The following is a 144,179-nucleotide window of genomic DNA, read 5'->3' as shown; positions in this document are numbered from 1 at the left end:
GTTTCTAAGAAATCTAGATAGTAAAATAGAGTCAGTGCTACCAACGCCTTGATTGTCTTCACACTTACTTGATTTCAAAGACAGATACAAATGGAAATCTGTTTGTATTTTAACAGATTAAAAGTATACTTGGATCACATCGTTGGATTCTGAACAGTATTATCAAATCCAATAACATCGGCCATTCCTTAGCTTTTGAGAACAATGTAAAATAAAGAGTATGTTGATGAAGTTGCTTTAAAGTAGTAAATATAATGAAGTTCATTTGAAGAAAAAATGATGGGAGATAATTGGTATACTTCTTGAACATGCAGTCAATGACAATATACATGTTATTTAAAAATATGAAGGCAATATCAGAGAAATTACCATAAGGAATTGTAATTCCTTGCCTCTGGGAAGGGAGGTAAGATGAGGAAAAGTGAAGCTGAGAGGTAATTTTTTTTTTCTAATTTCCTTTTTCTTTGAAAAGTCTTTTAGAACTAAGAGACTATTTCAGATATATGCAATGATAAAAATAAAAACTAACTTATAAAAAACTCAAAAGTTTACCATATATTATTATCCTTAATAGTGCAGTCTCTGGCACACACTTGAATTAGAATTCTGGCTCTTCACCTCATACCTGAGCACAGAATTTATCTTCTTTGTGGCTCAATTATCTTAATTATACAATCAGGATAATAATGGTGCCTACCTCAAAGGACCTCATGCTTGAGTTAATATATGGAAGTGATTTAGTCTTTGCTCTGCACATAATTAAGTTCTCAATAATTGTTAAAAATCTAAATGTTGATGTTGATAGTTCTATATAATATCTTTCTCTTATAATTATTTCTAGAGAAAAAAACAAACACCTTAAGACCCATTTCTCTATAAGAACTTTCTTCTTCTTTATGTAAAAGTGATCTTTCCAAAGACAGTTTATCTGTATTTGCATGCTAACAGGCACAATTAGACCAGTATTGTTAAGAGGCACTCAAGCCTAGGAGATTTAAAGAATTGCCAGCAGACCTTGTCCCAGATGTAGGAGTCAAGAGTGAGAGACATTTGCAGTTTGAAAAATTTAAAAAAATTTTCATTTTACTCACTATTTTGGCCTAACAAGCTACAGAATGTAAAGTTTGACAATATTGTTTAGAAGGTACACTGAAAAGTCATGAGGGAAAGGTGACACAAGTTTTTTAAAAAGTGTGTTAAAATGAGCTAGCGTTGTTCAGTATGACCTTTATGTTTCTTGAAAATTGATATATCATTTCCCTAAAGTTAATGTAAAGAGAGCTAAATCAATGTTTATAAAAAATTTCAGAATAAATTAATATACAGTTAATTAAGTTACTGTGTTGTAAATATTGCAGTTCTATAGTAATCAGAATTGATATCGTTCATATTGATGTAGGAAAGACATTAGGGTTCGAAGCCGATGGCCAGGAAAGAATTCTTGAGACGTCTTTGGTGCAAAAAGGTGATTTTATTAAAGTATGGGGACAGGACTCCTGGGCTGAAGGAACGGGACTGGGGTCATGAGGAGTGGCCCATTATGTAGTTTCAAGTTGGAAGGAGGTTAGGGATAACGTAAGTCCCTAAGGAATTTTGGAATCAAGGTGTCCAGGACCTTGAGGGGGCTAGCTAGCTATTGTTGAAAAGGTCATTTATTATTGTCTAATAAAACCTTAGTCATGAGTTCCTTCAGATGTCCATTGGTGGTGGACCATATGCTTGGGGGATGATTGCCAATATGTATCTTAGGGGATTTAGAGATAAAAGACATTTCTAAAGGTTTTATATGTGAAGGTAGACTTACAGGATCCTGGAGTCAGGCTAGGGTTGCCTTTTGCCCGTAGCAAAGGATTCATTGAGGCAGTTGAGTCCCTAGAGGAAGGTCACTCTGCCTGCTTCAAGGACTTGTCTGTGAGATGTAGGTAGGAAGGAAATTTAATAATTTTTCTTCTGCCTTTGTTTCCCACATCACATATCGCATGGGTGCATTATTTGATGTGTGATAGTATCACATTTAGGTAGGTTTTGCAGAATCTTTCAAAGCAGTGAAACTTTTTTTTTTTTTTTTTTTTTTTTTTACATAGGAAGGAAAAGATAACTGAAGGAAGCAATATAAAAGTGAGCTAAAAGCAAAAGATAGGACATGACTTTAGAAAAGAAAAAGATTCACTTTAATCACTGTAGTGCAGAAGGCTAATTATACTCCATGATATAGTTAGCATAGCATAAGTAGAATAAAATATGTATTACAATTATTCTCTTGGAAATGACATAGCACATTGTCCAATTTCTGAATTAGGGGACATATGATTTAAGCTGGTTTAAACTCATTTGAAACCTTTATATAAGAAAATTGATCTTTTAGGCAACCTTTTTTTCTCACTGAAATTAAGAAAGTGGTAAGATCTTGCTTTAAATTTCAGAGTGTTTCTAGATTATCTCTACTATATCTTTAGTAAGACTGTGTAAGAACTACCATCATATAGCTCTAATTTCTCATAATGTTTTGTTTATAAATGTTTTATTGATGTTATTTTCTGTGGTGGTAATGACCCAAAATGATCCAATTGTAACTCACTTCCAGAACTATCTATCAGAGTCAGAACTATAACATATGTGACAAATGAAAGGTTTTTTTTTTAAAATAATATTGGATTAGTAACTCTAATCTGATTAAAAATCTGACACAAGTGTAGCTAGAAATGGGTAACTTTAGAAAAGGTTTATAAGTTAAAGAGATCGAAGTCTTTCTATAAGTAGCACATCCTTCAGATGTCCATTGGTGATGGACCATATGCTTGGGGGATGATTGCCAATATGTATCTTAGGGGATTTAGAGATAAAAGACATTTCTAAAGGTTTTATATGTTAAGATAGACTTACAGGATCCTGGAGTCAGGCTAGGGTTGCCTTTTGCCCGTAGCAAAGGATTCATTGAAGCAGTTGAGTCCCTAGAGGAAGGTCACTCTGCCTGCTTCATGCCTATAAGTAGCACAGGACAAATGGTGATGGGAATATCTAAAACTCTCATCTTCATAAGTACACAGATTAACCTTTAGTAAAAAATTTGTAGAAAATGAGATTAAATCTTTCTGTCAACAAGTCAGAGAAAGAATGTAATTACAATTGTGTTGTTCAAGGGTCTACTGTATATAATAAGTATATTTTCTCTGAAAACAGAACTCAGTCTTGAGGTAATTCACTTTTAATGTCTGCATAGATTTACTGTGAAGATGTCTCCTTAAAAGCTCTCTAGAAGAAAAAAATCACAGGAATAATGAGTATGCTAATTCTGCAAATTATCTAGGCTATCTAGAATTGAGCTAACTTTTGTAGTTGTTGGAATATGATCAAGATGTTGGAATACATGGATGTGATATAAACACACACTAGGATATTTACCAGACTGTATTTCTGTAAGATCTAGCAACATTAAAAGAAAGGGTCTGATCACACCTGACAGTGTGTTATCACTGAAAATGATATGCTATCATGAAAATTGAAATGACTTGGACTAGCATTTTTAATTGCCACACTTTGTTAATGTGACTTTCAAAAGGCTGGTACTCTCTCTCTTTTTTTTTTAAACAAATACAACCACTAATATTTTGCTATAGAGAGGGTGTGTGAATGAATTCACAATTTCCAACCTTGATAATCTTTGCCAAATAATCAACCCAAGTACCATACTTACTTTAATAAAGATGTCATTAAAAGACTGATAGGCATTTTCCAGTGAGTACTACATTTTGTTTTGTTTTTAATAAAGGAAAGGTAAATAATACGTTTCAAGTAGAAATACCTGAGTAACAACAACAAAAAATCCAATTTAATATTTAGTCAACATATCTGATTAGATTATTAAGATTCACAAAAGATTATCCTGCAGTTTTGCTGTCCTAAAAACTTTAAATAATCTTTGAAGCACTGAAATTTCAATGGACTTCTTAACTATGACCTAGCCCTACAGGTGGAGATAATACTCTTCTTCCATTTATTCATTTATTTCAAACAAGATCAGTGAGCATACAAGACTTTTATTATAGTTTAAGTGGAGTTCCATGAATAGAAAGAATAATGTGTTATAAAATGTTGGCTTAATATTACTCTTCCAATCGAAAATAATAAAAATCAAAATTCAAAATAAATTAAACAAATTTAAAAAAATGATAATATAACTGAGAAAACCAAATGTAAAAACAGTTTCCACCTCTTGCCTCTGAAATTTTCTTTGTCATGCCTGCATTTTCTTATTGCAAACCACTTTCTCCACATGGCAATTTAGATACTCTTGGGTAGTCACTGATTCCCATGTGCACCATTTTGTTACTCCAGGGGTAAGACAGTTCCCTAATGGCAAGTACAATAATCCAGAGAGGCATACCTTTGCACCATTTATTCTGACCAGGATACTAATTTAATATATTCAATTATATGTGAATTATATAAATCTATCTGGAACAAAGAATAAGGATATTATGATTGTCAAACCCATCCCAAATTAGCATAATTGGAGATGTGCTGGAAAAAGAAAACAACAAGTTACCATGTGAGATAAGTATTATAAGAGGAGATCAATCAGCTAGTACTTTCTACTATCCTTAGTAATACAGAAACAAACTTGTATAGATTTAAAAATTAGAGTAATGCTTTTAGGAAAAGGAGCTATTCTTTATTCAACCATACATCTGTTTCAATCCTAACCAATGTGGGATGACAGGACCTCTTTTTTTAACATAATAATACTAGAGCTATATTATAGAATTTTTACATATTTGGTGATGTTGACATATATGATTTATTAATAGTACTAAACAACAGATAATTAAATTGAATAACATGACAGCTATTAGCAATAGCAAGAGTAAACTATTGGACCTCATTGGAGATTTAAAAGAAGATGTGAATATGTAAATGAACTTAAGTTTAATAAATCATCATTATTTCCTTTTCTTAAATAGTCAGATTAAATACTATAAACATGTACTTTTTTTTTTAACTTCAGTAATTAAATACCCAAAGGATTTTTTGAAACTAATGACTAAATAATACGTCAAAAATTCTTAAGAATAGGGGCACGTGGGTGGGGTCAATGGGTTAAAGTCTCTGCCGTCAGCTCAAGTCATGATCCCAACATCCTGGGATCATGACCTGAGCTGAAGGCAGATCCCAGGGTCCTGGGATGAAGCCTGCATAGGGGCTCTCGGATCAGCAGGGAACCTGCTTCCCCCTCTCTCTCTGCCTGCCTCTCTGCCTACTTGTGATCTCTGTTAAATAAATAAATAAAATCTTAACAAAAAAAAGTCTTAAGAATATTGGAAATTATTTTGAGATTTTGAGAAATAAGGGCAAAATAATGACTTCTCCCTCTACAAGAAACTTCCTTAGTACTAATTCTCATGGAAAAAAAATTAGATAATTAAATAAAAGGTTTTTTTTTTTAAAGATTTTATTTATTTATTTGACAGAGGGGAGAGAGAGAGAGCACAAGCAGAGGGATGGCATTCAGAGGGAGAGCACTAAGCAGACTCCCTGATGAGCAGAAAGCCTGGCATGGGGAGGGGGGATTGGAGCTTGATCCCAGGACCCTGGGATCTTGACCTGAGTGGAAGGCAGACCGAGACACCCAGGTGCCCCAACAAAAGAGATTTTAGAAATAATGATAATCACTACTGAATTTAATAGTAAAAATCAAAACAAACAAACAAACAAAACCTTCCTCCTTTTCTGATATTGTAGATGAACTGGTCTTGTTTCTATGAAAAGTTACTCCTTCCTGTTTTAAACTAGATCTCATCTTCTGTCATCTTTTTTTGAAGAATTACTCCAACAATATTCTATGTGTCCTGAAGCATCAGTTTTTTCAATTAAGACATTGACCAAGTGTTCACAGTTGCCTATTTCTTACCCACTGCTTTGTCTTGATCAAACATTAGATTTCTCTCTTTTCTATAGGCTTTCGAATGTCTCTTCACCAAACCTAAGTGAGCACCAAAAAATAAAAATAAAAAATAAAATAAAAAAAAGTGGAATGTGTTGCCCACCTCAATCAGGTTCGCCTGTCAGAATCCGCTGAGCACAGTGAGACCCTTTTCCTGGCAGATAACACTGGTCCCCATGCTTGCCCAGCTTCTCCTCCAAATTTTCTGCTTATCTGTTTGCTGCCTCCTTTATCTCATAAAAAAAAAAATTCTTTTTTGTTTGATTTTGAGATACTTGCAGATTTCTGAAATTAGAGTGTTTGCTCTCTTGTAGTAGTCTATCATTCCAATTAAAATTTCTCCCCATCTAGATTTTAGATTTGTTTTTGTTTGGCAACACATGCTATTTTTCAACCCATTTCTAAAGAACTTTGTCTTGACATTATATTCTGTCTAGCTACTGCACCAATTCTCTCTTTTCAAAATAAAAATCCTCATAATGACATTTTTCTTCTTCCATTTAAAATGAAATTCCTTTATTCTCATATCACCCACACTCTACCCCTCTGCAGACAGCTCTGATATCCACATCTACATACAAACTAGGTACTCTTCAAGATCTAGTGCTATATAAAATATATATTTCTTAACCTTTTACTAAGTGTAAAACTGGTTTTCTTCTTTAGTTAGTTTCTTTTTTCCTTCTTCCTTCTTTCCCTTCTTCCTCAAGATTTTATTTATTTATTTGACAGAGAGAGCAGGAGAGCATAGAAGGGGGAGGGGCGAAGGAGAAACAGACTCCCCACTGAGCAGGGAGCCTGATGTGGGGCTAGATCCCAGGACGCTGGGATCATGACCTGAGATGAAGGCAGACGCTTACCCAATTCAGCCACCCAAATGCCCCAAATTTCTGTATTTATTTTTGTCTGTCATTAATGAAGTGGGTTTGTTGTTGTTGTTGTTGTTGCTTTTTGGTCCTGTGGTGTTTTTTATTTTTATTTTATTTATTTATTTATTTATTTAGTTCTGTGTTCTGACATCATTGTTTCCTATAGTTCTTGGATTTTTATTGTACAATTTTGCATGGAATGTCTTTTTTTTTTTTTTTTTTATGGATACAGATTTTAACCTGAAAATGAATAGCTATAATAATAACGAGCATTTATTTGGGACTAAAGAATTGCAATTCGGGGAACACAGATTCTAGTAGAAACCTAAGTAGTGTCCTGCTTGTAAGGTGAAAGCAGAGGGTGTTATGAAGAAAAAGAAGGGGTGCAATTATATGATTTGAAAATAATAAAAAATGTTTTCTGTGGGTGTTAACAAGCTCAGCTACTCTAGGTCATACATTGATTGACTTCTGATTCTGTCTTTAGAAAGCCCACAGTCATCAGTCTCATGATTAGGACATCCATTCTGCTGACTTGTCAAAGAATTGCTTCAAACAATAGCCATATTGCCCAGTCCAAAGATTTTGGCCCAATTCAGGCAGGCAGTTTAAGGCAGTTGCTCTATAGTGACCTCTTCAGTTTTATTTTTAAATGATTTCAGTCATGTCAGTTTTTCGTAAATGTGTGTATCTTATGAACTGACTGCACACACACAAAAGTTATGTCAGTATGCAGATTTATGAGTTTTTTCAATTCCATAAAAAAATTATCAGTTTAATTCAATAACAGTCCTCTTACATTTTGTTTCTCTTTTTAGAGATTCAAATATATACAGAAAATTAAACAACTATCTTTCTGAAAAATAAAAATAGTAACATCAAATGCAAACAAAAGAAAGAAAAGAATTCAGACATTATAGTCAATACCATTAAAATTTTATAACTTCTTTATAAAGGGATTTGTAAAAATACTGTCAGAAATGTAAAGAGTTTATTTAAATTTGAATACAATTTCTTCTAGGAATTTTTTTTTAAAGATTTTATTTAATTTTTTGACAGAGATCACAAGTAGGCAGAGAGGCAGGCAGAGAGAGAGGGGGAAGCAGGTTCCCTGCTGAACAGAGAGCCCGATTTAGGGCTTGATCCCAGGACCCTGAGACCATGACCTGAGTTGAAGGCAGAGGCTTTAACCCACTGAGCCACCCAGGTGCCCCTCTTCTAGGAATTTAACCCATGATATTATAATGCATATCATTTATGAGTACATTCATTAGGCATCAAGTGTGATTTGATATTTTAAATATAATAACTACCACAAGGAGAGTTCTTCAAATTCTGAACTTAAGTGATATTTTTAAGTAGGGAAAAGCTCCCAAGGTCAAGAACTGATTCATAATTTTAGCTTAGATTTGTTCAATTTTATTGCTTATTCTTTTCTTCCCTTTGTGACTACACCATGTTTTATTTAAAGGGTTGATTCAATAAATCAAATGGTATATATTACTATAGTATTTTATGTAATATTAAAAATCAGAAAAGCTAAACACCTAATATAGAAATAACTTGATAAATTTTTAGCTAAACATCTAATATAGAAATAACTTTATAAATTTTTAGATATTAAAACTACTGCTAGGATTATACCTTGTACACACAATATAGAAACATTAACATTGTTTATGCTACAGTAAAGATTAAGATGGAAATAATATTAGCCTTATCCTACAGACACTATGGAAGCACAAAATCATTAAACAAATTGCAAATGTGAGAAGCTGCAAATAGTTGGTACTATAGAAGATTTTAAAACCAGTATTGTGAGAGAAGGGATTCATTTTTTCAAGACCAATAATATAGAAGTTGACCTTTTGCAAAGCTCCATGGAAACCAGCCAGAGCTGACTCCTTAAAGCAGTGAACCTGGTAGAGGTCTGAGGTAGAGATTCAACTCACCCACTCTGTCATGAGAGATATAATCACAAATTTAGACTTTCCCATTGCCCATTACGTTCTAAGGAGTGCATAGAAATCTAGCAAGGGTGGCTGTCAGATTCCTGGGGAGGTACTCTGATTTTTGGGCCAAGTGACTTTTTAAGATGCTAGTGGTTATATTGTAATGCTTGTTTACACACACACACACACACACACACACACACACACACCTAGTTAATATTATTATTTTTACTTTAAATAAAAATTCATCTCAGAAAGGTTAATGTTTGAATAACTATAACAGAGAGATGATAAACTGAGGTTAATCAAATTGTCCTGCAAATATAACTGAAATTCTGTTTTACTGTGGACACATACAAATGCACAAAATAAGATTTAGATTATATATCAGAGTTTAAATTATATTTTAGTCTGAACTTTTAAAATGCAACAATTTTGGAACTGGGAATTACTTTAGAACTTATTTCTTATTAATTCATATATTACAGCTCATATGTTAAATTTTTAAAATTAGTTTAAATTTCATAGACTACACATGCTAAGCCCTGCTATTATTTAAATTTAAGACCAAAATAGTTCTTGTAAAATATGCAGCCTGGTAGAAAGAAATGCAGATGGCTTTGTTTGAAAATCTGTGTCATTAGAGAAATGTTCCAGATTGACAGTAAAATGTGTTGATAGAGTCATAACCAGAGTCGACTAACTTTACCGAGCAAACAGGAAAATGATGGTAGTTAGGCTGAGGACTGAGAAGAAATTTCCTTATTTATTAACTTTTTTTTGGCACAAGGTATTAATGAGTGAGAGTATTGTGTGTATATAAGTGTGCATGAACACAATAAGCCATGTATGTTTTATAACTGTAGAAAGAAGAAACATTTATGACTCCTTTACAGTTATGAATGCTTTATTTAACTTGTCCCTGCATTTTCCCTAATCCTAAAATAGTATTGCTGTCCCACAGATTGCAGTATATCATGTACAAAAATATAATAATAACTCCGAGAGTTTTGGAGGATTAAGTTATATGACAATTATTTGTCTGGAATTATGCAAGCCACAAACATAATATAATGTCAGGATGGATTGTGGAATCAGTTTTCCATCTAGTAAATTTGATGTTTGTTGCTATTTTGAGCCAAGGGTATTTGGAAATAAAACTCAGAGAGTGAGTCCTTTTCTAATTTTATGTACACATGATGAGTTTTTTTTGGACAAAGGTATAAGTATCTTTGGACACCAAAATTTGGGTAGGAGAAAAACCTTTGCTTCTAGCTATTATAATGTTCAAAACTAGATGCTTTCTTGCTACACTACACAACAACAACACTAACAAAAACTGGAAAGATATATGAAATAACTCTTTTCATACATTGGGAAAAGGCCATTTATATCCTGATATCAATGAGTGGAATATTCAAACAAGGTGAATTCTACAACCACCTGTCTTTCTTGTTGGAAGCCTTCTCCAAATTGCAGTGCACAGATGGGGAATTCAGCAGAATAGGGAAGGTTTTGCTGAGTAGATACAGAAATAAAAAAAAAAAAAAAAGCAAGGATTCTAGGGTGCCTGGAATCCACAGGAAGAATACTGGACAGAAGGGAGCTACTCAGAGAAAGGGCTTACAAGATTTTTGTAGCGAATCACTTGAGTCCTTGGCTGGAAAAGAAACTGCACATGTGTAAGGTGAGATTTTAGGAGGGTACCAGAAAAAGCTACTGAGCAAAGGTAGCTGCCAAAGGACTATAATCTGAAGAATCAATTCCGAGATGGCACACAGAATAGGAACAATCAAGTTCTGATCAGCTGTAGTGGAGAGATTCTGTATATAATTGAAAATTTCAGTAGAGTCCTGAGAAAATTCAAATTTAAATAATGATACCAATTGGCCTTAATGTTAGGGCTATTCTCTCTAGTCTTTACAGTTTTCCTAAATGTAAGATCCTGTCATCTGTGAACAGATAGTTTTTCTTTTTCCTTTCTTATTTGGATGCCTTTTATTTCTTTATTAGAAATAATAAGATAAAAATATTTTATTTCTAAAGTATTTTAGAAAAAATAAAATTTAAAAAATAATTACAAAATAAATTTTGTCTTCTTTAACCTCATTGAGGTTAAAGAATACAAAATTAAACATATAAAAATCGATTATGTTTATACATACCAACAATGGAAATAAAGAAACAATCCCATTTACAATAACATCAGAAAGAATAAAATGTTTAGGAATAAATTTGACCAAGAAAGTGAAAGACTAGTACAATGAAAACTATAAAATACCGATGAAAGAAATTAAAGAAAACTCAATTACATGGAAAGTTATTGTGTGTTCATGTATTGAAATACTCAGTATTGCTAAGAAGCCCATACTACCTAAAGCTTTCTACAAATTCAGTGTCATCCCTATCATATTCACAATGGCATTTTTTATAGAATAGAGAAAAACAATCCTAAAATTCATATGAAATCACAGAGGACCCTGGATATCCAAAACAATCTTGGGAAAAAAGAATGCTGGAGGCATCATACAACCTCATTTCAAAGTATATTATAAAACTACAGTAATCAAAACTGTATGGTATTATCATAAACACAGGCATATATACCAACAGAACACAATAGAGAGCTCCCAAGTAAGCACAAACATATGCAGTTAACTGATCTTTGATAAGAGTGCCAACAATACACAGTGGAGGGGCACCTGGGTGGCTCAGTTGGTTATGCATCTGCCTTCAGCTCAGAGTCCTGGGATCAAGCCCTGCATAGGGCTACTGGTTAGGTGGGGAGCCTGCTGTTTCTTCTCCCTCTGCCATTCCCCCAACCCCATCCACTTGTGCTCTCTGGTTCTCTCTATCTCTCTGTCATATAAATAAATAATATCTTTTAAGAAGCATAATGGAGAAAGGATAGTCTTCAATAAATTGTGTCAGGAAAACTGGATAGCCATATGCAGAATAATGAAATAAGATGCTTATCTTACCTCACTCACAAAAATCAATTTAAAGTGAATCAAAGACTTAAACATAAAAACTGAAATTGTGCATATCTTCAAAGAAAACATAGGGGTAAAGTTCCATGGCATTGGTCATAGCAATGGCTTTTGTATATACTACTAAAATCCCAGATTAAAAAAATAAAAAATTAGAAAGGTGAGACTGCATCAGAAATAAAAGGATTCTGCACAGCAAAGGGAAAAATAAGAATGAAAAGGCAACTGACAGAATTGGAGAGAATGTTTATAAACTATGACTATGATAAGGGGTTAATATTCAAAATATATAAGAAACTCCTACAATAAAAAAATAACAATCCAATTAAAAATGAGCAAAAGACTTGAATAGACATTTCTCCCAAGAAGACATACAAATAGCACAATGATTTGTGAAAAGATGCTCAACGTAACTAATGAGTGGGGAAGGGCAAATCAAAATCACATCTTACACCTGTTAAGATGGCTATTATATTATTATTTGTTAAGATTTGGCAAGGATGTGGAGAAACTGAAACCCTTATATACTTTTAGTGGGAATGTAAGATGTTATTGATAAAGGTGGATTTGCTTCTGCCATTTTGATTTGTTTTTTGTATGTGTCGTGTCCTTTTTATTCCTTTCTTCTTTCTTTTCTCTATTTTTTCTTAAGAGAATACTTACTAGTATAATGTTTTCCTTCCTTGAATTACATTTGCGCTATATTAGTTGGAATCTTTTTCTTAGTGGTTGATCTTTAGTTTAAAATATACTTCTTAGTTTATCAGGTTATGTGTCAGATTTATGCTAACATATCCAGTATAATGTAGAAATGTTATTACTATACAACTCTATCCCTCTTTCCCTTTTGTTGTACTGTTATTATGCATATTCTGAATTCATTGTAAACTCAAAACCATATTCTAATTTTTACTTTATGTGATTTTATATCATTCAAGGCACATTAGAAAAGATGCTTTGTTATATTAACTTTTTTATTTACTCTTCTCTGTTTCTCTTAATTGCTTCCTGTGCAATTTAGTCACCATCTGCTATATTTCCATACTCCAATAACTCTGTTCAAATCCACTTTCTTTGTGCTTTGTTATCATTTGGCAATAACAGTTTGTTAATGAAATCTTGCCATTTGCAACAACATGGATGGAACTAGAGCGTATCATGCTTAGCGAAATAAGTCAAGCAGAGAAAGACAACTATCATATGATCTCCCTGATATGAGGAAGTGGTGATGCAACATGGAGGCTTAAGTGGGTAGAAGAATAAATGAAACAAGATGGGATTGGGAGGGAGACAAACCATAAGTGACTCTTAATCTCACAAAACAAACTGAGGGTTGCCGGGGGGAGGGGGTTGGGGAGAAGGGGGTGGGATTATGGACATTGGGGAGGGTATGTGATTTGGTGAGTGCTGTGAAGTGTGTAAACCTGGTGATTCACAGACCTGGGGATAAAAATATATGTATATAAAAAATATATGTTTATAAAAAATAAAAAAGAAAAAAAAAAAAAAAGAAAAAAAAATATATTATGTGTCTACATATTATAGACCCAACAATATAATTACATACATATTGTTTTATACAGGTTTTGATCAGTTAAGGAAAGAAAGGAGAAGTGCACATTTTTACTGTCTTTTGGAATTACATAATCACCTTTAGCAGTGCGCTCATTTTCTCTCTCTCTCTCTCTTTTTTTTAAAATGGAGTTGATTTATAGTCTTAGATCACTTTATTTATCCAAAATGTTTGGTACTTTTTGTAGTCATATCAGTCACCAACAAATTCTGAGGATGTCTTTATTTTGCCTTCATTTTTGAAATATAGTTTTCCTGGATATAAGATTTTTGGTTGACTGTTTTTTATACTTTGTATATGTCAACTCACAACTTTCTAGATTCCATTATTTCTAATGAAATGTCAGTTGTTAATTTTATTGGGTTTCCTTGTAAGTGATCAGTCATTTTTTGCTTGATGCTTTCAAGATTTTGCCTTTCTCTTGAAATACTTTACCCCCTATGATGTATCTGGATATGGATCTCTTTGCCTTACTTGAGATCATTTGGCTCCTTAGATATTAGACTTAATGTTTTTCATCCATTTCATGTAATTTTCAGCCATTTTATCTTTGAATATTTTTTTGGGGGGTTCTTTCATTCTATTATTTCTTCTTGGAACTCCAGTTAAACTTATGTTAGTGTGTCTAATGAAATTCGATACTTCTCAAACATTGTTAATTTCTCTTTATTTTTCTCTTTGATTCTTAGATGCATTATTTCTATTGATCTAACTTCAATTTTGCTGATTCTTCTGTTAGCTCAATTTTACTATTTAGTGACTCTCGTATTTATTTTTTTAATTGTGCTTTTGTATTTTTCTACTTGAATCTCAGGGTAGTTCTTTTATAGTCACCATATCTATTGATAGATATTCTGTTACAGGTTGTCCTTGCACCATCCTTTACTTCTTTAAGTATGACTCCATTTAGTTCTTTTAACTTAATTATAATAGCTTCTTTAAGGTAGTTAATCATCTCCTGAGCTTGACACATACGCTGTCTCAGTGGCAATTATTGTTGCGTGTTTTTTCCCTCCTATGTGACTTACACTATCCCCTTTCACTGCGTTTGTCATAAAATTTAAGAAAATTTGCCAATCTGACATTTAGATGCTACTTTGTAACAACTCTGGATTGTTGCCTTTGTCCTTGTCTACACTGACCAAAATAGAGGTTTGTCCTGCTGAGCTGTGGAGGGAAGGAACAGGTCTTAGCTCAGAGGACACTGGCTGATCCTATCCAAATGTAACAAATATTCTTGAATAAATAGTTCTTCTTCTTTTTCTTCTTCTTCTTCTTTTGTATCACAATAAGATAGTTCTCAGGGATTTTAATTTGTTTTTATTAAATTCACATATATTTATGGTGGTTTATCTGGAGAGATATTCCATGAAGTTTATCATGACTCATTCTAGAAGTCATTCTCCGAGATAAAATATTTTTAAGATACTAATACCATCCACCCCAAAGCAGGGATTTTTCTTTTTGATATTGACAAACTGATTCTAAAATATATGTATAAAATTCTAGAAACAACTAGGGTAGTAAAAAAAAATCAAACAAAAAACACAAATTTTTTAGGGAAAAAAATGAAATGTTGGAAGAATTACATTACCTAATTTTAAGACACTTTTTAAAAAATTTTCAAGTCTTTTTTTTAAACATTTGGAATTTTTTTTCAAAGATTTTATTTATTTATTTGAGAGAGAGAATGTGATAGAATGAGCAAGAGAAGCGGGAGAATCAGAGGGAGAAGCAGACTCCCTGCTGAGCAGGGAGCCTGATGTGGGACTCCGGGATCATGACCTGAGTCATAGGCAGTCGCTTAACCAACTGAGCCACCCATATGTCCCAATTTTAAGACTTTCAATGAAGTTCCAGTACTCAAGTATTAGAATAAGCATAAGCATAGATATAGATTAATGGAAGTAGGTAGTACCCAGAAATAGACCTGCAATGTATGAATAATTGATAATTCAGAGGTATGCCAAGGTAAATATTTTCAACAAAATCACTAGAACAAATTAACACCTGTGTGGAAAAAAATGAATAGCAGTTTTTATTTTATGATAAAGAAATATTACTTTGAAGTTTTCATAAATCTAAATGTAAATGCTAAAATTATATACCTTCTATAATATTACATAGGAGAAAATTTGGGGTACTTTAATAAAGCAAAGATCCATGACAAATCTCTCTCTCTCTCTCTCTCTCTCTCTCGCACACATATGCACACAAGAAACTTCTATTCTGTGACAGACACTTAAGAAAATAGGAAGGTACATTATGCATTTGGTTTATTAGCTTCTTAAAATTAGATTATAGGGATTCTATATATATTCCGGAACCAAAATTTTTTTCAGATGTATCTAATTTCAATATTTTCTTATAGTCTGTGTGATAAATTATTCAAATTATGTACTTTCTCAAAATTAGAATCTGTTCATCCAAAGGTGCTCCTAAAAGTACTTTTATCTGGAGTGTATTAAGAATCTTTAAACTCAGAACAGGCAAAAGAAAGTATCAAAATAGGTACTCTGCATCCTGAATGTTGATGTTTATAATTAATAATAGCCCCAAAGCTATTCTTAAGAAAATACTTAGTAGTATAATGTCATCATTATATGACATTATATACATCATTATATGACGTATGTCTTCTGAACTCAGAACAGGCAAAAGAAGATATCAGAATAGGCACTCTGCATCCTGAATGTTGATGTTTATAATTAATAATAGCCCCCAAAGGGGCTATTGTCATTTAATGAATGAAGAAACAAATTTCCATGTACTTATAAAATGGGGTACTACCAAGCAATAAAAGAAAACAAGTTAACTGCATACATTCAGCAACATGGATGACTCTCAACAGCACTATTCTAAGTCAAAGAATCCCTATAGAAAGTAGCACATGCTGTTTATTCCATTTATATGAAGTTTTAGGGTAGTCGAAATTATTCTGCAGTGACAGAGAACAGATTTGTGGTTGCCTAGGGCTGAGGATGTGGGAGATTGACTGCAAAAGAAAATTTTGTGGTGATGAAAATATTATGTCTGCATTGTTCTGATGGTTAAATGATTCTTATCAAATGCATTTGTCAAAACTCATAGGACTCTATAATTAAAATTAGTTCACTTTATGTTATATAAATTACATCTCGATGATGATTTATAAGGTAAAACAAAAAAGTGAAATAACAAAAAATGTTGCTTTTGGAGAGAAAGCAGAAGTTATTGAATGTCTAACTGTATCAACACTTGATCAGTATGATTAGAAATCATAGTGAGAGATAAAAATAAAAGACGGTATAATTCAGTCAAGGAATTGAATATGCACATAGGAATGGAAATGTTGAAGAACACTTACAAAAACACTAAGAAATCCAACTACTGGTTGTATTAAGTAAGGGAGTCATTCAATCACTGATGTATTAGATTCCTAATTAGATTTCTCCTTTCCCTTTTTGCCAAATATAGTACTTCAAAATTAATAACCACAACAGATTCTGTAATTTCGATGTCTTTAAAAATGCAAAAAACTGAAATAAAAACACCATTCTAAACAACTTTCAGGAGATATAGTTATTCACATTTTTATGTAATTCAAAATGTTACCTTAAAATAGTATATGTCAGTTGTAGTAAACATATTGGCTTAAACATAAATCTTTATTGCAAAATATTTGTAAAGGTATATCAAACTATTTTGATGAAGAATGTTCTTCTTCTGAAATGAATCACTGAACACAAATCAAAAACTAATGATGTACTATACAGTGGCTAACTGAACATAATAAACAAATGAAAGGTAGGGGCGCCTGGGTGGCTCAGTGGGTTAAGCCTCTGCCTTCGGCTCAGGTCATGGTCCCAGGGTCCTGGGATCGAGCCCCACATCGGGCTCTCTGCTCAGCGGGGAGCCTGCTTCTTCCTCACTCTCTGACTGCTTCTCTGCCTGCTTGTGATCTCTGTCTGTCAAATAGATAAAAAATCTTTAAAAAAAAATGAAAGGTAAATCAAAGTGATTAATCTATATTTCAAACAGAATATTTTCCAGCAATTTTGTTTATAAATTCTAAGAATACAATTCTCTGTTTTTAATTTGGATAATTTCTAGAATTCAAAGACCAAAGGACGAATTTGTCACTGTGTTTTGAAAATCAAATTAAAGTTCTTATAAATGAAGTTATTTTTTGTACTGAAGAGAATAAGAAAGAAAATATTTTTTCCAGTCAAGCAAGATGAATTTTGACATTGAATCACATTGAATTTACCCTCGTTTGTCAATTTTTTAAATATTTTTGAAGCTCATTGTTTTAAAGTTTCTGGTAGTTTATTCGATCAAATGGCCCCACCTTTTACTTAAAGATATGATAAAATATACAATGATTCCTTTAAAAACATTTTAAAAGGGTAGGCAAAAAAATGTAAGGTGCCTTTGCTCTTGCATTCAAAATAATAAATGTTTCCTTAAAAAGTATATTTTAAAGATACGTAAGCCTTGAGAATAATTAACTTGCCTTAAACGAAACACTGACTTACACTGACTTCAAGAGGGTTCTTTTGCAATCTCCACAGCTGTCTCCCCAACACTGAATATATACATATCATTCTGGCACTATGGCATACATATAACAGCATCAACATACTGCTTTCTGACTATCAATATTATTCATGAGCTTTTCCAATTAGTTGTGCTTAAAATGAAGACAGCTGTTAAAGTGGAATCTTTTATCATATACATGCATTATTAAATTTACTCCAAAATGGCAAAAAAACTGTGAATGATTTCCAGAGGAGAAGAGCTTCTTAAGAAAATAAACAAATATACAAAAAGCAAGCATTTTTTGAGCACTTTCTCTTAGCCAGACATTTTGCTAAGTATGTTATAATAAATTACTTCTAATCCTCAGAGTAACACTTCAAGTCAGATATTTTCTGCATTTCAGAGAGGAGAATACTGAAGTGTTAAAATGAAAATGGTTTTCCCAGTTTAAACCTCTAGTAGTTAGCAAGACAATGATGTGTCTCCAGGTTAATATGCCTCCGATATTTGGGCAAGGCCCAACATCCCTTCATCCTCACTGATTCTCTCTTAATGAATAGCTTAATGAATGGCTAAAAACTGGGAAAGGAAAAAAGAATTAAGTAAATTATGGATGCTGCATTATGGGAAAAAAGTGGTCAAGACATTTATGAGATGTCCTATCAAAACTTGTTATTGTCCTCTATTATTCTTTTAGAAAATTAAAGAAATAGATTTAAAATTTTAAGTTGAGTACTGATTAATGAAGAAATTAATGTTTCTCCTGAGTAGGTGAAGAGAAAAATTAATCATTTTTATCAAGTGTCTAAGAAATCAGGATTAGAGGAAAATAAACTGAATGGCGAAGACCGCAAGCATAATTGAGAAAACTGATTGACACATTTCAGGAAAGGACTAGATAATTAATAGTGGTATAAGCAAATAATTTTGCAGCATAGAATGCTTTATTTTAAAAGTATATGCTAGAAGTATAAAATAGTGTAATTATGTTTAAGCTATTAAGCAAGAATTGCATACAATAGAATAGAATTCAAATGTGGAGATATATTCCAAGATTAGATACTGCATTTAATACTCATGTATTTTGGAGATAAGTTTTGTGCAACAACTTGAAGCCTTTTAGTTTGGTTTCTATATCCACTACTTATAACTTAATACAATTGAAAGAAATTATGGAAGTAATCCATATTACTATCAGTAAAATAAAATATATTTTAAAACTATTAAGATCCATAACTAAAAAACATTTCTAATATTGACTTCTGAGCATTTTACAAAGCTTAAATTGTGATACAAATGTGACTATTACAAATTCAAATGCATTGAATTGTAAATTCTATGTCTGTTCATCTTAATAGTCATTGTAAAAATATCATTCCTCCTGTTCTCTAGCTCAGCAGAGAATAGTAATGGGTTTCCTATATGAATTATGAAAATTCTTAGAATATCTGTAATTCCACATTAATTTCAATGATATTTTTTACCCTCCTGGAATAGGAAATACCAGTTAATATGACAGCTACTCTTAAGATTAAAACAGCATTACATTTAGCTAACACCAAATGTTTGATTTAAAGAAAACTATTACAATGTAAGGGGTATATTTATATTTTAAAACACAGACATATTTCTTCTGGCATGATAAACTATAGGTAATGATAAATTTTTTTATATATTAATGACATCATGTATATCCATAGGAAATGATACTATCACAATTTTAGCATGTTTTAAGTTATCAAGATCTTTCTCATCAAAATATTGGTCTTGAGTGCCTTAATCCATGAACTTATTTACTGTACCATTATGGGTTATTACTTTCCTTAGTAATGTGACATTTGTGAAAATTGGTTAAATCGTATTTAAAAGCTATTACCTATATGTGTAATATCTGAAATGTGAAAGCATTTTTAAAAAAATAATTCAAGAATCTTTCTCAATGGACTATGTGAAAAAAAGGGAAGCTGTCTTGTTTGATATGGCCCCATGTAGGGCTAATTGGTTCAAGTGGGCAGGCCCTCTAATGACTGTATATAATTTGCTAAATGTCTTTACTTTCTAGTCCTCGTACAATTTAGGGGCTTAGATTGTTATGAAGGCATAATTGTTATGAAGGCATATATTTATAATAATAGGTCTCCTCATCTATAGATCTGTCACAGCCCACAGAATTCTACATGCAAGGATGGTTATTTCTAGGATTCTTCCCGACCTTGCTCTTTGACCAGTAGTAATAGGCAATAGCTTTTTAATGAAAACTAGAGTATCATTAAATTCCCTCCAATAGACACTGAATTATTACCAAGATGAAAGATTACTGATCATAAAGAAAAGAAAAATGAAAATACCAAGAAGCAAACATGTCATCGTGAAATATAAACCTTTAAATTAGTTAATTGATACGGAGATGAGGAAGGGAGAAAAATTAGAAAAGAAAGGGCAGTGATTTTTTTAACTCCTGAAGAATTAAGTGGAGGATAGTGAGAAGGGTTTCTTCACCAGAGTCCTTGCCACCCACATGAGCCCTCATACCTGAGCTTCAAGATAGTCTTTCAAACCCACCATTATCCCTCACCACCAAAGTCACCCTCCCAAGCTATTGCCATTTCCCAGTTATATTTCAAGTAACCCTTTGTTTTATGTACCTGCATCCATTCAGTCTTTCCCTATCCAACACATTCTCTAGATTACAAACGGAGTCTTCTCTCTTATTCCTCTAAATTAAAACATGTACATCCTCACCTGTCTGATACGTGGGCTCAGCTTTTCAGAGAAGTCTTTCCTGTTCCCCTTACCTGGGTCATTTTCCCCTAAAATAGGCTTATTGCATTATGAGCTTCTCTGATACAGAATGTGTTTAAATTTGTTTTTAATTAGCATTTATCTCTATCACTAGATTAACCCCAATAATGACTAGAGTCATTTTGGGGCTCAATTCCATAAAATAGGTGGGACTTAACATGGTTTCAACTCTTACTGAGCTTATTGTCAAGAAACAGAGTAACTAGATTAGGACTTTATATTTGATTAGAGCTCACTAAATATATAGATGACCTTTGAATGATAGGAGTTTGAACTGTGCTGGTCTATTAATTATGGATTTTTGTTTTATACTACAGGACTGTAAATGAATTTTTTCTTTCTTAAAATTTTCTTAATATTTTTTCTCCAATGTTATAAGAATATAGCATTTAATACATATAAAACAAAATATGTGTTAATTGGCTGTTTTGTTATCAGTAAGCCTTCTAGTTAACAGTAGACTATTAGTTGTTTAGTTTTAGGATGTCAAAAATTATACATCGATTTTTTGGCTGCATAAGTCAGCACTCACAACTGGCACATTATTCAAAGGTCAATTAACAGGGAAAGAAATGAATAGCCATTAAATCTCCCAAGACTGAAACATAGACTCATTTATGTTGGGGTCTAGCCCACACAAGGAAATCCAAAAGAAATAATAAATAAGAACAATCAAGTTTTATACGTTGGTTTGAGAAATGGTGGCACTTCCCACTAAAAGTTCCAGTAGCCATAATGTGAAGAAGTAAACAAACTGCCAGTTGGTAGATGACAGTAAAAGTCAAGTTTGTTGAAAGCACTACTTATTCCAGAGTAGTATGGAGAAAAAAGTGTTTCAGTGGTGACGAAGGAACAGTATGGCCATGAAAGAAATAGGAGCGGAAATATCCAGGGAAGAAAGTGCTGACATATGCATCAACGTTGCCCGTGTCAAACTATTACTCAGTTTTATAACAGCCAGGAGTGCTTGGCCGTAATGAAATACTCTGTAAATCGCATTCTTAAATTTATGAATGACGGGTAATAACTGGAATTTACCAGGATGATAGTACTGAGCGATTCCTTTAGAAAAAGCTAAGAGAAGAAAAACTGAACTTTTATCCAACAGCATGCGTGTAGGTGGGGAGCAATAGTGGAAGAATGCATTATTCACATGTTCTCTAATGCATTTCTGGTTTCAGTCGGCAATGGTAAAATCTTCCTCATAGAGTTAAATTTCACATAAATACACATATAAATTTCTAAAGATACATCTAAATATAACATGCATAATTTCTCCCACAAAAAAATTCACAGACCCATAAAATACCACACTGCATTTATTTTTTCACTGTCAGTCATTATTGAAGATCTCTAACTTAAATCGGAGGTCATATTTATTCCTCCAGAGGCTTAAAAAGTTAGAAAAATTTAGTTGATTATTTTAGTTTTTAGTTGATTTCATTTAGTTAAGTTTCATTTTCCACTAACCCTGAGACACAGGGACCAAAACAGCAATATTATCCACTGGTGATTGTCTAATAAGCATCTATTTCTTTCTTTCTTTTTTTTTTTTAAAGATTTTTTTTTTAAAGATTTTATTTATTTATTTGACAGAGAGAGATCACAAATAGGTAGAGAGGCAGGCAGAGAGAGAGGAGGAAGCAGGCTCCCTGCTGAGCAGAGAGCCCGATGTGGGGCTCAATCCCAGGACCCTGAGATCGTGACCTGAGCCGAAGGCAGCGGCTTAACCCACTGAGCCACCCAGGCACCCCTTTTTTTTAAAGATTTTATGTATTTATTTGACAGACAGAGATCACAATTAGGCAGAGAGGCAGGCAGAGAGAGTGAGGGGGAAGCATGTTTCCTGCTGAACAGAGAGTTCGATGCGGGGCTTGATCCCAGGACCCCAAGAGCATGACCCAAGCTGAAGGCAGAGGCTTGACCCACTGAGCCACCCAGGTGCCCCATAAGCATCTCTTTCTGATCCCTCCCCTTTATTAACATAATTCTGATTTTTTGGGGGGAATCCACTTCTTCCCTGTGTAATCATATGCCTCAAAGGAATCTTTCTTCCACCTAGCTTCAAAGGTAGGGCTGAGTAAGTGTGTCCATGGTATAGAAATGGGAGAAAAGAGGTCTGATTTTTGCCGATACATTTTGAAGGGAACTAGAGTATGACATTTGCCTACAGAAAAATGGACCTATGAAAAGATGCTGGCCACTTGACTGAAAAAGGTAGCAGAGTGCATACAGAAGAGAAAGTGCAGGCACTATTAAAAATGGTTAAATTTAACTGAAGATAGCTAATAATTTGCAGAGAAGCTAAGGGAAATTTCTCAGATTTTTCCCATATGACAAAAGAATAAGATCCTATTAAATAATATCAGAAAAGATTTGAGATTTGAGATTTGAAAACACATCACTAGAATTTAAGAGATATTCTAAGGATAATCAATAATATTGGGAACTAAGATATGCTGAGGTGAAAAATCAAAATGCAGCAATGTGGGATATTAACATGAGATGTAGTAATTGTCACAGGGTCAACCATGCACAGAACTCAAGTAATTAGGTTGGAAGAAGAAAACAGGTAGGGAGAGTCTGAGAGGATTTAGCTAAATTACAGAAAGATAAGGAAACGGCAAAAGAGAAGGAGATAGGAAAATTTATAGTTTGAAGTGGAAATTAAAACCTAGAAGTAATGTTATACAGAGTTGAAGAAGGTTAAAAACTGAAGAAAGCTCATCGGATTTCTTAATTAGAAAATGGAAAGCAAATTTCTGCTATGCATTAAAGAAAGTAGAAGCTTTCTGAAGAAAATTTATTTACCCTCTCACAAAAAATGATTCTTATTATGGTAAACATGTTGGACATTTGGACATTAAGTAAAATGAGTGTGGGAGATGAGCCCAAGATCAGTGCTTTATTCTTCATGTATGCATCAGACAGACCCTTGATGGCTTTTGGTTTCATAGTCTCAGCACTGAAACGTGTCAGTCACAGAAGGCTTATCCAGCCAGTATCCAGAAGCCTATGATGTAAACAAATGTGAAACTGCACTGAGAGAAACACATTTTGAATGCACTGCTGAACTAGCAGCAGCTGTCTTGAAGTAATGGCTTAAGGAGTTACAAGCCTCAGTTGTCAACATTTAGAGTGTTCTTCCCAGAAGCGGTAGCATTTTCAAGCATTATATTGGCAGTGACACCTATACAATTTAAAAAGGAAAAAATTAGCTGGTTTCAAAATACACAGATAGAATGACAGTTTCATTCTTTATAGCTCAACTTTTTGAATTCCAAACATTAACTTCCTTAAAAGAATTGGTTCATTATGGACATATGTTCACATGTTACTTAAACGAAGAAAAGTGTCTTCAAACCGTATTAAATGTGACCAAGAATTGTGAAGAAAATGTATGAGTAGTCTATGCTGAGACTCATCAGCTTTCTCTTTAATCCAGAAAACTAGATAAGAGTTGTTCATTTACTAATTGGGGAGCATTGTAAGCTTGTTACCAGGGGGGCACTTGGAATGAGAAGGGGAGAGACAAAAAAGGCAAAGGTTTGAACAGATGTGAAGAAGTTAAAAGTTCAGTAGGATATTGTGCAATGTAATAAAAATATTGAAAGTGGACAGAAAAAAGTAGGTGAGCGTTAACGTTCCTAGAAAATAATGGTATAATGCTTCATGTTCTCTAAGGACCTAATTATGAGCTATTCTGAATAGTGCACCTCAAGTATTGACAGACAGCCTGTTTATATTGGTTCCTAATTAAAGACTCTCCCCTCACACCCCCTAAAAAGGTTTAGCAAAGACATCCTTCAGCACTAACAAGCATACTGTGAAGCCACATGTTGGGAAGCAAAAATAAATGAATTAAGAAAATAGAGTTTAAATACCTACGTAGACTGGAAGAGAGAAACTTCTCTGTAACTTTCAAGCAAAACAATCATTTTATTTATCTGTCCAGGTTTCCAGTCATATTTTTTTATATTTCCCATATTGCACATAAAGCTCAATCATATATTCTTAAACTCCCAGAACAGCATCTATGGTGGGATGTTTTTCAAAAATTATAATCTTGGGATAAACCTTTATGAAAACAGTTTCATTCTTCAGTTTCTTTGATGAATGCTTTCAATTCAGTTTCTTTGTAGTCATTTCTAAATATCTTTATGTGTCATATGAAAGTGAACAGGAAATGGACAAATTTCTAATTGTGTCAGTTTCATTCAGATAATAATATCATGTCTTGGGAATGTTTCATAAAAGAAAGGGAGTAATACTAGCAACCTGGGCGGAAAATTTATGATCTAATACTTGGATTTCATGAGGGATTAAATGACAAGAAAAGGAGTGTCAACAATGGAGATAAATTGCAGGAGTATATTTGAGCCTTAGACAAGTTGCTACTTTCTGTCAGTTTTGCTGGACTTTGTAGGCATATCACTTATCTCTAATGCAAACAACAATGAATATATTTATATTCTCATTTTATATAGGCCAGGATTTGAACAGTCTGTCAGACTGCAAAGCAGCGCTCTTAAAATTTTCACTACTCTAACATTTAGATCTAATTCTTTATGGAGCAAGCTCTCTCACAAAAATGTGATTCAGCACAATGGCTGTTCCCCTTGGTTTTTTCTAAATGAATTCAACATCATTTGTTTGGTTTGAAACAGTGCTGATTGTTTTCATGGCTGGTATTAACTCAACCATATCAGCTGGATCAGTCTAATTAGGATTTGATTTTTAAGCAAAAAAAAAAAAAATTTTTTTTTTTTTTTTAGGTTTTGTATATTCTTTATATTCTGCTATGTTCCTTTGTTTGCTCTTGTTTTCTGGTGTTTAATTAATTACTCATAATAATGAACATCACTCCACCTATTGATCATATTGTTTGCAGGATTTACCTTGTTCTTTTAAATATTACAAAATATTTAAACATTATAGAAACAGTAATATTTAAAAGCTGTAACACATTAATGGCTTCCCACGAGATGAGTTAAAGTACTGGTAAGGATTCTCAATTTATAGATCATCCTGAACTAAACAACAGAAAAATACATTTATCAGTCTTGGGGGGTGCAGAGAAAGGCATATTCCGGATCTACATTCCCAGCGTCAAAGTCTACATTCAATAGCTAGAGTAATTTTCACCAAATTGTTATGTGTTCTAAAGAAAAGACACAATCAAGAGCTATCCACCTATGGAATTAAATCATTTAAAATACAGCAAAGCTTTCTACTCCTCACTGCAAATGTCTTTCCAGGGTAGTTTTACCATGTTGACATTTGGCTGAAATGAGACCATTGGGATCCAAACATATTCCCAAATGTGAGTAAAATTTTTCCTTTTAAAATGTTAACATGTTTTCCAGTCTTCTCTTTCCATTTCATACTGAAAATGAAAGCACAGTTTTCTTGATTTCTCTGCCAACAGTACGTAATTTTAAGTATTTAATTTTCTGAATGTATGTTATTCTTCTAATATAATCGTAAATTAGAATCATAGAAACAAAATGGTTTAAAAGGCCTTTGAGAGTTCACCAAACTTATCTGCCTGGAAGTTGGCCTCTTCACCAATCCAGGCATGTATTTATCTGTATTATTTTAAGGAAAACATTTCCAGAGAATATTACATCCGCAAACAAAATCCCTGTAGAACAACCTTTGAGAAATTTCCATAATTACACATTTTAGACACTCTCCCTCCTTCCCCGTGTCCTTTCCATTCTCTCTCTCTCTCTCTCTCTCTCTCTCACACACACACACACACACACACACACGCTAAGCTTTTCTAAGATGTATTCTGAAATCTTCCCTCCCTCTGTTTTTTTATCCATGTTTCTTTCTTCTCCCATCACATTAACAAGATGTAGTAATAGTAGAGTTTGAAAATTACCTCCTTAGCCCACAGTAATTTGGTAATTTATACACACTTTCACACACACCGCTCAAATAGTGAAGCTAAGAGCTCCATGCCACTCTTGGTCTTTATGGCTATGAATATGCTAGACTCAAAATGCTCTTCCAGGGTCCCCTGAGTGGCTCGGTGGGTTAAGCCTCTGCCTTTGGCTCAGGTTATGATCTCAGGGTCCTGGGATCAAGCCCTGCATTGGGCTCTCTGCTCAGCAGGGAGCCTGCTTACCCCTTTCTCTCTCTGCCTGCCTCTCTGCCTACTTGTGATCTGTCTGTCAAATAAATATACCCTTAAAACAAAATAAAACAAAACAAAAACTTCAAAATGCTCATCCATAAGCAGCCAGACCTCAAAAAAAAAAAGGACTTCCTTTTATTCATTCCTTTTGTACATATTACTACCTGACATTTTTTTCAGGTTGGTTTGGGATTGAACAAGGCTAATCTCGAATATGTCTTTAACCTCAAAAAACACGTACAGTATATTGTTTTCCTTTTCAGTAAATCTGTGTTATTACTCTTGGTTAAGTCAGTGTGTTACTCCAAAATCAAGAAAAATAATTGATTAAAAGCATATATATTTTAAGTTGCATTTGTCTTAACTTCCTAGAGTTAAAAGAGAATATAAACAAGACAAATGCAGGGATGTTTTGATTGGACATTTATCATTTGATAGAACACAATTAAAATAAATTATGTCCTTAAAAGTGTTGTGTTCTTTTAGAAGTGATATCATAGCAGAATGATAATTCAGACACTTGAAGAATATGTATGCACTGGTCAGTCATATTTCATATTTCATACCTAGACCTATGTTTTAATATTTAAGAACTAGCTGTTTTATGCCAACATTATAATATTATGTTTCTTCTTTTTGAAGGTAGAGATTAAATTTATCAATTAGAAATCCCCATTCTGTATTTCCTAGAAGAGTGATAACCTTAAGAGAATATAATGCATTTGAATTGATTTGAATATAATTAAATTTAACTGCAACCTATGTTTTCCTTTTAAATAAAAGCTTACAAAAGAAAAACTACGTGATAGGAAAACATTTAAGTGTGGCTGGTTCTGTACCATGTTCTCTGAAATGTGATTCGAAGGTCCCAAGTGCAATTTATTCCATCTAAGCAAAAATTACTATTAATGGTTTAGGAGATGGACTGTTGATTTGTTGATTTGTGCCATTGCTCAGAGATTATTTATTGCCATAGAGTCATTGAAACTACCTTTGAGAGAATTCACCTTCCTTTGTATAAATTTGTTTCCTAAAATAGTGCAAATGTACAAGCAAAAACATTTCCAATTGCTTGTAAAATAAAAATTCATTCCCTACTAACAGGCTTAAAATTGAGTTTTATGATTAAGATATTATCTTAATAATAATTTTCTCACGGACAATAACTCCAAAGGGAACATGACATAATTTGACTGCTTAAACAGTTTTGGAACATATGAGCTTTCAATGTTGGGATTCTTTTGATAGACTATTCCACTTCGATGAAATGTGAAACACAAAGATTATTCTCGCCATGTACATATCTAATAGATCATCTTTTTTTCATTGTAATTACATTATCAGTCAGATACAGTGAATTAAATATATTGAAAACACAAGAACAACCTAAAGATGGATTCAACTCTACTTTAAAATGTAGCACAGACAGCATCTGTCCCAGATCTGTCCCAATCCCTGGGCAGGTAGAACGAGGGATGACAGTACTTTTAATTTTGCATTGCTCTTTCTGGTTTTCCTTACATGCGTGTTGATGAGCCCCAAGAAGGAGGTCATGGAAAGACTGAGCAGCCTGGAGTCTGATTCTTCCCACTTAAGAAATGGGCCTGCTTGCCCACCATTCTAGTTCTCGCTCACTCTGCCCATTTTCCAGTTGTGCCTCTGGTTTCCATCAATGATGGGGCTACCCACCCCCCAGCTAACATCGCTTGGCTCCATGCCTGTCTGGGGTAGTAGTTTTACGCAACAGGTCTTTTCCCAGCCTCCCACACAAATGCTCTCTGATGGAAAGGTGCCTTGTCATTCCCAAAAGAAGCCCGTGGGGCACTCTCCCTAGCTTCTTTGCTGATCAGGGTCATTCGGTGCCATGGTTTGGGTAAAAAGAACTCTGATACTGCCTTTTGAGGAGCAGGTTTGGAAGGAGGGAGCTTCTTCCCACCCACTGTCACCCTCTGCCTCATCAGGTCCTGAGCAGTCGGGCCAGTGTCCTGGCAGGTTCCTGTGACCACCTGTCCTATCTTTTTTTATACCAGTTAAGCTCTGGGGCCCCATCTGTGGTCATTTTGTCTGAATCTCTGCCTGACTCTTTTATTCTACCAGCTGTTTTACATAATGTTGCTCATGGACTATTTATGTGGGGGAGAAGAAGTGGAAGTAAACCTATAAATATATATTTTAAAATAAAATAAATCTTGGAAAAAGTACTGCCTTTCTATCTTTATGTGTGTGTGAAGAACCCTGTTATGAAAAAATTATAAAGCTTTCTTTATGTAATTAATTTTCATAATTGTTGCTCAGTTTCAGTCTGCTGTTGTTTCTCTCCATTTGCCATGTTTATTCACAAAAGCTTGGTGTATTTTTGCCTGCATTTAATATTTTGATGTCTACTTTAATCCCTACCATTCTCATGCTGCTTCAACCTACAGTGATCTCCCTTTTTTGTGTTCCTGTCTTACAATATATGTTGTAATTAGCTAAACGAAGGTAGGGATCATTAGAAAATAAGTCAATCTGAAATATAATGACATGTTATTTTTTGTTGTTTTTTTATTTTGCTTAAGTTTTCCTCTTCTCTTTCAGAGTTTTCAGTATTATTATTGCTAAATATTAAGACTCACTGTCATGAGCCTTTAATTAGGAAACTTCCCCCAAAGCTAGTATTAGTGAATATTAGAACACATGGTGCTTCTTGAACTTTGGCATCAAAAAAATTAATAATTTACCCTGAATGACATCTCCAGTCATCATTAGGCAGGATTTTTCTAGTTTTATTGCTCTCTGTGTGAATTGTGGCAATGAACTACTAAATCATGGTCACCTCAGGTTATATGTCTTCTTCTTTTTATTTTTTTCTTTAGAACAACACATTAAGCAACTCAATTCAAATTATATATCATTCTAATTGGAACTGGAGAGCAATTAACTTTTGTGTGGCAAAATGTCAAGTGCTTTTTTTTTTAACTCATCAAAAGGAATTTGTCAAGAAGTCTATAGCTTCATATAAATTACAGTTGTTTCTATCATTGGTCTCTGTTTCAATTAGCTTGTGAACTCCTTTAAGTGTGGCTAAGGATAACAACTAGGAAATTGAAGAAGCAACTGTGTTTTGCCTCTTGGCATGATATCGCTTCTTAAGAGTCAAAATCAGTGCAAGTCCAATTCATGTAAATAGATTTTCTCCATTTTATACAAAAAGAAAACTATAAAATGCCCAAGTTGTATTCTTCTCACTTTCATTCCAATATCCCCAAATTTTATCCCCAAATTAATAAATATCCAATATTGGGATATTGGGATATTTAATATCCCCAAATTTTAATTCCCAAATTAATAAAATCTATTAATGTTTATAAATTATAAATCATTATAGTTCATAAACCAGCACTGTAAATCTAATACCAAAGGACTAAATAACAGACAGAAATTGCCTGAGCACTTCATAATTGGATATATTCCCTAGCTTTCTGTAAATTATAATTCAAAGGAAGTTTTTTTTTAGAAAACTGTAGATCTTTCTTTTCTTTTTCTTTCTTTATCTCTTGCTTTCTTTTCTCTTTCTTTCTCTTCTTCTGTCTGTATTCCTATTACATTGTAATGTCTGTATACCTATCTCAGTATAATGTTAAAGTCTCAGAATTATTGAATTTTAGTGAAAAATTGGAGAAATTTGACACAAAGTATATTTCCTAATAGACCCAAATAGCTTTAGTTCTTCTGTAAAAGAAAGCCAAAAATGAATAAACTTTTTTTCAATAATTAATGTTTCAGTATTTTATCATTTGGAAATGATAAGGTATTAAATGAATATCCATCATTAAACTTACCTCAGTGTCACTTTAAGGATACAAGTTACCAAAAAATATCTTAGAAACTCTTTTTACATAGACATATTGCAAAGCATAATTATTATTTTGTTATTTAAATTCAACAACCAACTTATAGTACATCGTTAGTTTCAGATGTAGTGTTCAGTAAATTGTCAGTTTCCTGTAACATCCAGTGCTCATCCCATCACGTGCTCTCCTAGATGCCCATCAATTACCCCATCCCCCCACTGGTCTCCCCTCCGGCAACCTGCAGTTTGTTTCCTAGAGTTAGGAGTCTCTCATGGTTTGCGTCCCTCTTGATGATTTCCCATCCTGTTATTGTCGAAAAGTTCATTTATAAACTTTTATTTAATTATATCCATTTATTTAGTTATTCATAACAATCATGTTTAGATTACTCATAAAAATCTTGTAAGACCTGAAACAGCTAGCCATCATCTTAAGTTATCTTTCTTGCTGATAAATTCTGTAACAGGGATAATGTGTTTGACTTCTAGCAAAGCTAGGTAGAGTATAATTTATATGGCTGCATTATATCTAGTGGTGATAACTCTAAAGATATTCTGGTTTTAATTAAACTCACAAACTTATGCAAGTTTTTATTTACAATTACTGTAGATCACATGAACTTGAAAAACTTTTGAGTTAGTTTCTGTATTTCTGAGAGTATACTTAATTTATATAAATGCCTAATTTTCTTTCAGCCAAGTAAATAGAGCTCTCTACAAATTAATTTTAGCAATACCATCCGGAGGTAGAAAAAACACCACACATCTATAACACATACACAGACATAGATAAACATGCAGACAAATACAAACAGAAATCTTTCAGTTCTTGTTTTAAAAACTTAGTTATGAAAGGTGTGATAATATGAAACTCACTAGTTCATAAAAGAGCAATTTGGTCCAAATCATATTTCTGGCAATAGAATAAGTTCACATTAACTGATAAGATGATTTAAACTATTTACTAATATTTCTGGAGAAGACTTTTTTTTGTAATTTTATTATTTTTTTCAGTGTTCCAAGATTCATTTTTTGTGCACCATACCCATTGTTCCATGCAATACGTGCAATAATAGCCACCACCAGGCTCACCCAACCCTCCATTACCTCCCTTCCAAAACCCTCAGTTTGTTCCTCGGAGCCCACAGTCTCTCATGGTTCATCTCCCCCTCTGATTTCCCCCAACTCACTTTTCCTCTCCAACTCTAGAGAGGCTTCTAAGATTTCTTTCATTTACCTAGTTTCCAAACAGCATCTTCTCCCCCTCTCCCACCCCCATAAGAATTAGCTAGTTTCCCAGAGAAGACCGGGAAGAATATTTATGTCTCAAAAGCACAGAGAAAGAATACAAGCTCTTCCAAGAAGGACTTCTGTTTTCTGCAAACAGAATTTTTTTTTTTCCCCACTGCAACCAGAATTTTTACAGTACCTATAAGCCGTCTGAAATGAAAGGAGAAGTCTGAGAAATGTTAAAAAGGACAGGTGTTTTATATTTTTTTTATTCTTTTTGTTGTTGTTTCTTGTAAAGACTCAATTTGTAAGACAAGTTGTACAGGTTGTCCGTAGGAGTTTTGTAATTCCTCAAATAATTGGCTTTATAACCTGGGTGATATCAGGGGTCACCAAACAAATACATCATCTTTAGTTTGCTTCTTTCTGTCAGAAGTTCTTCAACTAAAATAGAAATCAAAAGATTTCCATGTTCTAGATTTAGAGTTGTTTGTCTTTGGAATGTTTTTCTTTCCCTCTGGATATGTAATTTCATTTTAGCTTCAGGGAAAAGGCCTAGAAAAGTTTCTATCAGGCTCTGAATATCAGCTTTCAATTTGGCCAACTTCTGACCATAGCTTTATTTAAAAAAAAATCCTTTTAAATATCTTGTCAAGTCTTAGCCAAGACAAACATCCCTGGCATTAATGAATGACCCCTTGAATGCAAGAGGCACCGCCAAAGAGGATGAAAAAGATACTACCCTCTCATGTTCCAGATCCACTCTCAAAAGTAGCTACAAGAAAAAGAGACAGACAGTTCCCCTGAGAGCTGTCAACAATCAGAATGGCCCGAGACTCAAATGGAATACCACCTGCATTTCTGTTGACAGTACCTAGCTACAAGTTGAGTTAAACCCATTTTTTGTCTGGTTATATCTTTGGCTTCCCAAACTGATGGTTGAGCTGCCTACATATACAAGAGTGGACCACCCATGTGCCCAGATAGACAGAAAGCCAAGTCAAGTTGTTAGGACACAAGGTAAGACAAGCAGGAAGACAGTTCATTATCTCTAGGAGAGAAAGGATTAGCAAGCAATGGGCACCTCAGAACCATACTGACAAGAGTCAGGTTTTGGAAAGGAAAGGACAATGTGAAATTTTACCTTCCTTTCTCTACTAGGCACTAGAGAGATCAAGAGAACTGACATTAGAAAGAATTCTCTCCCTTCACTGGCTTCAGCCAATTTTCCCATGATCCTACGTGTAGGCTCTGAAGTGACTGTGGTTTATAGAAGAAAGTTTACCTCCAGTATCTACTAGAATTTGATATGGTTTTCTGTTAATTTTAATTTTAGTTTCCTCTTGAGTGTTTATAAGAATAGTGGTAACAACAGAGAATTCCTTCGAAGGGCCCACATGGGGACTCCTTTGAGGGTAGATACAGGTACATTCAATTTTCTGTCAGAGGATTTGATGAAATCTTGGAGGACAGTCTTTTTTCAAGTGTTTAGGAAATAACTGCAAATGAAACACCAATTTGGGGGTCAGTGTTTTGATTATGGACCCATAGGAAGGTGCAGTGAGGGAGGCCCACGTGTTTTAAGTTTCTGTCCTTGGAGTTGCTGCAGTTCTAAGGGCACTAATTTAGTGGACTTTTATTTATGGCCTTATGGTCTCTTCAGAGTGAAGACACAATTCAGGTAAGGATTAGTAGTCTGAGTACTCAGGTAACTAAGGTTAAAGCAGAATACTAGAAGTTTTACAGTCTTTTGTTTTAGGTACTTCCTGTGTATTTAATTTTTCATTAGCTTTTTGCAATGATTCTTTCAATAAATCTATCTTGGAATCTTGAAAGTTTTTGGATCCTTCTGCATGCCAATTAAAATAGATATCCCATTCTGTTTGTTTGGTTTGGGAACTTTTGCTTTCAAGTGAGTTTCTCAAATGAATGATCTTTTCTAATTGGAACATTCTTCATAATGGACATCGTGATTCTAGGTTGTTTTAATAAGATTTTGCCATTTTTGTAGATATCTCCAGCTTCCAGGATCACAGTTCTTAGATATAAGGTTAGCAGGTATGCTGGGAGATTGAGCACTCGATTCACTGAAACTTGAGAATCTCCTTTCTTTAGCTAAAACTTTGGGTCTCTTGGAGCCAGAATAATATCTAACAGTGATGTGCTCTTATGTTGGGGATTTTGTGGTGTTTTACAGTGTATCTTATTGCACCGAAGAAATTTTCTTGAGATTGGTGTGTGACCTGGTGTCAATCTAACTCATTCCATGACCAGCGTATTCTAGCATGGGAGTCTTACAGTTACGTGGAGAGCACTCTCAGTTTTTAAATGTTTGACCTGTGCCCACCTGTTTTTCAGTTTTGGCTTCCAAGATTCCCATTAACAATAGAGCTATCACTCCTTCCACTTGAAGATTTCTTTCTAGAGGTAGATACTATATTTGCTCTTAATAGTCTGACTTGTGCCTACTTAGATTTTGATTTTGATTTTGATTGTCAGTCAGTCTGAATTTTTTTGTATTAATTTATTTCCCAAAGTCCCCCAGAAGTTTATGCTATGGATTTACCTTGAGCTTTTATGAGTCTCCTAAGAACTAACCCCCAATGTGGACATTGGAATTCCCTATTCCTGAGTCCTCTAATGGCTGAAGCTTATGTGGGCTCATAATATAACTACCTTACAGGTTCCAGAAACATTCTGAGAAATTTAATAAACCCCAGAACCTTCCCAGGACCCCAGAACCAGGGAATATGTATATATATAAAGTATGTGAGTCTCCTTAGCAGTCAGCTCTGGATCCCATTCCTCATCTCCAAAAACTGTTAAAAAACTGATTAAAGGGGGCACCTGGGTGGCTCAGTGGATTAAAGCCTCTGCCTTCGGCTCAGGTCATGATCTCAGGGTCCTAGGATCAAGCCCCACATCTGGCTCTCTGCTGGGCAGGGAGCCTGCCCCCCCCACTCCTCTCTGTCTGCTTGTGATCTCTGTCAAATAAATGATTAAAATCTTTAAAAAAGAAAAACTGATTAAAGAAGATAGTCACAGTGATACAATGAAACTTTATTTAATACTTTAAGGCACTGACAGTTTCCTTTCACAGAACTTCAAAATGGGGTAGAAGGCAGAAAGTTCTTTTATAGGATAAAGAAAAAAGAACAAGAAGAGAAAAAAGAGAAAAATAGGAAAAAGAAAAAAAAACACAATTATTGTCTTGGATCAACTAGTCAACTTTGTTTGGGGTACAAAGACCCAGAATTGGTTTGGCATTTGCGGACTGACTGATTGGTTGATTGTGTTTCTGGCAAGTGGAGCATCTACAGGGACACAAATGTTGACTCCGTTTCGATTTACTGACATGATGCCTCAGGCAAGAGCGAGTCCATCTTGGGCTTAGTTATTTCAACGTATTTGATAATCTGTAGAGAAGTTTCCACTTAAAACTGAGTATGTGGCATATGAAAAATAGAATGTGTAACTTTGCTATATTGGTATATGAATAGGCACAGTTGTGGATGATTTATTATAGAATGATACTATATAAGTATTATAGAAAAGTCAGAGTCAGAATATGCTTCAATTCTATGTTTAATGTTCTTTCATGTTTTTTAATAAAGCCATTCACATTGTCATTTTAATAAGTTCTTTGTTGGAAAATATATTTTTCAGGTATTAGTCAGATTTAATTTATATTTAGTTATACCCATCTTGGTCCAATAAATATTTAAACATTTTGAGATACAATTTAATCCATTTACTTAAAAAATATGGAAACTCTTCCATTCATTTATTCAGTGAGCATATATTGATCACCAATTTGGGACAAATTATCTGGAAGGATTAGCAGTTAACCGGAAGGGTAGGCCCTCCCCTCTAGCAGGATGGAAAGATATTTAACAATAAATTAAACAGTTTATATACTTATTACAAGGATGGTGTGGTATTTAATAAAGATGCTCAGGTTTATAAAATAGTGTATAATAGGGATCTGAAGTTGTCTTGAAGGTCAGTAAAAAGTTCCCTGAAATATGGTTTTAACTGAAAGCTCAAAAATGTGTTATAACCTAAAAATGATAGTGATGAATTGGGGCAGAGAAGAGGCTGCCGATAAAACAATCCAAGAAAAAGAAATGTGAGGATAAAATCCCTGGGGGAGGAAAATACTACATTCATTATAGGGATTGAAAAAAGACTCAATATGGTGGTTGAATGTGTCTGTAAATTACTGATAGATTGATGCTGGAATAGAAGAGAGACAAAAGCCAATTATTTAGGGAATTGTAAGCCAGCTTAATAATTTGTCTCTTTATGTTAAGAACAATGAGCAGAAAACGTCTAAAGGTTCATATTTACCAGAATTTTTCTTGACGCAACTGACTTGTCTACACTTCAAACTAGATTAGACATGAAGGGGAATTTATTGATTCACATTACTGAAAAAAATCTATGATTCATACATGACTGTGAAAGACTGAATATACAGTTGGACACTAGACAGACCATATATAAAAATAAAACTCTAACCCACAGCTTGCAGGAATTTGCCCAATAAACCAACCCATCATCTGTAGTAACCAGCCCAGGAAGCCAGTCTGCCATAAATCAGACTTGTAGGAGGCCAGATTGCTATCTCTCCTGACAATCCAGTAACTCCTACAATATTCAACCCAAAATGGTGAGGACTTGATGAATCACTAGAAGTGTCCCTAATTTTTTGTCCCCATTTCCAATTTAGGACCAACCACAGAAAGCCAAATATGTACCCCTGACCATTCTGGCTAGTCCACCTACAGCTTCTCCTTTTCAACACCCTCTACTTAGAGCATACTTGAAGTCTTCCCTTTGGTCCCATATAAAGCTTTCTCACTTCATTGCCTGCCTTTGTGTCTCTGCCAAAATTTAAGTGATTGTGACTGACTTCTTTCCTATAGCAAGTCTGAGTAAATAGCCTCTGCTTTCTCTTATTTGCCTGACCTTCTTTTATTTCCACAACTGGATTCACTGACTCACCGAAGCTGGCAGTAATCTCTCTTTTTGTTCTCTCCCAATTTTTCCACCTTTCTGGTCAACTTTCTTCTATTTTGTTTTCTTTCACAAGACCAAGATGTCCACAGATAAGTGGTATCAAGTCTAATATCCTACAGATACACATCACAGAGAAAAACTAAATATATCTTTAAAGACAGACACAAAAACATGTTCAGGATGATCGCTGTCTCATCTTAGGGCACAGGTCCATTCCTGCACCAACAATAGTTTCCAAGAAGGTAATTTTGTTCCTGGGGTCTATGAGATTATTTCTGTATAGGTTTATTATAGGAAAAAAAAATGATGCCTGGCTTTATTTCAATTTTAGGTAAAGAACAAACATGTTTTAAAGAAATGCAAGCGTGACTTGTGAAATAATTTATGAAAAATGATTTTTGTTTACCTCAAGTTCAAATTTTGCTGGGCATCCTGTCTATGGTGTGGCAGCCCTACTCACATGGCATGAAAAGCAAAGCTGTCATTAACTCATGTAACAGACTGTGAGGTTGTTCAGGGACAAATCCAGAAAGGAAAGGTGCCAGGCTGAAAAATAGAAATATGTCATTAAAATTTTTAAATAAGAGAGATATTCAGATTTGAAATTTGAAAAACTAAGCCTGGTTGCTATGTTCAGAGGAACTAGAGGAAATAAGGAAGGATATAGGATATTAATGGGAGGCTGTCACAGCAGATAAAATAAAATGTGGGCGGTTGTGGCTGGGATGATGGCACAGAAATAAAGACAAATATATCAGGCAAGTGGGGCATTAGAATCAGTAGCAGTTTGGGATTGTTACTTATTAATTACTATGAGTAAATTTAGTCAGATTACAATAGAACTGTTAGAATTTAAGAGAATTTAGCAAATGTACTGGATGCAAGGTCACAGTGGAAATTCAACTTTATTTTTATAAAGCAACCATAAACAACTCAAAAATGAAGTTTATGACAGTAGAGTGGCATCCTAATCATAACATGACTAAAAATAAGTCAAATAAAATTTGGGTAATACTTCTTTACAGTAAGATAAAAAGCCTTCGAAAGTAGAGAGAAAGTGCCAAATAAATGCAGATATGTATCCTATTTGTTGATCAGCAGAATTAATATTATGAAGTTGATATCCCCCTGTCTCCTGAAATTATGATGCAACCACAATCAAAATTTAAGCAGGTGTTTTTGTGAAAATGTACAAGTTGCTTCTAAAAAAATATGGAAATCCAAGAGATAAATATAGCCAAGGCAATCTTGAAGAAGTACACAGTGGTTGAATATACTCTGCTAGATTTTAATGTGTATATTAAAGTTAGAGGAGTTCAGAGAATTGGTATTGACACAAGAATAAACAAATAGGTTGATGAAACAGACCTAATAGAGTCCTGAAACTGATCCAAGTACATGTGGCTACATTATTCAAAATGAGCTAACTCTGCAGAATAGTTAGGACTATTCTTTTCAATAAAGTGCTCTGGTTCAGTAAAAGTTCAATAAAGGACTGAATATCCATATGAAAAAGTTGACATTTGATTTGCCACAAAATCAAAACCCATAAACTTGTCTATAGATTTATATGTGAAACAAAAAAGAAATAAAATGTGTGGATGATGATATGCACAAAGATATATTAATTACATGCATGATAAGAAATACTTAAATAAGACACAAAAATACCAAACATGAGACAGTTGTTTGACATAGTAAAATTTAAAAAAAATTAAAATAAAAAATACCATTATCAGAGTGAAAAGATGAATTATGGAGTGAGAGAAGATATTTGAAATACATAACCAACAACAGGCTTATACCTAATGTATTTTTAAAACAGTTTCTACATAAAAGCATTCATACATAAAAGGCAGAGAACAAGTAGAAAAAAAAAAAAGACAGACATTAAGCAATCACTCTGTAAAAGATAATACCCAAGTGGCCAATAAAAATGTAAAAAGGTAACCATTCTATTCTCATTTGTTGTCAGTGAAAAACAACTTAGTCATACTGAGATACCCACCAGAATAGATACAGTTTTATAAAGTTAACAGTCTTAAATTTTGGCAAGGCTATGCAGTAACTGGCATTCTCAAACACTGCTGGTGGGAGTATACATTGGTATAAATGTAATTGCTACAAAAAAAAAAAAAAAGGAAAAATGTTTATTGTTGCTTACTAGAATTGCAAATGTAAGTTTATTATGACTCACTGATTTTACTCTTATTTATAACCAACAGAAATCCATGTAAAGTTGCAATGAAAGACGTTTGCAGACATATTTATAGAAGTGTTATTTATAATAATCCAAAATGTGAAATAAGTAAAATGTTCATCATATGGAAATTGACATTAAATTTTATATATTTCTTTTATATATATGCATGTATCTATAAACATATATATGCACACACATTATAAACATAGCACATATATATATAGTACTATGTTTACTATGTTTCTGTATTTCATTTTATGCAATGAAAAAAGAGAAAGCACTCTTACACACATATATGCACCCACATACACAGGTACATATCATAAAAAACTGAGTGAAGTAAACCCTACCCACAAACACATTTGTATAATTCAATTACATAAAAGTCAGAAATACAGCAAATTAGGCTATGATTGTAAAATTCAGGGTAGTGAGAAATAAAGATTGTTCCAACATTAGATGGCTTTGACTTACCATAATATGCTCGGCTCAGAATGGTCTTTTTACATGGTAACAGTCTTCCAAGAACAAGTCTTCCAAAAGATTAAGAAGTATATAAACTGCCATTCTCTTATGGTCCTGCTCAGAAGCGCCAGCTTTATTTCTGCCATATTATATTGGCCAAAGTAATGATAGAGACCTCCCAAACTAAAGAAGGGAGACATTGGGGTGCGTCGGTGGCTCATTCAGTTAAGCCTTGGCTCTCAGCTCAGGTCATGATCCCAGGGTCCTTGGATCAAGACCCACATCTAGTTCCTTGCTCAGCCCTGAGCCTGCTTCTCCCTCTCCCTCTGTCTGCTGCTCCCTTTACTTGTGTTCTCTCTCTCTGCCAAATAAATAAATAAATAAATAATCTTTTAAAAAGTTAAAAAAAATGAAACAAAGGAGACATTTAATGGAGGAATAAGAAGAAAGAAAGTGCATTCCTTTTAACCTAGCATAAGCAGGAACAATTGGGAAGAAGCTTAAAGATATTTTTGGAAAGCAATTAATATTTTATTTCTTTATTGGAGTAATAATTAAATCAGTTTGTTCAATTATTTGTTATAAATCAAGTTATAGGCTTAAAATATGTTGGGGTGTGCGTGTGTGTGTGTGTCTATGCTATAGTAAGTTTTAAAAAGTTTAAAAGATCAGGTGCTAGCTAAAGTTATTTTTAATGAAAAATATCAGAAAACTTGAGCAAGTTAAAATACTAATTATAAGGGTGATATAATAAGAAAGATTAAACTATTCAATGAATATTTGATGCCTCCAATATCACAGACATTTTTTGATACTTAGACATTATGAAGATACAGGAAAGAGAGAGACACACAGAAAGAAAGAAAATCCAGGATCAACGAGGAGATGAGAATTCATCCCAGTTTCAGGTATAGTGGCAAGAAGTTAAATGAATTATACCTATTTCTTCTATAAATTAAGAAAAAGTTTAAGATAATCACTAAAATTCCAAAACTTGGTGCAATATATAATTGTACAGATTTGAGAAACTCATTGTCCCACAAATGAGACAAATTCTAAGAATTAAACATAGAGACATCACAGACAAACTCTTGAAAAACAATGGTAAATAGAAAATCTTAAAATCAGGTAGAAAAATACATATGACATTATCTCAGAGGAATAACCTTTCAATGACTGCAACCACTAATCAAAAACCATGTAGTCTAGAAGAGTGCAAAAATGACTTTAACATTGAATGAAAAACAATAAAAAACCTCACTGCAGAATTCTGTATCTAGTAAAATATCCTTTAATGATGAAAGTGAAATAAATATATTTTCCGCTAAAGCTAATCTAAGATTAGTTTTGTCCCCATACCCACATTTAGAGTGAAGGAGATTTTTCAGTCTGAATGGAAATAATACCAAATACCAAAGTAAACTCAGAGTTTTAAAAATGAATAAAAAGCATATCAGAGATAAACTCCCAGGTACATATGAAAAGACTTGATTTTCCCCTATTTTCTTTAAAAGCTACATAGCTACTATATCAAAAATTCTAACATTGTCCTGTTGCATTTGTAGTATTGTAGGTTAATTAATTAAGTTAAAGAGTGTGCAAGTAGGGAGGGGCAGAGGGAAAGGGAGGGACATAAGAAAAGAGAAAGAGAATCTTAAGCAGGTTCCACACTCAGCATAGAACCCAATGTGGGGTCAATTTCAAGACCATGCGGTCATGACTTGAGTCAAAATCAAGAGTCAGATGCAACTGACTAGGTCAACCTGGTGCCACTATAGTATTGTAGATTTAATACATGTGCTAACTATAACATAAAAGGACCGTGAAGGATGGAAATAAATCTATATAATTGAAAGTTTCTATTTGTGTGAAGCACTACATTGTTACCTTTCAGTAGACCATAAAATTTAGAGATCCATATTGTGCTATCTAGAGCACTGTGAAAATATGTAAGAATACATAACTGAAAACAATGGGTATATTAAAATTGAATTCTAAGAAATTCAAAGAATTAAAAAATAGATAAGGAGAAATTAAAGAACAAAATCCAGAGTGGATAAACAGAAAACAATACAAAGATAGACCTATATCTAACCATATCAATTATGGAATTAAATGTTAAGGGACTGTATAATTCAATTAGGATATTATTGAAGTTAAGCTCAATGGACATTTTTTCCTATTATTTTTTTTCTTTCCTTCAGTAAGTCACGATGTAATCAATTTCTATATTGTAGTCTATGAGTGAAAAAATTAATACAGTAATTTATTTACTCTTACTGTTTTATTTCTTAAACAATTGTTTATAGAGATTTATGTGGTAGTCATTAAGACAAACAAACCAAAAAACCTCCTTTAAAACTAATCAGCATTTGTGTCAAAACGGCAGCATATTTTCCCCCAAATTCAAAGTCAATTGCTGGGTGCTCAGCAATTATGCAAAAGCCTGGTGATTTACATTTTTGTTAGTCAAAATATAGTAAATAAATAATGCATGTTCTTTACAAAATACCATGTGGATGGTAACAGAGTTTTGTACAGAATCACAAGAATCTGAAATTAACTTTCATGTAATTAGCATGAAATAGTTGCAAGGATAAGCCTGTTGCTACACATAGAGCAATTCCATCCATTCATCTAATTTAGAGAAAACCTCTTGTTAAATTTCTTCTCAAATTTTGTTCTTTTATGTAGCAATTATGTTTTCTATATTACTGATGTAAATATTTACTTTAATTTGTACTGATTTTCCTATAATTTGTTCTTCCTCTTTTTGAACGCTTAGTCAACATTATCATTGTTGGGAATAAACTAGCTCTTAGACTTCTTATTCAAAATTTGAATGAGTATTTATCATCTTTAGGTAAAATATATGGTCTTTCAGATTCATATGCTTGATGCTTTTGGAGATCCTTCATGGTGTAAAGTATAAGTATATATAAAAAGAACTTTTAGTTTGGACTTTTCCATGTTACCTTCTTAAAATGGAAGAAGAAAATAAGTGGAAAATAGTTATCGAGTTATCAAGTTTTTACTTTGTGTGCTAGTTACACGTATAAACTGAATCATTGCTCTAATACCTTGGCATAATGTATAGGAATACAAATTATATTGTTAGGAGATTTTCTTCATCCTACTTAGCAGAAAGTAAGACTTCTTTGACCTTATTGTGAACATAGCCCTATAAAATACCATGTTAATGACTTAAGGGAGGCTGAGCACTACGACAGTATGATCTCTGCTTATATTTTTTAAGACATCAATAATAAGCTATATGGTGACTTCCTCAATTTACACTGCTTTTGTTTTGTTATCTAGGTAGAGTGGGAGCATCAATTATCAAGGTGTTCATTAAGAAGTCAATATAATTCATTTATTTTCATCTGACAGTGTCTGAAATGTGAGTTTATGGTTAGTCTGCTATGGTGCTCCAGGGCAGGTTTCAGATTCTTTAGCTATAGTTTTCTCCTCTTGTCATCATAATAAGGTCTCTGATCACTTGTAGGTTCAGAGGTTCACCAAGGATCCTCTCAAGAATGATCTCAATTCTATTTTGATTTCTCCCACTTTGTATACAAAAGTCAGCAGACAGACTATACCTCACTCTGCTCCCCAGCACAATTTTTTAACAAAGTATCACTAACACTATGTGTAATAGCAACAGATAATTTACGAAAAGAGTTTTGTACATTGAGACAATGAGTTCAAACTGGATTTCACCTAGTTTCTGGCAAGTTTCTGTGTGACTGTCCAATTCAACTTTTAAAATACGAATTTCCAGGTGTACCCATTTTTTTCACTTATTTTTTCAAATTCTCCAAAACTCTGTTCACATCCAATCTCTTGAAAATGGTAGTGTTCATCTCTTCTTACAGCTAATAGTTTGCTTTGTTTCATTTTTTAAAAGTGTAGGTGTCTGAGAATGAAACCTAACTTCCCTTTCAATGAAAATCCCTCTCTGTATATAAGCAAAATGTATTTTCTGACTCAATAGCACATATAATAACCCTAAGAATACATGTTGGAGTCCCCCAAATGTAGTTAATATATTCCTAAATAAAACACTATGTGTAAATTCACCCTTCCAAGAACAGTTTTGATAAGCAAAGGCTGGACTACATTTTTTTTGACATTTTTCTTTAATAGAAAGTTAAAAAAAAAAAAAGGCCTCACTTGCTCTTGTCTTATCCTGCCAGTAACCAGTGAAAAGAGAAGTTCTTAAATGGGAATAGTTACCATCTTTGGTAATAATAAAAACATTCCAGCATAGTGGAATCTAAATATAGTGGGTTTTAAACAAAATTTTTTAACAGAATGACATTGTGCAAGGAGTTCCACAGACCTAATTCCCAGTGAAACAGGTCAAAGTTATTTTTAAAAAACAATTTGATGTTGTCTTTACTAATTTTTATCTGCTTTAATTTCTTTCATCAGTATTTTATAGTTTTCTATGTACAAGTCTTTCATCCTTGATTAAGTTTATTCTTAAGTATTTTATTCTTTTTTGATGCATTACTCCACTTATCCAAGGTATTTAAAATAGTCAAACCTGTAGAAACAAAGAATATAATGAGGTTGCTCATGGCTGTGGCGCACGGAAGAATGGGGACTTTTTGCTCAATGGATATAGTTTCAGCTATGCAAGATGACCAAGTCCTAGAGATCTAAGCAGCACAGTACCTATCATTAGCAATATGGTATTGTGCATGTTAAACTATATTGAGTATAGATTTCATATTAATTGTTTTTACCACACATATACATACACACACACTGAACACAAAGAAATTTTTAGAGGTTACGGACCTCTAAAGTTTAGTACCTTAATTTTGTCGATATCACAGATATATGTCTATGTCCAAACTCATCAAATGTATACATTAAATATAAGCAATTTTTGTATATCAATTATACCACAATGAAGCAAAATTTTTTTTCCCAGTTCTCTGAAAATGGTACTAAGGGCTAACAGCAAATTAAACACATATATTGAAGAAAATGTACTAGATCATGGTAATAACAGTGAGAATTAGGAGCATTTGAACCATGACCCACTCCCTCCCTGCCCACTTCCAGCCTAGTATGATGGGAAATCTATTCCAGAGTAGTGTAGCCAAGAGCACTGGGCTTCCTCTTCTATTGTCTCCCAGTTGAGGGATAAAATAATTGTGTAGGAGAGGGAGAGTGTCCACATTATCCTCTTATCCCTGAGCTACCAATAGCAGGTGCGACGTTCTGAGTGAGTAAAGCCAAGGGACAAGTTGCTCCCTTTTTGTGTATATCCCCCACATATGAGATGGATGCGCAACCTCAGGAATGGCTCACATAGTAATACTAAGCCCCTTAGCTCACTAACTCTGGCCCATTCATTAAGTGAAGACTCCTTACTAGAAGAGATGATTTTGAGACAGGGAAACTAAAGACTCCATAAAAATCTGTGTGTGTGTTTGTTTTTTCTCCTTTTCCTGCTTCTATTCTTGCTAGGACCTGCATTCCTACCTAACTTTACACATGCCTCATAATGCTGATAGCATATATCCTCCTTCTAAGCGACAAAGAGTTAATGACTTCTCTAGAATAGATAATATTTAAGGAAGGCCAGGTGAGAATACACTGGACAAGTGTATTCTAGACCATCAGTACTAGACATCTCACTGCCAAGGAATAACATTGGGCACTCATCTTTTTTTTTAACTGGTTCCTGAATGCCTCAGGGGACATGTACACCAGACCACTATCTTCAATAAACCCCCCCAGATCCTGAATAAAGACAAGACTCCCTCCTTTTTGAGACTCCCAGACATTCCATCTGTGTCAGCTCTCTATCTTCAATAAACTCTGCTCTTACTTCCTGTTGGCTTGCATTTGATTTCCGTCCTTTGCAAAGCCACAGATCATCTTGACTGGTCCTGTGGGACTCCCTTAGGGTCCTCTGGACCTAGCCTGCTGGCATCAGTTAGAGAAAAATGCCCAATATTGCTCTGGCCCTCTTACTGAGCCCCAACATGCAGAGCACAAGACTAATGCTGTCCCTACCCCCAGCTCCAGAGCCATGGGTCAACTATTTTCTGTAGGTAGATTTTGTGCTATAGGAAATAGACTTTCTAATATATTCCATCCTGTCAATAAACAATTAAATAAGCAAACAATAGTAACAGGCCCCAGGTGAGAATGATCAGTCCCCAGAGCTACTACAATAGCTTACCTAATGTGTTTGCTTTCCAATGAAGAAAGGTCTGAGTCATGAATACTCAGACAAAAAAAGAAAGTCTGATGCACCCACAGGTAGGAAAAAAGACAGTAGAAATTGCCTGTGAATTAACTAGGTCATCTTCAGTCAACAAAGACTTCAAAATAACCATTAAAAATATGTTTAAAGAAGTAAATTGTGTTTTGTAAAGGAAGTGATGATGACAATGCCTCATCAAATAAATACCAATAAATAAACTGAAATCATGTAAAAGGCAAACCAAATGGAAATTATAAATTTAAAAAGTAAAATAATAGGAATGAAAAGTTCACTAGCAAAGATTAACAGTAGGTTTGGGCTAGCAGAAAAAAAAAAAGAGCATGTTTGAAGGAAAATCAATAGAGGTTATGGAGTCAGAGGTACACACACACACACACACACACACACGGAATGAAGAAAAATGAACCTAGCTTCAGAGAAATGTGGGTATGATTAAGCATGCCAGCACACATGCAATAAGAGTGCCAAAAGAAGAGAAGAGAGAAAAAGGAGCAGAAGAAATAATGGCTGAAAGCTTCTCAAATTTGATGAAAAGCATTAATCTACACTTCCAAATAGATTGACGAATCCAAGTAGAAGAAAGCAAACACATCATGTTAAAAATTGTGAAAGCCATAATAAGAAAAAAAATATGAAAGTAACAAGGGAAATATCACTCATTACTTAAAAATGATCCCCAGTTAAAATAAGAGCTAACTTCTTATAAAATGTAGTGGAAGCAATGGAAAAGCATAATCAAAGTCCTGCAAGAAAAAGACTGTCAGTAGAGTGTCCTGTATCCATTAAACTGAAACCAAAATAAAAGACATTCCTGGCTACATAGAAAGTTATATAATTTGTTGGTAGCAGAGAAATATTACAAGAAATGTTAAGGAAATTCTTCAGGCTAAACACAAGTAACTTCAGACAGATATTAAAATCTATAAACACACTCAAAAAGAAAACTGGTAAAGGTAATTACGAAATTATAAAAGATAGTATAATTGCATAGTTTTATCTTAAATGATTTCAAACCAATTTAATAAAACTAAATATAAGTGTGTGTGTGTGTGTGTGTGTGTATAGATATATATTTGTAATTATATTGTTGGGTCAAAAACAGCATAAGTAAGGGAATGTTAGAGAAAAGGTATATTGGACTCAGTAAATGACAGCAAAGGATAACTCAGATTCACAGGAATAATGATGGAAACTAGAAATGGTAAAAAAGAAGGTTAACAGTACAAACACTCTCTATATATTACACTCTTTTCTTCTTTTAGGTTTTTAGAAAATATGCAAATATAAACTACACGTGTCATGGTGAGCATTGTGTAACATATAGAATTCCCTAATCACTACGTTGTACATCTGAAACATATAACATCATATGTCAACTATACTTTAATAATAACAATTTTTAAAAAAATGATAAAAGTAATAAAAACATGTTTATATATTTATTTGTAACTTCACTAATATATAATTATGATATTCTTATATCATTTATAATAATTTTATTTGTATTTATAATATTAATTATCTAGCTTACATTTATAATATAATTTATTTATATTTATTCATAACATTTATAATAATAACCCAAAAAGGAAGAGAAGAGAAATAGAGCCATGCAAGGGTAATGTTTCTGAATCTCATTGACTTACATTAAGTCAATATAAACCCGAAGTAGATTTTGATAAATTGATATATACCATAAATTCTAAAGCAACTACTAAGGAAGTAAGCAAAAATATATATAGTAAATCAGATATTTTGAAGCTGAAGGGGTTCTATTTTATAGAGTATGTTGCTGTTACTTTGCTTTCCAAATTACATTTCAAAATAGAGTGTTTATCAAATAACTCATCCTGAAGCACCAATGTTTTCTCATTTCTCCATATTAAAGATTTCCGTAAGAACTGCCTTTAGTTATTAGTGGCCCAGCAAATGACTTTCCACGGGGGAAAACAAAAATACGACTTGAGAATAAATTTCGATTTCCATTCTAGAATGCAAGGACTGCTTTTGTTTCCCAAATACCGTTTTTTTTTCAAGCTTCAAAGTTTATTATCAAGAAAAACCATTAGCATTGCTAAAATTCAAGCAATGAATGATAAGTATTATAAAGTATGTTCAATAGATGCATTACTAGTGTAATTGTTCTAAGAATATAAATTGTTATAAGCATTTTGAAAGACCATTTAGCAATAATTATTAAAGATCAACGTATGTGAAACCTATGGGCTCAAAAAACTTACTCCCAGACAAATCACTAAGGGAAATACATTAGTATGTATATTAAAACACATACACAAGAATGTTCAAAACAATATTCATAATGCTTCAAAGGGGAAACATTCAAATTCCTATTGTCAAAAAATTCAGAAAGAGCAAAATGAAGATCACTAGATCAATAAAGCAGTACTTAGTAAGAGTTTATTGTACATATAAACAACCTGGAACCCCAAACTGATATGAAGCTTAGAGGTATGATGTTACTGGAAGGCTTATAAAGTAGAAATGAGGATTTGCTAATTTTTACAATGATTGGTCATTACAGTGGGGTTTCAATATGGCAAAGGATTGGTTAAAGATATTATCTCATATGTTGTTTTTTTTTTAATGACTTACGTTTATGACTATTAGAGATATTTATAAGTTAACTTAGGCTATTTCTTATAAATATCTCTAATATTTATTAGATGAAATAAGCTAGAGATATTTTTTCATCACATCAGATATTATTTCATCATATATTTTTTCATATATTTCATCAAATGTTATTTGATGAAATAAGCTAGAGATAGTTTTGCTTGAAGGGCTTAAATAGTTTTGTCTGCTCACGAATTTCCAAAATCCAATCTTTTTTTATTTAATTTTAACAATGTTAACAGTGGATTAGATTAAAACAATACTGAGCTTTATTTGTACAATTAAATGTGATTCTGAAATATAAAAGAACATTAGATGAGCCTCAGTAACATAATATGGCCTGAATAAAGCCAGACAGAAAAGAGAACATATTGAGATTACTGTTTTTTTAAAAGATTTTATTTATTTACTCGAGAGTGAGAGAGAGAGCATGAGAAGGGAGAAGGTCAGAGGGAGAAGCAGACTCCCTGCTGAGCAGGGAGCCGAATGCGAGACTCGATCCGGGGACTCCAGGATCATGAACTGAGCCAAAGGCAGTCTCTTAACCAACTAAGCCATCCAGGTACCCAAGATTACTATGTTTATAAAATATTCAGAATAAGAAGATTAGTACTGCAGGGAGGTTATGATAGGTAAGGGACAAGTTAGTATGTATAGGATGAGTAGAAGTAGGTACACATGTATTAGAATTTTGTAAAAATTCTTTGAACTAAGAATTTAACATATGTATACTTTATAGTATTTATGCTATAAACATTGCATAAATAAATGTTATATAAACATTATTATAAAAAAAGAACTTTTGAATATATGATATCACTTCTACTAGGCATACTAGTATCTTATAATTTAGTTTCTCATTATTTTTGATATAGCCTGGAAACAAATCTTAAAAAAGGAGAGTGAGAAAATCTATAGTATAGAAGGAGGAAAAGGGCATATAGTTTTAGTTAATAGTAAAAAATATCATTAAGGAATAAAATCAGTAAGTGGCCAGTTCAGCTGACTTACTGTAATTATGTTATAAGGAGGAAAAATGTTCAAATTAAACACACAGCCCATAAAGTGACCTGATACATAATTTAATAAATTGCACATTTAGGGAAGAACAGGGAGAAACAGAGGTGGTTTTTTTTCCCCTCATTCATCACTTCAATACAAATACTCATTAATAGCCTCCTATTTTCTTGCAAGTATTCTAGATGCTGGAGCTACAACAACTGTTAAAAGTGGCTTTATTTTCTCTCTCAATCATTGACTATCCCATAGTCCTCTCTTGCAGATGGCCCTTCTGTCCCATGGCCCTATTTTTTAGTCTTCATCTTCTTGGGCATCTCGATGGTTGTTTATGTTGGGTAAGGAAAGGTTTTTTATAATACTTATACTTTTGGGTTTCTCCTTTGATTGAAGACTTGTTTTTCTCCTTTGATAAAGAACGTTTTCTCTTCTCCTAAATGGGCACTACTTAACTATATTTATTTGAGGGGGAAAAAAGTGTCTACCATTTCTAAAACATCCCTGCAGTAAACTGAGAAATACAGTGTTCTAGAGGCAGAATCTCTGATGAAATCACACCACAGACAAACATGTTGGAGTTTGACAGAATCCATCTATACAATCCCCATCAGTGTAGTTTCATTTTCTAGATCCACAGACCCTGAATCACCACGTATTTGGGCAGTATTCCAAGCTACTGACTTCCTATGTAGTCCTCCTCTAATAAGTAGTGCCAATCCTTCAAATAAAGACAAGATTGGGGAGGATATTCTGAATTAAAGGCTACCTAGATTACCCTGAATTCCAAAGAGAGTATTGACAGAGGTAGCATCCATTTTTTTCCCAACTCTACAGTTTTTTAAAGATTTTATTCATTTATTTGACACACAGAAAGAGGGATCACAAGTAGGCAGAGAGGCAGGCAGAGGGAGAAGGGGAAGCAGGCTCTCTGCTGAGCCCGGAACCCGATGTGGGGCTCGGTCCCAGGACCCTGAGATCATGACCTGAGCCGAAGGCAGAGGCTTAACCCATTGAGCCACCCAAGTGCCCCCAACGCTTTATTTTTAATATTTGAAGTGTCACTTGTGAAGAGTGATGCACGAGAAGTCTAAATGGGAAAATCTGGCCACACAAATGCATGACGGATTACTTAACATTACACTGATATAACCTTCCCATGCAGGAGAAGCAAGAGGACAAGACAGGGAATCTCCTCTAGCCCACAGGTTGTCTCAACACATTTAACAATAGGTCACATTCTTCCCCTATGGATGACATTATTTTATGTGGAGAACTCCACCCAAACTTTCCTTTATTCCTTTTACAAAGTTGGAAGTAAGTAGGTCCTATGTAATCACTGCTCAAATACAGTTCTCTTCTATTTGCTTGAAATTTTTCTCTTTGTAATTCATTACCACCAAACGAGGCTTCTGTTACCAGGAATGTGGCAGGTCTTGATCCAGTCTCTAATTCTATCGGACAGAAATAACACTGCGATCTTTGTAACCCACTCTTGCATAGTTAAAATAATCCATTCTACCCCATGCCTTTGTTTCTTTATTCCCTTCACAGAATGTCTGTCTCTGTCTCATCTCGTCACTCTGCCTTGTCTCTTTCTGTCTTGTTGATCTGCAACAGTTTCTTCAAAAAATGTCGGTTTAAATCTTTCTATTCCCACTAGGTAAACGTGATCCTTTTCCATCTCCCTATTGTCTGCATTCCTCACTTACAGAGAGTTCTTTTTCAGCAGTAGTAATTTTATATCCTATTCTCTTCCTAAATCATACTTATTTTTCATATGAAATTTATATCTTGAAATATAGAACATGTAAGGAACAAATGTGTGTTTTAACATCAAATATGTTTTTAAAATGAGTAATTATATTCAGTAGTTCAGTGGTTTGAGAACATATTCAAATTGAATAAAACAGATTTTAAGTTGACTAAAATAAATTCAGTCAACTAGATGCAGAGTTCTGGCTTACACTGAATTTGGGTCTATGTCTGTCTGTAATTGTGATTTATTGTATGCAATTGTATCTCGAGTTTGAGATGCCCAACTGCAGTTGTATTCTTGGGCACTGCTATCCTATTCCATGAAAGTTGTTTTCCATGTCCCTACTATAATTAAGCACAAAACATTTCATGTGAATTTAGAGGAAATTTTAATTTCATTCAAACTTAGATTGAGTTAGTGGCTACCATTCTAGACACAGGATTAAATGGGGCTTTCTAACTACTGAGATGGTGAAATGGCCGGTGTCTTTCCTAGAAAATACTACAACTAAATGTACGTGGGACTATTTCATGATATCCAAAAAAGTATGATCATGGCTAAATATTTAACACATGTTTTAAGAAATGAATGAAGATTCAAAAGATATATAATAGTCTACAAGTTTTCTCCTCTGCTTATGGATTTCATAAAACTATTATTAAATTTTCCAAATATAATAGCTTCATAAAAAAAGATGTTAATAACTATACCTTATAATCACAGCATGAGTCTTCATCTAGCCTGTAAGCTGGCCAAATAATTCAAACCAGCTTGTTAAAAGAGTTCTACATATTAAAAAACAGTGAGGGTGAATACCTTACATTTTAAAAAAATTTATAACTATTTTTATCTTAACATGGACTTGAGCACTAATTTCAGATTAAGTGATAAAGAGAAAATAGAGAATAATAGAATAAATGGGCCAGCTGATAGTGTTTTTTTTTTTTTTTTTCTTAAGTTATTTTATGTTCCCTGGATGGTCCTTACAATGTTGTCTATTTAAAAAAAGATTTTCTTTATTTTTATTTGAGAGAAAGATAGTGAGAGATAGACCATGAGCAAAAGGAGAGGGAGAAACAGGTTCCCCACTGAGTAGGGAGCCCAATGCAGGGCTCGATCCCAGGACACTGGGATCATGCTCTGAGCTGAAGGCAGTTGCTTAACTGACTGAGCCACCAAGGCACACCATGTTTATTTCTAATATAATGCCCTCTGTTTTTTTTTCTGCCAGTCAAAGTAAAAAAATTCAATAGACATTTTTATCTGATTTAATAGGGAAATATTTTCCATTATTATTACATTTAAGAAATGTTAAATAATCAAATCACAGACATGAAAAAAATTAAGTATTTTATCCAATTATATAAATTCTAAAATTGCTGTAGAACTATTTAGCAATTTGTTTAAAGACTTAGAAGAAAAATAAATTGCAGGGGCAAAATTTGTATTACAAGAATTACCAAAATCAACTTTTGCCTTTCTTTCCTGTTTTTTTATTTTTTATGATTTAATTAATTAATTTATTTGACAGAAAGATCACAAGTAGGCAGAGAGGCAGGCAGAGAGAAAGGAGGAAGCAGCCTCCCCGCTGAGCAGAGAGCCCAATGCGGGGCTCCATCCCAGGGTCCTGAGATCATGACCTGAGCCGAAGGCAGAGGCTTTAACCCACTGAGCCACCAAGTCACCCCTCTTTCCTGTATTCTAAAAAAATTCAGTTTTACTTTACTTTAATAATGTTTTCAATCTCCTTGGTTTGGTAGCAGTATCTTTAAGTTAATTCTGAATGATTTTCATGCCTAAATCCTACTCTACCCCGACCCACTCTCCAGTTTTTTAGCTTGGAGATCTGTGCACACGAAGGTTAATCACTAAATGAGAAACGAAACTGTATTTGCTCTTAGGCAACCATCGGCTCTGCGAATAGTGGACAATTTGGTACCAAAGCGCCTTTGTCTATTGGTTTCACTTTCTGTGGTTTCAGTTACCCATGTTTAACCATGGTCTGGAAGCAGATGATCCTCCTTTTGAGGAATGGCCAGAAGGTCAAGAGTCTGTCTGTATCCCTCACCTCTCCGCATCTCATCACATAGGCAGGTTATCATCTCACATCCTCCGGGAGCCTGCTTCTCCCTCTGCCGCTCTGCCTGCTTGGGCTCTCTCTCTTTGTCAAATAAATAAAATCTTAAAAAAAAAAAAAAAAAGTTAAAGTTACACACTAGTTAGTTCTTTGACAGAAAGTGTTAAAAAAAAAAGAGTGAGTACATATTTTAATATTTTGAGAGAGATGATATTTATGTTTTATCACAGTCCATTGTTATAATGTTCTATTTTATTGTTAGTTATTGTTGTTAATCTCTTCCTGTGCCTAATTTACAAATAACATTTGATTATATTACATATGTACAGAAACAACATAGTGTATATATAGGGTTTAGTACTGTCTGCTGCTTCAGGCATTCACTAGGAATCTCTGATATCCTACAGAGAAGAGTACTGTAATTTGCTTTGAGCATGTGTTTCAGAACTGAAAGTGAAAGTGAGAGTACCTATCTCTTTTCAAGGTGTGGGAATATAAAAAGGAATAAAGAAGGTACCTGGGTGGCTCAGTCGGTTAATCATCTGTGTTTGGCCCAGGTCATGACTGCAGGGTCCTGGGATGGAACCCTGTTTTGGGTTGACTGCTCAGTGGGGAGTCAGCTTCTCCCTCTCCCTCTGCCCTTCCCTCTTGCTTGTGCTCTTCCTCCCTCTCTCACTGTCTTGCAAATACATAAATAATAAAAATCTTTTTAAAAAAGGAATAAAGAGGGTACAATACTGAACACAAGCCAGCTTTAAACTTACTTATTTTTAGATATACTTTTACCATTAATTCAATTTTGTGGTGATCAGAGAGTAAATGATACCTGATTTCAATACTTTTGAATGTACTGAGACTTATTTTATGTTCCATTTGTGCTGTATTCTGCATGATGTTTAATGCGCCCTTAAAAAGAATGAGTATCCTCAACAAATATTTTCTCATTTTATTATGGATGGCACAGGAAGGAGCAGAAGGAGAGAGGGAAACTTAGACGGGCTCCACACCTAGCATGGAGCCTGACTTGGGGCTTAATCTCATGACCCTGAGATCATGTGTGAGCCAAAATCAAGAGTCAGGTGCTTAACTGACTGTGCCATCCAGGAGACCCCATTTTTATTATTTTAATTGCTAGTTGTTTCTCCAGGGATTACAGTGCAAATCGCTAATTTATTACTGTTTGTCTCAAACATACCTACTTTGAAGGATTAAGTAATCAATCCCAATTATTCTGTGGTTTATATTTTTCTAGTATTGACTTCAAAATCTGTGTATAACTACTAGCCCATATTAGGTGAATGTGTTCAATAACCTAAAACTCAGTTGAAAGGAATCTCTTCTGAAAAAGTTAATTATGCTATTATTTTCAGCTTTTTCTATACTCTGGGAAAACCCAAGTGAGGCTATTGACTTTTCCCAAGTCTGTGCCTTCTGCAACACAATGAGAACAATGATCTGTGTCCATAAAATCTTTATGAAGACAACATTTTCTCAGATTTTAATTTCTTGAACTCTGGTTGTTACTACACTATTCAAGTGGTAGTACATGAGTTTTATTCAATAGCTGGCTTAATTTTCTATCATAGTCACAAAGAGAAAAATAAATAAATAATTTATTAAATATTGCTCAGTATTAAGAGTTGCTGTTAAATCTTACTGACTTGTAGGTATGTTTCAGAGGAATCTTCTTTTGAGTTAAATTTTCTGTGGCTCCCAAAGAAGTCTGTTTTCCTTTCAGTCTCCAAGGGAAGGATACCTGTCTTTACTTTCTTCATTCCATCATTACCTCCTAAGGGAAGGGAAGAATTTCTATTTATACCATTTTGTATTCTCTGTGATACGTAGTGTGACATTGAAATGTGATTCTTTTCTTAAGGCAGAATGCCTTTTGTGTCAGTAAAGCCAAACTAGCAACTACTGTGTATGCAAATGTTTTGTAGTTCTTTTGTTCCAAAAAAGTAGCTCTTGTTCTTATTAGTCACTTGACCTTAAAGGGAACTCCATGGTGTTAGGAATTTATTGTGGTAGGGATATCCCTTCCTAATAGGAATTTCTTTCTCTTCAAAAATCAGATGTTTTAGGACTATCCATTGCATTGAGAATAAATGTTTATCAAAGATAAACTCACCAGTGTCAGAGAAAAAGGAACTAATCAGTTGACAAGAATGAGCAAATGTGCCCCTGCTGCTTATCCTCTGGTTCTCAATAGGTATCCAGCCTTCATCCATGCTGTAGCAAGGATCATATTATTTTATAGAAAAAGAGTACAGAAGTGATGGGTGGACTGTGTCTTAAGCAAAATCTCTTTATTTTCAATTGCCAGCAACCTGAAATAGGAAAAAAAAAAAAAGGAATTAGGATACTTAGGCTGTTCTAATGGGTCGGATTCTGTAGAAGTTCATTTATTACAATTATTGTAGATGTATTCTCTCTCTCAAATGTATCACTAAACATGGAGCCATGCTGAGTTAATTATCAGGTTTCCCTGTATGTCTTTAAATTGGAAAAAGGTGATATTGGTGGAAGAGAAGAAAGAGGACAAAAAAAAAAAAAAAAGAACATTAAGCCTTTCCAGAGTTCCGTTTTTTTTCCTTTTTCCCTAAAATATATTAGTTTGAAAAAGTTGACAATCCATAATTTTTATACAAGTGTGTCCTTTCTTTTGCAGAATCACACATATACAAAAATAGCTCAAAGTAGAAATAAAATCCAACAATAAAAAGATTTGAGTATTTGGGAGACACTTAATTTGGGCAGTAATAAGAGTAGGAAAAAAAGAACAGAAAATATGACCAGCATGTCTGGGCCAAGCTCTTCACGTGTCCATACTGTAGGACATGTGACCACCTATAATAATGATAGAAATTGTTAATTAAGGGAAAAAAATCAAGTCAAGGTCTGTATGTGAGACCATGGTAGAGGTTGGATAAGAAGAGAATTACAGACTTACCTTCAGAGACATATTCTACCCCCCAAACAGTCTCACTCAAACTCTATAATATACTTCAGGCCTTTCTTTATAAAAGCTAATAATTCCTGGATTAGATTAGTTTTTACTACATTAAGAATTTTTTACCTTGATAAATCATGAAACATTATTGGAAATAAATCCAGATATCAAGAATTAGCTGATATTTGTGCCATTAATTAATATTTCTGTGGCAAAAACCCAGATTCCTATCACTAATAGAACTGCAAAGTAATGTAGTATAATGCCTAATAGGAAGGAAGGGTGGCATTATGATCTTACCATCAGACAGACAGATAGACACACACACACACACACACACATGCACACGCACATGCACACACATTCAGGGAAATGTGCAAAATTCTCTTTGAGCTCAAGGTCTTAATGAAGGTTCCAAACATTGCAGGTTCCACCAGAGAATGACGTTTAAGGATGCAATTGTGTCACCGTATTTACCCAGTTCAATGCATCCTCCCAGCTCCTCAGTGGTTATGAGGCCTTTAACTATCCACAGCTCACCAGCTACATAGTTGCTGCTTTCCAGAGAGGTCTTCAAGAAGGTGAATCTTTCTTGAATCTTCTCATGCCTCTTTTAATAGTAAATCCATTTTTATTTCCTTTGAGGTAGTATCTTCTAAATCATTAAACATGGCTTACTATTATTTGATTTAATCTTTAAGACTTTCAATTCCATTCCATAGTTTTGTGGTGCCACAATTGAACTCTTAATTTTTTCCTACTTCCCAGGCTAAGAGAGCCTTAGAGGTTTCCTCTGTCTTTGCAGCCATTATGAAACATTTCTTTCCTTTATCCTGGTTTTGATAGTTTAGACTGGAAAGTAGAAGGATGAGAAAACCACCGTATTTGTGTGAGAATCTGTACAACTATAATCTCTATTTATGATGAACCTCGTGGAATGGAATGAGTATCAAAATTATCAACAGGCAGTTGTTCTCCATTGGGAAGACGCAAAAAAAGGTAACAGAAAAGTTTACATAGAGCGGTGCCATCTTACATATTGATGGGAAACACATTATCAGAGTTGAAATATGACTCAGAAGCAAGAAAATATCAAGTCTTTCTAGGTAACTAGTTGACTGAAGAACACCTTTTTCATTAAAAAAATATTTAGCTTAGTAATATACTCTTTGTACCTACTAAGTAGCAATCACTTTATATCAAACTGGAGATATAAAGTTTAAAATACATAATTCCTCTGTCAAAGTGAAAAGTCTCTGACTACTATAGTTAAGATTTGGTTCAAGTAGGAGAGAGAGAAGGAGGGAGAGAGAAAGTTGTGGCCAATTATACTATTCTTATGTGCCTTTCATTTTATATCTATTCCACATAAAAATTCATTGTTTGATTTACTTTTGAGATAGAAAATTTGAAAGCATCACTTTAACTTATTGGTACATTAAATAAATAATATTATTTATTTCCTTATAGCCAAATTATAAATTAAACAAAGTTAAATATCACAAGAACCTGAACGTTTAATTCAGAATTAATCTTCATTAGTCAGTACATCTTCATAGAAAGTCAGATTGGATTGGAAAGGTGCTAGTTGACTATAATTTTAAAATGAGACAAGAATTATACAATTCCAAAGCAGGAGAGATGATTATAGAGACAGTATTCATGACAGTTAAGGATATTGGAATTGGAGCCGGTGAGAGTGCGTTCAGATACTGACTCTGACACTCTCTACCTATGCCACATTGAGAAGATCATTTAACTGCTCAGTGATTCATTTACCTGCATAATGATGATTAGAAGAGCACCTACCTACAGGGTTGTTACAGAGGTCAAAGCTGCTTAGACTAATTCCTCCTTCTTACTAAGTGCCAGGGAGCTAATGCTATCAAGTTCTAATATCCTGACATTTTCTTTTCTACGAAAGAAATGTCCAGAGACCATCATTATTGAGTACTTGGGCCAGGAAGTTTCTTCCCTAATGGTGTTGAAGTCCTAGTGCTAACTTGGGGCTTCACAGGTACATTTTACCAGCTTCACTTATTGCCACCTCGTTCAATTCACAGTCTTCAGAGAAGCAAAAACACAATAATTGGGTTTCGGTTAAGTAGGTTGCCTTATCATTTCAGTTCTACTTTTCTGAGATTTTACCCAGGGGACTATAAGAATGTTTGGGGTATCCTCAAAATTGTCAGTTTCAGATTTACATATAACAATTGCATTTACTCTCAAAGAATGCAATTAATGCCCATTAAATTTAGATTTAAATCTGAATTGGGAAACCCTACTCTCATTGATTGAAAGGTTTTGAATTATTTTTTCATTTCCTGGAAAGAACTATATTACCTTAAAAATAAATAAACCTTTGAGTGATTTTAGTCTTCAAATTTTTGATTTTGGTTACATCACTGATGCTAAATTATTACATTGGTATATTTAAGGGTTTTATCAATTAAGTGGAAGATATACACAGGGTGAAAATTGGCATTTATTAATCTTTTAATGGCCTGATCAATATAACAAATGCTGTTTATTAATAACTAGATACATCCTGCATTGCACAATAGCCTCATTGTGGCTGTTAATTATCAATGATTTTATTTACTTAAAATGTGTCCAGGAGACCATGGGTGAAATTTTATTATTGATTTGATACAATTCAGTTATTTTCAAAAATATCAATATTTTGCATTCAATTTATGGTTCCTGCAAATGCATTTTCTGCACATAGTTACTATGGATGACTTGTTCTCTGGGGCTTACTTGGTAATTTATGTGAACAATAAAATAAGGTATTGTTCTTGTTGACTTTCTCCCATGATATAGTAAGTTCAAGATGAAGTAATCAAGCCTGTGAATAAATCCTCAAATGATGAGTAGAAATGAAATTCAGTTGACTTTGGAACAATGCAGGGGTTAGGGGTCCTGACACACCAGCATTTGAAAATTCACATATAACTTTTGACCCCCCTAAACTTAACTACTCATCACCTACAGTTGACCAGAAGCCTTATGATAACATGAACAGTTATCACATATTTTGTACATTATATGTATCACATACTGTATTCTTACCATAAAAATTAAGCTAGAGGAAAAAAATGTTAAGAAAATCATGAAGTGAAAAAACATTGATAGTGCACTGTATTTATTTAAAAAAAAGTGGACCCACTCAGTTCAAACATGTCCTGTTCAAGGGTCAGTTGTACTCTATGTTATGGCCCCATGGCCTCTTGTGCAATTTCTCTATTGGAGCCAGCAAGGCACTGAGTTTCTACCACATCAAGCATATGTCGTTTAATCTAATCCTCATATGACTCTTAGAGACACTGAGACGGGCTATAGATACGATGGAAAGAATTAACACAACTATAGACTACTTTTGATTTTTATCCATTATCATCATAAAGTAACTGTTTCCAATAAATTTCAACATCACAATCTCTTAGTTCATTTACTTCAGGTCGTTCATCATTTATAAATATCATTTGCATGCCTTGTAAATTTACCTTCTTGAGGATGTATGTTACTTGATCAGTGAAAAAAAAGTCACATTCACATTCCTGAGAGAAATTTAAAGCAATATGTTTCGTTTGATGATGATATTAGTATTTCTGTAGTTTTTCATTTTCTCTGGGTAAAGTCACAGTAAAAAAAAAAGTTACCATTTGTCATATAAAATTTGTAATTTAAACATAAAATTTACACTTCAGAATTTCGGCTGTGTAAGAAAAAATATTTTGGACAATAGTCCATAGGGTAAATAAGTTATAGTAATTTCATTTTTTAGTTTTAGTTACTCGTTATTCTTACTTTTTAGAAATAGATTGGAAATTAAAGAATGTAAGGAAGGAATGGAGTAAATTTTTTGTTATAGCAGAGGAACGAAAAATATATTGTATAGATAAATTCCCAGGAGGACCTCAGAAATGACCTAGTAACTCCATAATCTCCCAGATAAAGGATAATGAGACATGAGAGCAGATTTATCAGCCTCTCTATAGTCACTGTATTTTAACTTCCATCCTCATCCTAATGCTATATAAACACCAGATTTTGCCTCTTAGGCAAATTGCTAGTGTTCTATATTTAAGCCTTTTTGTTTTTCTCTTCTAATCATTTCAAGATGTGGATATTTTAGAATGCGGCACATAGAAAGCTTGAAGATTTCATAAATGAAAGATATTTTCTTCTGATGGAATTTATTTATTTTATTTTATTTAAAGATATATTTACATATTTTAGAGAGAGTGAGAGTGAGAGCCGGGGAAGGGATAGAAGCAAAGAATCCCAAGCAGACACCCTACCCCACCCTGGGGCTTCATCTCACAACCCTGAGATCAGGACCTGAGCTGAAATTCAGATTTGGACATTCAACTGACTGAACCACCCAGGTGTCCCTGGATGAAATTTATTTTAGAAGTAATATGTGAACAAGGAGGTTTAATCTTTGGATACCTAACCTCTGGTTTCTAAATATGTGTATACAACAGAAAATTTCCTGGACAGATATGAAAGAAAGAAAGAAAACTGTCATAGAGCCTAAATGCATTAATAAGACCTTTAATAGAAGGAAAAGGAGAGAGAGCAGAAACTCTATGAAAGCTGAATAATGTTTGTTTATAATTGAAGTATAATTAACATATAATATCCTATTAGTTTCAGGTGTACATCATGATGATTCAGTATTTTATACATTAAAAAATGACCCCACAATAAGAATAGTTACCATCTGTCACCATACAGATTTAATATACTATTATTGACTAAATTCCTTTAACTGTACATTACATCCCCCTGATTAACTTATTATGTAGCTGGAAGTTTGTACCTCTTATTCTCCTTCACCTGTTTTACCCATCTCCCAATCCATCTTGCTTCTGGTAACCAACAGTTTGTTTCTTGTATCTGTGGGTCTGTTTCTGTTTCTGTTTCTTTTGTTTAGATTCTATATATCTGTGAAATCATTAGGTGTTTATCTTTCTTTGTCTGACTTATTTCACTTACCTAATACCTTCTGGGCCCATCCCTGTTATCAGAGATGTTAAGATTCCATTCTTATGGATGATGTATTTAATATATAAAACAATTATTATATGTGTATATATATATATATATATATATATATATATTCTTTTTTTATCCATTTTTCTACAGATAGACACTGAAGTCTGCATGTCTTAGCTATTATAAATAATGTTGCCATAAACATGGGGGTGCATGTAGCTCTTTGGATTGGTATTTTTGTTTTTTTCAGATAGATACCCAGAAGTGGAATTGCTGGATCATATGTTAGTTCTATTTTTAACTTTTTGAGGACACCCCCACCTGGTCCATACTGATTTCCATAGTGCCTGCACCAATTTACCATCCCAACAGCAGTGTATGAGGGTCTCATTTTCTCCACATACTCAGCAATTCTTGTTATTTTTTGACTTTTTGGTAATAGCCGATCTGACAGGTGGGATGTGGTAACTCACTGTTGTTTTGATTTGCATTTCCTTCATGATTAGTGATATTTAACATCTTCTCTTGTGCCTGTTGGCCATCTGTATATCTTCTTTAGAAAATAAGTCCTCCGCTCTTTTTTAATTGGGTTATTTGTTTTGTTTTGCTTTGATAGTGAGTTGTGTAAGTTCTTTATGTATTTTGGATATCAACCCCTTATCAGATGTATAATTTACAAATATTTCTCCGATGCAGTAGGTATCCTTTTCATTTTGTTTAGGTTTCCTTTGCTGTGCAAAAGCTTTTTACTTTGATATAATCTCATTTGTTTATCTTTGCTTTTATTACCCTTGCCTGAGGAGACTGCCCCCCCCCCAAATATTGTTAATGCCAGTGTCAAGGAGCTTATTATCTAAGTTTTCCTCTAGAAGTTTTATGATTTCAAGATTTATATTTAAATCTTTAATCCATTTTAAAAATATTTTATTTATTTAATTTGACAGAAAGTGAGAGAGCACAAGCAAGGGGGAGGGGCAGAAGGAGAGGGAAAAGCAGACTCCCTGCTAGGCAGAGAGTCTGATGTAGGACTGATCCCAGGACTCGGAGATTGTGACCTGAACTGAAGGCATACTGTTAACTGACTGAGTCACCCAGTTGCCCCTTTAATCCATTTTTTATTTTAAATTTATTTTTGTATATAATATAAAGTGGTCGTTCTGCTTCATTCTTTTGTATATAGCTGTGCAGTTCTCCCAGCACTGTTGAACCATAAACAGACTATCTTTTCCCCATTATATATCCTTGCCTAATCATAGATTAATTGAACATATACGTGCAGGATTTTTTTCTGGGCTTTCTGTTCCATTCTGTTGACTTATGTGTTTATTTTTTGCCAGTACACTTCTCTTTTGGTTGCTGTGTATTGTAGTATAGTTTGAAGTCAGGGAATGTGATACCTCCACCTTTGTTCTTTCTCAAGACTGCTTAGGTTATTATGTCCTTTTGTGGGTCTATAAAAATTTTAGGACTCTTTTTTTCTGGTTCTATGAACTATGCCATTGGCATTTTCATAGGTATTGCCTCGAACCTGTAGATTGTTTTGGTTAGTATGGGAATTCTAGAAATATTAATTCTGATCCATATGCAGGGGATTTACTTATCTATCTGTATTTTGGATTGGAGTTGAAAGAAAAATACATGGAAGCCTTCATTTAAATAGTAAATTATCTTGTTATAGATATATCATCACCAATGCGAATTAGTTGTCTACAGATTTTTTTGTAAGGTATATAAATGGATGTGTGCAAGATTTTCTGTTTGGAACAGTAAGGGGAAAAAATGTTGCATTTTAGATTGTCAAGTGTCCTTTCAGCGACTTTTTATATCCTCTTTTTAATTGAGCTTTTGGGGTTTTCTTGGCAAAGAAAAGGGCCAGAACAGCTTTTTGTTGAAGGTAGACAGGAGGATTTAGATTCTTACCCTGGGCCTTACAATCTATGTGACGCTGGGAAAGTTACTTCAACTCTCTGAGCCATACCCTCTCCATACAGATAAATAAAATATAGTAATGTGGGCTATCTATGATAAATGGACACAAAGGTACAGCATGATGTCAGTAATAAGTTCTCAATAAATTTAGGTATACGTAAAATCCGAGCAATAGGTAGGTATATATTAACCAAACTTTGAGTCTCAGATACTTATAGTCCTTCAAAAATGGTTTCAACATACATAACATATAAAAGCATTTGTATTTATGGAAAAATATATCTGTTATTGAAAGCTAAATATGCATATAGAATGTAATGGTCATCACCAGAAGTTGATTTCAGTATCTCAATTTAATTTAATTTAGAGAATTTACCTCAGAGATGCCTTCTGAAACATAATGCATTGATTGGATTAAATTCTGCTTGCATAAGATTAAGCTTGCCTGGCACTGGCATTAGCTGTTTTCACCTTTCTTTTCACTATCTCTTTGAAAGAACTGTTTCCAGAGGGACACCAATGTCATCTCCTTTGTTTCTGGTCTAGACACCTGAAAGAAATATTTTACTGGTTTTGAAATATTCTGCTCCTATTTTTTAAAATAAAAGTATCTGTTTTTGTGAAAAAAGTAGAATAAACATTTTTATTTTATTTTATTTTAGTTTCAAGCTTTAATTTAAATTCATTAGTTAACATGCAATGTTTTACTAGTTTCAGATGTAGAATTTAGTGGTTCATCATTTACATACAACACCCAGTGCTCATCCCAACTGCCCAGACGTCTTAACACCCATGACCCATCCAGCCCATCCCCTCATCCATCTCCCCTCCAGCAACCCTCAGTTTGTCTTCTATAGTTAAGAGTCTGTTTTATGGTACCTATTCTAGATATAATAACTTTCTGGTAAAACCTAATTATGAAGCTGATAAAATGTTCATTTTCATAGCACTAAGTAGTTAGAAGAGTACTGGACACAATATTTGTGGTGTACATTCTCATTGAAAATGAACATGCCCTGAAGTGTTATGGAACAGTTATGTCATTTATTTCAAATTTCCTCAAACAAATATTCATTTGAAATGATAGCTCTTTAGCTGAGTTCATTTTCATTATTTTAGATTCTCCATAAGAATTGTTTTTATAATAAGGAGCCCATTAAATATTTCACTAATTTTTATTTTTTCACAGGAATTTTCATGACTAATCTGTTAGATTAAAAAAAAATTGTTACACTTTAGTAGAAAGTGCCACATATTCTTATGTGTCATGTGTGTTTATGACATAATTTCTCTTATTAATATTACATAATGAAACAATAATTAGTATAAGTTTTAAAATACTCTGACATATTCAGTTTTTACTTTATATTTGAAATTACTACATTTGAGGAATGAATTTAACATATTTTGTTATATATAGTATCCAATATACATAAGATGCACTAGATGTGTCATTAATATATAATAAAATTATATAACTCATATAATATTTTAAAATTCATAATGAAATAATTCTTAATAGCTAATATCAGTTCATTTATGAACAATATGCTTTATTTGTTATTATAAACTACATTAATAATATATTAACTAATAGATAATAAATTAATATGTATAAAATGTCATATGCAGTATAGATAATATACATTAGGTGTGTACTCATATGCAGTATAGATAATATACATTAGGTGTGTACATATAGTATGTCTGTATATATTTTGTGTATATGCATTAAGACATTCAGCTATTCTTACTTCCTATTCATAATACTGCTTTTTATCTGAATATGGCAAATAATTTATCATATCATATTTAAATATATCTATAGCTTAAGATTCTATATCATTTTCCTGAATTTCAGTATCTCCCAATTTAATGTTAATAACGTATTTTGTAATACTTCTCAGTCAGACACTGTGTATGACAAGATAAATTTTCATGGACAATTCTATCCTAAACATGGCATCTCACAGTGGGACGTGTTGATTGATACATTATGTATTTTTATATTATGCCTCTATTTTTTATTGGAAACACAACCATGTACATTTTAGATATATTTGGCCAACTTATAATCAGCAATATTTAAAAAAAACAACTGTAAAAATCTGAATTTTTTATGCAAATACAGAAAATGAATAACTAAATGCTATTAACATGGGCCTTTCTGTGAGAAATAATAATCATCTATATTTTAGCAAACATGCTCAGTAATAAAAATCATTTAAACATAGACTCAAAAATTTTATGTTAATTGATATTATTTTAATATATTTATATCATCCTTTAGATCATTCAGCTGACCTTTTGAAAATGAAGAAGCAGGTTGATTGAGGAGACCAGAATTTCATGCACTGAGACTCTTAGAGCTAGTCTCTAGATTGAGGATAGAGTAATATCAGATGGCTAAGACATTTTTGTGATTGATGGAAAGAATAGTAATCAGAGGTACATTTAATAATTTATTTTTCTTATCTTTGATGCAGAAAATGGCCTAATCTATCTAATGACAAGTCCAATTAGAGTCAACATCTGTTTGACCTTTAGATACATTCCTGGAATGAACAAATAGTCAAGCTTGCAGGATATGAAGCAAACATCATATCTTGGTGTGAAATGACCTTGGAAAAGGACATGTTTTTCTGTTATTTTCAAAATAACATAGAAAGAGTGGCAGAAGGGATGAAAGAGCCATTGTATTGATTAATTAGGATGTTAACTATAAATAAAAAATACATGTAATTTAAAACTCGGTGTATACATTAAAAAGTCAAGAGGTAAATATAAAAGTTCTATTGTAATAGGGATGACAAAATTTTGGCACTTATACTCCACAGATAACACTTAAATACTGACAAGAAGAAAATAACTCTATCCGATAGAGAATTGGACAAGGTCCATGGAGAGGAATTTTACTGTAAAGCAATCCCAAATAGCTAACACAAACCTGAAATCATAGTCAATTTTATTGATACTAGGGATAGACATTAGAGGATCACTGATACATTACTTAATAAAAGTAGCATTGTAATATGCTGCATAATACCTATTTTTGGCAAGAGTGAAGGAAGCGTGCTCTTAAACATTGCTGGGTGAACTGTGAAGTTAGTAGCTGTTTTAGAAAGCAATGTGGAAATGAATAATAAAACAACTCACCATTTTCATTCCAGACAATGTAATGTATAGCAAGTTGTTTTTAAACTAAAATTCATACATAGGAGAATTTATTGAATTTTTTTTTCAAAAAGCCAAAAAATATAATCAATATGGGAAAAGTTGATGAAATATGCTATTTGTATTTCATGAACTATTATAGTCATTCAGTAGACTAGTGTATTACTAGCCACTATTATTAAGACACTTGGGAGTATTACCATAATATATTGCTGGATGAGAGAGAAACCTTTAAAAAAGTGTGTATTACATTCTATTTTTGGAAAACCTAGGGGAATATCTAAGAAATGTGTCTTTATGTTTACCTTTAAACACAACAAAACTTGGTGTATAAACACAAGAAATGATACCAAGAACATAGCTAAGTTTGTAGTATTATTCCATTCCTGATTATATCATGAGGCAGGAGACAGAAGGAGAAGTTGGTATGGATCTATTCAAGACTATGTTGTGCCCTCCTTTATAAAATTTTATATACCATACAATTTTTTATTTTTTCTTGTGTGGTATTACTAGTGTTCTGAAATAGCATTGGCTCCTTTGGAAACTTGGCCCTGAATATATTTCTGGAGTGGTTAATAGATGAAACTGTTGTGGTCTCAAACCCTACTGAATTCAGAACTTCAATGAGAAATGGAATTAGCCTTGAATCTCTTTATTTATATTTTTAGAGGACATATATAAGTATTTAAGTATTTTAGCTTGATTCAAGGATGTATTCCAGCTTAGTTTCTGGAAAAATATTATGTCAACACAAAAACTAATGGTATCACTTTTTAACTAAGTGACTAGGGAGAAGATAGTCACTAAATTAATTGTTAGATTGAATTTATTATATTGCCTCTATAATTGACTTTGGCAACTGGTTCAATTGATGGAAATGGTATAACTGATTTAGTCTGAAAGTATAAGAGAAAAAAAGATGGCATTAAATGACACCAAAGCTAAAGTGAAGGGTGTCGATAAATGGAATTTCCTGGACCTGATATATAGTGCTGAAACTATTTCAATATAGGATACATTAAAAACAAATATTGATTCTGAAGAATTAATGGGTAATATTATATATCAATTTCACTACAAGTAGACATTCCTAAACAATCACATTTTGTCTCTTAGTTAGGTATGGAAAGGAAATAATATTTTTGACCTTCATTTATTTATTTGATACTTAATACATATTACTGCAATCATAATTTCACAACCCTTCTTTTTTTAAATAAATATATCCTAAAATACAGACTTTTACATAATATAATGTGAGGCTTTTATTTTTATTCAAAAATTATGGAAATACATATAATGATGAACATCTGTGGTGGAAGACAAAGCTAAATAGATGCCACTACATATGTTAGAGAAAACATGTTTACCTGGAGTTAGGGTTTATTTTTTCATTTCGTGAATAGTAATACTACAAAACATCATGATTATGTGAATACAAAAGAGAGAAGCATTCATCTTATTATTAAAATAATATTTTAAAATGTTACCATCTTATAAAGTGGATTTTCATCTGCACAATATCAGACTGTGAAAAAGAATGGAATGTTTTTGCTGTTGTAATTTATTTTTAAATAAATTCAACCTATAAATACAGTTTTCAAATCTGCATCAACTGTGATCAGGCTGATGACAAGGTTTTAGGCTTTGTATCCATCAAGACTATATGATCTTAAATCACTAAGTCCCAGTGTACCAAATCAACACCATTCCTTTAACGATGTAATAAACAGAAACCACATTTCCCACTGTGCTAGATAATGCAACTTTGCTTTTAAAAATTTTATTTCTTATATAGTATTGAATTTTTGATAATTGTCAATATAAACCTTATTAATGACCTTTAATTTGAGTACATATATCCGTTGTATTTGCTGATGAGGTAGCCATAAAAATTTAATAGTAAGATTATAGGATATAAAAAGTTATTAGAACATGACTTCAGAAATTTTATTCTAGCATATTTGTAGGTTCCCATGGTGCTAGCCACTGTAAAGAAATTCAATGAATATATATTAGTTATTTGAATAATAGGATATCAGTTCTAATATAAAAATTGATGTGAGGTAAGATGAGGTCTTAGTTCTCTAGACATTTGCTTTTAGGAACTGTACTATTTTTGAGACTTTATGCCTTTAATTTCACCTGTTTCTTTAGAAAACATCTAATTACCCAATAGTGAAAAATATTTGAAAAAATTACTACAAAAATGCATCACTTTAGAATTGCTTTCAGTACATACTGAGTTTCACTTGAACTTACTGTATCTTGTTTTTCCTTTCCCCAAGGGCTAAATCAAACAATATTTCCAGTTTAGTAGTTCTGTGTAATATTCTTAGAAAGAAAATTAAAAGAAGAAATAACCACTGGATACAAAGAAAAAAGTATCAATTTCATTTTTACTTTTTATTGAAGTACCACATTTTCTGTGACTGGAAAGAGTAACTGGAGTAATTATCCTTTCTTCATAAAGATTTTGTGTTTAAAATATAAAAATAAATAAATAAATAAATAAATAAATAAATAAATAAATCATTGAAAATTCTCATTTGACACTTACCTATTGGTATTCCCCAGACATTTAAATCTTATCCAACCTCTCCCTTAATATATTCAATGGATATTATTTATTCTAATGTGAAGACACTTGCATGAAATAAAGGCTATATTGTGCCAATGTTGTTTTGTGTAACTGACCTATTGCCTACATATAGAAATACACTCATTAGTTTATTGGATAGAGGTAATTATTGGAGTCAACCTCTTTTATTGACATATCAGAAAAAAAGGCATTAAGTGCACAGCAGACAGGTAAAATAAGATGCATGTCAGATAATCAGAAAGGCAGCATGTGTAACAGAGATCATGGCTGCTGTAGGAGAGACTGATGAGCTAAAAAATCACAGAAAAGGGGAGCCTGGGTGCCTCAGTGGGTTAAGCCTCTGCCTTCAGCTCAGGTCATGATCTTAGGGTCCTGGGATTAAGCCCCACACCAGGCTCTTTGCACAGCAGGGAACCTGCTTCCCTTCCTCTCACTCTGCATGTCCCTCTGCCTACTTGTGATCTCTGTATGTCAAATAAATAAACAAAATATTTTTAAAAAAATAAAAAAAATCATAGAAAAATGAAAGGGAAGGGGACACTAGTGTAAAGACTTGGATTCTCAATACATGCAGGATGACAAGGATACAAATACATTCTTTAAAGGCATGGCTATAGTCTTAACAGTTATGATGGGAATTTACATATGCCAATTATAAAATTGTTTTATTTTATGATATTTCAAAACTGCATATTAAAAGCCAGCAATGTAATGTAAGTCACAAGACTTGATTTTAGATGTGTGTTCTCTACTTGGATCCAAAACCTTGATTTGTCACTTCCTAGAAAAACATATAACTAAGTTGGGATTTGTCTGGGCAGACAGACAGTCCACATGTTCTTATTCCTTCTAAGAAATTCACATTCAGAAAATGTGATACAATGAAATCTAATTTAGGTATACTAATGCAATAATACAATGGCAGTTTAATACAGTGAATAGAGAATTAGGCAGTCCAGAAACATGTTCTTCTATCAGAATGAACATTAGCTATGTGGCTTTGTAGAATGTTTGTGATGAAGCATATATTTTCATGGAACAAAATGAATATCAGTTATGTTTTAAATATCCATATGAACTCTCTCTTTTCACTTATAGCATTTCATATATGATTCAAAATACACTAAGATTTTAATTAAGACGTGAAAGAGTGGGTCAACTTTCTCCTATTATAAAATTTCTGTTTTGATGATGGCTTAAGAACATAAACATATTCAATGACTTAGAAGCAACTAATCATACAAAGATTAGTTAGAACAATGTGGATTAATTCTTTAAATTAAATTGATTTATTTATTTTCAGAAAAACAGTATTCATTATTTTTTCACCCAGTGAAAAATAACACCCAGTGTTAAATTATTTTTCACCCAGTGCTCCATGCAGTCCGTGCCCTCCACAATACCACCACCTGGTAACCCAACCTCCCACCCCCCGCCACTTCAAAACCCTCAGATTGTTTTTCAGAGTCCATAGTCTCTCATGATTCACCTCACCTTCCAATTTACCCCAACTCCCTTCTCCTCTCTAACTCCCCTTGTCCTCCATGCTATTTGTTGTGCTCCACAAATAAGTGAAACCATATGATAATTGACTCTCTCTGCTTGACTTATTTCACTCAGCATAATGTGGATTAATTTTTGACAGCTATTGCATGACTTAGATAGATCAGGCAAGAAGGGAAAGTCCCTACAGTTTGTTTTACTTTTGTTTGTGTAAAGAGCAGAGTGTTCAGGTACATTTAAAGTCAACAGGCTTTATAACTGTTACAATTAGTGACAGAAACTTGAGGAACCCAGGCATGAAGAAAGCAAGAAATTGAGAAAACACTTTCCATTTCTCTATAAATTATCTTGAGAACATTGTACCATGGAGTTATTAATAGCTTGTGACATTTTTACTTTGTCTGGTTTGAATATTTAGCATTTTAATGTCATCTTCAAAAGTAACCCCTGTTATGTGTAAGACATCACCATTAAACTACCTATGGGGAAAAAAATCTGTCCAGTGGTTCCATACACATCACCTATATGGCAATGTCTCATTTTCTTTTTAACAAATGTAAAGAATTTATTGAAATATTTTTATAATAATACAGCAGACATAAAGGGAATTCCAGTGTTTAGAAGACCTGAGTAGGAAAACATTATTTTTTTCCTCCTTCCTCCCTCTCTCCATCTTCCTTTCCTTCCTTTCTCCCTCATTCTCTCTTTCCTCTCTCCCTGCCTCTCTCCCTCCTTTCCGCCTTCCTTCCCTCCACTCCCCTTCCCTGTCTTTCTCTCCTTCCTTCCTTTTCTTCCCTTCTTTCCTTACTATTTTCATCTTCTCTGACAGGTAAAGATAAAAAAGACAAATTAAAAAATGAAGTGGACAAATTTTATTATACCTGCTATTAGGTTTTCTATTTAATAGTGGTGTGTTGGAGATCAATTGAATATTTCAAGCATCTTTACATTATGAAAAGTGTAACTTAAACAGAAGGTGAATATACATTCATATAATTCAGACTTTCACATCATGGAGGCGAAGATGCTGTTTTAAATTGCCAGGTAATTTCATACTGACTAAAGAAATGGAGAGCAATGTGTAAATTCAGATAAAACCAAAATATGTATATATGGTGAAAATTTACTTCATTTTTCAAAATTTCTGTTATGCTATTATATTGCTGAAATACATAAATATACACAGTCACCAACTGTAAATGAGAGGGCTACTGTAAGAACACCACTACTACAGTGATTATATATGTATACCTTCACACATGCACACACACATGCACAATATACATACATATATAAATTTAGTTGTCATATATTCTGAGGCTTCTCTTAGCTGAAACAGGTTTTTAGACTTTCTCATTTCTGATGACTTGACAGTTTTGATGAATGCTGTATAATGTCCATCAATGGCGATTTGAGTGATGTTTTTCTCATCATCTTGCTGCGATTATCTTTTGGAAGTCAGGAGACTACCGAGAAGTGTCATTCTTATCATATAATATCAACAGGACATAGTATCAACATGACATAACTACATTTTAAACTTGATCACTTGATTGAAATAGTGTTTGTCAGGAATCTCCACTGTAAAGCTACTCTTTCATTCTGCTTTCTATAACAGAAGTCTTTGGAAGTAAGTCATTATGGATGTAACCTATACTTAAAAATGGAGACTTATGTTCTGTCTCCTTGAGAGAGGAAAATTCTATAAATTATTTGGAATCCTGCACAGAACATTTACTTATTTAGTCATGTTTTTATATCTGTATGGATTCATGGGTAGTTTATACTTTGGGTTGTAATTCAATGCCAAAGTATTTATTTTCTCACTCAAGTTGCTCCAGATTTGGACATTGGAGACTTTTCTACTTGATCCCCATGTCCTTTTGACATACTCTCAATGTGACATATTTAAGTGTGTATAGGTGTGTTGTGAGCACCTCATTAACTTCTACTACTGTAAGATGCTTCAAGCTCATGCCAAAGATTCGCTTCCTCTCTTTTAGATTCAACCATTTTCCCAAAGGAATTTTATTCAAAACCAAGATTTTGCTAGTAGTTGCTCATTGCTAGTAGTTGTCATTGTGTGTACACTCTTTCAACAAATAAAGGAAATGTATTTGTGTATATTTACCTGTGTATATATACATATCTGTAAATATTTCTACATGTGGTCATCTATATCTACATGAAACTGAACATGATTCATACTGACGTTTCCAAGTCTAATCCATTACCACATGGATCATTCCCCCTCTCCTGGCTGAACTGTAACCTCCACCTACAAAACTGAGAAACTGACCCTCACCATCCATAGTCCATTTAGTTAATTTTGTTCTATATCATGACTGGTAACCATAGCCCTGTGGGAACATTATCAACTAAAATACAATAATTTGTGGACCTTTTTGCCTTTCACCTTGTAGACTCCGTTCATTTTCATAGTTACTTAGGTCAGTATCTTCCCCCCGCACTCCTCCTTCAATGAGGTTATTACATTCATTTATAATACAGTTAGATTCTTGTGTTACAGTCTATATTCTATCACAGGATCCTGGGATAGACCGCCTACAATGATTTTTAAAATTTGTGTACAAGGTTCATTCTTTGTGTTTTAACAAATGCATAGTGTAATATATCCACCATTATAGTACATATGAAATAATTTCACTACCATGGAAATGCACTGTTTTTTACCTGCTCAGCCCTTTCCCCCCAACACACATTATCACCAGACACCATCAACTGGCTTAACCATATTTATGTCCTGGCCTTTTCCAGAATGCTCTATCATTGGAATCATGCAGTATGTAACCTCTTCCTGTAATTACTCTCGCTTAACAATATGCATGCATGTATTCATGTCTTTGCATGGCTTTATAGACTGCTCCTTTTAATTGGAGAATAAAATCCATTCTACAGATGTACCTAGTTGGTTTATTCTATTGAAGAATATCTCGGTTGCTAATAGTCCTCAATGATTATGAATAAACCTGCAATAATAATGTTCAGGTTTTTGTGTAGAAATAAGTCTTCCAGTCACTTGGGTAAATGTATAGGAGACTGAATGCTCAATGGTATGGCAAGACTATGATTAACTATGTCAGAAACTGTCATACTGTCTTCCCACAAGCAATGAATGATGAGAGTTCCTGTTGTCCTACATCCTTGGCAACAAATGGAATTGTCAATATTCATTTTTTTAATTTTAGCCATTCTAATAAATGTGTAGTTTCTCATGAAAGGAAATATTTAGAAAGTCAACTAGTGTATAACCCCCTTTCTTTTCCTAACACTTAAGAAATAAATCTCTTAACTGATCATAATTCCGCCAAATTCCCTATATATTTGCTTAAGATCTTGCCTAAATAAAGTTACATCTTCTTTTCCACTTCCATTTATATGCATGTATATACACACACATATTCTTGTTTTTGATGATGAGACAACAGTTTTTGTAAGTTTTTCAAGGAAACAATGTAGAACTTCATTAGTTTGAATCTTTACAAAATCTAGTCAAATCAAAATCAATGTTATAATAATGGCTGTTTCTTAGTACAACCTTGTGCTCAAAAACTCATTTCTTTTTGGAGGAGTGAATGAGTATTTTCTATTCAGAAAAGAACAATTATTTAAAGAATCATTGAATGGTCCAGATTTTTCTAAAGAAAATGAACTCTACATTTTAATTCAAATCATTTTAATTGTACTAGGGAGTCAATAGATTCTACTGAAACTTAGTGCCTTAAATCACATTATTTTGGTGCTTAGTTCATTTACTTCTATGAATGTGATATTTATATTAAATTGCAAAGTACAAGAGTTGTTACTTCTTGTTTTTTCTGCATGGTAAGAAAGACTAAGATGTTAATTCTCAGTTCATCAGCTACAAAGTAAAGTATTGTAGGTATGTAAACTAAAAAACAATATTATAAAGAAGAAATCTTGGATAAAACTGTTTATAGTGTTGGGGCGCCTCACTCACTGGGTGGCTCAGTGAGTTAAGCCTCTGCCTTCTGCTCAGGTCATGATCTCAGGGTCCTGGGATCGAGCTCACATCGAACCTAGCATTGGGCTCTCTCTGCTCAGAAGGGAACCTGCTTCCCCCTCTCTCTCTGCCTGCTGCTCTGCCTACTTGGGATCTCTCTCTCTCTCTGTCAAGTAGATAAATAAAATTTTTAAAAAAAATTTGTATAGTGTTTAATATTGTATCATGGAGTAAAATATATAGCATTTTGTGTGCTGGTTAAAAACAAATTTATGAGGTGAAAAGAAGCTATGATTTCAGATAAAAGGGATCAGTATAAAATTATAAATAACTTAAGGTTACAACTTCAAATAATTATTTTATAATTTATAAATAATTTAATGTAAACTACATTGATAAGCTTTAAAAAGATTTAAAAAAAGAAAAGGTTAGCCAAGGCATCTAGGAAAATCAAACACTGGAATACCGGAATACCGTCTTTTTAATCTCTTGGTGTGGGAGGGGATTATATGGGTGTTTGATTCATAAATGTCCTTGTTTTGTTTCAAGTTTGTATTTAAATTCTAGCTAGTTAACATATAATATTGGCCTATATATCTTTTTAATTATAATTTATATTGAATGTGTTCCCCTTCTGTAAGAATGAATAAATAATGGCCTTTCTTGCAGTTAGTAAGACAAAAGGAATAAAAAAAAAAAAAAAGCTATTTCAGGCATAAAAAAAATTGTAGTTCCTGATACAAAACCAACACAAAAGACTTTGATATAGAATGGAGAATAGGATTCGATGTGGTAGTAGCATGAGGTAAATGGGAGAGAGAATAGTCTGAAGTGGGTTGCGACAAGAAACGAATTAGAGCCACAGGTGCCTGTGAAGCCTTTTAAAACTTGATCCGAGCAATTTAGAGCCACTGGAGGCTTTTAAAGTGAATGGAGAGAGACATTCAGATCAAATTTGTGTTTTTATTCACTGTGACTACAAAATAGTCTGAGGAACAAAAGCATTAAGACTCGAGGCAGGAAGACATATTAGGATGCTTCTGCAGAACTTCAGTACCTGAACAACATAGCAAGCCAAAGAGGGAAGACGTATTTATACACAGAATCTAGAGGGAGTAGTAAACTTGAGTGCAGAAAGACCGTGAAGAACTATGCTAGCATCAGATTTCCAGCTTGGCTTACTGGGACTTCAGTACTATTCTACTGTTGTTCTCATGGCCATGAGAAAGGACATAGCAAAGGGAACATAAGATTTCCCCTCCTAGGAGAGGAAATTTTTCCAGCTCATTGATAGCCATGTGCCCAAGCAAAAATTCTAGTATTAAGAAGGGGAGAATGACTATTGTTACTGATTAACAGTCTTTTCTACAGATACGCATTTTAGAATAACTTTAGAAGAATATCAGGAAATTAATTGCAGTGGTTACCTATTGAGAGGGCTAAGTCAGAACAGTGTAGATGAGGGTAAAAATGGCTGGGAAGTTTTCACAGTATCTCTTGTTAAACATTTGAATTTGTGCCCATATTTTTATTTTTATTACAGATTTTTATTATTAGATTTTTATTTACAGAGAAGTTGGGTGATTAAAAATCTGTTCCCTACAGATTAATAAATAAAAGAAGAAAGAAACTATGTCCCAGGCAGTCTCAGCTTTGCTAAGAACCAAGGGTGGTCTTGTGTCCATGTTTGGGTCAAAACATCAGATGAAGAGACCTTGTCATGGAGTTCAGTGAGCTTACAGTTCGATCAGTTTCAATGAGTTCATGACAAAAAGGTATAACGCAGGGTGTATTCGTTTTCTATTGTTACATAACAAATAACACAAATTTAGCAGTTGAAAATAATCCAAATTTATTATTGCACATTTTCCCTGTCTTAGAATTTTGGCATGCTTTATTTGGGTCCTGTGCTCAGGGTCACATAGTGCTGAAATCAAGATGTTGCTGAACTATGTAATTATCTACAGGCTGTCAACTGGAAAGATACATTTATAAGCTCACTGGGGTTTTGGAAGAATTCAGTTCCTTGGGGTCGTAGGACTGTGGCATTCATTTTGTTGTTAGTGTTGGCCAGGAAACACTCTCCATTCCTAGCAGCTGCATGGAGGTCCTAGTCACATGGCCTTCTCCTTGTCAGCAATGGAGAACATTCATGGCATTGGATCTTGCTCATGATTTGAATGTCTCCGACGTCACTTCTGCCACCACCTGGAGAAATTGTGTGCTCTTAAGGAGCTCTTGTGAGTAGGGTAGATGTGCTTTGAAAATATTTCTTTATTAAAACCAATTGTACAGTATAGTATAACCTAGTCAAAGGAGTAATATCATATTCACAGGTTCTACCCATATTCAAAGGGGAGGGGATTATTCCTTCATATTTGAGGAACGATTTTGTCAGATGGAGAGTTATTGGGTGACAGTTTTCTTTCTGCACATTGCCTGCCAATTGACCTACATGGCTTTGATGAGACGTTAGCTGTCAGTCTTATTTGGTTCCTTTGTGTGTGATGAATAACATTTTTCTTGCTGCTTTCCAGATTCTCTGTCATTCTACAATCTGATTATGATATGTGTCTGTGCAGATATATGAGCTTTTCCTACTTAGGGTTCTTTCATCTTCTTGGATGTGTATATTAATGTTTTTCATCATATTTGAAGAGTATAGCTAATTATATACTAACATGCTTGATAGAATTCCCTAAGTCCCTTAGGTTCTATTTATTTTTTTCTTGAAAAAAAATTTTTTTTTTTTTTCTTAGACTGGGTAATCCGACTGACCTATTTTGAAGTTTGGTGATTCTTCTGGTCTAATCTGCTCAAATGTGCTATTGAGGTCCTCTAGATTTTTTTTTTCAAAGCTTGGTTCTTATACTTTTCAAGTCCAGAATTTCTATTTGGTACTTTTTTGTAATTTTTATCTCTTTATTGGTATCTTTGTTTGGTGAGGCATAATTAATTATTCATAATTCATAATAAACTATTGAGACATGCATTCTATTTCTCCTTTAGATATGGTTTTCATCAGCTATTTGAATATATTTAAGATGACTGACTTAAAGTATTTGACCCACTGAGCCACCCAGGTGCCCCTGACTTAAAGTATTTGAAAACTCAATCCAACATCTGTGATTTCTCAGGGACAATTTATTTCTTTTGACTTTTTCTGGTGCCTGGGCTATATTTTCTGATTTCCTTAATGTTTTGTGTATATTTTGAAAATTAGAATGTGGCAAAATCAGATAATCTCTCCCCTATTGTAGTTATTTTATCTGTTTAATGATTTTTCGAAACTCATTTTGTAAAGTCTCTGTTCTTTGTTGCATGTGGCTAAAGAAATCTTGCTTCCACTTGTTTAGTGACCTTCTCGTGGTCAGACCGACCAAATGCATAAATACTTAGAGCAAAATAAATATTTCCCGGTCTCTGTAGAGTGGTTCTGTGTATGTGTTTGTAAATGGACAGGTCATTTACAACTCTGCCTTATCTTTCAGTTCCTCCTTTCATATAGCCTCAAGATCAACCAGGGTGAGGGATTAGGGCTTCCTGAAGACTGTCTTGAGTGTGCATATAATCCTAGACACATACCTGGCCTTACATTCCTAGGAATATATCAGAGCTTTTCGAGGCCCTTATTCCCTGAAGCATTTAATTCTTCAAGCTTCTTGTTTATTCTCTTGTTAGATTGAAATTTGATCCATTGCCTCAAATGAAACCAAAACATTTGTGCTACATGTTTTCTTCAAACATACCCTGAGTAGCAGCTTTGGTACTGGGCTTGTTCAGCTTGGGTCAAAATAAAGGGAATTCTTTGAGCCAAGTCTTCCAGGGAACCCCCAGACAAAACATATACTTACAGTTCTTTGAAAGTGAGATCTGTTAAGTTCCTTCTGGTACTGTTTCTGGAAATGCAGGCAGAACTTTACAAGGTCACCACTGAGCTAAGAGTAGGCCATGGGCTATAGTAAGTTAAAGTACCACAAAGCATACTGGTTTTCTTCCCCCAAGATTCAACTATTTTCTCTTGAATAATTGTTTTTATGGTTGCTGCATACTACTGACTAGGTTCCAGAGTTCCAAAAGCTTGCTGCCCATAAATTTTGACAGTTTTTTTTTTTCTATTGCTTTTATAAAAGGGTAGATGTTTGGAATTTTTTATTCCACAATTTTCAATGATGCCTTATTAACATTAGTATCATCTTAACTTTATAGAAGATAAATCTAGACTAGGTTATATTGATGCAACCTGTCAAATTAACATGAATAAGGGACATCCCTCTTTCTTATTTGCAACCCACACCCTAATTAGGTAGAAGTTTCAGGTTTGCTTTATTGTGTCTATGTATTTTTCTTTAATTTTAGACGTTATAAATAATAGTCTTTACATTTTAGAATGAGACAGTTTTCAGTATGAATGTAATTCTTCACTTTTAGGTCTCATATCTATAAATGATGTAAACCTTTGCTTAAATAAGTAAGACCATAAGAATAAAATATGTTTTCCTATAACAATGCCACTTATTTCTTCGAACGGTTTTCAAACTCTAGACAAAAATTATATAGTGAATGATAATTTTTAAAAATTATCTATCAGTTTACAATTGGATTATATCCTCCTCCAGCTATTTTAAAAGAAAAAAAATGCTGGAAAACACAGAAAATGGAAATTGATTATGTTTATCCTATGAATTAATACTGTAACTTGTTAAACATGACAAATGTTCTTATTTTGCTGTCCACTGGGTACAGTGCACATCAGTGAGATTCAGAAGAGTTGAGAATTTTGTTTTGCCAAATAGGAGATGCTTACGTGTAGAAGGAGAGGTGAGAAAAGAGCCACCATAAAATCTTGAACAATAATCTGTTCTTTGGCATATTGATTTTAAGATATAATGTATAATATATATAATATGCAGAAATTGAGGATTTGGAAATTGATTTACTTTAAATCTTGCTGTCCATGGGTCACTTGGAAAACCTTCATATACACTCACATTAATGACTGCTGCTTATTTTTCATCTGCTAACTGCCCTATCACTAGAAAAAAAAAAAAGACTGTATACATTTTTGAAGTATAGGGAAAAGGTTAGCCCTGTTAATCTAGAGAGTAAGTAAAAGCTACACACTATAAAAATAGTGTCAATATTATTAAGGTTTCATTTGCAAACAGTGGAAAATCATACCCATGAGTAGCTGCCAAGTGGAATCACTATCAGGAATACTATTTCTCAACTCCCCAGCCTACCCCTTGGTTGCTCTCAGAAATTTTAACAATAATTTCTTTTTCCAAACCCAAAAATCAACTCGAAAGTGTGATGCCAGACTTCAAAATGTAATTTAGTGATATCATTATTTTATCTGTGAAAAATATACTGTTTTATTGATTTCTATTTTAATTTTAAACTTCTGAAGATATTCACATGCTACTGGCAGGGCATTAATGAGAAAGGAAAAGAACTTATCACATTCTCTGTAGTCATCATTCGATAGCAAAATGTGACAATATGATCTTGATAGAAAGATAAAATTGGAACTGTAGTATATTGAAGAGAGTATTCACAACTGGGAAGGTTTTTATTCAGATAACATCTTTGGTATTTTCTTTTGAATAAAGGAGAGTTTATGATTATTCATGAGAAAGGATTTCAAGGTTAAAGTCACAATTCAGTTTGGCAGTGATTATCATACTACTGTGGGTTGAATTGTGTCCTCCAAAAAGGTATGTTGAATTCCTGAACCCGGGTACATGTGAATATGAATTTATTTGGAAACAGGGACTATCATGCTGGATTAGTGTGGGCCCTAATTCCAAAGGCTATTGTCCTTCTAAGGAAAGGGAAATTTGGAGACAGAGAGGTGCACAGAACAGAAGGCCATGTGAAGGGAGGAACAGAGATAGGATTTATGCTGGCACGCACCAAAGAATGCCAAAAACTACCAACACTTACTGAAAACTAGAAGAGGAAAAGACATATTTTCTCTGGAACTCTGGAATGAGCATAGTTTTACTGATATTTTGATTTCAGAATTCTGGCCTTCAGAACTTGAGAGAATAAATTTCTGTTTTGTAAGTCACTCAGTTTATGATAATTTTCCTGGGAGCTCTAGAAAATTATACATTGACTTTTCACTAAATCTGTATCCTTTTAGTTTTGGGCATCCTGTTGGACTGACTTTCCCAGACTGTCGTGGTTTTAGCCACATGACTGAATTACAACCAATGAAATATGACAGAAATAATAAATGTCATGAGCTGATGAAACACCTACTTTTATATAGTCAATTTTCCAAATTCAGTGCTGTTTTAGTTTAGTAGACTTCCAGGAGAATCTTGTAAGACACTTATTGGTGATGGGAGATCCTTTATTATTTTATTAGTTTATTAGTTTATGGTTAGGTCCTTCAGGGTTTCAATGATTATAGTCTCTTGAATCCCCTGAGCAAACTAATTATGTTCAACCAAACAGCAATTTTGTTACAGTCCTAAAGTTTTGGTGGTTTTCTACTAAATAATCCACTGGATACTTGGTACATAGTGTAGTTGTTTTACAGAAAAGGAAGCTTTTAGTCCAAAATATTTTCACCATTAGATACCATTGAAATCTATCTATTTTGTAGATTATTCCTTCTCACTGCTGTGTAGTATGCTGTTTGATAGATTAAAAAATCATTTTGACCTCTACATCACACTACATGCAAAATGTACATAAAACATGCCTTAATAAGTAATAGATCCTTAATTTGAAAGGTAAAACAAATATTTCCCTTTTTTTTAAGAAAAGAGAGGTTATTGAGATAAAAAATTATTTGAGAGAAAGCAACAAATATTAAAGATAGTAAGCCACTACTTTGGTTAATAAGTAGCATGCAAATGATAGGATTCCTTGAAGAAAAAAAATTAAAGGGAATGCAAGGATACAAACTATTATAATTCAAAAGAACTTCCTGAAAAATTTGAGAATACAATTGAAACAGTACACCACACCCCTGAAGATATTGGTTTGTTAAAGCAAATTTTCATTAGCTTAAAGAAAAAAAATCCTTTGGGCATTTAGAAAGAACATATGCTTGTGAAATTAAAAATAATTATCATCAAATGTATTCATAGTAATTTTTTGTGTTAGTATGAAGATGTAAGGCAGAAATTATATATCCAGTAAAACTTTTAAGTAAGAGTACAAACTGACTGTGAGCTCCTCCTGAGAAATTTACAAGGCAATGAGATTCAAATAAACAAAAGATACTAGAGTGACAAAGGATCTGTGACTTCTGACTAAATCATCATTAAATGGGAGGAAAAAAATAGTAATTATGGAATGATCTAATTTTATCATCCCCTGTATCTTTCATAATCAGCAATGCTGGTGTGAAAGAAAGACACAGATGTAATAGAGTGAGTTTTAGTAAAACTCATTACAGACTGTTGTATTTAATTTGAATTGGAAAAACTCGTAATAACTTATGAGAATTGTTTTGAAAAGACCTGGAGACAACTACCCATTCAGTAGCAATGAGCATCTAAACACGTACACTATAGTCTTAAAATTTTTTTTTTTTTTGCCTCACTGAAGATACCCAAGTCATAGAGATAGCTGATTCCAGATATATTTTCCAGGGAAGCAAATATAAAAGGTGATGTTAGAACAAAGTGCTGGATCATTTCACAAGTGTTGTTTCCAGGGACATACTGAAGAGACATAGGAGTCGACAATATGAGAGTTTCATTAGTCCCTTTAGTCATATTAGATGTAACATTTTGAACTTTAATTATGACAGTAGTTGCAATAGATTGAGTAATGAGAGAGTAAATGAGAAGATGTATCTCTTTGTAATAGAATATCAATTAGAAAATAAGAAATAATTATAGAACTAGAATACCAACACAGTAGATAAATGAAGCAGATACAAACTAAATCTATGAACACAGATATTAAGCATCAATGGCTCTTAACGTTACAATGTAGAAACAATCTGATATTATTTACCTCTTGCAGTTCAACCATATGCCACCAGTAGTCAAAATTTGAGTCTTGTCAAGGAAATAAAATCTAATACTGACCCAGTCTCTGGGTGCAGATGTCAATTTACAGAAAATACAAAAGACAAAGAAACATGTTGAACTGCATCAATATATGCAAATCAGCAAAACCCAAGGTGTGAATACTACAGTTCAAATGGACCAAATTCATTCAGTGTATTTTTTATCATAAACAAACCACAAAGCTGAATAAATTATCCATTTGTACCAAAGGTGTTTGTCTTCTGTACCAGAACATCTAAAACATGTATTAAATCACTAATACAATCTATCTTTGTAAGGATAGAAACACAGACAACTGTCATTCTTCAAGAATTACTTGAATTATAAGTATTACCTTTAAGTTGAAAAGTAAAAGTGCTGTTATAATATGTATTAACAATATTATAATATTTATTAACAATAACCAAAACAACAATAATACATCTTCCCTTTAAAAATTTTTAGGGTTGTAGCTAGTTATTGAATCTGTATGCATATGATCCAAAAAATGCTTAGAGATTCAAACTGATCAATTAAATTAGTGAAAGTCACTTACTGTTAAAATTCAGTCTGTCAGCATGTGGTAGATCCGCTGAATTAAACCAAATTTTCCACCCAAACAGGTTAATTAGAGCTCATTAGCAAACTCATTCATTTTGCTGTTCTTTGCCAGGCTGTATGACTCTTATGAATATTAGACAGATGTTATCTTCTAGCACTGCTGGAAACTCCATACAGAAGAGTCTCATCTCATTCCCTTTTCAAAGGTCTTTTGTTCCTAACAAATGTATCTCCTGCCACCTTTGGGATGATTCCCTGGCTACAATATTTAAACTATTTAGAACAACAAAGATGTAATAATAATTATCACAAGTGATTGTAGATTGGTTTTCATTTTATAAACCACTTTCTCTTACATTATCAACTTTGATATTCTCAATGACCCTTTTAAATGATTTATTGTTGTTATTTTATCGTTAAGGTTAGGAAGCATTATTATTCATCTAAGGTCAACAGTTAGAAAGTGATGAGGAGTAGCTTCATCTCAGGACTTCTGAATGCAGTTGTGTATCATTTACACATGTGCGCGCATACACACACACACACACACGTTCAAATCCTGGTTTTCTGAATAAAACTCTGCTTTACTTCTGCAAACCCCTGCTATGTGAGAGAGTCAGTTTCTGTATATAGCTGTGATTCAAGTTAGCCAGTAAAAAGTACCAAGTACAGTTCAAGGTTCTGTAAAGATAGTCAAATTACAATATTTCTACTCTCATGCAGTGTACAGACCTATGAAAAAGTAAGATTTTACTTATTATTTGCATTACTAAACACAGATTTTTTTTTTGTTTCCGTAAGCTATATTATTAAACATGTACAGTGGAGTGGAGAGGTCTAAGCACAGGCACTAGAATCTAAAAAGTCAGGCTTTCACTTTGCCTTAGTAAAAGTAGGATTTGAAGTAAGTTACTTAAATTTCTGAGCCTTATTTTCTGTATCACCAAAGTGGATTATTTTAACACCAAAAGGAATGATGCATAAAATAGATAAAGCACTTAGTACAGGGTTTCCCACAGGTAAGTACTCAATAAATTTTTGGTACTAAGTTATTATCTCAATTGAGAGACCAAATTTAAGTGCTTTTCTTGATGTCATTTAAGTAGCTCTAATGTTTGGAGGGTAACTCCATGACCCACAGAAATTTCAGTGCTACAACTAAAAGCATCTAGAAAAACATTACAGAGAAAGACCCACTGTAAGAGTGAACATTAATTAAAAGGTAATTTTTCCCATGTGATTTTGAAAGGAAAGGTCAGAGTAGTTTTGGTATTGTTGTTTCTATACACTTTGTTCATATCCTGACATCTATTTGCCATCTGTTGATGTGAATTAGTATACCCAACTGGCTGATAAAAACTTTTATATACTTTTAACATACATTTCTCTCTAGATGAATAATGATTACGGTCAAATATATCAATGGAATTCACAATGTTAATTGATAAATGGATACTTTTTAAAAAGTACTTATTTTTTATTAAATGGCATTTAAAAAATAATGTGAACTCATTAGCAGTGGCTGACATATAATACATACATGATAAACAATAACTGATTCTGGTGATCACTTTGCTGTTAGTAGTTGTTGAGGCAGCACCTCTGATAGGTATTATTTAATATCAATAATGATAATTAACATTACATTCACAAACAGAACATAATTTTATTTTTTCCCTGTGTCTCTATTTCAGATCATAGCTATATCTACTCTTTTGAAGTTTTTATTGTTGTCAGTAATGGGGAAACAGGAAATAATATGAACTTTTGTAAACTCCATATATTTTTCATTAATACAAAATAAGGCAATCATCTTACTACCTTCTTTAATACAGTGTTGTTAGAATATTCAGAATAACTGTATAGTCATAAAAGTATCTATGAAAAAATTAACAGGGGTTTATAAGAAATTACATATAACAAAACTCACAAAGATCTATGAAACGTATGAGAAAAAGTGAGCAAACTGAAATAAATTTTTCTTTTTTCTTCTTCTTTTTTTTAAAAGATTTATTTATTTATTTATTTGACAGAGAGAAATCACAAGTAGGCAGAGAGGCAGGCAGAGAGAGAGAGAGGAAGCAGGCTCACCACCGAGCAGAGAGCCCAATGTGGGGCTTGATCCCAGGATCCTGACATCACGACCCAAGCTGAAGGCATAGGCTTAACCCACTGTGCCACCCAGGCGCCCCTGAAATAAATTTTTCTTGATTGGAAAATAAATAAATAAATTTTTCTTGATTGGAAAAAAGTCAAAAGTATAAAGTATATTGATAAGTATCTCAAAATCCGCCTATGGCAGGCAATTTTACCGTATATAATGTTTACAATGCATTCTCAGTTTTAAGTATTCAACTAAAGGAGCTAATTGAGCCTGGAAGTAAATGAGTGTATGTGAAGTATATTAATGAGAACAGTTTATAATAGAAATATTTAAAAGCATTAATTAGATAAGATAAAAATGTGCTATTAGGAAAGGGTATGTCATAATATGTCATACTTGGGAAAAAAGAATGTATCTGTATTGCACAAACAGATGATTAGATATCTATACTTATGTATGTGTATGTAAATACATAAATATGTATCTGTAGAGATGAAAACAATTAAGATACATATCAAGATGTTAATTTCTTATTTTACGTCTACTTTTTATTTTTTTTATCATTTTATTTTATTTTATTTATTTTCAGGGTTCCAGCATTCATTGTTTATGCACCACACCCAGCGCTCCATCTGAGTGTGGCACATGAGTTATTTAAAAAATATTTACTGAAATTTTCAAGTCATTTACCATTATCACATACTGTTTCTGTAATTTCTCTGTTCTCTTTGCATAAAAGCTCAATTAGGCCATTGACTCCTTTTTTCCATTGCTCACAATATCCACACCCACTTACTTGTTTGTATACTTTCTTGATCTCAGATGCCACAACTAACAAAGTGTGTGCATTCATTTTGGTACCAGAGGCTCTTGCAATTCAATAGAATAGAGATAACCATGAAAATGGATGCTCCATGAGGGCAGGGATTTATTAAAAATATTTTTATTAACATATAATGTATTATTTGCCGCAGCGGTACACAACTGTGAATCATCAGACTTACACATTTCACAGCACTAACCATGGCACGTACCCTCTCCCAATGTCCATAACCTAACACCTTCTCCCTATCCCCCTAAAAACCCCCAGCATCTTTGTTTGTTTTGTGAAATTAAGAGTCTCCTATGGTTTGTCTCCCTCCTGATCCCATCTTGTTTTATTTTTTCTTTCCCTACTCCCCAAATGCCCCGCTGAGGGCAGAGATTTTTTTTCTTTTAAAGATTTTATTTATTTATTTGACAAAGAGAGATCACAGTAGACAGAGAGGCAGGCAGAGAGAGAGGGAAGCAGGCTCCCTGCTGAGCAGAGAGCCCGATGCGGGACTCGATCCCAGGACCCTGAGATCATGACCTGAGCCGAAGGCAGCGGCTTAACCCACTGAGCCACCCAGGCGCCCGGCAGAGATTTTTTTAACTGTTGTGGTCACTATTGTATCACTACTGACAAGAAGAGCGCCTGACACCATGTACATATTCAGCACATGTTTCAGCTTAATTAAGCAATGACCGGAATTTACAAATATATGCTTTGTTCTGCCTCGAAAGTGGAACATTATTTTCATTTTAACTCTAGTCAAGAATTAAAAGTGAGTAACTCATGGACTTGAGTAATGCATGGCTATATTAAATAATTTGAGTGAATAAATGTCCACCTGTTTAAAGATATAATTCTGAAGTTAGAGTACTAAATAGTGACTAAGCCTAAGTTTTTTAAATGGCTGCCAGTGTTTTAAATGGTTGCTGGCCCCAAGATAACAGTGGGATATAACAGACTACCACAAATAAAACACCCTAAAAGAGTTGAGTCATGTGTGAGGGTAAGAGGAGAATCATGACCCATAGGAAGATGGTGTAGAAGCTCTAGAAATGGAATGCCTATGTACTTAAACATTTCCCATATGCCCATGATTTCTGGTATTAGTTGCAAGAACATGTCTTTGCTCAATCCTTTGCCTCTGAAAATGATTGGCCATCAATATCAATTGATAATCTGTGGAACTAGGTTTGGAAAAACAATGTGATCACATCTTTACTGTTGTAGTAAGTTCTGCTTCTTGGGTCCAGCAAATGATGTTGCAACTCTAGGCCCTGATCCTAGTTGGGGTGTCGAATATACCTCTTTTATAAAATGTGTGTGCATGTGTGTGCACGCATGTGTGTCTGTGTGTACCTACACGCATATATGTAAATGTTGTATATCTGTATATGTATTTGTAATGATATCCCCGTAGGACTTTCAGAAATACCAGTCATGCATTCTTATTTCAAGTATCATTAACTCTAGCCCCTGAGATCTCAGTTATGATCAGCTCCAGCATATTTATTTTGAATAGAAGTATTATAAAGGCATACAGGATGCCTTCCATTTGCTCTTTAGATTCATTCTCTATTTCCTTCTTTTCTCTGCCTCAGTAGGCGGTCTCCATGATTAGTTATATCAACGTGCTCCTGTGCCCTCTGCCTTACAGATGAATCCAAGTATTTATTTCCCTAGTTCCTCTTGTGAGTTTGGCTTCAATTTGTTGTGTTCCTTGGGCAGAAGGTCACAGCTCCTCTCAAGGTTAACTTACCCTATTTCACACTCTTGTTTTAAATTCTAGTAACTCGACCTTCCCTTTGTTCCTTCAGATTTGCAGGCAGTGATAACTCCAACTATGCTAGCTATAGGTCTGTACATTAGACTTTGTATTTGCCCTCACCCCACCCACACCTTTGCAAATTAATCCTTTGTAATGATCATTATTTTATAGTGCTATATTTATCCACTTGTGACTGCATTTGATATAAAAATTGGTATTACAAATAACCTAGGAAACATGAATTTCTGTTGGGTTGTTCAAATACTGAAGGCAAACACATATTCAAGCCACATTACTGGAGCAAACGGGATTAATCTGTAGTATAAGAGGTCTTAAAATTGCTCAAATCATTACCAGTGGTTACTTAGGATGAATTATAGGTAGAAGGCATAACATTTAGAGAACAAGTCATTGTGGTATTTAGTTGCTATGGCAACTGGAGTGATTATAACGATAGTAGATTCACCTGATTTCTTTGCACAGTTCTAGAGAACACAGAGAACAAAAACTTAAGAGTTATCCATATACAATTAATATGTATAGAAACCAGAGAAATTTCCAAAATCTTTGAAGAGTTCACTCAGCTCCTATAATGATAATGAACTTAAAGAGCTTGAAATTCCAAATTTTCCTAAATTTCACTTCCCCCCACTTCTACCTAGGGATCTGATCTCCTCATGCCAACATTTCAGTGATTAAAATCAGGGTATTATCTTCACAAGCTGAGGTCAGTTTTTCTTAGATGTACCCACATTACTTTTGATTCTTTCATTGTCTTCAAGTCTCTAATGAAAATCAAACCTAATAAAATCCTGCTAAAGAAGTACAAGTCCTGATCTCAGAGAAAATCACCTTGACATTGAAAAAAAATGTAAGATTTCTGTGATTTGTCCTGGCATAAGACTGGGAGCAATTGTGGATGTGATTCTAGTGCAATAGAGTCAAGGAAAAATAACAGAGACTTGATTCAGTCAAATATATTGAAAAGTATTTAAGCTTTAAAATCTTGATTTGATTCATAGGAAGTAATAGTCTACTAGATGGGTTATTCAAAGGCAGGCTCAGTGATGACATTAATTAGTAACATCAAAACATTGCAATTTCCTTGTGATATTGCAGTGAATGCAGTGTGAAGAGCTATGAATATGGGACTATGGGAAAGTTGAAGTGAATCAATTAAGTGCACATTGCTCAACTGCCCCTAAGAATACCTCCCAGAAGGGCCTTCCATTACCATCTATTAAGCCTTTTGAGGAATGACTCCCTAATCCTTGCCTAGATACAGGCATCCTGATGTCGTGATAATAATAGAACCTAGGGATGTAGAGGCCAGTTGGCAATAGTAAACCATCAGGGACAGCATGAATGCAATTACCACAATTAAACTACACTGGCACAAAGTTAATTAGGTGTTTTAAGCGCAAGGATTTGTGACAATGGTTAAATGATCTCAGGGCACCTAGAAATTAAAGAGAAATTCAGCGGCTAAAAGTACTGCTTGACATATGTAACAAGAACTAGTTCTAGGTCTGTTGAGGTCTGCTGAGCAGAAAACTCACTTGTCCACAGTAATGGTTATTCTAATAACCTTTTTGGAGTTGTTAGATGTAGACTCTGAATGTGAGCTGACCTTTGGTTACCTCAAAAGCTACTTTGGTTTTTCATTCAGTGTCAAGATCTGTGGCAGTCATCTAGTAAATGGATTCTTGGTCTGAGTCCCAGTAGTTTCAATAGGACTATGGTTTGTTTCCTCCTCAAATTATTTCTCAGTTCTGAGATGAATAGTTGAAACTTACATGTTTACCACATGGTAGGATTTACATTTGGGTATTCTAAACCATGGAGTAAGAGACATGGTAAAAACACACAAACTGAAGCCATCATGTTTGAGTCCCTCTTTCCTTTAGCCACAATAGTAAACTGAAAACAATGCCACATTTTTAGGGAGAATTGCAGAGGTCAGCATACCAATTGAAGTCTTTTGAGATGCAATGGGTGCTGATTTCTACATCTCCTCTTAATTTGCCTATTTGGCTGATAAAAAGTCTGTTGGTTAATGTAAATGTTAGAGATTATCAAAAACAATATGCAGTAATAATATTCATAGGTGTAATACCGGATACTTAGAGGAATGTTCATCTAGTTGTCTTAGAATTCTACTTAAGAAAGCTCAAGGGCCTGCCAAATTGATGGAGTTTCAAGGATTCCATGGTATAAAGTATCCATTTTAAGGTCAGAGTCAAGTTGCTCCAACTCTGTGCAATCAATCCTGGAGAAAGAGGAACATTATTTGGATTCGAGAGAGAACATTCACCACATTTCAGATGCTTCTTATATTCATGTACTGAAAAATCTCTAAGGCTGCCAGATGCAATTGATTATGAGTCAAATAATGCCTTTTCAGCAGTTACCTGTAAGCTTCCCTGCCATTTTTAGACCCAGCTAATTTTAAGTGTTGAGAAAACAAACATGTTGTATAGAATCTTTAGTAAACCCATAGGGGAAATACAACATGGACCCCCAGGGTTTTGGAAAAGGTCACACTTTCTTTCTACCAACAGATTCTCTGACTTGTTAATTGTCCAGTAGGGACTACAAGACAGATTAGTGTGTATACCAAGTGAATATGAAGCCATCATCACCTATAATAACATTATTAATAGTTTATCCAATGAACTACACAATTTGATGGGTACATAAATATCCCTTTATAAAATAGAAATAGAAAGTTACAGGAGAGTAGGCCTGATAAGTTTTGGAAGGTGTGATTAAACTGTATTAGCAGTAAGTTGGTTGACCAGATTTCCATGGTGTCTAATGCTGCTACTTAATTACTTTTCCATTAGCCTATACCTAGGGCTGCACATAATCTGAAAAACTTGGGCTTTCCTCTATAGAGATTATTGGTTGCAGAAATGCCTTGTTGCCAGACCTGCATTGGCCATCATTTTGCTTGACATGGCACTCTCTCGGTGGGATTCTTGCCAACTACCAGGTGGCAGATCAACCACATTGGACTCCAAATATCATACAAATGGAAGGTCTCTCTTCTCACTTGTATTCTGAGTACAGATTAGCCATTATTGCCCTCAGAAACTCTTTGAACACCACCAAATATGAAACTTTACCTTTCTTTATCCATCAACACACATATCATGTTTGACCAAAGAAGTGTAACAGTGGGCTCATTGCATGGGTTTCATTTGTTTTATTTTGTGTTCCCTGACCCATAAAGAGCTGGCTTAGTAGAATGATTGACTGGTATGCTGAAGAGCTAGTTATGGTGCTAGCTGGAGACGTGTGATTGAGAAAATTGGAGTTTGGTGTAACATTATTGAACATATGCCCTAAATCAATGGTTAATTTATGTCATGCTGCTTCCCTTATAACAAGGATCCACAAATTGGGATCCACCAATTATTACACTAAATAACTCAAAAGAAGAAGCCGCACTCCCTTTCTTCAAGACCCTTGGATTTTAAAGAGCATAGTAACTAAGTTTGAAATGCTTCTAAGGGGATTCAGTGATATTTGTCACCATTTGGGCTCCTTATATCAAAGGACCTGCAGACAGAGATTACGATCACTCTCTTCACCGTCATGACAGCTTTTTTCTATCTGGGAATATTTGGGTCTATGCTGTAAATTAAGAGAAAATGAAAAAAATATAGAGATATTAACTCACAAGCATAAAAAATCTAATTTTAAACTCATGATTCAGATGATCAGCAGTTTGATCTCAACTGGGTAATTCTGATCTCGACTGAGTTCATTCAAGCATCTTTAAAAATCAGCTTTGATGTTGACTTTGCAGTAAGTAAGCTTTGCTTCTGTTGTGTTGACTGGGTTTTAGCCAAGTTTCTCCAGATAGTCTCTCATCTTCTAGTAGGCTAGTAGAGCCTTGTTCAAATGACATGTTCAGCAAAATTCCTGGAACGAGGGCAGAAACAAACAAGATATTTTGAAGCCTGGATTCAAACCTCATACAAAATTAATTCCCATGTATTTATTGCTCAAACAAGTCCAGAGTCTAACCTATATTAAAAGGATAAAGAAAAGATTCATTTTATCGATGGAAGGAGTTGCAATATTACAATGCAAAGATGTGTGCACATGGGGAAAGTGGAGTATTGTGAACATTTTTGCACTTTAATACGGAGCAAAATGTTTGTAAACAAATGAGACTAATTGGGGTGCCTACTATTATTCTCTTGCTTATTAATATTAGTCAAAGAAAAAGTTCAGAAATCCAATAAAGAAAAGACCACAAGGAATTGGATACTGTATGAATAAAGGTATGGATCCACATGATCAGGTAAAGTAGATGTTACAAAGTGTTAGAAGATACTAAGGGGACATTTGAATGAGTAGTGGAAAAAGGCAGACATGATTAGCTGTTAGGTCCGCATCAGTGGTAGGAACAATGTGGGATCTATAATCCATATTACTCACTTCTTATCATCATCTCTGTTTTACTTCCTAATCTTTTTTTTTAAAGATTTTTAATTTAATTTAATTTATTTATTTGACAGAGAGAGAAAGTGATCACAAGTAGGCAGAGAGGCAGGCAGAGAGAGAGGGGAAAGCAGGCTCCCTACTGAGCAAAGAGCCCAGTGTGGGGCCAGAACCCAGGCCCTGAGATCATGACCTGAACTGAAGGCAGAGGCTTACTCACTGAGTCACCCCGGCACCCATACTTCCTAATCTTGTATAAAACCATTGTGTGTGGCAAACATTTAATTTTCAGATAGGGGTTTGGCTGAGTTAACATCAACAGTTAATATAGTTGTGTTTGAAACCTGGTGCTTCCTCTGAATTAGGGACGAGACTTTTATTATAGAAAAAAATTTAAAAAGTAGATCCTGAAAATTTACCTGGTAGACTGTACTGAATATCTTCCTATTGTCCTGTAGATCCAATCCTGAAATTTTACATAGTAGATTATACTGAATATCTCCCTGTTGTCCTGTAGATCTTTCCCACTTGCTTTTTGTGCTAAGGTTCTAAGAAGAATGGACTAAGGCAGTGGGTATTCAGTGCTTTCTGTTCTCTCATCTATTTTAGCTACAGGGAGCCCTGCAGTAGATCAGAGGATGGAGAAGAGTGAACTCATTTTTTTAAGGCATCCTGCTATACAAATCTCTTGTAAGCCCATGCTGTCATTAAATGTCCACTGCTATTTAGCACTGTGCAGGATGTGCAATTTCTGTTGGCTTTGAATATTACAACCAAACTAAAGGTGATATATTTACCCATGAGCAGTTTATAGACTTTTCACACAAGATAAAATAGCAATGATGTTTTCAGTAAGTACTTTGGTAAAATTTCCAAAATACCTGTATTATTATTGATATTTCATTGATATTAAAAACCCTCAGAATACATATTTTTAGTATCAAAAAAATTAAATATTTGAAGAAGAAAAAAGAGAAGGCAAAATGTCTCTCTGATCATGTCTGCTGTTATGTCTGCTATTCTCTTGGATTTTAGTGGTATGTTGCACAGATTTTTTTTTTTTTTTAATGTAGAGAAATTGATAGAGTTTTAGCTTTCTCCCTTCTAACTTCATATTTTTTAAGAGGTGGTTTCGGGACTACCATCTCTCAGCTCTGGCCATGAGCTCTGAGTTGCTTCAATTTTAAGTTTTCTTCCTGTTGACCCAGAAGAGAAATTTTATTCCACCTCCACAAGCAAAAGAGTTCTACACACTCTGCAGAAGGCTTCGAAGAAGCTCACCATCAACCCCCAGAGGAAGGTGTGATGGGTGGTACAGAACTCTATCCATTAGTGGGGTATGTTTTCAGGAGGCAAGTGATAAAAAGATTCTGCAAGGCTTGTGAGCAGTTAGAGCTTTAGAAGTTTGGTAATGGGAAGGAAAAGTATATTGTTTCCTTTCTTTTGCTTGCTTCTAATTTCATTTACTCTTCTTACTCTACTTTTTAAAGGTGAAGTTTAACTATGTATAAATATATAGTATGTTAAATATATAATTATATATAATAAATAATAAAAGTGACATTTATTATTAATTATTAATTTTTTTATTTTTTAATTTTTTATTTTATTAAGGCTAATAATAATGTATTATTAGCCCCAGGGGTACAGGTCTGTGAATCGCCAGGTTTACACACTTCATAGCACATACCTTCCCCAATGTCCATAACCGCACCACCCTCTCCCTAAAGGTGAAATTTAAATAACCGATTTTAAACTGTGTTTCCTAAGTGATGAGTTTTTACAATTATACGTTTCCCTCTATGGAATGCTTTTAGATGCAGTATGACTTCTGTTATGCTGTATTTTCATTATGATTTATTTAAAAATGGTCCATCTGGCCTTTTGACTCATAAATTCTTTAGAAAAGTCTTTCTTAATTTCCAGATATTTGGAGTTTCCTAGATATTTATTATTAATAGATTTTTAATGTAATATAGTTACAGCTAGAACGTATATGTGTATATCTATTTTCCTTTAAAAGTAATTGAAAATCTGTTTATGATTTAGTACATTGTCTAATATATTGTCTTCCTCAGTGAATTTCCCACATACAGTTGAATTGTATTAAGCAGCTGTTAAAGTGTTTTTAAACTTTCATTACAACTTCTTGTTCAATTCATCATTTGTTTATCATATCCAAAAGTGTGGTATGAGCTGTCCTAACAAATCACCACAAACAAGCTGGCTGATACCAACAAAAAAGATTATCTTACAGTTCTGGAAACCAAAAGTCCAAAATCTGCTTGAGATTCTCTCTCACTCCCTCCTCCCTTCCCCTGCATGTGTACTCTCTCCCTCTCTCTAAAGTAAATGAATGAATGGACAAAATCTTAAAAAAAAAAAAAAAAGAGCAGTCAACTTTTAAGTGGTCAATGTTTATGAGAAATACAATGTAGAAATTATAGGCTATGAAACGGTTATGTTGTCCTATAAGTTATTAATGTTGACAAAGAAAATTTTTGTTGGAATGATGAGGGTGGATTCAAAAATCATGAAAAGATGATAAAATTTAGAAGGCTAATTAACCAACCTTTGTAAGATGCATACATGTGTGAAGATAAATTGTACAGTTAAAAAGTGTGGTTAGGGAGTTGGGGGAAACTGGAAGGGGAGGTGACCCATGAGAGACTATGGACTCGGAAAAACCATCTGAGGGGTTTGAAGTGGCGGGGGGGCGGTGGCGGAGGTTGCGATACTAGGTGGTGGGTATTAGAGAGGGCACGGATTGCATGCAGCACTGGGTATGGTGAAAAAAATAATGTATACTGTTATGCTGAAAATAAATAAAATATAAATTAAAAATAAATTGTGGTTAGGGGGCGCCTGGGTGGCTTAGTGGGTTAAAGCCTCTGTCTTCAGATCAGGTCATGATCCCAAAGTCCTGGGATGGAGCCCAACATCAGGCTCTCCGCTCAGCAGGGAGCCTGCTTCCCCCTCTCTCTGCCTGATTCTCTGCCTATTTGTGATCTCTCTCTCTGTCAAATAAATAAATAAAATATTTTTTAAAAATTGTGGTTATAATGGAAAAATGCTGGGGTGCCTGGATGGCTCAGTGGGTTAAGCCTCTGCCTGCCGCTTGGGTCATGGTCTCGGGGTCCTGGGATGGAGCCCTACAATAGGCTTTCTGCTCAGCTCAGTGGTGAGCCTGCTTCCTCCTCCCCTGCTTGCTTCTCTGCCTACTTGTGATCTCTCTCTCTTTGTCAAATAGATAAATAAAATCTTTAAGAAAAAAAAAAAAGAATAGAAAATGCAGTAAAGGAATTTTCTGTTGCTGTTAATTTTGATTAATCATTTTAGGTTCTGTTCTTTTGTTTTTTAAATGAGTCCTAATAAAATGTGAAGGTGATTTTGAGAAAGATCAGGGAGAGGAACTGAAAGACACAGAAAATAAAACATTTCTTTCATTTAAACATGAGGAAAAAAGGAAAGCATAAGAGAAGGAGAAAAGATTGGCTTTATAGATTTAGTCATGGGAAGCAAAATGATTCTTTCTCTCAATGGTTTATATTTTCTAAAAATAGATGGTGAGCTTATCTGCAGAGTGAACATGAGAGAAAACAAAGAATCCATGCCTGTGTGGAGACTTCAGGACTCACAAGCACTAACATGACTAGCACTGTGCTGGCATTTTAAAAGACTAGTTGAGAACAACCTTGGATTTATAGAGGTATTCACAGTTGTCAAGCACAGTGAAGATTTTATGCTACTTTCTCACTGACAAGTTAGCTGCTGAATTTTCAGAGATGAGAGTAGAAACCTGAGAAACTTGGGTTGTAGACAATAGACAGTTTTATTAATCATAGTACAGCAATGGTCAGAATACCATAGTTGTACCTGTTCTTACATGCTCCAGGCCCACAGAGTGATGCCTGCACCTGACGAGGGTTGAATTAAAGGGAAGGAGCCATGTGCTTTGGGGAGATGACTCTTTCATAATAGGTAATTGGCCTGACCTCTGCCCAGAGGGAGGTTATCTTTATTATACTAGACAACATACAAAACACCTTGAGTCTGGAGTCTCTTACTTTCCAGCACTGTCTGCAACTTAACTATCCTTGTACAAAACAGTCTGGAAAAAAGAAAGTGACTGTCTCTACTCACAGGCACATAGAACCGGAGAGGCATGTGTTGCAACTCAGTCAAATCTACTCCCAATGCTTTTAGCTTATTCACTGCTCTACATGATCAAAGCTTTTTTAAACTTCCATATAAAAAGGATGTAAGGAAAAGTGGGTCGGGGGGGGGGTGGGAATCAGAGGGCGAGATGAACCATGAGAGACTGTGGACTCTGAGAAACAAACAGGATTTTAGAGGGGAGGGGGGGGGGATGGGTTGGCCTGGTGATGGGTATTAAGAAGGGGACGTATTGCATGGAGCACTGGGTGTTATACGTAAACAATGAATCTTGAAACACTACATCAAAAACTAATGATATACTATATGGTGAATAACATAGAAAGGATGTATTCTTCTACAAGAATTGTAAAATTATAGTTAAAATCTTGGGTGTGTATATAGTACTTTTAAAAATTTTTACCCAATTGTTGCAATCATTTTTTCCCTCCTCACCCTTTCTGTGCTTTCCCATTTTATGGCCTTTGCCTGTGAAATTTTGTCTTGGCTGTGTGAACTGTGTTGGACAATGGATTTGAGCAGATGTGACCTTTACCATTTTCAAACAGAAACTATGAGTGCACTTAAGAGGGTTTTTGGCAGCAGGGTAGGGGTCACTCTTGCTTGGTCTTTTTCTGTAACAGCATGTGTCACATGGTAAACCCCTTTTTAGCCTAGATCATGGAATGAACATGAGAAGGGATTATGAAATGAAAATGAGAAGAGACAAAAAGGTTAGACTGAGTAAGAAAATGAGGTCAAACCCAGTGCAGGGGAACCAGGTTGAGCCCCATAGGACTGAGACAACCCTTACCAGGCTCAAGCTCAGGATAGCCTACCAGAGTCACGGCTCTTCCACTATACTCATGAATCTTAAGGGGAAAAACAAAACAAAGCAAAACAAAACTGTTTTAAAGCACTGAAATAAGATTGTAAGGCATGAATTAGTGAAAGTCAATATAGGGTTCTTAAATTCATTTGGAAAAAGTAGATAGAAACAAGTTACACTTCAGAGCTGTAGTAATCAAGTTCAAATGTGTATTAGATATAATTCTGTAATTTGGGGGGAAATATCATTGATAGGAATTATGAGATCTAGGATTTAGTCTCTACTTTCCTATTGATACACAATGAACTTGGGAAAGCCAGTTAATTTCTAAAATTCTGGTTTTTCATTCATGATAAAAGGGAGTTGGAAAACTGATGCTTCATCTCATTTTAAAATTCTTGGATTAACGTTCTCCTTTTTGAAATTACTGTATTGAATATAGACTTTATCAAGGGCTGTGAAGTTGGAGTATTTTACCCTAATTACAAGATAACAAGGTAGTCCATCACAATTTTGTGGATGGTGATAGTATGCAAGAGATTTGGGATAGAAATGAGGGATAGCTCATTTCTCTTGCACCTCCTAGATGAGATGAAGACAGTAAACCTACGCTTAGAACACCTGATTTTTTTCTTATTAAATAATCATCAGTAAGTATGCCTCTCTGGAGGGAGACCTTATTTTGATCTTCAAAGGCTTTCACTCTACAAATATCATTGGAAAAATAGTGCAGAAAAATGCAGTCAGAGTGGCTTTGCTTATAAGACATGCAAAAATGCAAGAGACTTAGAGAACTGTCCCCAAAGAGACTTTAGAAAAAATATACATGGTATAATGTTGTTATAATTAGGACATAGAATAATTTTAATTAGTACAAATTACATGGAATAACTTCCAGTGTAAACTAGTGTCAGAATTTGTATTGTATAAAATATTGTATACTGTAGTATTGGAAATTTACTATTTATTTCAATTTTACCTATTTTAATTTATTTTTTAAATTTATTTTCATTTATTTATTTATTTTTTATTACATTTCTTTTTTTATTAATTTATTTTCAGAAAAACAGTATTTAATATTTTTTCACCACACCCAGTGCTCCATGCAATCCGTGCCCTCTATTTTAATTGTTAGTGAGTGCCTAGTATGCTCTCAGCATTTCAAGGAGCAACACAGTGAATATATGATACAGTACAAATTCTGTTAAAAATAGAACTTCCCTATGACCCTGCAATTGCACTACTGGGTATTTACCCCAAAGATATAGATGTAGTGAAAAGAAGAGCCATCTGTACCCCAATGTTTATAGCAGCAATGGCCACAGTCGCCAAACTGTGGAAAGAACCAAGATGCCCTTCAACGGACTAATGGATAAGGAAGATGTGGCCCATATACACTATGGAGTATTATGCCTCCATCAGAAAGGATGAATACTCAACTTTTGTAGCAACATGGACGGGACTGGAAGAGATATTGCTGAGTGAAATAAGTCAAGCAGAGAGAGTCAATTATCATATGGTTTCACTTATTTGTGGAGCATAACAAATAGCATGGAGGACATGGGGAGATAGAGAGGAGAAGGGAGTTGGGGGAAATTGGAAGGGGAGGTGAACCATGAGAGACTATGGACTCTGAAAAACAATCTGAGGGTTTTGAAGGGGCGGGGGGTGGGAGGTCGGGGTACCAGGTGGTGGGTATTATAGAGGGCATGGATTGCTTGGAGCACTGGGTGTGGTGCAAAAATAATGAATACTGTTATGCTGAAAATAAATTTAATAAATAAATAAATAGATAAATATACAAGAGGTACCTATTAGAAATCAGGTATTGTGGCTACTATGATGGGCAAAAAAATAGATGTAACTATTACTGCCTTTTGGTGAGTCAGATATTGAGTCAAATAAGCACAAATCCATGTAAGTTTGTAATAAAGATAATGGCTATGATGGGGGGGGGGAAGTCTTTTAGAAAGTACCCTGAACATCATATTGAGGAAACTGCAATCAAGTGTCAAGCACATTGTCCAAGTTTATGCTAAGGAAACACAGTATTAAAAAAAAAAAAAAAAAGACACGGTGACTTTGGGTAACTTAGAAAGGATTTCATTACAAGAAGGGGAGTTAAGAGAAACAGTAATGTGACCAGGGTCTAACAGAAAATGTTCTCAGGGCAGCACCTGAAACTGTTCTAGGTGCTAACATGAAATGGACCAGCAAATCAGTTTAGTACCAGTAAATGTGTATTAGTGAGTATTAGTAATTAAGTTCCACAGTAACCCTTTAAAAGTAGGCATTTTGAAGAATTATTATGATTCCTAATTTTAACTGAGAAAATTTAAGTTGGAGACACAGAATGACTTCTTAAGGATGACAAAGCCAAGAAACTGGAAACGTGCCTTTAACTTATACTTATTTCTCCTCTCCTTTTCTTTTGAAATGGCCACATCCATTTCTGGTAATGAATAGGAAGCAGGTCCTATGTGTGCGTGTGTGTGTGTGTGTGATCTGTGTCTTTTGGTTTTCAGTTTGTGTTATTTCAGACGTTCAAATGCATATGTTTTCTCAGTTTTATAGCATAGCTGACATATTTACTCGCCTTACATTTTTACTGGGATATATTTTATTTCACTGAGGGAATAAGTTTATGTTAAGTATGTGCATTCATGGTTATCTACTTTATTTCATTGTTGAACACATTAAAATATACTGTCACTGAATGAGAAAAAAATGAGAATTTGTTTTTCTTATATGATTTCAGAGTGCTTTATTTTAAAATGTGTGCTTGCTTTTGCATTTCACTTTTAACTCCACAGGGTTTTTTTCTTTTTAATTTGATGGACTGTAAAAAAAAAAAAATAGTGCATACCCCTGTAATTCAAGAGCTTCAGAAGAGATATGAGGAAACTAAGCCAGCATTGTCAAAATTTAAATTCTGTACTATAAAAGAAAATATAGTTTTCTTTCTCCCTTCCTTCTGTTTTCTTCCTCCCTCCTTTTTCTTTCACTTTCTTATTTTTGCTTTCTCTTTCTGTATTTCTTTAATATAGAATACATTTTATTTCTTCTATATATAATTTATATATTACATATAATATATATAACTTGTACAATATTTGTAGATTACATAATATATATTTCTTTTTTTAATATTGGATAGGAGAGACCCCCAAAAATCTATGTTTTATGGAGGATTTATGCCTCAGTTATATTAAACAGATGTTTAAAGGGAGTAAAACCCAGGTCACTGGGATGGCTCAGTCAGCTAAGCATCAGACTCTTGATTTTGGCTCAGGTCATGTTCTCTGGGTCTTGAGATTGCCTGGCTCTGCCCTGAGCTTGGACTCTGCTTGAGATTCTTTCCTTTTTATTCTGCCCTTCCCCCTGCTTGCACACACACTTTATCTCTCTCTCAATAAATCATTTTTAAATAAATAAATGAAGGGAGTAAAACCTATGTACCATTTAACTTTGTGAATATATGAATTTCATGCATGGATTCATTGATAAAAGCTTCATTGTCATAAGAAAGTTTTGTTTATGTAATGTCAATATTCTGTTTTGCAGCTATGAGTAACTATATGAAAACTATTAAAATATTTTTGCACAAAATATTCTCAGCAGTAAATTTGCATCCAATATTATGTATAATACATTTAATACATTGAATACATTTAATGTGCAAATTTTATATCTTGATGTACTTATAGTATAAAAGTATGTGGTTTAATATTTTTACACACTTCCAGAATTTGTTTTAAAAAGACTTTATTAGGAGAGTCTTAAAAGCCCTAAGATTCAGTTAAAAGTTACTTACATAACTCATTTTAGTAAAAACGTTCTTTTAATAAAATGCTGACAAAAATTATATCATGAAAAAAAGAGTTGGCAGGAGTACAGCTTCGGTAGAAGATTTCATTCTAAGGAAAACATTCCCATATGTTTCATTAAAGTTGCAGCAGTTAACATTTCTCTGCTTCCATAATTTGACTATATAAACGTATGTATCTATGTGCCCCTAAAACTGCAAAGGGTTCATTCCTGTAAAGTGTATGCACCCACCGTGTTTTAAGCATGTGTGTGTGTGCCGTGTAATTTATAAGATCAGTCCTTTTACAAACAATATAGTAAACAACTCAAAAAGTTATGTAATAATGAGAAAACGAACATATTTATCTGTAATTAAAAACAAAACATCCGAGGATTGCTAGAAGTCAGCAGAGTAGTATGTTTGCTCTAGTTGTTTTATTTACAGTAAAACAATCAAACAGGCTTGCTTCCCAGAGGATTCTCAATGCAGGTTTTCTGCTAACACATGCCAGACTTTTCCCGATTGATACAGATGGGTGAGTCTTGGTTTAAATATTAAGCATGTAGTATTGCTTTTGTGTACTCTTTGTTGTGGACAAATTCAGAATTTGATGTGAATAGAAAAAAGGAACTGTGACCTGTGGCTGATAACTGGAAAGCTTAATCTGACATTAATTTTTTAGTAAAGTTAACAACTATTATTACTCATATTAATTATTCTTGGGATGATTGGGGCATTGGGTAAAAGGGATAGATGGCTGTCACGTGATCCCTCTGGTTAAAGTGGACATGGATACCATAATGATAACTGGTTCAAAGGAGTGAAAAAAGCCCTCTGACTCAGAGATGTTTGATATGGGCTAGCTGATCATGCTGTTTGAAGAACTGAAATCGAAAGCTAGTCTTGTTGAAGTTTTATTTAATCTGCGTAAGCAGGAAATCTCTAGGTCCGCTAAGAAGAGGTCTTACTTGCGTCATCAAAACGCAGAGTCACAGCCCTCAGTTTCCAGACTTCAGTTAGTTCACACACCTGGAATCTCTTCATTGAAGGGGAGGCTGTATCCCCTTAGGAAGAGAACCTTATTGGGATCCCTGAGTGGCTCAGTCAGTTAAACCTCTGCCTTCGGCTCAGGTCATGATCCCAGAGTCCAGGGATCAGGACCTGCATCACTGTGCTCCGTGCTCAGCAGGGAGTCTGCTTCTTCCTCTCCTCTCCCTGCTCGCTCTCTCTCTAACTCAAATAAATAAATAAAATCTTAAGAAAAAGTAAAGAACCTTCTTTACTACCAGGATTTATACTCTCTTCCTCCCAGGACTTCAAAAATATACTTGCAGCCGCTTTCCAAGGTAGCACTTTGTTTTGGCACATTGGGGGCGGGAAAATCATCAGTCTTTGGGGGCTTTTGGGACACAGACTCTGGACTGACACTACTTCCATAGGTGCAAATGGTTACACTCCACAAAGTCAGAGCAGGGCCTTATAGAGATCAGGGGAGCAATACAATTTTGACTCCGGTCTTTCTCATAGGGCATAATTGGATCTCAGGACCCACCTGTGGTATTTCACAGTTGCGTCATGCCTACTTACAATAAACATACATAGCAATTGGCCAAATCTACACAGTGGTCAGCTGACCATGGAATGAAGTCTTTCTGCAGGGTCAGGACTAGAGCAAGACAGGTAAGAGGCCTAAGGAACAATATTTAAGGAGAAATATACATCATTCTGAGAGTGGGTCTCTTTTTAAATTTTGTGCACTGTCTTGCTTGCCTCACTCTAGTCCCAATAAGAAAGGCTACATGAAAGCCACGAGAACCACTTCTACTCAGAAAAGAGGTAAAGCAAAGTAATATCACTTTCATGGAAGGAATACAGAGATTAATACCACCACCAAGAATTTGTCAGAGGCAGGAATGGTGGTTCCCATCACATTCTGATTCAACTCACCCATTTTGCCCTTTGCAGAAGACAGCTGGATCTTAGAGGTCAGAGTGGGTTATTACCAACTTGATTAGGTGGTGACTCCGATTGAAGTTGCTGTTCCAGTTATGTTTCATTGTTGGGGCGAATCAGTGTACCTCATGACACTTGGTTATCCATCTGGGGCATGCCTTTTCTCTATACTTTAAAAATTATGTTAAGTTAGCCAGCATATAGTACATACTAAGTTTTTGATGTGATGTTCAATGATTCGTTAGTTGCGTATAGCACCCACTGTTCATCACCACATGTGCTCTCCTTAATACCCATCACCACCCCCCATCCCCATGCCCCCTCCCTTCTGTAACCCTCAGTTTGTTTCCCAGAGAGGAAGACAAACCATGATAGACTCTCGATATCTTTTTAAAAAGGCTACCAGAAGCAATTCACTTTAGCTGGCATACCTAACATTATACCACATTAGTTCTCTAGTAAGTTGTACTCTAGTCCACAGGACCCTTGAACATCTTTCCTTCCACAGAATGCCACTGTGGTCTATTAGATTTATGATACTAACCTGACTGGAGCTGGTGAGCAGGAAAAAAGTAATACTCTGCATGTATTATTAAAACAGTTGTGTGCCAGACAGTGGGAAATAAATTCTGGGAAAAAATTGATATATATGAATAAATATTCCATATCTAATCAAATTTCCATTTCTTCTTGTGACATTTTTGTGAAATTATGTTTTGCCAGTATTCTCCACTTATTTTAAATTTCTAAATTTACTGATACATAGTACCTCATAGTATCCTATTATGATCTTTTGTATCTGTAAAATAGGCCTTTTCATTGCTCTTAATTCTTCCTGTGCTTAGTCCATTTTCAATCATGAGTATATTCAATGTACATAGAGTATATTCAATACATAGTTGCGGATATATATATATATATATATATATGTATATATATATATATTTCTAGTAATATCATCCTAGTAATCTCATCTAGTATCTCTAGTAATCTCTACTAGATATCTCTAGTAATATCATCCACTGTATTTTGTTTCCATGATCACAGTTGACAAGCTAAATGTCAGTCTTATTGTTGCTTCTTTGTAGGTAAGAAGTCTTTTACCTCTGGCAATTTTCAGCATTTTATCTTGGCTTTGGTGTTTGGTAGTTATATTGCAATGGCTGAGTGAGATTTTTCTTATTTGTGGCGGGGTCATAGCACCATTTTGTATCTGACTATGATAGCCTATCAGTGTTGGAAACACATCAGCTATTTTCTCAAATGCTCTTTGTGCCCTATTCTCTTGATCTCCTCTTCTTTGGGACCCAGTTAACAGATATGAGCACTTTGCTCCATATTTTATGTCTTCTAAGGTTTTTTCCCTTATTTTTTTTTCCTTCTTGCTTTGGTCTATGATCTATTTTCCAGCCAGCTAATACTCTCTTTAGTGATATAAAATATATTCTTAGTATATTATAGTCATGCTATTTCTAATTTCTAGGATTTGTAGGATTTTCATTTCATTTCTGACTCCCTACTTTGGTGAAATTTTCTTCTATTTTCTTGAAAATATTTATCATAGCTATGTTAAAGTCCATAATCTGGTAATTCCTATATTTGGGTTTCATATGACTCTAAGGTTATATTGCCTAAATGGTAGGTACTGATCCCTGGAAGTTTTCCATTACTGTATATTTTCCATGAGGAATTACAGAAGTTTTGGATACCTTCCCTAAAGTAAGGCTGACCCTATTCTCTTAACAGGCATGTGTAATAGTAGTCAGATATCCCCATTTTGATCAGAGATTGAGCACTTGGTGTGTTTCAGTTCTTTTAGCATTGTTGTTTTTCTGATTGCTCTCCACTGATACAATGTAATCCTCTAGGAGCCTCAGTAGAAGATTTAGGAGGTTTCCCGCTGCCCTTCTTTTTCAGACAATTCTGCATTCTAGTTCTTTCTCTAGATGCAAGACTTCCAAAAACCCCACTACATTTTCCTGTAGGTTTATTAGCTACCATTCCTGGGAAGATTATAAATACAGAAATGATTGCACATAAAAGAGGCAAGGAATGGACAGTTCAGTTCTCTGTATCACTTTTTTTTTTCTTTTTGTCTCCATCTCCACAATATTAGATCATGAAATCCTTGCAGCTTCAGCTGGCCCATAGTCCATTTTCTACCCTTTATTATCGTTTGAGTTTCCTGGTCTGCCTTTCACTGGCCAACCTCTAAATGATTCCCCAGTGTCTCAATACATAGGTCCCCCAGTGCCTCCAGCCAAATGTATTTTGTACGCACCCATTTCTTAGACAAATACAAAATAAGAAGCATGAGTCTCTCATCTGATGAGGATCATTGTGCTATACTTTATTCCTTGTTGATATCATGAAATACTCTCTGAACCCTTGTCATTTTATGATAAAAGTGGTGTTGAGTTTAGGTAATAAAACTATCACCATAACTATAAGTTAATGTAATGTAGTTGGGAGGAATTTGCTTAAAAATTAAGTGGAAAGAGTTGGAATATTTGTGAGGTCCGTTCTTAATTGTGCACCCTGTTAACAAGAGTGTATAGAAGCATCTCGATTATGTGATATATTCATACAGTAATTACAATTAAAACTGGACTAAGCTGCAGTTTTCACTGTTTACAATATCTTTGCAATGATGTTCCACTAATGGTTTTTGTTTTTGTTTCTGTTTGGTGAAGTATTTTTTTCAGCTTTCAAGACACAGATATAGTTAAAATTATTTTTTGTGACAATTTTAAAGCAAAATGGGATCACAGGTATATTAGTTTTGGGTTGTACAATATATCTGAAGTTGGAAATCTAATTGAAAAGCCCAAACATATATGCAACACATTTTTTATTTTATAGGCATAAGTTTTATAACTATTAGCTCAGTGAGGTAACCTGAAGTTTATTTCAGGTTCATTGTCAGTATTTTGTTGTCTTGACATATTTTTATTTTATTCTTGGAACCCAGAAATCAGCTTTAAAAATGCACAGGAAGAAGCAGACAGAAATGCTGAACTTTGTATTGAAAATGCTTTTGATATCCAAGTCATCTCCTGGTCCAGGAAACAGTGCTATCTATAATTAAAGGAATGATGTCCATCATTCTCTCTAACCTAAAAATATTTCAGTGTGAAAAAACATTCAGAAAGATACATATTTTCAAAAATGATCAGAAATGTGCTGTGAGACAGGGAACAGTATTCGATTGGTGAAACCTTTCACCAATATGTTCAGAACATCAAAAGCAAATAACTTTGATGCCCCACATTCACGTCATCCTCAAAAACAAAACCAAATTAAAAAAAAAAAAATTGAAAACCTCATTCATTAGCTTGTATGCTCTTGTCCAACTTAGAGAAGTGACACATCATTATTTTATTATATCTTGTGTAGAATACATGTCTACATACTATTCTAGGGAACTGTAAGAGGAATCATGATGGGAAACAAACAAAAACTGGTGAGAAAAAGGACCAACAAACCAACAGAAGCCTCTTTACCTGTGCTAGGGCCTTGTTTTCCTCTTTCTGCTTAGTAAGTTATCTGTTAAAAAAAAAAAAAAAAAAGAGAGAGAGAGACAGAGACATAGAGAGAGACAGAGAAAATAGTTTATATATTTAAGTGATTACTCATGTTTTATTTCCTACTAATATTCATTTCAGTGTTGCTGACATAAGTCCTTTGTTATGCAATGTCATTTTTGGTACCCATCTATATACGACCACAGCACTGTGGGTTTTCATCCATCTTACTAGCTACTAATAGTTATTGTCATTTATTATTATTATTATTACATTGTTATGATTCCTTATTGAATTGCCCATGCTGCAGTATGATAGTATGTTTCTTCAAAAGCAAATCTTCGTTTCATGTTAGTTTCCCTAGTATATGGGATAGTGTTTGTTAGATGGTAAGAATTCAGTATATTTTCTTGAATAGTTGATGACCAAGTTTTTATTGGAACTCTAGTTAAGTAGTTTGCATCTAAATTATACAGATATACAAGAAGAGATGATGAAGAGATTTTCCTTTATTAATTAATGCATACATGTTGTACTGATACCAGAAATTAATCATCATACCAAATATTCTTTAAATAAAAAGAAGTTGAGGTTTACTGACTTTAAAATGTTTTATAACCACTTCATTTAAAACTATAAACTTTTTTTCTTTTTTCTTTAAAAACATACCTTATTTTGGGGTGCCTGGGTGGCTCAGTAGGTTAAGCCTCTGACTCTTAATTTTGTCTCAGGTTATGATCTCAGGGTTGTGAGAGTGAACCTTTTTTGGTCTCCTGCTCAGAGAAGAGTCCACTTCTTTCCTTCTCCCTTTCCCTCTATCTCCCCCCAACCATGCATGCCACACATGTATGTGTGCTCTATCTCTAAAATAAATAAATATTTAAATATATATATATATATATATATATATATACATATTTTTCCATGTAAATGATATTCCTAGAATAGCACACAAACAATAAATTTTATTTTATTTTAAATTGAGGTGCACCTGGATGGCTGAGTTGTTTAAGCATCTGCCTTCAACCGACATCATGATTCCAAAGTCCTGGGGTTGAGCCCTGCATCGGGCTCCCTGCTTACGGAGAGTTGATATCCATCCCCTCTGCCATTCTCCTTACATAAATAAATAAACAAATAAATAAATAAATAAAATCTTTTTAAAAACAGTTGAAATGTTATTTGATATTTTTTATTATTAACTTTGAACTTAACTGAATTATGCTTAGATAACATGGTCTGCATGATACGTATTTGTAAATACTTTGAAGCATGCTTTATGGCTCCATATAAGGTGAATATTGCATGGGTTCCTTGTGTATTTTTAAATTGTTAATTTTTTTTAATGGATAGGTGTACAATTTGATAGTTCTCTTTTCCAACACACTTATTTAAATTTGTCATTAATTTTTCCTACAAAATTATTATTGTTTTCTTTTTGCCTATTAATCAGGGGCATCACCAGCAAGAGGAGGCAATCTCAAAGTGTATGAAAGTGTAGAGGGCTTAAAACTCTTGTTAATTACAAATAACAGAGGCAAATTCATGATTTTAGGGATATGTACTTTTTTACTTGCTTTAAAAAAAAAAAAGATTTTATTTATTTATTTGAGAGAAAGAACCACACAAGCAGGTGGAGGGGTAGAGGGAAGAGGAGAGAATCTCAGGCAGACTCCATGCTGAGAGCAAAGCCCCAGATGGGGCTTGATCTCACAACCCTGAGATCATGACCTGATCCAAAACCAAGAGTCAGATGCTTAACTGACTGAGCTACTCGGGTGCCCCTTTACTTGCTTCTTTTATGTCAGGCTTATTGTCCTATAATTTTTATACAATAAAATATGAACAATTAACCATAGACAATTTTACCCCAATAAAGATGTTTTAAAGAAAAGAAAAATAGAACATTTATGCAGAAGATTTGAACCATCTATTCATTCACTTAAAGCATAGAATGTGGACTTCAGCTTTCTTGTTTCCCTGTGGCTTTCTAAGATCTAACTCTTAAACTTCATGAAACCAGAGGTTTTTCTTTCTTCCTGAAAAGGTAATGCAGACTCACCCCTCTGGTTACCTTTTTTGATAAATTCCAGTTTTAGCCTTCGTTTCACACTCTGGTTTCCAGCTCTCTCTTCATTTTTGCAATCGGGTTTTCTCTTGTTACTGTGATCTAAGTCATGCATACATAGAGATATTTAGAAGATATTCTATTAATTTTTCCAGAGATTTTTGGTGGGGGATCTGCAGAATTTTTTCAAAATACCTAGTTTTCCATATTGCCAAAACTCAGAAATGTAGTTATTAAAATTAAAGATAATATTATCAGAAAATAATCATTATTCAATCTTCTTGAAAACCACATATAATCTATGAAGTAGATTTTATGATAAAAAATGTATATGAACAAGCTTGGAATCTAAGTTCCTGGAACTATATCTATCTTTATATACTTTATATATATATACTATAATAGTATATATACTATATGTACTAACTATTATAGTGTTACAGGTACTATAATAGTTACAGGTACAGTTCTAAGCACCAGATATAGAGCAGAGAAAATAAAAGTAAGGAAACCTCTCCTGTAAAGAGCTTAGTAAGCAACAAGCAAGGAAATAATTATGTAATATAATTTTATAGATGGACAGACTGCCTTTAATAATAATTTTTTTTAAGATTTTATTTATTTATTTGACAGAGAGCAATCACAGGTAGGCAGAGAGGCAGGCAGAGAGAGAGGGGGAAGCAAGGACTCGATCGAAGGACCCTGAGATCATGACCTGAGCTGAAGGCAGCAGCTTAACCCACTGAGCCACCCAGGCGCCCCAATAATAATTTTTAAAGCATTAGTCTGAATATGGTGAAAGATGGTGGCCATGAGGGGATCTGTGTTAAGACGGTATGGCTGGGGCACCTGGGTGGCTCAGTGGGTTAAAGCCTCTGCCTTCAGCTCAGGTCATGATCTCAGGGTCCTGGGATTGAGCCCCACATCGCACTTTCTCCTCGGCGGGAAGCCTGCTTCCCTCTCTCTCTCTCTCTCTCTGCCTGCCTCTCTGCCTACTTGTGATCTCTGTCCAATAAATAAATAAGCAAATAAATAAATAAATCCATCTTAACAGCAACAACAACAAAAAAAGATGGTATGGCTGAGAACTACTTGCCTGAGGAGACGATATAAGGAAGCAAAATAAAACCCTGAAGGGGCCAGGTAAAATTTTCATGGTTGATGTGGTTGGTTTCTCAGAATCTTCTGCAAGTGTAAATTAACCCTTTCCTGTGTTTCAAGGCTTCTGGAAAACTTCAGGTCCACTTTCCTAATGGATCTTTATTTTCACAGCTTCTCCATATTTCTATAAAGTTTAATTTCCACAATAATTATTTTGTCACATATATTGCCTCTGCTTCCCTGCTTGAGCTCTGATTGATTCCTCCACTATCATATGATCTTTCTGATATGAGGAAGTGGTGATGCAACATGGGGGCTTAAGTGGGTAGGAGAAGAATCAATGAAACAAGATGGGATTGGGAAGGAGACAAACCATAAGTGACTCTTAATCTCACAAAACAAACTGAGGGTTGCTGGGGGGAGGGGGTTTGGGAGAAGGGGGTGGGATTATGGACATTGGGGAGGGTATGTGCTTTGGTGAGTGCTGTGAAGTGTGTAAACCTGGTGATTCACAGACCTGTACCCCTGGGGATAAAAATACATGTTTATAAAAAAATTAAAAAAAAATGAAACTTTCCCTGAGGTTTATGAATACATTGTAGCATGGTTACTTTTTGCCATTGAACTAAAAACCATATTGCAACTTTAGGGACAAGTGTCATTTTCTCCCACCCTCTTCTTTTTAGCTGTAGTTGTTATAATCAAAGTTAACTATTATGGCAGTTTTCAGAGGGAAATCTCTAAATTAATATGGAAAATACAATTTTAAAGTGGTATTCCTAATTTGAGTACTGTCTGCATATAAACCATCAGAAATAGGAAATTGTTTTTCTCTATTCTTACAATTCCTCACATACAAGCTAAGGGTAAACTTTTCAGAAAATGGAGACTGCTCAGATAAAAAAAAAAAAAAAATCTTATCACGAACAACCAGTGTAACAACACGAATGTCATGAAACAAAGAGGAAATGAATGCTAGCTGAGGTTACTGGAAATTGTAAGTGGTAGAGGAATGAGGAGGAAGACATTTTGAACATGAGTAATGTATTTGTCTCTGCCTCTTTTAAACTTTTAAATAAATGCGATGGAAATGACACTAAACTAAATTAAACACCTAATGTGCTTTCAGTGCATTTTAATTTTTCACATATATTAAATCTTTCCATAGAATCCACCTCCTAATTCAGGAATAGGTAAAGAAACCATATATAAAAGATATTAAAACTGAAATATATAGGGTCTAATTTTAAGGAAGTTAGCTATCAAAACAAACACAGCAGGGAGGCCATGTCAATTTATCTCCATATTAAATAAGTAATCCCCAACAAGATAAATGGAGGAACTCAGTAATTATCGGTATGTATTCTCAAATTTCTAAGAGTACTTTTAGACTTATATTTAGTAGCCCATTTTAATTATTAAGGGTGGATTAATTTTTGCTCCATTTGTTTCATAAGATTTACTCAAAAATACTTTTTTAGGGTATATCTTGAGAAAATGCATGACTAGAAAGTTATTTTGAAAACATATGGGAGAGAGGGCTTCTGGAAAAAAAAATTGGAGGTGGAGTCACATTTGAGACCCAGATGGCTTAAAGATAAACCATCTTTCTGTGGGTCTATTAAATATTCAGATGCTAGGGATATACAAAAACAAAATTTTATTTTTTGTGCCAACAAGAATAATGTAGGGATCCATAACAGCTTTAGTTACACAATGGTTTCCCTGTGACAATAATTTCAGAAGTTTATGATTCATTGATTTCATTAAAGGTTAATAGAATAAAGCTGAGGACTCACAGTAAAACAGGCATGATTTGGGGTTTTCAAAGATCATCGCCGCTGGTTAAGAGAAAGTCACAGAGTGTGCAGAGATCAATCTCAACTCCTCTGGCACAAAATCAACAACAGGACACAAGCTCTTTGAGTGCAAGTGTTCTGTCACGCTAAAAAAGTAAAATAGTGAAGGTTCAGGGCCTTCTCATTCCGAACCTTTGTATGGAAACACCAATCAAATCGAATCTGTCTTCTTTAATATTATCATACTCTCTAATCTTTCGATAAAAGCAGAACCAAAGTTTGTATTAATTTCATTGTACTTTCTCTACTGAAGCAAGGTCTCTGCCAACCAAGTAACCCAGATGGGACTGACAAAAATGATACACACAGCAGGAGGAATGGACACTATTCATTCCCTTGTTATTTTACTCAACTCTCTCAGCCATTTTTGGGGAGTGCCTGGGTGGCTGAGTGGGTTAAGCCTCTGCCTTTGGCTCAGGTCATGTTCCAGGGTCCTGGGATCGAGTACCACGTCTGGCTCCCTGCTCACAAGGAGCCTGCCTCTCTCCCTCCTCCCTACTTCTGCACATTCTTTCCCTCTCTCAAATAAATAAATAAAATGTTAAAAAAAACAACAACAACAACCCTCTCTCACCCATTTTGATTATTCTGTTCTTTTCTTTTTTTAATTTTTCTGTCCTTAATGATTGATAGAGGTCAGACAGTCGTTCCCAAATTGGTTCTGTCTGTGGGCAGAGGAAAGGGTCAAGGGAAGTAATTTGGTTCTTTGATAAATCTTATTTAAGTTAATAAGGAAATACTCATGCAGAGGATCATTATTAGCAAAAGATTTGCAGCTTTTCAAATGGAGGCACTGCTGACATTCAGAAGCAGGCACTTTCCTCTAAAAGCTAATAAACATAATCCATGATACAGAGTTGCTAAATATTATTGATCGTGATTATCAATATGTTCTCACACTGAAAAGTTAATGAAGCTTTGTAAAACTCTAAGCCTCCTTCACTGTATGTGAAAAATGTCATTACAAAATCAATTTTATAAGAAGCTGAGTCAGTGTTAAATTAAGGAATATGGAGAAGTTAAGTCTCCCCACTAGATATGGTACTTGTTTGATGTGGAGCTATGGTCAATTTGCATAAGTGATTTGAAATTTAATTTTCTCAAATGTAAAACTGCAAGGTAACTCCAAACCCACATTTCTCTGAGGATCATATGAAAAAAAAAAAATGTAATTGGAAGACCATTTTATGTGCAGTGTTGTTAGAGAGTTTAATTTCTTTATGATCACCCAGTTAGCAAAATGCAGGGCCAGTACTGAAACCAAAGACTTCAGAACCAGGTTCACTCTATTAGTCCCAGCCCTGTCTGCTTATGGCATAAACGGCAGAGTGCTGTGTGTGTGTGTGTGTGTGTGTGTGTGTGTGTGCATGCATTCTTTCCAATTAGTGTTAAAGGCAGACTTTAGACTTGTTTTTCTCTTATTTATTTCTCTGTTCATATGCTCTGCACCTCTAGCACATCCCCACAGAGCTGCTCTGAGCTTAGGACTGAGCCATAGGAATTGTTGATTATGTAAATGAAACACCCCATCTAAGCAGCTCCATGGAGAGAGAAAACAGCAAAGGAGTAAATCCAGACATGAATTGAGTTAATAAAGCCTATAGGGAGTTCCGCTTATAGTTTGCTTTCATACAGAGCTGAGAAATTTTTCATTTGATGTGGAACCTCGTGGTTTTGCTGTAAATGAGATTCACTCAATTTCAAACTTACTGGTGTATGAGTTTGTGTGTGTGTGTGTGTGCACATATATATGATTTGTGTGTGTGTGGCATATGGGCTATTGGAGCTTAAGTAGCTATGTATTTTTTTAATTGTATAATCATATTTTAAGAAAGGAAAGAGGAGTTTAGAAGGAGTCTCATTAAACATAACTAATTTAAGATCTTCTCATAGCTGTTTGTTACGGTGTAAAAATCCTTACTGGTTATTGCATATTTCATAATACAGAAACTACAACAATAAATACTTATACTCTTTACAGTTCTTACTAATGGAACTCTATATCTAGAGCAGTCATATATTTTTCTCTAGGATGCATATATGTGAGATGCCTTAAATTATGTGTGGTGTTACAAACATAGGACTTGATTTTTCACATTGATTGATTGAATGTGAAAAGCTAATCATTGGGTTATAAGAAAAGCCAAAGCTAATGCGTAATGTGAATAATATGGCCTCAAATTTTCAGATGCATATCATTTATAATAATTATTCCAAAGCTTAATGTAAAAAAGGTATCACAAATATATGTAAGGTGGTTACCTTTTGCCAGGTGAACCATAATAAATGAAACCAAGTATCCAAAAAGTTAGCCAATTTTACTTCAATATTTAGTATCCTCATATAAAATGGATGGTTATTGAGCATTAAAATAGAATCACAAAAGGGATGTAACTTGTATTCTGCTTTCATTTCCCTTTGTTGCTACTCACCATGTCATACTGCCCTGGTGTTTTCAGTTTCATTCTCTCTTCTGTTCCCTTTAAAATTAAAATTAATATTTTAATTTGTTAGGTTTTAGACTTGCTGATGTTGGTTCCGTCTTGTTTCCCCAGACAGTAGTCTTACAAAATATCTGGAGACATAAAATATTTGCAGAGAGAAAAACCCCACATCTGTCTACTACTATATAGTAGTAACTTCTCTTAATCTGCCATGAACATAAACATTTCTTCTAGAAATTCTACGGCCAAACAGTTGTTCTTTTCATGCTTCTTTCCTCACTTAAGATAATATGAAATATCACAAAACCAAATAGTTCCCTGGACACTGCTTTTCATTTAAATCATAATGTTTGTATCATAAGACTTAAGCAGCATTTGGACACTATTTAATAGCCATCATATTCTTCTACCTTAAAAAGTAAACAAGATGACTAAGACAAGTAAAAGTAAAACAAAATAAATGTTTGAATGAATGTTTGAATGATATTTACCCCCAAAGGGCTTTACTCATGGAACAAGAAGCTCAAAGACATGGGTTTTATGTAAAGCTCCTCTCCTTTTGGGTAAAAGAAAATGTCCTTTAAATACAAGGATGAGGGCGCCTGGGTGGCTCAGTGGGTTAAGCCTCTGCCTTCGGCTCAGGTCATGATCTCAGGGTCCTGGGATCGAGTCTCGCATCGGGCTCTCTGCTCAGCAGGGAGCCTGCTTCCCTCTCTCTCTCTCTGCCTGCCTCTCCATCTACTTGTGATTTCTCTCTGTCAAATAAATAAATAAAATCTTTAAAAAAAATATGGAAATTCCTAAAAATTGTTTACATTTTTTGGTGGACCTACTCATATTCCTGTGTGGCAAAATTTCTGCAGATGTCTAGCTTCTCTTTGTTTTTTTCTTGTGCTGTATTTACCAGGCCCTTTCTATAATTGAATTGTTCCAGAATTCATTACCATTAAAATAAATGGTCTACCTTTGCATATTTTTCTGGCTTGGTAAATAAGTTACTTTAGAAATATAAGATCTAACAACAATTTTTATCTTTATACGTACGACACACTTTCTAAAATATAGTACATTTTATTCTTAGTCTGTGATGGTATGGAATTTATCAGACCTTAATATATGAAATCTACATGTATTGCTATTTTATGTTATCTTTCCATAAAATTTAAATATTCCACTTTATTTTTGCTTGAATTTTATTCTTGAATCTCTCTTGAATTTTATTATTGATTTCAATTACTCAATTTTTTGAAGTTATGACATATCTACATGACAAGGTAGGATTAGAATCATATGTTAGATATTATTTAAAAGAGATCACACTTGGGGCGCCTGGGTGGCTCAGTGGGTTAAGCCGCTGCCTTCGGCTCAGGTCATGATCTCAGGGTCCTGGGATCGAGCCCCGCATCGGACTCTCTGCTCAGCAGGGAGCCTGCTTCCTCCTCTCTCTCTGCCTGCCTCTCTGCCTACTTGTGATCTCTCTCTGTCAAATAAATAAATAAAATCTTTAAAAAAAAAAAAAAAAAGAGATCACACTCATTTAATGGGTATGGTTATCCTTTTTAAGATTAGAATAAGAATTAAACAAGTTTCATGAATACAAGAAATGACTTTTTTGATATCTACAAAAGATACAACAAATAAAAGGCTACTTCATTTTAAACATACTAATTTTGCATACATTTAAAATAAAAGGAGAAATTTTACAGGAGTACAGTTCTTTAAAATTTTATACTTAGATCGCTTCTCAGTCTTTTTGCTAAGATAAAGTATTAAATTTTATACTTAAGATAACTGGCATAAAACAGCTATTATGACAACATTTTTATAGTTTACCCTTGAATGATGCAGTGGTTAGGGGTACTGACCCCATACACAGTTGAAAAATCTTTGTATAATTTCTGACTTTCCCAAAACCTAACTACTAAGCCTACTCTTGACTGGAAGCTTTACTGATCGCATAAACAGTTCATTAATACATATTTTGTATGTTATATGTATTATATACTATATTCTTCTAATAAAGTAAGCTAGAGAAGAGAAAATGTTATAAAAAATCATAGGGCACATGGATGGTTCAGTCCTTAAGTGTCTGCCTTCAGCTCAGGTCATGAACCCAGGGTCCTGGGATGGAGCCCTACATTGAGTTTCCTTTCCCTTGGGAAGCCTGTTCTCCCTTCTCCCACTTCCCCTGCTTGTGTTCCCTCTCTCACTGTGCCTCTCACTCTCAAAAAAATAAATAAAATTTTTTTTTTTTTAAATTGTCTTAGACTGTTGGTGGGAATGCAAGTTGGTGCAGCCACTTTGGAAAACAGTGTGGAGATTCCTTAAGAAATTTAAAATAGAGGTACCCTATGACCCAAAGATACAGATGTAGTGAAAAGAAGGGCCATCTGTACCCCAATGTTCATTAGGCAATGGCCACAGTTGCCAAACTGTGGGAAGAACCAAGATGCCCTTCAATGGACGAACGGATAAAGAAAATACGGTCCATATATACTATGGAGTATTATGCCTCCATCAGAAAGGATGAATACCCAACTTTTTATCAACATGGACGGGACTGGAAGAGATTATGCTGAGTGAAATAAGTCAAGCAGAGAGAGTCAATTATCATATGGTTTCACTTCCTTGTGGAGCATAAGCAATAACATGGAGGACATTGGGAGGTGGAGAGGAGATATGAGTTGGGGGAAATCGAAGGGGGAGACAAACCATGAGAGACTGTGGACTCTGAGAGACAAACTGAGGTGTTTGGAGGGGAGCAGGTGGGAGTTGGGTGAGTCTGGTGGTGGGTATTATGGAGGGCATGTATTGCATGGAGCACTGGGTGTGGTCCATAAACCATGAATTTTGGAACACTGAAAAAATTTAAATTAAATTAAATTTTAAAAACTAAAAAAATCATAGGGAAAAGAAAATACATTTGCAATATTATACTGTATTTATGGGAGAAAAATCTACATGAATGTGGACTCATGCAGTTCAAATGCCTTATTGTTCAAGGATCAACTGTATTTTGTTTCTTGTTTGTGCATGGAATTATCAATCGATAATTATCAATTCCTTTACAATCAATCAATATGAAAAGTCTAATTTACTTGCTTTATATACTAGTGCGATTCCTTAGATGTGCAGGAACTAAAACAGTGGAGAAGTTTTAACATTATGAAACCATATAGTATTTAAGTGCTCACTAAGGTAATTTCTACCTTGCTGGAAGCTCAAAAACAAAAATCAGCAGTAATTTGCATCCGAGAAATACTAAACACTTAGATATGTTGTCACTATTACCGAGACAGGAGAATATTGCTTCTGTTTACTCTCTCAATTTATCAAAAACTATGCCCATTATTGAATTCATCGAGAGGATTAAATTAGCATACACTGTACACTTAAAAACTAAAAATGTATTATGAGACATAGTTTTTTTAATTTTCCCTAAACTATAAAATAATGTGGTGCTGGTATTTTTACTTATTTCAGCAGTGTATATAGACATTTTTTTCAAGTTTCTTAGTAATCTTCTTTTGATAAATATTAGCATAATTATTTGGTACTTTCTCTCCTGCCTATAAATAAGGTTAAGCTTCACCCATTTTTAAGTAAACCAACTGGAAAAACAAAACAAAAAAACAAACAAAAAACCTATTGCCTGTACACACACATAAACACCCACTGTATCATCCTTTATCTACAAAAATTTATTTTCCTTTAGAGGTATTCTTCTAAGTGTTCTATACCTGCTGTTTCTCCTTTTCAATGCGACATTCACTACTCAAATCATATTAATATACTCACTGAGAACTCAAAATTATGTCTCTGCTAAAGATCTTCAGTGAACTTCTTTCATTGATTAAATGAGGGATATATTACTATTATCTTACTTGAATTTGCTATAATGTTTAAAACTATTGATTTTTACTTCCTTATAATATTATTATGTTATATATATCATTACCTTTTTTCCTAAAAATATTTTCATGTTACTACTTATGTGGTAGTAATCCCTTAGCTTATATCTCCTTAGTGATTCAAATTTTACACTGTACTAAGTGGTCTTAAGTCAATGACTTATTTGTAACTTTTTTGTCTCATTGGTTTGTCAAACTCTGTAAATTCTGCACTTAATAATTCTTCCACCCATAGATTACACAGTTTCTTCTGTTTTCTCATTGCTTTCACCCACCTGCACCGACTGAGCCACCTAGGTACCCCTAACAGGCATATTTTTATATGTCAGCTTATGTCACTTAACATACTGTTCTGTAACATCAATTCAAACAATGTTTTAGCTTTAGTTCTAGAATTAAATGAGTCACTTCTTATTACCATTTCATGTACTGTGACTTATTTCTAATTTATATATTTTAGTTCAACTTTTTTTTTTGAAGATTTTATTTATTTGATAGACAGAGATCACAAGTAGGCAGAGAGGCAGGCAGAGAGAGAGGAGGAAGCAGGCTCCCTGCTGAGCAGAGAGCCCGATGTAGGGCTCGATCCCAGGACCCTGAGATCATGACCTGAGCTGAAGGCAGAAGCTTTATACCACTGAGCCACCCAAGCGCCCCGTTAGTTCAACTTTTAATCAACTGGATCATATTATCAATATGTCTTTAAATAAGAATTCATGAGTTTTTACACACTTAACATTAGGATTTATGGCCTTTATATTTCAGTGTCATTTTGGTTACATACAACTTTCTTGGATCAGAGACCTTCCCCAGATCTTTGTAGGCATTTTTCATTATGCTTTTTGATAACTGATTTTGAGATCAGTCTAATATTTCCTCCTTGTATTTAGTTTACTTATTATACCTTGATGGATTAAGAAAATTTTCCAGTCTCTAAAGTTAAATAATTTAATGGAGACTATGTTGTTGTCCTTATGATTATCCAAAATAAATTCTTAGAACTTTCTGTGTTCTGCAGGTAAAATTCACTTGATGACGTGTTCTGAACTATGTGTTGAGATCTCTAGTTCAAAGGTACCAGTGATAATCCTTATTTTGCATCCTCATTGCTCTTCAAAACTATTAACTTTCCTCTGATTGCTTTATCCTTTTCTGATTCACTAAAATTATCTCTGCTTATTTCATTACATCTGTAACGTTAATTCCATCCATATATTTGAAGTGCTTTGTTATTTCTACTTATTTTATGAAGCCTAGCATGACATTTTGTTTCTCAATATATTTTGTTTTGTTTTGATACTCATTTTCATCTCATTCTGTTGTTCTGTTTCTCGTCTTTGAAACTCTAGTTTTGATTCCACATTGTTACCAACTTGTCCTATAATTTAAAGAATTGGAAAGAAATTTCTTTCTGATTATGTTTTTTAAACCCAAAATTGCATATATTCTACTCCTTCTTCCCTCTCACCTGATCATCACCTTCTTCTTATAATATATTTACGTAGAGTTGCTTTTCATCTCACTCATATTAGACAGCTTTTTCCAGAACTCCAATTTGCTGATATGGTAGGAACATTTCTTAAATCCCTAACTGTTCTAATCATTAGCTTTATTAAGAGCTACTTTTCGCTATTTCATATTTTAGACATAATGTCTTTCTTGACATTCTGAGTGGGGAAGGGAAACCACAGCTCAGTTAGTAGGTGTCTTTTTTTTTAGAATAACTGGGCTTTTCACTTGCCTCTTAGTTGCCATGAAGTACCTTGAATGCCTATTTATTCTGCCTAATCGTTGGATACATAATTGTATCCATTCCATTCATCCATACGGCTAGGAGAATGAAGTAATCTTACTTTTCTAAATGCCAGTTTAATCCATTACTCCCCAACAGCTCTTTTCAGTATTTCTACAAACTGGAAAAAGATTAGAAAATAACTGAATTTACTTTGCTCCCTAATTGGAGGTAGTAGAGATATTTTTCAGAATTTCAAAACTCAACATTTGGGGCTGAAAAGCAGGCAGGGTCAATCTGGGTAGCATTCTGTGCTATGTAAATCCTTCCATATCTTTCTCGAGTATCACTTTCTGAGATATAAATAATTGGATTGTGGATTCCATACATCATTAATTAAGGGCTGTTACATTAAATTAGTATCAAAATATTACTTGATAGAGTTACCTAATATTCTTTCTTCTCTCTTTGCTTTCTGACTTCCTTTTTCATTTTGTTGCTTTCATACCTAATCATACTTCCACCACTGTGTCTTTCCTTATTGAATTCTCAGAACATGAGGATTCATCCTTCCTCTTGAGAACTTAAGAAGAAAAAAAGGCATCAAAACTCATCATATAATGGAGTGATGTTGCCTATATAGATTGGAATAGATTGAAACTATGAAATAGGTCTACCATGTGAAAGATTAGGTACCGATTTCTTTTTGTTTTCTTCCTCCATTTTTGAAAAGACAAGACTAAGAATTCTTATGTCTGTTAGAAGATGTAAAAGAATTCTACACACTAGAAAATATCTTTGTTGTTTTGTTATTTGTAGGATTATGAATTCTTTGAAGCTGTTTCATTTCTTTGCTTTCTTTTAATACTTTTAAAAATTTTGACTCAGAGATTCTAGTCTCCATGATGTTTTCTTAATTGATTCTTGCTTACTTATTAGTGTGTTGATGCCTTTTCCTAAATAGACACATTTGGCGTAAGAGTGACAAACTGGTCCAATTTGCGGAAGAGGAGAGTTTGCGGGAGTAGAGAAGATGATTTACTATTTCTGCAACGCCAAAGCTTTCTGAGAACATCAAGACTTGAAGACAAACCTAAAATGTTAATGGATGATTAGACACTGAGAGACCTTCCAGAGAGGTTTACCTCACTTTAGGTAATAGGTATATATTTATATTTCAAAGGACATAAAACCCTTGACAGTAAACTTTCTTTGTAGTGGAGACATTTGTTTGATAATGAAAGGCAAGAACCCAGGGTTCTTCCCTTTTCTACCCCAGGAGAACAATTACATTAACAAGATTTCGTCTCCCCTTCTCAAGTCTGGAGGGCAAATGTATACATAAGCTCCGATGATTGTATAGTTGAGGTTCCTTGTCTGTAATCTAGACACAGGACATACAGGTTGCTTTCTGATGTCACTGCACCACCTTAGATGTGGGAATTATTAGGTCAGAGGGAACCAATGTATTATTATTGTACCAGAACTCTGATACTTACTATAGAAAACTTGTTTGCATTCATGGTAATAAGCATAAATATAGATATTAAAAATTATCTCATAGGAAAGAGAGGGTTAGGACCTCTTTTAATCTATGTTATTGAGAAACAGTGTTCATATTCATGTCGCTTTCCAAATCTTCTATCCCAGTTCATTTGAATAGGAATGGATGCATAGAATTAGAGAAGAGGTTTTGCCTAATAATATATATAGCACTGAGAAAGATGAATGTCAAGAACAGAACTCTAAAAAAGATAGAAATCTGAGCAAAAAGCACATTTAGGAGCGGTGCCCCTTCACTTCTAGAGAGTTTATGTCAACTAAATCCATTTTATCTTAAGAACTTCAAAATTATAGTGAAGGGAACAGAGATATTTAGCAATTACCACATGCTAAGTACATAGATCAAGTCTTAAGTATCACACTAAAAGTAGAATATAAATAAAAGGCAGTTATTATATTCTGGATACAAAAGGGAACAACATATAAAGAAATCAATAAATTCAGTTCACCAGACTGTCATAAGTAGTATTTGTATTCACATTTCACATTTGTACTTGACTTTAAAATAAAGCACTTTATAAATGCAGCATTTCATCTCTTTGGAACAGTTTTCTTCCTCCTTCACAGACCTGAGGTTATCTTTAGACTAAGGAAAAAATATCATTTGGGAAATCATATTTTCATAATTTAAAGAATCTTTAAAACATCTATGCAGGATATACTAATTGCTGCATCCATCTAGTTATAGAATAAGATGGGAGGGGCACCTAGTGTCTCAGTCATTAATCATCTGCCTTCTGCTCAGGTCATGATCTCAGGGTCCTGGGATCAAGCCCTGCATTCGTCCCTGCTTGGCGGGAAGCCTGCTTCTCCCTCTCCCACTCCCCCTGCTTGTGTTCCCTATCTCTCTATGTCTGTCTCTGTCAAATAAATAAATAAAGTCTTAACAAAAAAAGAATTAGAGGGGAAAACATTGAAGACAATAGAAAAACATTCATTTACCAAGAGTTTAATTTTTGACTTTTCTTCTTTCTATATGGAAATATGAATACTTTATTAGAGATGCTCCTATTTGGAGTGCAGCGGCATAAAGTATGAAATTAAGTGACATTTCACAAACAAAATTTCTAGAGAGTCCCAACTGATTATGCCTTAAAATGGTGGAAGTAACAAAAGTTCCTTCCAGAGTGCACAACAACAACAAGCTATAGGTAATTCCCTAATGTGACCCTCCAGTAAAATAGATTCTTCTGTTCCATGGACTAAAAATAAGTTATTGCTCCTATAATGCACCGATTTATCTGTTTTGTTATTTCATTCTTAAATTTTAGCATGTTCTTTCCACTTTCCTGGGCTTCTATGCTCTCTTATCTCACTAGGTCCAATTTGGGACCTATGAAGTCAAGAGCCAAAGAATGTATGTCAGAAATTGTATGCATTAAATGCTAAGTTGAAGAATTACTGGAGAACCCATGAATTTAATAAAAACTTCAGATTCCTAAAATGATTAACAAAGGTGTGTGCGCACATATGTGTGTGCACACACAGTTCAGCACAGAGGGCCACCCTCTGTCCAGCCACAGACTTGTTTTCCTTTTTCGGTGGTATTAGGGCTGAGATTTTACTGTGGTATTGTGAAGAATTCTTTTAGACTCAGAAAGGCCAGACCATACTATGAGAGTGTGCCTTTGAGGCAGTTTTTACCAATAAAATATTAGCAGATAACCATCGGGAGGCTCTTGAGAAATCTTTTGCTTCCTAAAAAGAGTATAGGTTATCACACAAAGCACTTGCACTGTTGTCAAGAACTCCCTCTCCATGTTAAATGTGGAATAAATATGTAATATTTAAAGTTGCTACATCCACATCGCCTTTTTTTGTGACCATAAGGAAAAAGCCAAGAGATCCCCGAATCACAATTTTTGGAGCCCTCACCTCCCTGACTTCTAGAATAATGCTAGCAGTTGTCTAATATCATCTTCTTGTCATGTGAGAAAAGTAAAACCTTTTGGATAAAATCTTTTTTTTTTTTTTTTTGCTACCTTTACCCCATGGTTTTCTTCCCTATTTAGTCATTAACTAAGAGGAATGTCTTTCCTAACATGTTATCCAGTTCACTGTCATTAAAGTGATAGTATAAGTAGCAAGACATAAATAGCAAGATTTCAACATCTAATCAAATACAAATGTTGCCCAACATGAATAGCAAGATTTCACATTTAGTCAAACATACTGTTACCCACATGTATCTCATATAAGAAGATTCATCCCTCACTCCTGAAACAAGGTACCAATTCAAATTTTAAATCTGTTAAGAGGGATATTCTTTGTATGTGTGTCATCTGACTGGGCTACTTCAGTTATTAAACTAAATGTCTTTTTTACTTCAGAGATCAGCTGTGTTAAAGCTCACTAAAATCATAAGCAATGCTCTTTGGTTAGGTTTATTCCTAGGTATCTTATGGTTTTGGATGCAATTGTAAATGGGATTGACTCCTTAATATCTCTTTCTTCTGTCTTGCTGTTGGTGTAGAGAAATGCAACTGATTTCTGTGCATTGATTTTATATCCTGACACTTTACTGAATTCCTGTATAAGTTCTAGCAGTTTTGGAGTGGAGTCTTTTGGGTTTTCCACATATAGTATCATATCATCTGCGAAGAGTGATAATTTGACTTCTTCTTTGCCGATTTGGATGCCTTTAATTTCCTTTTGTTGTCTGATTGCTGAGGCTAGGACCTCTAGTACGATGTTGAATAGCAGTGGTGATAATGGACATCCCTGCCGTGTTCCTGACCTTAGTGGAAAAGCTTTCAGTTTTTCTCCATTGAGAATGATATTTGCGGTGGGTTTTTCATAGATGGCTTTGATGATATTGAGGTATGTGCCCTCTATCCCTACACTTTGAAGAGTTTTGATCAGGAAGGGATGTTGTACTTTGTCAAATGCTTTTTCAGCATCTATTGAGAGTATCATATGGTTCTTGTTCTTTCTTTTATTGATGTGTTGTATCACATTGACTGATTTGCGGATGTTGAACCAACCTTGCAGCCCTGGAATAAATCCCACTTGGTCGTGGTGAATAATCTTTTTAATGTACTGTTGAATCCTATTGGCTAGTATTTTGTTGAGTATTTTCGCATCTGTGTTCATCAAGGATATCGGTCTATAGCTCTCTTTTTTGGTGGGATCCTTGTCTGGTTTTGGGATCAAGGTGATGCTGGCTTCATAAAATGAGTTTGGAAGTTTTCCTTCCATTTCTATTTTTTGGAACAGTTTCAGGAGAATAGGAATTAGTTCTTCTTTAAATGTTTGGTAGAATTCCCCCGGGAAGCCGTCTGGCCCTGGGCTTTTGTTTGTTTGGAGATTTTTAATGACTGTTTCAATCTCCTTACTGGTTATGGGTCTGTTCAGGCTTTCTATTTCTTCCTGGTTCAGTTGTGGTAGTTTATATGTTTCTAGGAATGCATCCATTTCTTCCAGATTGTCAAATTTGTTGGCGTAGAGTTGCTCATAGTATGTTCTTATAATAGTTTGTATTTCTTTGGTGTTAGTTGTGATCTCTCCTCTTTCATTCATGATTTTATTTATTTGGGTCCTTTCTCTTTTCTTTTTGATAAGTCGGGCCAGGGGTTTATCAATTTTATTAATTCTTTCAAAGAACCAGCTCCTAGTTTCGTTGATTTGTTCTATTGTTTTTTTGGTTTCTATTTCATTGATTTCTGCTCTGATCTTTATGATTTCTCTTCTCCTGCTGGGCTTAGGGTTTCTTTCTTGTTCTTTCTCCAGCTCCTTTAGGTGTAGGGTTAGGTTGTGTACCTGAGACCTTTCTTGTTTCTTGAGAAAGGCTTGTACCGCTATATATTTTCCTCTCAGGACTGCCTTTGTTGTGTCCCACAGATTTTGAACCGTTGTATTTTCATTATCATTTGTTTCCATGATTTTTTTCAATTCTTCTTTAATTTCCCGGTTGACCCATTCATTCTTTAGAAGGATACTGTTTAGTCTCCATGTATTTGGGTTCTTTCCAAACTTCCTTTTGTGGTTGAGTTCTAGCTTTAGAGCATTGTGGTCTGAAAATATGCAGGACCATAATATGCAAAACCATAAGATACCTAGGAATAAACCTAACCAAAGAGACACAGAATCTATACTCAGAAAACTATAAAGTACTCATGAAAGAAATTGAGGAAGACACAAAGAAATGGAAAAATGTTCCATGCTCCTGGATTGGAAGAATAAATATTGTGAAAATGTCTATGCTACCTAAAGCAATCTACACATTTAATGCAATTCCTATCAAAGTACCATCCATCTTTTTCAAAGAAATGGAACAAATAATGCTAAAATTTATATGGAACCAGAAAAGACCTCGAATAGCCAAAGGGATATTGAAAAAGAAAGCCAACGTTGGTGGCATCACAATTCCGGACTTCAAGCTCTATTACAAAGCTGTCATCATCAAGACAGCATGGTACTGGCACAAAAACAGACACATAGATCAATGGAACAGAATAGAGAGCCCAGAAATAGACCCTCAAATCTATGGTCAACTAATCTTCGACAAAGCAGGAAAGAATGTCCAATGGAAAAAAGACAGCCTTTTCAATAAATGGTGCTGGGAAAATTGGACAGCCACATGCAGAAAAATGAAATTGGACCATTCCCTTACACCACACACAAAAATAGACTCAAAATGGATGAAGGACCTCAATGTACGAAAGGAATCCATCAAAATCCTTGAGGAGAACACGGGCAGCAACCTCTTCGACCTCTGCCGCAGCAACATCTTCCTAGGAACAACGCAAAAGGCAAGGGAAGCAAGGGAAAAAATGAACTACTGGGATTTCATCAAGATCAAAAGCTTTTGCACAGCAAAGGAAACAGTTAACAAAATCAAAAGACAACTGACAGAATGGGAGAAGATATTTGCAAACGACATATCAGATAAAGGACTAGTGTCCAGAATCTATAAAGAACTTAGCAAACTCAACACCCAAAGAACAAATAATCCAATCAAGAAATGGGCAGAGGACATGAACAGACATTTCTGCAAAGAAGACATCCAGATGGCGAACAGACACATGAAAAAGTGCTCCATATCACTCGGCATCAGGGAAATACAAATCAAAACCACAATGAGATATCACCTCACACCAGTCAGAATGGCTAAAATCAACAAGTCAGGAAATGACAGATGCTGGCGAGGATGCGGAGAAAGGGGAACCCTCCTACACTGTTGGTGGGAATGCAAGCTGGTGCAGCCACTCTGGAAAACAGCATGGAGGTTCCTCAAAATGTTGAAAATAGAACTGCCCTATGACCCAGCAATTGCACTATTGGGTATTTACCCTAAAGATACAAATGTAGTGATCCAAAGGGGCACATGCACCCGAATGTTTATAGCAGCAATGTCCACAATAGCCAAACTATGGAAAGAACCTCGATGTCCATCAACAGATGAATGGATCAAGAAGATGTGGTATATATACACAATGGAATACTATGCAGCCATCAAAAGAAATGAAATCTTGCCATTTGCAACAACATGGATGGAACTAGAGCGTATCATGCTTAGCGAAATAAGTCAAGCAGAGAAAGACAACTATCATATGATCTCCCTGATATGAGGAAGTGGTGATGCAACATGGAGGCTTAAGTGGGTAGAAGAAGAATAAATGAAACAAGATGGGATTGGGAGGGAGACAAACCATAAGTGACTCTTAATCTCACAAAACAAACTGAGGGTTGCCGGGGGGAGGGGGTTTGGGAGAAGGGGTTGGGATTATGGACATTGGGGAGGGCATGTGATTTGGTGAGTGCTGTGAAGTGTGTAAACCTGGTGATTCACAGACCTGTACCCCTGGGGATAAAAATATATGTTTATAAAAAATAAAAAAATTAAAAAAAAAAAAATCATAAGCAATGCATGAAGTAATTAATATACAATTTGTAGTTAGTTTTGAAAAGTCTCAATGATCACGACGTTTCATGAGGAGAGTCATTATATGCTTTAAAAGTAAAACAACAATAGATCAATATACTTTTTTTCAAAAGTTTAAGTATTTAAAAAGATGTTACTCCCTGTTTCTTATTTCTGTCTCTTTTCATATATGTTTATATATGTATGTTGCATCGTGAAAATTAGAACCTTGTGATATATCACAAGGACATGGAAAATTATGAAATGTCTGCTGTTTATTACTTGAGTGACTGAATATAAAAGAAACTAAAGGTAAAATCGAAAATTTTAATTTTAGTTCTGTGCATTTTCTTACTCTCTACTGATCATCAGTAATAGAAAGTCATTGACAGTCTAGAAGGTTAAAACCATAGCATTGCTACCATTACTTCTTGATTAGTCATCTTTGTTCACATTAGAATATGTAAGCAGGAAGGATTTCTAATTTAGTCATACACATTATAATAAAAATTATTCATTTAGAGTGTACATACTTTCTTATTAAATTATACATTTCAAGATATATATGTGTGTGTGCACACACACCTTGGAAAACATATATATATATAATATATGTAATTTTAGTAATAACAATCAGTTTTTTTAATTTAATTTTTTTAAAAGAATTTATTTATTTATTTGACAGAGAGAGATCAAAAGTAGGCAGAGAGGCAGGCAGAGAGAGAGAGAGAGAGAGGAGGAAGCAGGCTTCCTGCCGAGCAGAGAGCCCAATGCAGGACTCGATCCCAGGACCCTGAGATCATGACTTGAGCAGAAGGCAGCGGCTTAAACCACTGAGCCACCCAGGTGCCCCAACAATCAGTTTCTTTAGATAACCAGTACTAAAACAACATAACTGAAGGTTAAAAAACCTTACAACTTAAATTTATGTTTGTCTATTTAAGATTCATATCATGTCTCTATACATCAAGATCATTTCTCTTAATTTTGCTAATTCTGTATAATTTTATATTTTCTCATGACTTTGTTTCTTTCCATTCCTCAATTATTCTACTGAATTTGCTGTCATAGTTTTTTCAAAAGGTCTAATGATAATGAGTAAATAATTTAAATAAACACAATAAATCTGAAAAAAAATTTAATTCTCACTTCATCTAAAGTACCTTTTTATTTTGAGATTATGTTTATTATTAAAACTGTAAGCTTTTTCATACAATTAATCTATGGAAAATTCCAATAAATCCTTTTACTAAGAAATTTTCAGTATATATCTTAACCAGTAAGACTGAAATAACTGTAGCCAGCTGTGTTAATTAAATGTTATATAATGCTCAATGATAATTATTAGAAATAACATACATTAATGTAGAAAACATCATGATTTTATTTACAACTATATTTGTGGACAGATAGATATACATGTGCCTTCAGTGGTATTTAGGCTGTTAGCAAAACCCAGACAAGAAAGAGTGGATCTATGTAATAACCAATGAAATGAGTCAAAGTATTAATGAACATTTCCTTCCTTCCTTTTTCGTTCAAGAACACAGCCCTCCAAATGACAGACTCTCAGTTACTCTTGAAACTATGGGGATTAATTGTATTTCTTACTTATTTATGTTCGTACATAGGTAGAGATAGCCTTGGGGGGTGGGGAATCACAGAATGACAATATCCCAAATTCATAAATAATTATAGCATTGATTTTCACATGATTGTGTGGGATTGCTTAACCAAGTGTGGCTACATAACTAGGTTAATAACCAATTTCATTTCCCAATTAAATTTTCCAAAATGTCTATTCTTTTAAAGATACTATCAAATAGTCTTCTATTACATCATTAATTTTGATGTCATAACAGCATTACTAATAAGGTTTATTACTAGACAATATTTTATGTGTTGAGAAAAAAGTTAACAAACCACAGCTAGTATTTTGTACAGGGAACATACATTGTCCAAGTACCTGAAAAGAAATTACCTGTTCATATCATTTGAGTCTTCTCTCAGCAAGCTTTAGTGGGAAGTTTCAGTAACATGCAGTATAGTATGCTCCATTGAAAATGACTGTAATATTTCACTCAGCTTAAATATTTTGTTTGTAGATGCCAAGGCAAACTATGTATTTGAAAAATGTTATGTGTTTAAGAGGATTATTTTTGTTCTGATAGCAATGCCACAAAAAATGAAAACAACAAATATATAGACATTTGCCATCAGGAATTTTATAAACATTATCAAAAGGTGAAAGGGCTTTTAGATATAGAAGACTTAAAGATCTCTTGTCCTTCGTATTTTATAGAGGGCATTAAATCATGATTTAAGAGCACTTTTCTTTGTTACTTTTTATTTATTATTCTAAAACTAAGGTATGTTATAGGAAACTATTGAATGAAGTCACTATTCCCTTTTTAACTCAGTGTGATACTAGTGAGATCACAAATCTTCTTGGGGTGATTGCACAGCACTGTTGTGTCCAACATCCAAGAAACACAGCCAGTTTTCCCAGGTTTAGTAATCTAGGCAGAGCTCCAAAAACATGGAGAAAAACTGCAGAGATCAAGGCTAGTGGGCATTTGTTATCTACTAATTAATTTTTTTTAAGAAAAGGAGATGAATCTTGATAAATTCATAATACAATGGGTTAAATATTGCCAGTGGAATTTCCCCAGGAATGTACATCTTAAAAAAAAAAAAAAAGCCTTTGTATCATCAAGTTACTTTATGAAAAGAATAAACTACCTGAGCAATTTTCCTTGACATCACTACAATAAAACCATAAGTGTTCAGAAACATAATACTAGAATACTGTCAGAATTGATTTGTACACCCAAACTAGCATAAGACTTAATTCTTTCAAGGAATTTCACCCATGGTAATAATTAAAAATTCGTATTTGCTGACTTATTTGACTCAGAATTGAGGAAGATTCTGAGAGAACATTCCTATAAACTCACATGTGAAGGTAGATCCTACTGCACTTTTTTCTTTAGATGTAATGAGAGAAAAAAGTCCTTTCTGGAGCCAAATCACCATGAACAAAGAAGTAAAGACAATGCTCATCATAAAATTTTGTCTCTAAAGCCTTCATTCAAATGTAACACTAGAAATGAGGCCACATTGATGGGAATATTCAATTGATTTCAAGAACTATTCAACGCGCACCCATGGAAAACTCAATTCTTATTTTAGACTCCAAGAGATTATATGTAATAAATATTTCTATTCCCAAAATGTGTCAATGATAATTTAAACTTCAAAGCCGCAGATACAATTTGAGTCATTAACAGAAAAACAAAGAAATGTAAAAAAAAAAAGAAAAAATCTGAAAAAATTAGAATCTTTAAGTTCATATTTTGGAGAAGCTCCTATAATTCTTATAATTCTTAACTGAAATTTTTTAAATAAGTGAAGTAATCCCACATGAAAAGCTTAACTATGCTATTTCCATCCTTATTAAAATTTGATGCAGAAAGAGCCATCAAAAGAAAACCTAAGCAGCGATTTTTTTAAAAAATCAGATTTCTGGGGTCCTACTGGCTTCTCAATGTGATCCGTGTCTCTCATTAGCATTATTAAACACATGGTCTAAAATGTGCTACTAGTAAAGCATGAAATTCTTAGAAATATAGAGAAAGGTATATTGTGCTCATAGAAGCATGTAACAAAATACAATAGCTTGAATTACCATAATGGATGTTCAGTGCTTTCAAAAACAGAGACATTTAACAATAGCATCTGAATTGTGGGCAATTAAATGAGAAGTAAAAAGAGAAAAGACAGGAGTGTTTTAAGAGACAAATATGTTTGCCTCATAGTAAAAATGTTCCCTTTTATGTCTGACCCCTATAAACATGACTCCAGGTATAAATATATACATGGTATTCTTGATAGTCTCAATCAAAGTTGAGAACTGGTTTCTGTCATACTTTTTCAACCATCTTTTCTTTTTTTCCAGCCATCTTTGAGAATTCATTTTTCTCATACTTGTTTCAGCTTTTCTCTGACCCAGAACCAGCATCAAACTCAGAGCCAGCCATATGAAATCAGTCTCACATGCCTTCAATTCATTTGATTTTGATCATATTTCATTCTTACAATGCACTTTACACATTTTAGAGCTAGTTTGGAGGATAAAAATGAACTAAAACCCTTTTTTATAGCACTACGTATAATCCTATGCAAGATCACATAAAAATATATGCAGAATAAGTACAAATTTTTGTTATTTTTATAAAAGGATCTTATAAAATCACTAAAAGAGGGATGAATTATAAATTCCTCAACAATTATGACTTTGTAAAATATTTTTTGTCTATATTTTTATAATAATTTAAGTCCAAAGTGTTTATTTTGATAGGAATAGACATCCACAAAATTTAGTTTATTTTTCTATTTAAAAAACTAAAAAATGCAATTATTCAGAAAAAATAAATTCAGGACTTTACCTTATCTAGAATAAGATTATTGGGATTTTTTTCTTGAACTATTCATATTTAAGTAAAAATGACTAATAGCTTGACCTATTTCATCACCTAATAGGCCATTCCTTTAGGCATTATATTATACCACTCAAAGCAGTGTGCAAATTTCAAGCAGTATTGAAGTCTCATCTTGGGATGTTTTCAAGTGTCAAGAGTGCATATAGATGCATTAATGAAAATGTTACCTCTGCTGTAAAGTTTAATGTAAAAAACTGTAAAATGTCTCAACTCCTTCATTTGGCCAATCACTCAAAATATATTAGACACATCTTGTAAGTAAACATTTTTTTTTTTTTTTAGATCAATTGTAATACTCATAGAAAGCCATCCATTTTAAAGACAGGGCATCGTCCAAATGAAAATCATAAATATATGGTCTCAAATATAGTTTCCTTCCTCCATCTGCTTCAATCTTTTCTTACCATTTCTGTCATCACAGTAATCTAATGCATAAAACCGTTTGTATATACCTTATTTCAAGATAAAGGCTTTACTAGTTTTTGTAATGAATAAAGATTATAAGATTACATTATAAGATTTTGGCTGAGAACATGGATGAAATTAGCCCATTTTTAGTCACAAGAAATGTAATCATAAGAGAGGCTTTGAAATACATCATTATATACTTATGTATTTATGAAATATATATTTTTTTCTCCTGATGATAAAGAATTAAATACATGTGAATTTTTTTTAGTAAAATACTATTTAAAATTTGCTTACTCTTAAGTTTGAAGTCATGACTATTGATATTATTACATTTTTTATTATGCTTTCCTAAGTCTTAGTCCTCAGGGTTTTTTTTTGTGTGTGTGTATTGATGATGGTTCTATGCAGTCATTTCCATTCCTTCTTACTTATGGACATCTTAAAGAAAAATTCTTTTGATCTTCCCAATAATGACGTAATTTTTTAAATGATGTTGTTATGTGAATACAAGAGTTCTTTCGTAATTTCCCTACATTTATAGGTCTTATAGAAATATGAAACCAAAACAAATGGGTAAGTTATGTGCAAATGTCTAAAACATAAATGCAAAAGAATACTTTATTGCAACTAAAAGTTTAAGTTAAGGATTACTCTGCGAAGTAAAGAGATTTATTTTATGTGCAACTTACATTTTAAGCTTCAGCTTTGCTTAGTTAGACATTTTTTCTTATACTATCATCCAGCATCAGAGCTCTACAATTATTTTATTTCTTCAGCGTGTCTTTTGTATATTTTCTCTATTCTCTTCATTGCCAAACATACCACGACATTAACTCCCAGTCGTTTTCCTTTTCTAAAGGTTATTTGCAAACTGTCCAATTATTGACTGTATTATTTCTGCTTCTCATGAAAAGCTTGACATTTATACTGTGTTTTCCTCTCCTACACTAAGGAGTTTTCTAATTTTATACAGTATAAATTTAACGTTTATCTTGGTGAGCCAAGAATGAGATGTGTTGGTCTGGTTTTCCTTTCCGGTGTACCATCATGGCTTATACACAAATGCACTTTGACCTTATAGGTGTGCAGTCTCCTGAATACAAGAGAAACCAGTACAATTTTAATACCAGAACCAAAAATAAGAGAAGCATATTGGATGATCTCAGGGGGGACAAAAGGTCAAAATATATAAGATCTCAGTCACTTTTGTAAAAACTTGGACATTGCCACTAAAAGCAACTACCTGTTACGGTTCTTGTTACATTTCCCACTTACTTACACATCAAGGTGTAAAAGCAACAGTGGCAAAGTGGAGTAGAGGAATACGGTTTTCTTTCTTTCTTTCTTTCTTTCTTTCTTTCTTTCTTTCTTTCTTTCTTTTTTTGAGTAAAGCTTTCTTAAACAATATGACCCAACTCAAAATGAACTGCAAAGCACATGAAAATAAAAACTGCTAAAATTGTCAAAATAAGGAAACTATGATCAATATGAATTTTATCAAATAAAATTTTGTTTTTGAATGATAGATGTCTGCAAATGAATAAGGGACTGTTTTCAATAGACCAATAGAGCTGAAGGAGAAAATAGTGTAGAAAATAATAAAAAGATATGAGGAGCATTCTACAAGACTTCCTTACCGTTACCAATATGTGGTATGAATGCAGGAGAAAGGCTAATTACTTAGGACTGTAGTAGATGTTTATGGACACAAGAGTGAATTATACACAATTCATACAATTCATATTTTAAGTTTCACTTCTTTTTTTTTTTTTTTTTTTTTTTTTTTTTTTTTTTTTTTTTTTTTTTTTTTGGTCAGGGATTTGGATAAAAATAGTGCAGGGGCACCTGGGTGGCTCAGTCAGTTAAATGTCTGCCTTCTGTTCAGGTCATCATCCCAGGGGCCTGGGATGGAGGCCCAGGTCAGGCTCTCTGCTCAGTGGGAACCTGCTTCCCTCTCTCCCTGCTGCTTCCCCTGCTTGTACTCTCTCTCTCTCTGTTAAAAAAGCAAATAAAATCTTAAAAAAGGAAGGGTGGAAGGAAGGAAGCAAAGATAAGAAAGAAAGAAAAAAGAAAAATAGTGCAGAATAAGTTTGAATTATATTCTGCTCTGCTCCACAAAGAATTTATATTATAAAAACATTCATAAGTATTTATTACACTAGTCTGCTCTGAAGAGGATAAGATTCAATGTTTGTTTGTTTTTGTTTTTGTTTTTACCCCTGATCACTGTTGCAGGTATGGTAGATAGATTCAAAAGGAAAGAGGAAATATGTAAATTTATAACAAAAAGCCTAAAAGAGGATTATGAACATATAATCCAAAGGGTTTAAAAGGGCTAATATATGAGATAAAATTCTATTCATTTTAAATATTATTGAAAAAAATACCTCCCTCCAGAAAGTAATGTATGGCAAATGTAACACTCATAGGGATAAGTATCACAAGAAATATGCTGAATGGATAAAAGTATTCCGCAAATATAAAAGAAGATGAGGGTAGTGAGGACTCATATTGAGTTACCAAGAATATTATAAATAAATGCATTCTTTTAAAATTATTTATTGTGATTCCAAAAAAATTATATGGGTAATTTTTAATGAAATGAAAGATTTCTAATGGATATCTATGAATACATGGGGGGGAAATAAAAACTATATTTAAAATATATTTTATCTGTCAACATTTGTTTGAAATGTATATAAAAAATACTTAAACAAAATAGAAACATATTTCTAGCTAAACATTTAAAATTCCAGAATGGGCATTGTAAGCTTGATTTGTTGGCTCCATGGTGATAGAGATCTAAGATCCTTCTGTTGTTCTCTGTCATCTTCTATCATAGCTTCGCTTCTCAATTGTTCCTCAACTCTCACCAGTCTGCTACACTTCAGTTACCAAATCTTCATTCCAAGAGCATGGGGGAGGAAAATATGATTCAGATCTTTTTAACATGACTCCCACAAGTTCTGTGCCGCATTTGCATTCCCACAGCATATACCTGACCTCAGGCAATATATGTATGTATAGGTATATGCATGTGTACCTGTGCCGATATCCCCTGTATCTGTAGCTGTATCCCCTATATCCGTATTATAGCCCTCTCTACACTATTGCTCAGGGCTCAGTTACTGAGTAATAGATAATGAATATTTGGTAAGGCAACTGAAGTATTTCTCACAATAGCTAGTGAGAAGAAAAGAAGAAGAAAGGACATGTCCTACTAGACATTAAATTAATTGTGTGCTTTTTAATGATTTAAATTCTATGATGCTTATGTAAGTATTAATAAATGTATAAATGGAATAAGAATAGGATATCTCTTAAGGTGAATGTTTTAAAATAATTTCATTAAGAAGGAAAAGCAATAAATTTTAAAAATCAGTTAAAATTTTTACTTAGAGTTGGGTAAAATCCTTTTTTTTTTAAAGCCTTATCCCCTATTTCCCCCAGTCCCTCAGCTCCCAGACTCTACTCTGGTAACCATCAGTTTATTCTCTATAGTTAAGAGACTTGTTTCTTGGGTTGTCTCTCTCTCTCTTTCTCTTTTTTTTTTTTCCTTTGCTTTCTTGTATTTTGTTTCTTAAATTCCACATATAAGTTATGTCATATGATATTCGTCTTTCTCTGATTGATTTATTTCACTCAGCATTGGACTCTCTAGCTCTATCCATGTTGTCATAAATGGCAGGGTCTCATTAGTGTTTTTGTATTTTAGGGCTAAATACCCAGTACTATGATTACTGGATTGTAGAGTAGTTTTATTTTTACTATTTTGTGGAACTTCCGTTTTGTTTTCCAGAGTGATTGCACCAGTTTGCATTCCCACCAACAATACAAGAGGGTTCCTTTTTCTCCACATCCTCACCAATACTTGTTTCTTGTGTTGTTGAGTTTAACCATTCTGGCAGGTGTGAGGTGACATGTCGTTATAGTTTTGGTTTGCATTTCCCTAATGATGAGTGATCTTGAGCATCTGTTCATTTGTCTATGTTCATTTGTCTATTGACCAACATTATGTCTTCTTTGAAGAAATGTCTGTTTATATATTCTACCCATTTTCTGGGTTTTGAGTTTTATCAGCTCTTTTTACATTCTGGATACCCTTTATCAGATATATCCTTTGGAAATATCTTCTCCCATTCAATAGTTTTGTTGATTTTTAGTTTTGTTGATTGTTTCCTTTGCTATGCAGAAGCCATTTATTTTGATGTAGTGTCAATTTTTTATTTTTACTTTTATTTCCCTTGCCTCAGGAGGCACAACTAGAAAAGTGTCTCTATGGCCAATGTCAAAGAGATTACTGCCTGTGTTTTCTTCTAGGATTTTTGTGGCATCAGGTCTCATATTTAGGCCTTTATTCCAATTTGAGTTTATTTTGGGCATGGTATAAGAAAGTGGTCCAGTTTCATTCTAGTTTTCCCAACACCATTTGTTGAAGAGACTGTTTTTTTCTCATTGTGTATGGATAGAATAATTTACCAGGAGATGGTTCTTTCCACAGATAATAATTATAAACTCAAGCAAATACTAAAGCAGCCACCTAACTACTTAAAGATCAGGAGTGAAAAAAGACAGATTCTGAGGGGGAGCCAAATTTGAAAGAGCAGACAAGCATGAAATAAATTCTCTGTCTTTGAGACATTGACTTAAATGACTAAATGCAAGCTATGTTATGGCAAGGATCCTGTAACCAAAACATCAATGGAAAATATGCTGTTTTTATGTCCTGCGACTAACAGAGCCAGGAGTGGCAACAGTCTGGAAAATGAGAGTGAACTTGCAAAAGGAAGAGTGCCTGAGAAGGGGAGCCTCAGTACTCTACAGGTTTCTGGCTGATGTCCAAATAAGGTTTTGCAGGGGACAGTGCAAACAGTGTAACTCAGGGGAGAGGGAGAAAAAGAGAGAGAGAGAAAAAAAAAAGAACTGAACTGTATCTGACATTCTGTCCTCTGCAAAAAAGACAAAATTTGTATTTTGGTCGATTTAGGTGTAGTAATGCTTAAAGGAAATCACATCTCTCTTTGGAAGAAAGTGGGAGAATCCAGACTCCATTTCATTATATGTGCAATATACAGGAGAAAATACAAAATTATAAGAACACAAAAGACCCAGGAAAATGTGACTAATTTTCAAAAGAAGTGACTATCAGCAGAATCTAAATATGAAATAACAAAAATTTTGATATTTTCAGAAAAAGGTGGATAAAATAAAATGGATGCTGCAAATACACTCAGTTAAAGTATATTATTCTCATAATGAATAAAAATACATAATTTTAAGCAGAGAAAGAGAAATTATAAAATCAAAATGGAAATGTTTGAATTAAAACATTAGTCTTTGAAAAAGTTTCCTTATAGATAAAAATAGAAAGCATCACAAAGTACATGAAGCTAGATCCGAAAGTTATCATCTTACAAAGAAATAGAAACAGAATTGAAAAAAAAAAAAAAGAGAGAGAGAGAGGGAGAGAGCTATAGTGACCTGTTGGGAAAATACCATATGGTAAAACATACCTACCTATATTGTTACATGTTTATATTTACTATATTAGTGCATTACTATGATTATATTTACATAGACTGAGAAAATTTAAGGGTACTTATTCTAATTTAATTAAATTTTAATCTAATTTTAATTAAAATTTAAGGATACAATTTAAGGATACATATTCTTATAAGTTCATTGTAAAATTAATTGTTAATAAAATTAGACAAACAACCTAACATTTTAGCTAAACAACTTATATTTGCAATTTTGTAAGTGACCTAAATTTTAAACTTAAAAATTAAAATTTGTGACTTAAAACTTCTGAAGATTTAGAGACTGTGAGGGCCAAAATTTAACAGTTATCCAAATGCACAACTGTACTAATTATTTATAGCTCACGTTAGTTCAGACTGGTCAGTTTTGATGTTCATCTGCTTTTAATTTATTATTTTTATTATCCATAGAGAATACCCCAGACTTACTATGACAAATGTCCTTAGCAACATCTCTACCTTCCCATGAATTATTTCTTCTTTTATTTTGAAATCAAATTCCAATATTCAATAATGAATATTATTATAATACTTTTATATCCCAAGAGTTATTGATATTCTCATGTTGTCTAAGTCAATTTAGGCTCCTGTAAAAAATACCCTAGATTGAGGGACTTAAACAGAAATTTATTCCTCATAGTTCTGGGGGCTGGACATCTGAGAATATGGTATCCACATAGTTAAGTTCTGAGAAAGACCCTCTCACTAATTTACAGACAGCCATCTTCTCTCTGTGTCTTTTTATGCAGACAGGAGAGAGGAAAGCAAGCTCTCCGGTCTTTTCACATAAAGATACTAATTGCATTCATAAGGGTTCCAATCTCAGGTCCTAATACTTCTCAAAGGCCCTACCTCCAAATACCATCATATTGGAGATTAGGCCTCAACATATGAATTTGGAGAAAACATATTCAGTCCATAGCATATATCCAGTCCATAACACATATCTGCAAGAATGTGTTAAAGACTGTATAGAATTCATTCTTACAAGAGCTGCACATTAAGTACTTCAGTGGTGCTAGGCACTGGGGCAGGAACTATGGATTCATAGGTGCCCAATCTGTCAAGGATCCTGTGAGCAGAGTGTAAGACTTTCTAGTATTCTTTTTTATTTGTAATGACTTGAATTCCAAACAAACAAGAAGAAAAATATTCCACTTTATATATTCAGAATAATTTCTGTGTGCTTACATTTATAGGACATACTCATATATAAATACTACTTATGTCAATCATGAATCTGGGTTTCTATAAGAATCATACTAGTAATGAAGTAAGATGCCTAGGAAAAGTGACATGTACACTTTAGAAGCTACCCCTATATGACAATAGAGCACTTAAATGCTGGAAATAATTTTTACTCATTCTTACATTAACAGTTAAAAATACATCTTAAGATGCTAGAGGAGAGACATTGCTTGTCTCTTAAAATTGACATCATTTCTAAGCAGTGTTTCATTTTTCTTCCAGGAATCTGGCAGTAAAATTACCCATTTTATATATATATAGTGTGAAGAAATTTAACAGTGTAAAAATTAAAGGTCAATGAATTATGTTAGTTTTGAAGTAAATATTCAAATAAAGTTTTGTTTCTCTAAGAAAATCATAAAGAAAATATATAGAGATTTTTGTATCTTTAAATTTTAAAGACAACTTCTCATTTTTCCTTCTATTGTTTTTATTTTTTTTTATTTCTCCTTTATCTATAGGTAAAACGTCTATAACTCTAGCCTTAATTTCTAGCTTCAGTTTATAGAATAAGAGATCAGGAATAACCATTTACATTTTTCAAAACTATATAATAAAAAACACATTTTCTAAATACATTGTCACATAATTAAAAAATAAAAAAGCACTTAGAGACAATGAAAAACTACTTTCTCAATCTTAGTCAATATTGTGTCAAGATTTAACACCTGCCTGACATTGTACAGGTTTGCAAATCTGGTGTTATCTGACTTTATAGATCAAGCCAGGACTTGTTGTAACTGACAAGACTTTAATTAGGTTTAGTTTCATGGCCATGTGCCCATTACTCAAATGTGTTGCCTTTTAAAAATTATACCAGTAAGATACTGGCACAATTTCAAGTTCATTTCCCTGCAGTCATGGGAGAGACATAACGCAGAAACGACGAGAGTGCTTGTCTCAAATAAAAGTGCATAATAGCTTTGGTTGAATATCCACAAGAAAATAGTGGTTTCAGTTTTATTTTGCATGGCAAATGTAAATCAGGAAAAGTGTGCATTCAGCAAATATCAAAAGAGCTTCCACTTCAGAAAATATTAAAAGAAACAAGAATCAATGAATGGTACTGAATGATATTAAGCACCAGTTAAGGGGATATTTAATTATTTGAATGTAAATTAAGATATTAGCATTTATTTCTTAACATAATCATCACAGTTGCTTTTGTCATGCTAAAATATTTAAAACTTGGTAAAAAATAAACCTATGTATTTGGAAATATATGAACACATCTATTGTATATACGAACATATATATTCACATATATATATATATATGAACCCACGTAGATCAAAGTACCCAAGTAGTTCTATCTGAAAATACTCTAGTGCAAAGAATGAATAGACGGTTGGTTAAAAAGATCCTCAAGAGGCAATTTCCATTTTTGTTTTGTTTTGTTTTGTGTGTTTCATTACATCTTGGTATCAGTAGGTACTGCAGAGGCAAAGTAGTCTTACCTCACTTTTTAGGTAGAATCAAGCACCTCTGGAAGGTTTTTCCAGCCTGTTGAACTTCCTCCTTGCCTCTTTCTGCATTATGCCCACCATTTTTCCTTTGGGAAATGTCTAATTTGTCGTGAGTCTCATACTTTTCTTGGACACTCCAGTGCCCTGGTAATATTCCTATATGGAGACTTAAAAGGACAATGACTACTATTTATTTATTGGCCTTACACTAATAAACACCTATTGTGATGGTTTTATATATAGTTATTTTAATACTTAAACCTATTGTGATGGCTTTATATGTAGTTATTTTAACCCTTATAACAAGCATTTGAATGTTTACTATTATAATGCCCATTTCAACAGAAAAGAAAATCAAAGCCTAGTGATGAGACTTGTCTAACACACAGAGCTAGTAAGTAGCTGACATGAAATTTAAAATGAGGCAGACTTTCTCCAGTATCTATGCTCTCATAATTTAAATGAAATGTATTTTTATTTAGATATACTTTTCTATGTTCGATAAGTATTGAAGCTTATAAATATTGAGCTCTAATAAATACTGAATCTTATAAAGAAATGCAAAATCAAGGGAAAATTATTAATTTTATTATTACCATCACATTTCTTAGAAATAGTAACTATAAGAAAATGATTCTGTAGAACTCAGTATTTTTTTTTTTTTTTTGCCTGATATTTGTGTACCATTGGATCATTTCAACTCAAATATCATTAGGTCATATAGGGCTCACCTTTTAAAATAAACATGAAATATATAATTTAAAAAGCCATATTTTCTTTATAAAGTAGGTTTCATGTTCTGTAAGACTCAACCTCCACCATTTTAATGTCAATGGACTCTTCAGTATATATATAGAGATACAGAGATAAATATCCTTCATTTTTTAATGAATCATTTTTTTCCCACACAAGCTAAAGAAATATGAACAGATTTGTGTGAGGAAGCATCAGTAAATATCCTGATCAATATAAAAATTGGACAAGCCACATGCTGAAGTCACATTAAAATGAAAATTGAGGAGTAACTCCATAGGAGGATTGTAATATGCACAGATGGCAGGGATGAACCTGGTTGCTTTCCAGCCAGTACCTGCTCTGGAATATATGAAACTGCATCTCCAGAATATCTTTACTATATTAAGTGCTTGCAGGTGGCTGCCAAATTCCAAAAGGACATCCCTCCTAAAAGAAAGTGAACATGAAACTCATAATTTGAAAACCATATTTGCATATATAAAGTAGGTTTCATGTTCTATGGAGGTCGAAATTGAACAATACAGTGAAAGTACAGGCACATAATTTTCTTAAACTAAACTATATTAATATCTGTAAAAAGCTAGAAGTTCCAAATTTAAAAGGAACAGAATAAGAAGCCAGTGCTTTAGGTTCATGGCCAATAGCTCAGAATAAGGAGCAACCTGGGAAACAAGAATTTCTCTTCCCACTGTTAATTATAATCTATGAGCTCGTCCCCTTTGGTTCAAAGTACAGAAACTCAGTTAGGACTATGTTGGGCCCAGATGGTTGAATGATTGACTGGCTACCATTTTTGTGCCAGATTGGCCCATTTCCCTACTTTTTCATCCAGGTCCATATGAATTGGAAGATTGTATATGAGGGAAAAGATTATATCACAAAATGAAAAATAAAATATTTTTAATATCCAGAAAGCATCACACTGAAAAGTTTGGGAATAGTTCTTTAATCTGAATGATTAATGTAACACGTGTTCTCTCTTAGATATTTCAATAATTAGAGATTATGAAAAAAGACTAATATATTTTATTTTTAAGTCAAATTATAATGATCAGTCTGTATAATGACAAACTGCATATATTTCTTTAATTTTTTGTAGTAATTCATTATTTAAGCAAATTCAAGAATCTAAGAATATTCATTTTAATATAGCAGAATATTGCTTTCTTGAAACAGAAGAGAATATTTTTGAGATAAATATTGGTAGAAAGGGTTAAATGTATACATATACTAGGATTGATTAAATTAATTCTACTGTGGATGCCTGGGTGGCTCAGTGGATTAAGCCGCTGCCTTCAGCTCTGGTCATGATCTCTGGGTCCTGGGATCGAGTCCCACATCAGGCTCTCTGCTCAGGGGGGAGCTTGCTTCCCTTTCTCTCTCTCTCTCTCTCTCTCTCTGCCCGCCTCTCTGCCTACTTGTGATCTCTGTCTGTCAAATAAATAAATAAAATCTTTAAAAAAATTTAATTCTACTGTATTTCTCAACAATGGCTTTTTTACATAACTTTATAAGCCTGAACATATTCTAAGAAATGATATTAATATAATATTATTAGTGTTTTAATATTAATATATTTGAGTAGAATATTATTTGTTACAAAATTTCTATTTATTCTAATGACCAATCATAGTTGAAAATCACTAGTATAATCTGAATATTATAATAGATACTTAAATGCAAGTCAACATCCTCTTGTTTTTGTCTCATTTTCTTCCTCCACATTATTGAGGGGAAACTATTGATAAAGAAGATAATGATTGTAAAAGCATATTGAGTTTCATGGACAGAGAATAAAATATTATTTCTGTCATTTTCTAAAAATGATAGTGTAGTCACTTGATGTCCAAAGATACTTCTATTTCTGACTCTGTAATTTATTAGAAACATAACCACTGGCTATGAAGTTATATTATCTGTGGGCCTTAACTTATTTTAAATTTTTTTTAATTTTTTATTTTTTATAAACATATATTTTTATCCCCAGGGGTACAGTTCTGTGAATCGCCAGGTTTACACACTTCACAGCACTCACCAAAGCACATGACTTATTTTAAATTTTAAAAAGGCAGGTAGGTTGATTTGTATCTGTATGTGTTCCTCGATATTTATATGTTATTTTTAGGACCTCATAATGGTATTTATTATCCATATAAAATGGCACTTTTTTTGATGCATAGGCACTTTGCAGGCTGCGAATTGGTCTCTTACCTCATTTACCTATGCATCCTGCCTTTGTTTATTGCCCATGGTCTCAAATTCACAGTAAATAAAGCACTGAATATTGCATATTTTGTAAAATTTTCATTAAAATCATTTTTGTTATTATTGTTTTGACAGTTTCCTTGTTCTATTTTTGTCACTAGGATTTGAAATCATCTCTCCAACAATTTTGATGTCCTTTTAGCTTGCATTTTTCAGATTCTTAGTTTAATCTCTGCTGTGAGGATATTTACAGCATTACATAGAGCAACTGAAACATACATGGAAAGTTCTGTTGGTCTAGAAAGTACAGTCTCATTTTCTCTTTATTTTTCAGACCACATGGTTAAAAAAAAGAAAAGAAAAGAGAGTCTTCAGTATCTTTCATAAGTAATAGTATTATGTGGTAATTAGTAATTTTTAATCACATTCATGGAAAATTAGTTAAGTCAATAACAGAAGGACCTCTTAAATTATAGCAATTTATTTAACTCCAAATTATATGAGATTGAAGTCCTAGTGTATTTCTTAATGAAAGTTAGCTCTTTCACATGAAATGCTGTGTGGAATTTAGATAGACTTGAATAGAACATTTAAAATATAATATTCTGGCTTCTATGACAGCTATTAGGTTTTAATTGATTGACACCATATCCCTTTAAGAATGGCAAAGTGTATAAGAAAGGAGCAATGGCCTGAGATTCCAGGACTTTGAATTTAATCTTCAATCTTGATTTTACCTAGTTCTTTTTTCATTAACAGGTCACATCGTCTCAGAGTATTCTTTTAATGCATAAATTAAGGAGATTGCACTCAATAATGAATAAAATCTCATCTAGCTAAAAAAAAAAAATTCAGTTAACCCCTCTAACTCTTGATGTTCTAAAATGATCACTAGTGGGGTGCCTGGGTGTCTCAGATGGTTATTCTGCCTTCCCCTCAGTTCATGATCCCTGGGATCAAACCCCACATCCTCTGCTCCCTGCTCAGTGGGGTGTCTGCTTCTCCCTCTTCTTCTGCACCTCTTCCCCTGGTGCTCTCTTTCTGTCTTTCTCTCTCAGTTGAAAAAATAAAAAATAAACAAAAATAAATAAATAA

The sequence above is a fragment of the Mustela lutreola genome, chromosome 13 (assembly GCF_030435805.1).
Source record: "Mustela lutreola isolate mMusLut2 chromosome 13, mMusLut2.pri, whole genome shotgun sequence".
Classification (NCBI taxonomy): domain Eukaryota; kingdom Metazoa; phylum Chordata; class Mammalia; order Carnivora; family Mustelidae; genus Mustela; species Mustela lutreola.
The sequence above is the reverse complement of the archived record's forward strand: the minus strand, read 5'-3'. Positions refer to the sequence as shown.